Below are 144179 nucleotides of genomic sequence, written 5' to 3'. Positions count from 1 at the left end.
ACGCATTTTGAGAAAATATGACTGAACGCGTACTTTGTCAAGATATTATTTTTGGAAAATTCTATGTAATAGAAAATATAATATTTTTGAGAAGAATATTTATATTTTGAAGTTAGAAATAAAATATATTTTAAGTGAGACTTAATAATATATTTCGAACACACATGTATTAAATCCCCCATCCTTGGGAAGGAAAATGATTACCAAGTATATACAGAAAATAAACACGAAATAGTTGTCTAACTATTTCCCAAAAACTTAAACCATAAAGCTAAGGCACGGCCGTCCGTCTAATAGAGTTAGTACGTGTAGGTCGTCACACAGCTGCTTGATTTGGAGGTATACTTGGTAGAGACGCACCACTGTGAGTTCATGTCCCCCTTTTCTCTTAACTGTTTTCGGTTTTATAAACTGCGGGGGGTGAAATACATGTTACTTTGATTACAAGTACTTTATACATGGTATGGTTAGTGTAAGGAGGTTTACTACTTAGATCATGTGAGTGGGTAGGAGCAACATGAGGCCATTAGTCCTCATGGTAGGACCGAGGGACAGGAGCGGTAGATCTATCTGGGTGTAGCGAGCCCAGCCCCAGGCCAAACTAGAAACGGACCTCGGGGTGACTTTGTGCCCGACGCATAAATCCGCTAGGTTTGAGTCTCCCTACTTGCACTTCACACATATCAATGGCCTTGCAAACCATTGGTGATCTCTTTTTTCCTTATTTGCTACATACCAGGATTTTTATACTTACAAAGGTTTATTTACTCACTTACACATGAACTCGCTCAACATTATTGTTGATTTTTCAACTTACATGTATTTCAGGGAATTAAAGGATCTGGCGCGGTATGACACGTTTTCCCGCTGCACTAGTTACGAGGTCATCCGGGTTTAGGGGATGTGGCTCTTTCCTGGACAAGTCACAGTCCTTAAACTATGTTTATGTTATGTTGATGTTTGTGTTTGTTGAACAATGTTTATGTCGTTAGGATGTGTTTCCGTTAAGATAATGTTGGTGAAATTGGTTTCTAAAACTTAATTAAATGGATGATCTTGCATGGTTTTATTTCATATAGCTTTGTTATGGTTAAGCTATGGTATTAAGAAGTCACACCAAATTAACCACGCTTCCGCAAAGCCAGGGTGTGACAGTGTTGCCCTTTCCAAGCGGTTTGACTACCCAACATCCCGGGAAACACGTGTATCCGTTGATGGGCCTCGTATAAAAGTGGAACGTCGGTAGCGGTAAGCATCCTGAAATAACGCATCCCGTAAAGAAAAATAACACCTAACAACAACAACAACAATAATAATAGCAATAATGAAAATATAAGTAACAATCTAATACTAATAAAAGAGTCTACTTAATGTCACATGTTATTCTCTCCTTCAATTCACTATTATTATTTTTAGAGTAAATTACTTTTTAAGTACATGTGCTTTAGTGGTTTTAATCAATTGAGTACAAAATTAAAAAGTTTAACGCTCTGAGTCCCTAACTACTCATTTTATAACGTTCTTAGTCGCTGTATTTTAGTAATTTTAACCACTTTAGTCCAAAACCAAAAGTACAAGTGTTAAAAATTGGACACAAAACGTTATAAAATGAGTGGTTAGAGACTCAGGACGTTTAACTTTTTGATTTTGGATTCAAGTGGTTAAAACCACTAAAACACAGGGACTCAAAAGATAATTTACTTTTATTATTATTATTATTATTATTATTAAATAATTAATACAAAACAATGAAAATTTCCTAAACAACTTAATATTAATAAATGTTTTATTGTTTACTTAGATAATGATCATTTATTTTTTACTTATCTAAAATATATAATTAGTTATTAGTAAAAATTCTACTTATAATAAACAATTTCATATCGGGGTAACTTTGTAGAATAGTAACTAAGTTTTAAAAGTGTTCCAATTAGGTCACTAAAGTTTCAAAAGTGTTCTAATCAAGTCACTCAACATTCATTCATTAAAATTAAGGGTCTTTTCATCCATTTTATAAGTAACCATGGTGATGTGGATTTTTGTTTCTTTTTTCCCTTTTATTTGATGCTAACTTTGAGTGATGACGTGAATTGTAACTTGTTTTTTTATTTTTTAATGTAATTAAAGTGTTTTTATTTTTAATAACTATAATTTCATATCTTAGAATAATCCGATCCCAACATCTTATTCTTCATTTTTTTCTTGACACATAGAAAAAAGGACATGACTCGATTTGAATGTTAAGTTATCTAATTGGGACAAAAACGATACGAGTGACCTAATTAGAACACTTTTTAAACTTGGTTACTATTCTGTGACATATTCCCATATCTCAATGTGACAACACCTTCTTATTCTTTAAAAGGATTTTTTTACTATATATTTAAAACATCTATTAAATACATTGTTATTTTATATTATAAAAATAATAACGATAAAGAATAGGTTAATCCGATACTTGAAAACCGGTTTACTTCCATGCTTGGAAAACACTTTTAATGTTATTAGACCTGTGTGATACACAGTTTTAAGAATAGAATATCTTCATAATAATTTTAAAGCAAGTCTATACTCACCGGATGTCCTAAATGGAGTTATATTTTTAGGCTTGCCAAACCATTGATAATTACCAAAGGTCAGTGTTCCAGTGGCGTTATCAAGAAATATTGATCTAAAGAATGGTTTATGTAATGGAACTCGACTACAGGTCCTATCACTGAGTGATCAGGTTTTTGAGGCACTCATATTATCCGGAAGTAATACTGGCACTCGAACGTTTCTCCCTAGATTTCATTTAATACCGCCAAATAGAAGGATTCTGTTGAAATTGAGAAGAAGACAGTTTCTTCTCGCCCTATGTTTCGCCATTACGATAAATAAAAGTATAGGACAATTTCTATGTAAAGTTGGTTTGTTTCTAAAAGAATCGGTTTTTATCCATGACCAACTGTTGCGATATCTATGGTAAACAAATTCACCTATATAAATTTATGAAGACAGTATAAAATTAAGTGATTTATAATTTTATATCCTTAAACATGTATAGTACACAGGTCTAATAATGTAGTTAATAATTAATGAATACCTTCACAGAAATTATCAAAATTGTCACGACAAGTTATGTGCGACATCCTTAAATATTCGTTCTACGCATCGCTCACCATGTCGTACGCAAGTTGTGGGATTGTGGTTGTATTCTCACCCCACATAAAACGCGTCTTGGTAGAAAAGGTTATCACCCCCTTATAAGGAAGGTTTCGTTACCTTCATCAACTAATGTGGGACTTACATCGGGTTAAGTTATATGGTTGAGAAACAACTAGCACACACACTCGTTAGTTTGATGCTTGTAATTAAGGTTATGATTTGCATGGTTGTTCTAATGGAGTGCACATGTAAAGACATTAAGATATACTAGATAGATTAATTGGTTAGTACATGTAACTAGAGTTTGAATGGGGGCATGGTTTGATAGATGATAATGGTTTATGTGTGAATCAAAACCTAGAAAATGTGAGAATTTAGAGCATTCACATCCCCTCTATCATTTTTCACCTCATATTCAAAATTTAAAAAACTTATCAAAACATCCCTCCCATCCACTATCTTTATCTACACCCCCTCCTCCCAAAATCTAAGGAAAACCCACAGAGACCCTCAAATTTGAAAAGCTATTATTATCCCTATATAATCTCTCTCGCACACACACATATAAAGAAAATGGAAAAGTAATTAAAAAAGAATATAGAGATATGTATGGTGAATAGGATGTGTAAGGTTTTTCAAAATGAGAGATAAATTTTAAAAAGTATAATTTCTAGTTACATTATATGGTATAAGATGATAGAGGGGATGTGAATACCATTAATAAGTGATAATGTTGCATGCATGGGCGAAGCTTTTAAGGGGCGGGAGGGGGCGGCCGACCCCCCGAACTTTTCGCTCAGTAGTGGAGAGTATGTAGTTTCGTATAGTAATTTTTTGGTATATGCGTTTTCGACTCCCCAGTTTTATAGAAATATTTAGGTTCGGTGACTTCCGCCCTCCGGGTCGAAAATCTCAAGCTTCGCCACTGATTGTATGAAGAGGGTATGAAACACAATGTATGGGATATCCTTTGAGCTAGGGTTTTGTTTGGTTCGTAGAGGTAATTTGGGGGTGTTTATTATTACATGATATTGGTAAAAGATATGCGGGCCGGGTGGGAAGTGCATGATGCATGGTGTACATGCATGGAGTAAACTAAACCCTAGTGAGTAGTGACCTATTTATTTAGATAGTATTAGTTTGTAAATTTTCTATGCATTATAGTGTTGTATTTGATGTTTAGGGTGTTTTAAAAAAATAGAGTTAAATGTCATTTTAGTTTTTGTAGTTTGAACTATTTGCCAGTATAGTTTAAAGGTTTTTCATCCATTATTTCTGTTAACGAGAAAGACAATTCGGTCATTTTATATGGCTGAATTGTCCTACTAGTTCACAGAATTACATATAAAATGACCGAATTACCCTTCTCGTTAACAGAAAAATGGATGAAGTTAACCTAGTGGACTAAAATGGCAACGGTAAAATCTTTTTGGACCCACATGCGAAAAATGAAACCTTTTGACCTTACAACTTTTTTTTCTTTCAACTTTAGCCCTATACATTTATTCTTTTGCAAATTTTCGTTTTACGTTTCATTTTAAATTTTGCGAGTTGATTACACGACACAACGTACGTGTGTGGTTCAACGTTTTTACGTTTCGTTCTAAATTTTATGAATTAACAAGGAGGATGGGGTGGGGGGTGCTCCTTGTTACCACTCTCCGGCGTGAGAATCAGTAATTTGCTTGGGAAGCAAAGTAAGATAGTAGTAGTAGTGAGAGAGTTGTGAAGAGATACCTCAAACCTGGTTTGGGGTTGGTATTTATAGCCGAGGAGTGAAGGAGGAGGTGGATGGATAGACTGACGGCATGCTGCACCTTTGCAGGTGTGCCAGACATGTCGGCCGGGGAGACGACGCCACGTCAGTCTGTCGCTTACATAGACCTGACAGGTGACTGCCATTGGTTCCACTTGCACTGTGGTGTCAGTCCCACTTGTTGAGCGTATAGGATGCGGTGCTGGCCGCATCGCTGCCTGCGGTAACATCTGATGTTATCGCGTCTCTTGCTTGTGATCAAGAAATACGCGAGATGCGGTGCTGGCCGCATCGTCGCCTGTGGTGACTGTTGCTGTTATCCAGCTTCCTTGTATTGATAGAAGTGTTCACTGGACGCGGTGCGAGGCCGCATCACTGTGAATACTTCCATTTTCATACATCAGATGTGATGCTATGTCGCATCACTCTACCGTTCTCATGTTCCAGGTAAGTCCTCCTTCATCACTAGATAGATTGGATTCAACCCTTGTGTCGACGCGTTCTCGCATGGGCACAAGTTGTTGGCTGGTGGGGGTTTTGATAAGGGTAATGGTCACTCGCGGTCGATGCTGACGCGAGATCTGGGACCATACCCATTCAAGTCCCCCCAGTCTAGTGTTGTTGCCACATGCAAGTTGTATGTGGGAGGAGTACTGGACTATGGTGTTTAGAAGGTAGTTTGGAGTCTGGAGAAGATCCTAGACCATGTGGATGGTCTTCTCTGTTTGTAAATCAAGCTGGAGGTCTGGAAGGGTCATTTGACGCCTCTTCCGTACCGGTGAAAATGTTTCGTCTGATGCGAAATTCTCAGCCTTTGGTTGGTTTCCACCTGTTGGTGTGCCGAACCAACTGTGGGAATTAGTTGGAGGAAGTGTACAAACTTCGAACCAATCTCTGAGATGGTGGTTGAAGGTGTGCACAAACTTCGAACCAACATTTGAAGTGGTGAATGAAGAAGAGAGCATGCTGCTCCTATGATTGGATATCTAATGATGATTCCTTTCGTGGGGTGTTCATGTTCTTCCCATTAGCTCTCTAGTAACCGCACGTCCTTTGCGGTTACCTCGTTGCTTGACATTGTTGGCCACGGTTGTGGGAACAACGTTGGGTACTTGCGTCATTGTTGGCCATGTTTGGTCGAACAATGTGATTCTGGATAACGGTCAAATAAACATGATCATAGGCATGGTAATGCCTACCATTGTTTATTCTATCCAACTTACAAGTAGGGTAACAAAGTCATAAGCAGACTTGTTATCGTTTGTTCGATTGCTTGTTGTTCGACAAGGGCTCGTATGATCATTGGGGATCTTGTCCGCATCTATTTCTTAGGCACCTTCCTTCACGCTCCAATACCGAGGAGTTTTTCCTTGAAGTAGTTTCGTTCCTCGATGTGGAGTTAGTTGTGGCTCTTCCGTAACAACCATTTGCGGAAGCTATGGTTATGTCCGCAGCGACTCATGAGTGTCTGCGGTTTTGCATTCCCATATTCGCTCGAAACGGGTGTGTTGCTCGGATGTAGCTCTTGAAGGTTCAGGAGTCAGGGTTGCTGATGTGCGCGCGCGTACATTCCCTTCCTTCTTCTTGTTAAAGAAGGGGTTCATGCACCCTCTGTGGTTGTGAACCGGACAGGAGGGATTTGAAGCTTGAAGAGAATGAAGGCAATGCGGTTTACCTGTATCTGAGATGCGGTTCAGTCCAAAGAACAACGCTGGTTCTGAGTATCTGACACACCTGAACGGGCTCGTGTGTGTCATTTCCGCATATTCCACGTGTGCTCGTGGGTAGTGCGGAAAGGTATTATACCTCCTTATAGTGTGGAGATATATATTTTGCCTATTTTTAGGGGTATGTAAAAAAACGACATGCGGTATGGGTTATGGTGCGGGAACCAGAGAAACCGCATGTCGCTTGTAATTGGATAAGGTAGTCGCTTTTTGTTGCATACGTGGCTGATCTCACGTGTGAGTTGGTGGAAGTTGGTGAGATCTTTCTGGCATGTGCTGAAATGAAAGGACGTTTGCACTGCCCGAGGCATTAAATGCACTGTAGCAAAGAGTGTAAACGTCTCCTATGTCAGGCGCATGGGCGGCCACGCGCGCGTGATAACCGTCAGCGGAAACGACGCTTGACACGTGGTGTCGCGCAATTCGTTCTTTTTGAACGTGATGATTCGTTTTCTCCCTCCTCATTAATTGCGATGGGTATATAAGGGGAAACCGTTCGTGGTTTCCCCTCACTTGCTCGAAATTTCAAAAAATTTGCCGGTGAGGGAAACTTTTTCTTTGTCTTCTCCGACGACCTTTCTTGAACTTCCGACAAGGTTTTCTGAGTTTGTAGTGTGTGTCTTTTATTTTCTTGATGGCTGAACCATCAAATCCACACAATGTGGAGGGTGAAAACCCTGAACAACCGGTAGTGGATACTGATGAAGATGACGAGGACGACGTGGATGTTGCCGGTGGTGGCTTACCGGTGTTAAAGTGGTCGAAGGGTGGTTTCAAAACCCTGATAACCACCGTTCATATGGCCGACGAGTGGGATGCTACTTACCCACAAGAGGGGGATACCGGTGCCAATGCTCCGGCCGGTTATATTACTTTGTGGGCTGATTTTTTTGACGGCAACCTTAGGTTGCCGGTGACGGTGTTCGTTGCGGAGGTGTTGGAGTACTATCATCTCCATATCTCCCAACTTAGTCCCTTTGGAATGTTCCGAATCAGGAACTTTGAATATACTTTCCGTGCCCATGGCTTGCCCATTACTGTTGAAAATTTCCGGCGATTCTACCAGTTGACGGTGAACACTGGTTTTTTCTCTTTTACTCAACGGCATGGGAGCTTGAAGTTGATGACGCCTCCTAAGGGTGTGACAGGCTGGAAGAAGAAATTCTTCTATGTTAAAGCCTGTGCGGTCTATGCCAGCATGTCTTTCAGGAATGTCAACGTTGGAGTTTCTGATGAAGATATTCCTGTTGCCACCGCAAAGACTGTGGATTGGTTCTCTAGGCTGCGGCCTATTGAACTCAAGAAGTTGGATAACAATCAGCTGTGGGTGTTGCGGATGATGCTCACTAGGCCAGATAGGAAGGCAAGGCCCGTTTTGCGGGAAAAGAGTGGTGGTAAGTTTTGTCACACCCCCAAATTCCACCTGCGGAGTATCATCCGCTTGAGGGCGTGACTGACCAGGATCCAGCCACCAATTATACTAAGCATTGGTTAATAGTAAAATAATTGCTAGCCAAAGTAGCTAGCAACATCGTAGTTTAAGTTCGATAATTAGTTTAACAAAAACAGCGGAAGCATAAACCAAAAAGATAGTTCAGAGTTCAAGATAATTAAAACCCAACAAACGGGTTTTGACGAACACTACACATTCCCAAGCAGCAGCTCCTCAGTCACTGGTTACCTGCAAAGCATGCAGTAAGGTGTCAACAATAATGCTGAGTGAGTTCACTAGTTGTCCAGTTTTAATTACCAAAAACTTGTTTCACCAGTTAATTTACTCGTTTATACATGCCAAGGGGAGCTACCCCAAAAGTTAGCGACTAAACTGTTTTTCCAATACCGAACACTAGGTAACCGTTTGCGTTTCCGCAGGATGCCCCGATGTCAATGTTCTATCATCATTGACGGATGCCTGAGTACATTAGTTCACGACCGATCCCAAACCATGGCACGGTGTGAGGTTGGTAAAACCTAAATAGCGCTATCAACTAATAACCCGTTCGCCTGGCCCCGGCGACTAATCGGTATTATGTAGTAGGGACTTGAGTGATAGAGTTTCGTTTAGTGCCGTTAGTTGCAATCCGTATAAACAGTAATTAACTAAAGGTTCCCAATAACAAGGGAAGAAAAGTAAGTTGTATCCCTCATAGGGGATAATGTCGTTTGTAGTTCCGTTTCCCAAACCACCGGGAACGCATGCTTTAGGTTGTGAACTCACCTTGGGTTGCTCGGTAGATATTTTACTTGGTCAAACACGTTGGTCACCACGTCCTAGCATGGTTACCAAATATAGGTCAAGTTGGGGTACAAGTAACCACGTATAGCAAACACGTATAGATACACTTAGTAAGCACATAATCAAACAGTTGGGTTATTGGGCCTGTTCTAACATTCACAACAGTAACAGATACACAAGCAATCCAGTCAATCAGGTAGTCCAACAAGTTTGGCCCAATAACACTTAGGCAGCCCAGTCGAGACAAGGGCGGTTCCGACTCGAGAATGCACGGTTTCGAGTCGCAACCGGGGGATTCCGACTCGCGACCCTGGTTTCGGTTCATCATGCTTGGTCTCGAGTCGCAACCAAGGAATGCCGACTCGCAACCCTGGTTTCGGTTCATCATGCTTGGTCTCGAGTGTGCTGCTTGCGAGTCGCAACCGGGAGATCTCGAAGGATCACGTTCTGGTCTCGAGTCGCAACCAAGGGTTCCGACTCGCAACCACTGTTACGTGCACCTGAATCCTTCTAGAACCTGGCAATGTACTAACCAATAGCATTTTGATTTCATGAAATTTTGTACTAACCAATCAGAATACACAAACATGTTTCTTTGTCTATTTACCAAGCAAAACAGATCAAATCAGGCATTTTTGAATATTCATATCACATTCATCTAGTTCATCATATATTCAAGCATATCATTCAACAAGCACATCATCATTCAACAATCATTTCAAAGATCAACTTGTTAACATCACAACCATTCGGTAAATAGGTACTCTTAATCACACATTATCATTAGAACATGAATATCATCAACAATAACAACACTTAATTCGATTTCCACTTAGCATTAAAGATCATCATTCATGTTATCACAATACAAAGGGTTGTATAATATGTAAATCTTCACATTATAGCTAAAACACATTGTTTCTATCATGCCAAAATCCCTAATGCACTTTATCATCAACAACCCAAAAAAAATCATGGTAAACACTTAAGACACTAACCGGTTAGATGGAGGAGTACAAGAGATTGATGAGCCAAGTTCCGAGTGATGATCTCGAGCTAGAATCCGAGAGCCTTGATGTTTCGGTTGGATCCGAGAGAGGGGAGAGGGTGATGCTTGGTTGCTAGGGTTTTAGGGTTTTAGTGAGAGGTAGAGAGTGTGAGAGTTGTGAGAGTGAAATGAATGAGAGTGTAAAGGAGAGTGTGGTGAGGGTTTTGGGTTTTTATACCCGTTTCAAGCCGGCACATTTGGTTCCGAGTGGCATGGCCCAACCGGCCCAAATGTCCATTGTTCACTCGAGACCGGGTGGTCTCGAGTTGGGTTTCGTAATTTCGGCCCACTACACACACACACGTACCTATATATATATATATATATATATATATATATATATATATATATAATACATACACATAATACAAGGATCACATAGAACATCTAAATAATACGCGACTTCCATTTAATAAACAATATATACACGCACAATGTAATTACAAGGTAGTTGTTCGGAAAACCTAGAGTGTCACATTATCCCCAAGTTTTTAGAACTTTCGTCCCGAAAGTTAAGGCAGTCACTGACAAGCTAGTATAAGTGAGAACGTTTCAACGGGGTGTCACATCATCCCCCCGTTAGTTTGGAATTTCGTCCCGAAATTCGGTTGTAGCTTCAGTGCTGGGGTTTTCGTTTGGGAACAACTGGGGATACTTGTGCCTCATCTGGTCTTCCCGCTCCCAGGTATACTCTGGGCCACGTCGTGAGTTCCAACGGACTCGTACAAGAGGTATCTGGCTACGTTTGAGGATTTTGATCTCTCTATCCGTGATCTCAATCGGTTCCTCAGTAAAGTGTAGCTGTTCATCAATAGTTAGTTCCTTGAAAGGAATTACGAGCGTTTCATCTGATAGACACTTCTTCAGATTAGACACGTGAAATACGTTGTGTACCGCACTCAGTTCTTCAGGCAGGTTCAGTCTATACGCAACCTTACCGATTTTCTCGGTAATTTCGAATGGTCCGATATATCACGGATTAAGCTTGCCCCGTTTACCAAAGCGAACCACACCCTTCCAGGGTGAGATTTTAAGTAGAACCCGGTCACCGACCTGGAATTCTAGTGGTTTCCTACGCTTATCAGCGTAACTCTTCTGACGGTCACGAGCTGCCGCCATGCGTTGTCTGATCTGGGCAATCTTTTCCGTTGTATCTACCACCATCTCTGGGCCCGTGATTTGACTATCACCGATTTCCGCCCAGCAGAGAGGTGACCGGCATTTACGACCGTACAATGCCTCAAAAGGTGCTGCCTGAATACTAGTGTGGTAGCTGTTGTTATAAGAGAACTCTACTAGCGGTAGATGCTTCTCCCAATTCTTGCCAAAATCGATCACACACGCTCTAAGCATGTCTTCTAGAGTCTGGATGGTGCGTTCGGACTGTCCATCCGTTTGCGGGTGATAAGCGGTGCTCATGTCCAAACGTGAGCCAAAGGATTTGTGCATAGCTTGCCACAATTCCGAAGTAAAACGAGCGTCTCGGTCGGAAATAATTGAGGTTGGCACTCCATGCCTCGAAACTACTTCCTTTAAGTAAATCTCCGCCAAGGTAGAAAACTTGTCTGTTTCTTTAATAGCCAGAAAGTGCGCGGACTTGGTCAATCGGTCTACTATTACCCAAATAGTGTCATTTCCGCGTTGAGACCTAGGTAGCCCTGTAACAAAATCCATGGAAATTTGCTCCCATTTCCATTTCGGGATTTCTGGTTGTTGGAGTAGGCCTGCTGGTTTCTGATACTCTGTCTTGACCCTGGCGCAAGTCAAACATTTGCTGACATATGTTGCTATGTGGGCCTTCATGCCAGGCCACCAATATGTAGTCCTCAAGTCGTGGTACATCTTGTCCGAACCAGGATGTACTGAATAACGGGACTTGTGGGCTTCGTCCATCACGAGTTCACGTAAGTCTCCATAGAGTGGGACCCAAATGCGCCCTGTGACGTAGTAAGCGCCATCTTCCTTCCGTTCTAATCGCCGTCTCGATCCTCGCAGAGACTCAGCCCTGATGTTTTCCGGTTTCAATGCTTCGATTTGAGCATTGCGGATCTGGGTAGGGAGGTTAGACTAGATGGTAAGTTGCAATGCGCGCACGCGCTTTGGTATAGTGTCCTTTCGACTGAGGGCATCTGCCACGACATTGGCCTTGCCCGGATGGTACTTGATGGCGCATTCGTAGTCATTCAAGAGTTCGACCCATCGACGTTGTCGCATGTTTAATTCTTTTTGCCTAAAGATATGCTCGAGACTCCTGTGATCGGTGTAGATAGTGCACTTGGTACCGTACAGGTAATGTCTCCATATCTTAAGAGCAAAGATCACTGCTCCCAGTTCCAAATCATGCGTAGTGTAGTTCCTTTCATGCGTCTTAAGTTGTCGAGAGGCGTAGGCAATAACCTTCTCGCGTTGCATTAACACGCAACCGAGCCCATGGATAGACGCATCGCAGTAAACCACAAAGTCGTCAGTGCCTTCAGGCAACGAGAGAATAGGAGCGCTACAGAGGTTATCTTTTAGCTTTTGGAAGGCCGACTCCTGAGCTTCATTCCACTTGTAAACAATGCCTTTCTGAGTAAGAGTCGTGAGGGGTTGTGCAATCTTTGAGAATCCTTTGATGAATCTGCGATAGTATCCTGCCAATCCCAAGAATTGGCGAACTTCGGTTGGGGTCTTGGGCGTAGGCCAATTCTTTATCGAGTCGATCTTAGCGGGGTCGACGTGAATGCCATCCTTGTTGACCACGTGTCCAAGGAAATGGACCTCTCGGAGCCAAAAGTCACACTTCGAGAATTTGGCGTACAATTGCTCATTGCGCAAGAGTTCGAGGATAAGGCGTAGGTGTCGCTCATGCTCTTCTTGACTTTTCGAGTAGATCAGGATGTCGTCGATAAACACAATCACGAATTTGTCGAGGTACGGCTTGCACACTCGGTTCATGAGATCCATGAAAACCGCAGGTGCGTTAGTCATTCCAAAAGGCATAACGAGGAACTCGTAATGACCATAACGAGTCCTGAACGCAGTCTTAGAGATGTCTTCATTACGAACTCTCAGCTGATGATAGCCTGATCGCAGGTCAATCTTAGAATAGTAGCTCGAGCCTTGCAACTGATCAAATAGGTCGTCGATGCGCGGGAGAGGGTAACGATTCTTGATGGTAACCTTGTTCAGCTCACGATAGTCGATGCACATTCGGAACGTGCCATCCTTCTTCTTAACAAAGAGTACTGGTGCTCCCCAGGGTGATGAACTGGGACGGATAAATTCTTTATCCAATAGTTCCTGTAGTTGCGTAGAGAGTTCCTTCAGTTCTGCAGGGGCTAGACGGTAAGGTGCACGAGCTATGGGTGCTGCTCCGGGAGCTAGCTCGATTTGGAATTCGACCTGACGGTGGGGAGGGAGTCCAGGTAGTTCCTCAGGAAATACCTCGGGATAGTCACGTACTACAGGAAAATCTTCAATCCTCTTTTCCTTTTCGTGGGTGTCGGTGACAAGTGCCAGGATAGCGGTGTGCCCTTTTTGTAAACACTTCTGGGCTTTTAAAAGCGAGATAATGCCTGTGATTTCTCCACCTTTGTTGCCTTGAACGATAAGGGGTTGGCCAGAACGGCGAGGAATACGAACCGCTTTCTCTTGACAGAGGATCTCAGCGCGATGTTTGGATAACCAATCCATACCGATGACGACGTCGAAGCTTCCAAGTTTGACGGGGAAAAGATCGATACTAAACGTGTGACCAGACAATTCTAGTGTGCAGTCGTAGATCACGTGCGTGGCCTCGATGTTCTTACCATTAGCTATCTCGACGATGTGCTTAGAACTTAATAATGCAGGCGGGTGCTTAAGTTTCTTACTAATGCGAAGGGATACATAACTGGCATCGGCACCGGAATCAAATAACACAGAAACATAACGATCATCAAGTAGGAACTTACCCGCCACGACGTTGGGGTCGTTCCTTGCTTCTCCAGCTCCAATCACGAAAGCTCTTCCCCTTGCACCATTCCCAGCATTGTTGTTTTGCTCATTGTTCCCAGCTCCCTGATTGTTGTTGCGATTCTGATTCAGTTCAGGGCAATCCTTTCGCATGTGCCCTGTTGCCCCGCATTTAAAACATCCGCGGTTGTTTCCCTGCTGCTGTTGCTGTTGGGGTTGTTGCTGATTCTGCCTTGCTGGGAACTGACTTCTACAATCCTTGGCTCCATGCCCCATCTTGTTGCATCGCTGACATTGACCCTTATTACATGCCCCATTGTGGTGCCTGTTACACTTGTTGCACTTAGGGTAGCTTCCCCGGTAGCCACCCTATTGCTGAGTGCCCTTGTTGTTGTCAGTTTTTCTTTGCTGAGCTGGGGCCTGAGTAGAGTTAGCATCTTTGCCCTGATTTCCATCCCACTTTCGTTTGCCATCATTAGGAGTTCCTTCCGCAGCACTGATCCTTTTGGGCAACCTGCCCTCTTCCACAGCCTGGTTGCTGAGTTTGTGGGCAAGACGAACCACAGGCTGTATGGTAGTGAGGTTGGCCGAGGTTACATGGCTCCTGATTTCTGGGACTAAGCCTTTGATGTACAATTCGATCCTTCGGTACATGGGTCGGGACATGTTTGGGCAAAGAGCAGCATAGTCGTTGGACAGCTTGGTGTAGGTCTCAATCTCTGACCCAACCATCTTGAGTTCATAATACTCGTCCTCGAGTTTGTGGATGTCATCCCTGTGACAGTACTCTTCCTTGATCATATCCTTGAAATCTTCCCATGCAGTAGCGTTAGCAGTCTCCAAACCAAGCATTTGAATTTGCGCCTTCCACCACGAAAGTGCGCTTCCCTCAAGAGTACCAGTAGCAAACTTCACCCAATTAGCAGGGGGACACTCACAGACAGCGAAGACAGCTTCGACCTTCTCGATCCAGTGCAGAAGACCTATGGCACCCTCAGTGCCATTGAATGGAAGAGGCTTGCAATCCATGAAGGTCTTGAAGGTACAGACATGTGGTTGCACAGACGCATGCTGACCTGTTGTGGGAGCGATACGAATAGGTTTAGAGGTGAAAAGACAATGTGGCGGTAGGATCTAAACATCCTAAAACAACAAGCTTACCTCCTGGGTGAGTTGCGAAAGCTACAGCCACCGTGTTGATCAGGTTAGTGAACTGAGCCTGAGTCATGTTGACGTTTCCTCGTCCGCGTCCACTCATTGTCTTCATAACCAGAAAACATAGTATGAGTGTGATGTCGTAACATAGCGAGAATGAGATAGAAGAGGGGAGGCGTATCTATCTAATCAGGCAAACTAGTACGTATAGTAAAGCAGAAAGCATAAGACAAACAAGCAAGTAAATATGGGTCTGATGTATTGCAAAATACATCGGTATTCGCGTCGGTTTTAGTCGTTAGTTAAGTTAGTTTTAGTGTCGGTTTAGTTTAGAATGTACATCCTATTGATTTATTTGTGTTTCCAGGTCTTTACAGCCAAAAGGAGCGAAAACGAGCAGAAATCTGGAATGGCGGAAGGCTGGCACGGAAACCGAGGAAGTCGGGAGCTGAAACGAAGAAAATTTGCAGTTCTGGAGCTCCCAGGCGGGCCGCGTTGACTTAACAGTCAATATCACGCGCCCCGCATTGACTTAAAGGAGAAATCAAAGGAACAACACACTCTCGCGCCCCGCGTTAACTTAGACAGAAACACTAGGCGGGCCGCGAGAGATTTGTAAAGCGAATCAGAAGTTTAAACCCTAGGCGACCCGCGTAAGATCAAGCCAGTACTTCACGCGGGCCGCCTAAAGAGACTGTGTCGGCAGAATTATGAGGATTGCATGGCAAGTTAGGGTTTGTGGTTATATATGAAGATATACGCGTACACAGCCGATTTATTGACGAACTAGGGCAACTTAAGGGCGATTTTGGCTGCTGATTGAAGGCTGTGATCGTGTTGGAAGCATATTGGAAGCGTGGAATCATCGGGATAGCATTCTTGAGCACTCGGGAGTGAAGATTCGGGTTCTACATACCTATTTCTTTCATTCTTTGTTTGTTTAGACTTAGTTACCCATGAATTCAGTTGATACTATGTTTTTGATCTTGTTTTTGATGATGTTTGCCGGCTAAAAACCATAAACTACCTAGGTGATGACTATGGCATGACAAAGTTTGGATTTTTATATGATTATTGATGTGGTTGTGATTTTTCTTGTATTGTAAACACTATGATAGTTTGTCTTGGTGCGTTTGTATGCTTGTGATTTCTTATTTATCGTTTATTTGTTCCATTCAATTCTTGGTGACGGTCTTTATCACGGGATAGAGTTGAATTAGGGTTTTTGACTTAGGTGAGTGTCTATATCACATAATAGGTCATTAATTCTTTAGGGTGAAAAGTGCACTAGTAACCTTAGGAACAATATTCGGTAATTAATTAAAATCAAGTGTGCTGCTAGACTCGTCGCGGAAAGGCTCGAGGATATTGGTAGGTCTAGGAGTAGTTAAAAGGAATTAACCACCCATTGTCTATCAAGCCAAGATTAAACCCATAGTTGCTTTAGACGTTCGCGCGGCAAAGTAGAGCGTCTTACATAAGCACTTTCAAGAAACTAGAGGACGGACAAGAAATCTAGAAAACCGGTGATTTAACAACCTCTAGGGAATCTTAGTGTGCTCTTGAGAGGGATTAGGGGTCCTTAGATTTCCCTAGAGGTGAGAATTTTAAGATCCCGGTTCCACACCACATCATTATCACTTAGGAATCCATTCCGAGTTTTAGCCTGCGTCTAGCCTAGGTAGTCTTCATTCTCACTGATCAGACCCTTCGTTTTAGTTCGTGTCTAGCTTTCTAGTATTATTTTATTATTTTATTTAGGATTTTTAGAAACCCCCCCCCCCAAATTAATAAACAATTTAGTATGTCGTGTCAGTCCGAGTCTAGATAGAGTCGTAGCGTAGTCAGTAGAGTCTCGTGGGTTCGATACTCGGACTTACTTTAGCTTTACTACATTCGATCGGTTCACTTGCCGATTGTGTGTTTAGGGTTTAGGTCGAGTCTTAGTTTTATAAATTTAAAGCTTAGAGAGTCTAGAATTATGGTATTTTAGTTAGTTTTATTTGACCCATTTTCAGCACATCAGGGTCCGAGCTATGAGGTCAGATAAGTCGAGCCTTGCACTTGGAGTGTAGTGTCGTCACGAGTCACGGGTTATAGTCTGGTTTTTCTCAAAAAGATTTTCCCCTTTTTAAAACCAAGTTCACTATAACCAATGGCTCTGATACCAATCTGTCACACCCCCAAATTCCACCTGCGGAGTATCATCCGCTTGAGGGCGTGACTGACCAGGATCCAGCCACCAATTATACTAAGCATTGGTTAATAGTAAAATAATTGCTAGCCAAAGTAGCTAGCAACATCGTAGTTTAAGTTCGATAATTAGTTTAATAAAAACAGTGGAAGCATAAACCAAAAAGATAGTTCAGAGTTCAAGATAATTAAAACCCAACAAACGGGTTTTGACGAACACTACACATTCCCAAGCAGCAGCTCCTCAGTCACTGGTTACCTGCAAAGCATGCAGTAAGGTGTCAACAATAATGCTGAGTGAGTTCACTAGTTGTCCAGTTTTAATTACCAAAAACTTGTTTCACCAGTTAATTTACTCGTTTATACATGCCAAGGGGAGCTACCCCAAAAGTTAGCGACTAAACTGTTTTTCCAATACCGAACACTAGGTAACCGTTTGCGTTTCCGCAGGATGCCCCGATGTCAATGTTCTATCATCATTGACGGATGCCTGAGTACATTAGTTCACGACCGATCCCAAACCATGGCACGGTGTGAGGTTGGTAAAACCTAAATAGCGCTATCAACTAATAACCCGTTCGCCTGGCCCCGGCGACTAATCGGTATTATGTAGTAGGGACTTGAGTGATAGAGTTTCGTTTAGTGCCGTTAGTTGCAATCCGTATAAACAGTAATTAACTAAAGGTTCCCAATAACAAGGGAAGAAAAGTAAGTTGTATCCCTCATAGGGGATAGTGTCGTTTGTAGTTCCGTTTCCCAAACCACCGGGAACGCATGCTTTAGGTTGTGAACTCACCTTGGGTTGCTCGGTAGATATTTTACTTGGTCAAACACCTTGGTCACCACGTCCTAGCATGGTTACCAAATATAGGTCAAGTTGGGGTACAAGTAACCACGTATAGCAAACACGTATAGATACACTTAGTAAGCACACAATCAAACAGTTGGGTTATTGGGCCTGTTCTAACATTCACAACAGTAACAGATACACAAGCAATCCAGTCAATCAGGTAGTCCAACAAGTTTGGCCCAATAACACTTAGGCAGCCCAGTCGAGACAAGGGCGGTTCCGACTCGAGAATGCACGGTTTCGAGTCGCAACCGGGGGATTCCGACTCGCAATCCTGGTTTCGGTTCATCATGCTTGGTCTCGAGTCGCAACCAAGGAATGCCGACTCGCAACCCTGGTTTCGGTTCATCATGCTTGGTCTCGAGTGTGCTGCTTGCGAGTCGCAACCGGGAGATCTCGAAGGATCACGTTCTGGTCTCGAGTCGCAACCAAGGGTTCCGACTCGCAACCACTGTTACGTGCACCTGAATCCTTCTAGAACCTGGCAATGTACTAACCAATAGCATTTTGATTTCATGAAATTTTGTACTAACCAATCAGAATACACAAACATGTTTCTTTGTCTATTTACCAAGCAAAACAGATCAAATCAGGCATTTTTGAATATTCATATCACATTCATCTAGTTCATCATATATTCAAGCATATCATTCAACAAGCACATCATCATTCAACAATCATTTCAAAGATCAACTTGTTAACATCACAACCATTCGGTAAATAGGTACTCTTAATCACACATTATCATTAGAACATGAATATCATCAACAATAACAACACTTGATTCGATTTCCACTTAGCATTAAAGATCATCATTCATGTTATCACAATACAAAGGGTTGTATAATATGTAAATCTTCACATTATAGCTAAAACACATTGTTTCTATCATGCCAAAATCCCTAATGCACTTTATCATCAACAACCCAAAAAAAATCATGGTAAACACTTAAGACACTAACCGGTTAGATGGAGGAGTACAAGAGATTGATGAGCCAAGTTCCGAGTGATGATCTCGAGCTAGAATCCGAGAGCCTTGATGTTTCGGTTGGATCCGAGAGAGGGGAGAGGGTGATGCTTGGTTGCTAGGGTTTTAGGGTTTTAGTGAGAGGTAGAGAGTGTGAGAGTTGTGAGAGTGAAATGAATGAGAGTGTAAAGGAGAGTGTGGTGAGGGTTTTGGGTTTTTATACCCGTTTCAAGCCGGCACATTTGGTTCCGAGTGGCATGGCCCAACCGGCCCAAATGTCCATTGTTCACTCGAGACCGGGTGGTCTCGAGTTAGGTTTCGTAATTTCGGCCCATTACACACACACACGTACCTATATATATATATATAGTACATACACATAATACAAGGATCACATAGAACATCTAAATAATACGCGACTTCCATTTAATAAACAATATATACACGCACAATGTAATTACAAGGTAGTTGTTCGGAAAACCTAGAGTGTCACATTATCCCCAAGTTTTAAGAACTTTCGTCCCGAAAGTTAAGGCAGTCACTGACAAGCTAGTATAAGTGAGAACGTTTCAACGGGGTGTCACAAGTTTGTGACTCTTTGTTGTTTTCCTTACTTCCTAGTCCTTGTAGTAACATGCATGCATGTGTTGTATCAGTGGATGTGGTTGGCTTGTGGAGAATGTTCGAGCCCGATTTCGAGGGCCGGGTTGAGCTTATTTCGGTTGAGTTTAAGAAAGGCTTCAACCTAGAAATTCTTAGCAACTTCCGCGTACCGACGCGCGCAATGCTGGATGCCCCTGCCCCGGGAGACGCAAGAGGTATTTCGTAAGTTGCATCTGTTTTTCCAGTTTATCTTTTTAACTGGTTTTCTTGACTGTTTCAATGCAGCTATCCTTGCGGATTTGGGGAAGTTTGAGAAACGCATCCCCAAAAAGCATGCGGAGAAGAAAACGGTGAAGAAAGCCGCGCGGGGTCGTGGCAAGGGGAGGGCTGAAGGCTCAGTTGCCCCTTCTTCAGTGTCTGAAGCCGCAGGTACCTATCGATCTTGTTATCGCGGATATACCGATTACGTGGTAGTATCTGACACCCTTGAGGGTTTGGGTGTTATAGGTAGTGGTGCGGCTGTGGGTGGAACTGCTGCGGGTCCCCCCGTTGTTGGTGAGAAAAGAGGACCAGAGCAGAAGGCTGCTGGTGGTGGTGAACCAAAGCGTCGAAGACTGCAGTCCAAAAGGGCTGCTCCGGCGCAAAAGAAACCTGCGGTTGCTGCTGGTAAGTATATCTTTTTTCATTGTTTTGTATGTACAATGTGTTGGATTAACAATTGTTGCTCTCTGTGTTGCAGAATCCCAAGATGCAGGGTTTTCTTTTTTTGACTTCCCTTCGTCTCCCTTGCATACCGCTGCTGCGGGTGCGGGGGTGCCGAAGGAGCCTGTTGTGCCCAAGGAGCCTGCGGCTCCTTTTGTTGGGCCGGTTCGCGATCCCACCGTGGAGAAGACGATGGAAAAGACTGCTGACCAGATTTTCGATACTGTAGATTCCTCTGACAATCTGATCTCTCCTAATGAGGGTGATGGATTGGACTTGAGGTTTTCAGATGCTGGTAAGCAGAAGTCTGATGCTGAGGTGCGGCAGCATGATGCTGAGCCGCCTAAATCTTCTGCTGATGAGAAGGCTGCTGGTTCTACTTCTGGTGGTGCGGGTTCCGATGAGTCTCCCATTCAGCCTGGGGAGTCTGAATTGGAGTACTATTACCGCACCTACACGCAGGATCGCGGTACCGCGTATCATCAACCCCCCTGGACTGTTATGCAGGGGGATGATGTTTCTAACGATCCTTCCGCGTGTAGGGAGATTCTGGGTGGTTTGGGTACCCCCTTTGAAGTTGAACGGGCCCGTGCCGCTCCTCGTGAGCTGCGCATCAACCAGCTCTCTTCAATGTTAGTAGGAACTTCCATTGTGGCGAATGCCATTTTGAAAGATTACAAGGTGCTGGGCCGCCGCGAGGAAGAAGCTGCTCGCTTGCGGGCGGAAGCAGAGGAGTTGGTTAAGGCTGCTCGTGCGGGTACGGAGCAGCTTGAGAAGGATAGAGCTGCTTTTGAGAAGCAGAAACAGACCTCGGAGTGGGCTGCCACTGCTCAGCTGAAACAGGTTCGTACTCTTGCCAAACTTCTTTCTGATGAACGCAAGAGTTGGAATGAGAAGTTTTCCAATGAGCGCAAGAAGTGGAATGAGTCCTGGGCTAAGCAGAATGATAATCTGTTTCGCGCTCGTCAGGAGTTAACGAATGCCAAGGCAGCGAACGCTGCGTTGGTCAAAGAAAAGGCTGCAGCTGAGGCGGTTGCGGTTAAGGCGCAACAAGCAGAGGCCCTGGCTGTTAAGGCGCTGGGAGAGGCCAAGGAAACGGGGGCCCGTACTGCGGAGGCCCTTGATGAGGCCAAAGAGAGGGAAAACCGCACTTCGAAGGCTCTGGAAGAGGCGAACGCTGAGCGTACCCGCTTGGGTAAGGTTGTTGCCAGTCTTCAGGTATGATTCGTTATTCTTATTGTATTTTTCTTTCTGCTTTTTTGCGAGTGTTCACTGATTTTGAGTAAACTGTTTTTTGCTCTTTGAAAGGCTGACGTTAAGGCCCGGGAGGTCGCGGTTAAAGACCTTACTGCCCGCGTATCGGTTGCGGAAGAGCGGGCTAATGCTGCTGTTGAGGCCAAGGACGCCTTGACATCTTCTTTTAACCAGCTTGAGGCTGACCGCGAGTGGATGCGGAGTCACGGTATCGCGCGTGTAAGTATCCCTTGCCTTTATATTTGCTTGGATTAGTATCCGAGTCTTATCATCCTTTCATTACAGATTGTTCAGGCTATCATGGATGCACCTGAGACCGCAACTGGTTTGGACTTAGTCAAGGAACGTGCCCGCGATGCCGGCTTTAAAGCTGGTTATAACCGCTGCATTGCTCATATGAACATAATGTCTGTAGGCGGTGTTATCGAAGAGCGATCCGGGTTTCGTGACGTGGACACCGAAGGTCGCCTGAACGCGGCTTTAGCCTCTTTTATGATACGTCCCTCGCTTGTGTGGAGGAGTTGGACGATTGTTTAGAGGCTGCGGATTACGTTGACCGGCTGCGGATGCTGTATGCTGATGCAGAAGAGGAAGATCCCGCTGGTGGTGCTGGAGATGGTGCGGGAACCAGCGGTACAAAATAGGGTTTAGGTTGGCTAGTGTGCCCCCTTTTTGCTTTCCTCTTGTATATGATAGGAACTTTATGTAAATCCATTAAGCACCGTGTAGGTGTTTGAATTTTTTGAATATAAAGTTTATTGTTCAATTTGGACAAGTGTTTTTAATTCTTGCATGTTTGAACGTATGTATGCGGATCTCTACCCATTGTGAATGGGGTCGAGTGTACTCCATACTGTTGCGGTATGAGTATGCGTCAATTCTATTGTTTGCCTTTTTGGGCTCAGGAATTGTGTTAGGTTAACAAAAACTTGTCTATCCGGCCGGATAAACACTTTAGTCTTTTTGCCTTTTGCTGGCTTATTACAATATTTGTGTGTGGTTGCCACTTTGTATGGGTATCACGAATGAAGATTTTGCCAATCTGTTTTTGGGATACCGCAAAGTGGAACATGCATTTGTAATAATAGTAACAAACAATAATGTATAAAATTGCTTTTTTATTTATTTGCCAATGGCCTGCGGCCTGATAGGTTACATAGAAAATGTAAGAACATGGCTTACATATAACAGCGTCGAAGATGTTGTGCATTCCATGTTCGTGCGATAGGTTCGCCTTCTAACGTTTGTAATTTGTATGCGCCTTTCCCTAAGACCTCTTTGATGAGGTAGGGTCCTTCCCACTTGGGGGCAAGTTTGCCTGGGCGCTCAGCATTAGATGCTTCATTGTCGCGTAGGACGTAGTCTCCTGGATTGAAAGTACAAACGCGGACGCGCGTGTTGTAGTACTTTTCAAGTTTGGATTTATATTTGGCCTCGTTGATGGCAGCGTTTTCGCACCTTTCTTCCAAGAGTTCCAAATCGATCCTGCGTTCTGTGATGTTGTCTAGTTTTTCAATAGCCAACATTCTAGGAGAGGGGAGACCTGCTTCCGCGGGGATCACCGCTTCTGAACCGTAGACTAGGCTGAAGGGTGTTTCCCCATTGCTTGTTTTTGGGCTTGTACGGTGAGCCCATAAGATACTTGGGAGTTCATCGACCCAGCCACGCCTGGTCGTTCCCAACCGTGCCTTGATGCCTTCGACTAGACTTTTATTGATACTCTCGACTTGGCCATTCCCTTGCGGGTGTGCTACTGATGAGAATATGTGCTCAATATGTAATTCTTCTAGCCATTTTTGGAATTCGTCGGCAGCGAAGTTGGTGCCGTTATCGGTGACAATGCACATTGGTAAACCGAAACGGCAGATGATGTGTTCCCAAATGAATTTTCTTGTTATCATAGCAGTGGTTGAGGCGAGCGGTTTTGCTTCTACCCATTTTGTGAAGTAATCAACCGCTACTATGATAAATTTGACCGCACCCAGAGCGTCAGGGAAAGGTCCTACAACGTCAATTGCCCATTTCTGAAAGGGCCATGTGGTTGTGACGGGGACTAAGTTGTTCTTTGGCCGCAAAGTTTTTGGAGCATGACGTTGACAGTCGATGCATTTGCGCAACTCTTTGACGGCGTCCAGATGCATGCCGGGCCAGTAATACCCGGCATTCATGATTTTGGCCACTACCATGCGTGGTCCAGCGTGTATGCCACATATGCCCTCGTGTATCTCTCGGATGAGGTATGTGGCATCCTGGGGGTTGACGCATCGTAGGAGTGGCCCTAGGTATGATTTTCGGTATAAGATACCGTCTCCCATTTGATAGTGGCACGCTTTGTGTTGTAACTTGCGTGCCTCTGATTTGCTTTCGGGAGTCACACCTGATTGCAGATATGCGATAATAGGTGTCATCCATGATGTTGTACCGTATTGAATGACGTTGACTTGGCGTAGGGGTACCGAAGGATTTTGCAGAATTTCGATGCGTATCTCCTTTGCCAAGTGCTGGAAGCTGGTGGATGCGAGTTTTAATAGTGCATCCGCGGACTTGTTTTCACTTCGATTAATATGTCGGATATTGAACGAAGCGAATTTGGATGTTAGTTGCAGTGCTTGCTCGAGGTAGAGGATCATGATGTCCCCTTTTGCGGCATAGTCGCCGCGTATTTGTCCTGCAACCAACAAAGAGTCGACGTGTGCTTCCAGGTGTTGCACGCCGAGTTTGACTGGTAAACGTAGTCTCGCTAACAGGGCCTCATATTCTGCCTCGTTGTTTGTGCTTTTGAAATCGAGGCGGATTGCATATGTAAGTTCTTGGCCGTCAGGGCTGACGAGTCGCAGACCTGCGCCCGCACCTTCCTCGTTGGAGGCACCATCGGTAAATAGTGCCCATGTTTCTGACGAAGATGGCGTTGGTGCAGGATTTTGTGCTTCTTCGCATTCTTGGATGCGATTCACCGGTACTTCGGCGGCGAAATCAGCTAAGACTTAGCCTTTAATCGCGGGGCGCGGTTTGTAGTGTAGCGTGTGTGCGCCCAGCTCGATTGCCCATTTTGCTAATCTCCCAGAGATGTCAGGTTTGGATAGGATCGGGCCGATCCTGTAATTGGTTAGCACTGTGATGACGTGATTTGCGAAGTAGCGTCGCAACCGTCTTAAAGCATGCACCAATGCTAGCACCAACTTCTCCATGATTGAGTACCTCGTCTCTGGGTCATTGAGCATCTTGCTGATGTAATAGATGGGTGTTTGAACTCCCTCCCGCTCCACTATTAATACCGCACCCACCGCGTTGTCCGCGGCGGATAGGTATAATATGAGTGGCTCATCCTTGCATGGTGCGGTTAAAGTTGGGAGTTGTATCAAACACTCCTTCATTTCCCGGAAAGCGCTTTCAGCCTCTGCGGTCCACTGGAATTGTTCTTTCTTTAAACAGTTCCGCAGGGTCTTGATGAAAGGATAAGACTTAGCAGCATGGTTGGCTAAGAATCTGTTGAGTGCTGCTAGCCTGCCGGCTAGTCGTTGCATCTCTTTCATCGATGAAGGCGATGGCATGCGCTCGATCGCCTGAACTTTCTCCGGGTTTACCTTGAATCCATCTTTAGTCACGATGAACCTAAGGAATTTGCCTTCTTCCATTCCAAACGAGCATTTCCCTGGATTGAGCTTTATGTTAACGCTTCGCAGAGTCTGGAATGTTCTTTCGATGTCTGTGAGCATGGTATCTTCCTCCATGCTCATGACGACTAGGTCGTCCATGTAGATTTCGACACTTTTGCTTATTTGGCCGCGGAAAGTGTCGTTCATCAGCTTTTGATAAGTTGCGCCGGCGTTGCGCAACCCAAACGGCATTTTTGTATAACAGTAATTCCCGGTGGGAGTGCGGAATGCCGTTTTGTCTTCATCCTTGACTGCCATTTGTACCTGATGGTACCCTTTGTAGCAATCGAGGAAGCACTTCCATCTGAATGGTGCGAGATTGTCGACTTTTTCGTCGATTTCTGGAAGCGCGTAACAATCCTTGGGGCAGGCTTTGTTAAGGTCTTTGTAATCGACGCACATGCGCCAGCCCCCGGACGGTTTTTCTACCATGACTGGGTTGGATAACGTCTGGTATTTAACTTCCCGCAGGATGCCTGCGGAGAGCAGTTCTTCGACCTGCTCTTGCATCGCCTGATTTTTAGCGGACCCAAGGTGGCGTTGAACTTGGATCACCGGCTTGACACCTGGTAAGGTATTCAAGTGGTGTTGCGCTATATCACGTGGGACCCCTGTCATGTCTGCGGGCGTCCACGCGAAAATGTCTTGGTTCCTGAAGAGAAGCTGCTTCAGGTGCGCTTTGATGGTCGGGGACAAGGCGTGGCCCGATGTAACCTTTTGTTCTGGGTATCTCGCGTTGAGAACCCATTTTTCTGGTTGGTCGTTGGGAGTGGGCCTTGTGACCTTGGTCGGACGTACTTCGTCCGACATCATGACGTCCCTGCGGGCATAGATTATCGCGACCCCTGATTCGGTTGGGAAACCGACCGCAGAGTGGGGGACGGATGTAATCATATTGAAATCTCCTTGGGATTCTCTCCCAAGGAGTACGTCATATCTGGAGGTGTGAGGTAAAACCATGAAGTTTACCTCTTCTGTTCTTGTGTGCCTTCCGCTGGTAAGGCGCACAGGAAAGGTGATCTGGCCCAGGGGGAAGACAGTTTCCCCTGCGAACCCGGCCAATGGGTAATCTACTGCTTGCAACCGATCTTTGTCCTCCTGGTCGAACTGGTTGAAGCATTGTTCGTAGATTATATCAGAAGTACTGCCCGGGTCGATGAATAGACGCTCGGTGCAGTAATGTGCCAGTTGGCCTGAAATAACGACGGCGCGCCTATCGCGCGGTCCGCCTCGGACTTTTGGAAAGACGACTTGCTCGTCTTTCCAGTCGTTGTCCGGCCTTCTCGCCGCTTTGCGCGGCCTACCTTTGCCTCCGTTGATCATGTGAGTGGAAGCCACGTACATGGTTCTCTTTCCGGAGGAGGTACCTTCGCCATGAGGGGTGATGCGCTTAGTGGGTTTTTGCCCACCTGGCAAAAGGTGTTGCAGTTTCCCCTCTTTTAAGGCCCGCTCAATCTCCAGCCGGAGACTGATGCAGTTGTTGGTGGTGTGGCCCGAGTCCTTGTGATACTCACAGTAGAGTGTGAGGTCCTGATTTTTCTTGTACTTCATTGGTTGGGCCGGTCGCAAGAATTGCGGGTCCGCAAGAAGGACCTCGCTTGGCGACATGGTGATCTCGGTCCAGTTGCGGTCCCGAGAATCTTTCTTTGGTGCCCGGTTGTCCCGTTGAGGACTGCGTTTCCTCGGTTCAAACGGGTTGGTTCGCGGGACATACGGTTTGGAAATATCGCTATTCCCTACGTCCCGGTTGCGTTTATTGTTACGCTTGGACCCTTGGTTGGAAGTTTCGGCCTGGTGCTCCGCCTTTGCCATGTGCGGTTCGAGGGACCGCTGTGTCTGGGCATATGTCTTGACTGCGGCCATGACATCTTCCCATTTTTTAGGCAAGCCTTCTTTTCCGGAGATGGTCATAACCATTTGCTTATCCTTCACGGCCTTGATGAAATGGTTCCGTGCCATTTGATCTGCCACGTCGCCTATTTCTAGGCACTCTTTATTGTATCGGACAACGAATGCTTCTAGGGATTCGTTGTCTCTGCGCCAGATATTCATGACGTCCAACGAGTCACGCGCGTGACGTCGTTGCTGGCTGAAATGAGCGAGGAACTTTGCATGAAAGTCCTCGAATGAGGCCAGTGATCCCACTGGCAAAGAATCGAACCAAGCCCTGGCCAGACCCGTAAGGGTCTGGGGGAAAAAATTGCACCAAGTGGGTTCGTCCCACTGGCCATTGCACCCTGCGCCTATGAAAATGTTCATGTGGTCGTCCGGGTCGGATGAACCACTGTATTTCCCAACGTTGAATGGGAATTTTGTTGTGGTGACATGGGCGTGGGCTATTCGCGGGGCGAATTTGGAGTTTTCGGCCGCAGCCTTTGGTCTGTAGGGTTTATTCTCAGGGCGATTTGCAGCCCTGAGGTATGTACTGCGGGGGTGAGTGGGAGGAACATAGTTGCGTCCTCCCGGTCTGCTGCAGGTGTCATGTGAATCCCCACAATATGTACGGTCGTCCGGGTCGGTACGACCATACCCTTCGTTGTATGGCTGTGGGCCCAACCGGCTCTGAATTCCAGAGCCATGTCGGGATGCGGATCGTTGCCTGTCCTCAACGTAGGGACCTAGGCGGGTATGCACCGGTCCCCTGGTGTGGGACCCGTATGTGGAATCATCCTCGTTGATCGTGTGGACCGAACAGTAAGATGATCCGCGGTCCTCACGTCGGCTTCTTGAAGCTGGACGTGAATGTGCCTTGCCTGCATATTGTAAAATACGATCGGCGGGGGTGTGCGGTGCTGGGGTAGGCCCAGCTTGTATCTGCGCTTCCGCACAAGCGCGGTTGTATGTTGCTGTCAGCAAGGCTGCCTGCTGGTCGTACCAGGCGTGAACGTCCATGCCTGGTGGGATCACAGATGCGTACTATGATAAGTCATGTCCAAACGTAAGGGAGGGACCCCTTTGTGTGGACGTGCCGATGTGTCCGGGTTGCGATGTTGAGGGATTGACCCCTACCAGACTTAGATTTGTGGGATTTTGGTTATCCCCAATGTTGTTTTGGTGATCAGTCATGATCGTGAGAGAGGGAAAAGGATGGTTTGAAAAGTGCTAAGAGTAGCGGTGGGCGCCAATGATGAAACAATGGTTAACCGGGCAGGGTTAACTCACTGGTCTCGTCAAGAAGGGTTAATCCCTTCCTCTCGAGGATCGCTGGCTGGATCACCGGTGGGTTGATCTCCTGCACAAGGAAGCAAACCGTGACTCGTAACAAGGAGGATGGGGTGGGGGGTGCTCCTTGTTACCACTCTCCGGCGTGAGAATCAGTAATTTGCTTGGGAAGCAAAGTAAGATAGTAGTAGTAGTGAGAGAGTTGTGAAGAGATACCTCAAACCTTGTTTGGGGTTGGTATTTATAGCCGAGGAGTGAAGGAGGAGGTGGATGGATAGACTGACGGCATGCTGCACCTTTGCAGGTGTGTCAGACATGTCGGCCGGGGAGACGACGCCACGTCAGTCTGTCGCTTACGTAGACCTGACAGGTGACTGCCATTGGTTCCACTTGCACTGTGGTGTCAGTCCCACTTGTTGAGCGTATAGGATGCGGTGCTGGCCGCATCGCTGCCTGCGGTAACATCTGATGTTATCGCGTCTCTTGCTTGTGATCAAGAAATACGCGAGATGCGGTGCTGGCCGCATCGTCGCCTGTGGTGACTGTTGCTGTTATCCAGCTTCCTTGTATTGATAGAAGTGTTCACTGGACGCGGTGCGAGGCCGCATCACTGTGAATACTTCCGTTTTCATACATCAGATGTGATGCTATGTCGCATCACTCTACCGTTCTCATGTTCCAGTTAAGTCCTCCTTCATCACTAGATAGATTGGATTCAACCCTTGTGTCGACGCGTTCTCGCATGGGCACAAGTTGTTGGCTGGTGGGGGTTTTGATAAGGGTAATGGTCACTCGCGGTCGATGCTGACGCGAGATCTGGGACCATACCCCTTCACCCTCAAAACTTGACCACCACCACCACTGTTGTAAGGTCACCGGCGCCGCCTCAGTCGGCCACCACCACCGTCGTGGCTGCCATCAACCTTCAACATCATCATCGTCATCACCATCGCGGTTGATTAGCTCAACGTCTCTGCCATCAAACACACAGTTTCTTCTTTGATTCTCTCCACCTATCATTCAACCTTCATCTCCCCTCAAAAACCCTTTGAAAAAGGTCATCAATTTGGTTCAAGAATCAGAAACCCAATTTATTGATTGATTGTTTGTATAGAGGGTGTTGTAAAGATGAGATTTTTATTCACGATTTTGACCATAATCTTTGTGTTCTTGGAAACCCCTTTTGAAATGTTTGATTTTAACAATCTTAGATCCATCTTGTATAATCTGGTATGTTCTTGATGATGCTTACTTTCAGTTTTAAGTTTTTGTAATTTCTCATCTGGGTTTGCATTTTTTTGAAGAAAGTTTGTTCATTTCTAATGTAATATAATCAAGATGCTCTGTTTTGACTAAAGATTTATGCTTTTTGTTTATTTTGTTATGTGTGTTTGATTTATATGTTTCGACTATTTTTAACAGTTTGATATGTCGGAGATTTATGATAAAGTTCCTCGATTTGTTTGTCCCATGATGTTGGGTTGGAATGTGAATTCAGTTTAGTTTGTACAGACAGTATCAATTTATAAAAACAACAGTCTTATATTTTCAGTTTGAAGAGCTTCAAACCACATCTTTAGTTGCAGACATGAAAACAGATGTAATCAGCTTGCAGACAATTTATGTCTGCAAAAACAAACAGCAACTTAGTATGCATGAATGTTATGTACTAATATTGTATGAAAATAGAAAGTACTTAAGATATGTATGGAACTAGTTTTTTCCCCGCCCGCGTTGCAGGGCAATAGCCGAATATTTCTCTCTCATAACATGTATGTCTGCACAGAGTAAAATCGGAATTATATTTTGAACTGAAGGCGAAATCATAATTTTAAACTAAGAGCAAAATCATAATTTTGAGCTAGGGGGAAAACATAATTTTATTTTGAACTGTGGTAAAAAACCTAATTTTGAGCTGAGGGCAGAATCGTAATTTTGAGCTAGAGGAGAAAACAACATTTTATTTTAAACTGTGGGCAAAAACGTAATTTTAAACGGAGGCGAAACCGTAATTTTAAACTCGAAACAAAATTAAAAATGATTTTTTGAACCGAGGGCAAAAACGTAATTTTGAGCTAGGGGCAAAATTATAATTTTATTTTGAGTTGGGGGTAAAGACGTAATTTTAAACGAAGGACGAAAGCGTAATTTTAAACTGAGAATAAAATTAAAATAAAAATGGGTTGGTCTAATAGGGAATTGTCAGGCAAACGTAATTTTGAGCTGAGGGCAGAAGCGTAATTTTGAGCTAGAGGAAAAAAACAACATTTTATTTTGAACTGGGGGCAAAAACATAATTTTTAACGGAGGGCGTAACCGTAATTTTAAACTGAGAACAAAATTAAAAATGAATTTTTGAACCAGGAGCAAAATCGTAATTTTGAGCTAGGGACAAAATTATAAATTTATTTTGAGCTGGGGGCAAAAGCGTAATTTAAAACGAAGGACGAAAGCGTAATTTTAAACTGAAAATAAAATTAAATAAAAAATAGGTTGGTCCAATAGGGAGGTGCCAGGCAAGCTGCCTAGCACTATTCCCTGACCTTGTAAATGTAAATTTTGAGCTAGAGGAAAAAACAAAATTTTATTTTGAACTGGTGGCAAAAACGTAATTTTAAACGGAGGGCGAAACCGTAATTTTAAAATGTGAACAAAATTAAAAATGAGTTTTTGAATCGAGAGCAAAACCGTAATTTTGAGCTAGGAACAAAATTATAAATTTATTTTCAGCTGGGGGCAAAAGCGTAATTTTAAACGAAGGACGAAAGCGTAATTTTAAACTGAAAATAAAATTATTAAATAAAAAATAGGCTGGTCCAAGGGAGGTGGCAAGCAAGCCTATTCCCTGACATTGTAAATGTATATGTAGGTGACTAGTTGATGCCTCGCACGCATTGTGGGGCGATGGCCGAATAGTTCTCAATCAATTAAAAAATACTGCTATAATTTTGCTAGAAAAAAATAAAAACGATGATAAGACTGTAATTTTGGGCTCAAGGCAAAACTGTAATTTTTCAGGACTAATGAGAGCGTATTAGGCAGCTCCTTTAGACGAAAAAAATTAAATCGAGTCAACCAATTAAAACAAAAAACTTTTATAGTTTTGCTAGAAAAATTAAAACGATTGGGAAAACGTAACTTTGAACTGAGGGGGAAATCATAATTTTTTTCAGGGATAAAATCGTAAATTAAATGGACCAATGGGGTTGAGGGCAAAATTGTAACTTGGCTATGTGAGGAAAAAAACTAATGGAAAACTGTAAATTTAAGGGGCAAAATTGTAATTTTGAATCGAGGGCAAAATTGAAATTTTTTGCTGGGAACGAAAACGTAAATTTATATTTAAATAGGGGTATAAACATAATTTTGAACAGATGACAAAATCGTTATTATAAGGTAGGGGTGAGCAAGTTTAGGTCCGGACGGAAAATAACCAAGAACCGAACCGAAAATATACCCAACCGACCCGAACCGAAGTACCTAGGTATTTAGATCGGTTCCAATTTTTCATATAAAATAGGGTCGGGTCGGGTCGGTTCTCGGTTTTTTCATGGTGAAACCCGACTTGGACCTATGGACCGGAACCGACCCTATATTTAGGGTAGTGAATCGGTTCTGTATTTTATGTTTGATCGGTTCTCGGGTCGGGTCGGGTAATAGTCGGGTAGGGTCGGGTTTTTCCTTTTGCTCACCCCTATTATAAGGGAAAAAGCTAATGGCAAAACTGTAAATTTAAGCAGGGCAAAATCATAATGTTGAACCGAGGGAAAAATTGGAAATTTTTAGTTGGGAGCAAAAGCGTAAATTTATTTTTAAATGAGGGGAAAAGCATAATTTTGAACTGATGGTAAAATTATAATTTTAAAACGGGATAAAATCGTAAATTTGTTTGATCAATAGAGAAGTGTCATGCATGACTATAAGTATAAACGGGACAAAATCGTAATTTAGAAAAAAAAAATTGGGTGGCAGGTGGCCGCCCAACTCAACCAACCAAATGAAAACACTGTTACAGGCGTTGGGTTTTGTTACAGTAGATAAATGATAGTTCAATGAGCCCACTCTTAAACTTTAATGGGCTTTATATGGACTTCTAACCAAACATTCTAACAATTGAAAATTATCGGTTTTCGACTTTTGGTCAGTCCATAGTTGCCACTTCAAAAATTAAAGTAGTTAAAAACTTTTTTTAATTATTATTCCATCTAATTATCAGCATTTACTTTATAAAGTATTTCACTTTTCCTCTGCACATCATTTAGACAGGCCTATGAGTTTAAGTTTAAATTTCAGAATACGGCACACAAGAGTGGATTACTAATTGTATAAAGCCTTCAAGAATAAAAATAAAAAGTATACTGACGACGGGTAGCCCAAGGATAAACAAAATGATTAATATGCAAAGAGCTTAAAAGGTTGAAAGGTTCATCGGATGAAAAGCTGTAAAATGAGGGAATCGAGGAACAGTAATTAGTCATGTCTAACAGCTCGTCCCACCAACTCACGCTCACCAACTCACAAAGTCAGAGCAGGTCTGCACAAACACACTCTATTAACCAGGGGTCCAAAGCCTTCAACCCCAAAAGGGGAAACCCTCCATAAGCAAACAGGTCTCGCTAGTATAGTCCATACCATTTCGGGAGGTGTCTTCCACTATAAGAAGACAGCTCATAAACACTTCAAAGACATTCCAAAAAGCACAGAGATTCCTTAATCTCTAGTCATTCAAAGAGTTCTTTGTCACTTCCAAATAACTCTTCATCAGATTCATCTCATTCATTCTGTTTGCTTTCTTTTCTGGATCCGAGCCGGCCTTGGAGAAAGAACTTCAAAGCAAATAATTCAAACATACTAGTGAACCTCCTTCCACGTTTTGCAAACGTGGAGGGACCCCGCGACCTGCGTTAGGCAAAACTGAACCCTTCAGCCCTTTTGCCTGACCAGCCCAGCTACCATCCTTGGTCCCGTATTTGTTGCATCAACAAGTTGGCGCCCACCGTGGGGCTACGCCGCTGTTTCTCCTCAAAAGAGACCTGGTACGTGTAGCTCCTTCCATTCCAAACCACTATGTCAGAAAGTGGATCTCCGGGAGAGGTAAACCAGATCCCTAACACCTCTACCCCGGGAAGTGGTCAAGCTCACACAACAATAACAACGCCTTTTTCAACTCCGGGGAGTACACCCGAGTTCCTCACCTTTAACACACCAACCCCATCCAGATCTGGAGCTCCATCTCCCAACGTTGGTGTGTCTGACACTCCGACACGCGTTGAACTTACCCCCGAGGGGGTCGCTCATAACTTCCTTGAGCTGAGATCACTTCTTAACCAACATGTGAACAGAGAAAGGGAAAAAGGTGTAAGGATTCGTCTAGATTACGACGAACCTGAGCCAACGTTGTCTCCTGGACCACCTCTACCACCCTTCGTTACAAGAAGTGAAGCCGGTCCTAGCAACCCTTCAAACCTTCACCCTTATCTGTCCACTGTGACAAACCCCACTGTTCATCCTATTCTCTCTTTCCAACCAACTGTTAGTGGTACTCCTCTGGGACACGAATTAACACTCGACCAACTCCTACAATCCCCGGTGACCAGTTGTCCCACTTCTCTAACTACCACGTGGGAGCAAGCCCTATCCGTGCTCCCTTTAGCACGAAGTGCTGTGGCCAGCACCCCTCTTGGGGTAAGTTGCTCAGTTGGTCCGGGAAGCCTTCAAGGTTTCAATTTCATACCCAACATGATGTCTCAGATGATGGCCAACTTCCCCTGGCAACACTTCATCAATCAGGTGCTTGCCACCCAGGGAAACCATGGCAATAACAACGACGTAGGTACAAGACATGAAGAAGACCTGGCTAAACCTTACAAGCCAAGTAACCTTTCATGCTTTTCTAGACAGATAGCTGATTATGATTTTCAGTCTAAAATCAAGATGCCAGCTCACATCAGAACGTATGATGGGACTGAAGATCCCGAAGATCATCTTCAGATCTTCACTGGTGCTGCTTGAATAGAAAAATGGACGAACGCTGAATGCTGCCTAATGTTTATGCAGACTCTTGTTGGGTCCGCTAGAATCTGGTTCAACGACCTACCTGCTCAAAGCATTCGAAGCTTCGACGATCTCAGCAGAGGCTTCCTAGCAAACTTCTCCCAACAAAGGAGATACGTTAAAGACGCAACAGTGATCTTCCAGATAAAACAACGAGATGATGAAAGCCTACGAGCATTCATTGAACGGTACAAGAAAGAGGGGCTAACCTACGTGGGGGCTGATGAGAAAATGAGGGTTGCCGGTTTTATGAACGCCATAACCTCTAAGTATCTCACACGAGATTTCAACAAATCTCTACCCAAAACCTTGGAAGAAGCCCTTGAAAGAGCCGAGGCTCACATCCGAGGAGAGGAAGCTGTTGATATCAAAGAACAAAGAAAAAGGGGTTCCGGTTGGCGAAGCAGCAGCCCAGCCAGAAAGAGAGGAAACTTTAACTCTTACGACAGACGCTCAAAGGGTTCAGACCCTCGAAGGGTTGAAGGGCGAAACCCTCCAAGCAGAGATAAGAGTATGAGTTTCACTCCTCTCGCCAAAACCCCTCAAGAAATCCTGGCAACGGAAGAGGTCAAGCAAAACTTCAGACCTCCCAGGCCTCTTCCCAAAAGTCGGAAAAACGAGAACTCCACTCAGTTCTGTGAATTCCATGAAGAAAAGGGACATCACACCAACGATTGCTTCCAGCTGAAAAAGAGAATTGAAGAAGCTGTCAAGTCAGGAGAACTTGCCCACTTGGTCAAGGGAGTTCGAGACAAAATGGCTGAAAGCAAAGGGAAGGAAGTAAACATGGTATATTCTGACGAAAAGGTCCCTTACAAGAAGCGACGGTTGGAGGATTGGGAGCTTCAGAGTGTCTGCTTCCCCCCAACAAGGAAGGACCCGCTCCCTGGTCCCCTTGTGGTTGAAGCCTTCGTGGGTACCTTACAAACATGCAAAGCATACATAGACACGGGAGCAGCCACTGAAATCATGTTCGAGAAGTTTTTCAATCAACTAAGCAACGAGGAGCGTTCAAGGCTTCAACCCTCCGGGACCTCCATAAAGGGTATCGCTGACATAACCCTGAAGCCTTTGGGGCAAATAACCCTTGATGTCTGTCTTAAGGAGGGATCAAAGGAAAGAACCCGATCACTAACCTTCGTGGTTATCAACATCCCTTCCAACTACGACGTAATCATAGGGAGGCCCGGACAATGTGCATTTTACATGGCTGTATCTGTTGGCCATGGTACTGTCAAGTTTCCCACTGAGAGAGGAATTGCAACCCTTCAACCCTCTCAGGAAGCTTACCTGATCGAAGGAGAGAGTTCTAATGACGAGAAAGACAGGCAGGGGTTAGTCATCAACCCTAAGTACCCCGAACAGCGGATAAGGGTCAATCCCAACCTATCTCAAGATACTCTTTCATACCTCGAAAAGCTGCTAAAACATCACAGCGATGTGTTCGCCTGGTCTCCCGAAGACATGACCGGGATCCCTCGAAGCATTGCTGAACATGAGCTAAGAATACCACCGAATGTCAAGCCAGTGGTTCAAAAGAAAAGAAGTTTGGCACCCGAAAGAAGCCTGGCAGCTTGCCAAGAGGTCGAAAAGCTTGTATCAGCTGGCATTCTCCGAGAGGTTAAGTATCAATCATGGATTGCTAATCCTGTCATGGTCCGGAAACCCGACAACTCTTGGAGAATGTGTATAGATTTCAAAGATCTTAACAAGGCTTGTCCTAAAGATTGCTACCCACTCCCAGAAATTGATCTTAAGGTTGATTCCCTCACGGGATACCCGTTCAAATGCTTTCTTGATGCATACAAAGGCTGTCACCAGATCCTCATGAAAGAAGAGGATGAAGAAAAGACGGCTTTCCACACAGACAAGGGCATTTTCTGTTACCAAAAGATGCCTTTTGGCCTCAAGAACGCGGGAGCCACTTACCAACGACTCGTCGATAAAGCCTTCGAAAACCAAATTGGAAGAAACATGGAAGCATATGTCGATGACCTGGTGATCAAAAGCAAAACGGAATACCAGATGCTTGATGACATCCAAGAAACCTTCAAGAATCTTAGAAAAATCAACATGAAGCTTAACCCGGAAAAATGTTCGTTTGGATTTGATGAAGGAAAATTCCTGGGTCATATTGATGGAAAGCAAAGCATCAAGGCCAACCCCAACAAAGTAAAAGCTGTTCTCGAAGCTAAACCACCAAGAACCAAGAAGGAGGTTGAAAGCTTGAATGGGAAGCTTGCAGCCTTGAAGCGTTTTACCTCAAAACTGGCCGAAAGGTCTCTACCATTCTACAAAACGCTCAAGAATTGTTCAGATAAGAAAGATTTCAGATGGACCGATGAGGCTGAGGAAGCTTTCAATCAAATGAAGCAGCACCTTGCTTCACTACCAGATATTGCAGCACCAGAAACTGGGGAGCTCATATCGGTGTACCTCTCAGTCGCCGACGAAGCCATCAGTGCAGTCCTCACCATTGAAAGGGACAAGGCTCAGGTACCCGTCTATTTTTTCAGCAAAACTTTAAAACTAGCTGAAACCAAATATCCTCCCCTTGAAAAACTAGCCCTAGCCTTGGTCCAAACAGCCAGAAGGCTTAGAAGATACTTCCAAGCACATCCTATACAGGTGGTCACTGACCAACCTGTCAAGAACGTGCTTGAAAAGCCTGAAAACTCAGGTAGATTGGCAAAATGGGCAGTGGAACTAGGTGAACATAACATCACCTACGTCCCACGAAAAGCAATCAAAGCTCAGGTTTTGGCTGACTTCCTAGTAGAAGTCCCAAGCCAGAAGACTGAAGAAGTAAACACCACAACCACTGAACCCTCCAACCCTGAAGCCTGGAAACTGTTCACCGACGGGGCTTCAAGCGTTGAAGGGTCAGGAGCTGGTGTAATCCTAATCAACCCTGAGGGGCTAGAATTCACATATGCTCTTCGTTTCAACTTTCAGACCACCAATAACGAGGCTGAATACGAAGCACTGATCGCTGGTCTCCGGCTAGCCAAAGAAATGAAAGTCAAAAAGCTTGAAGTGTTCACTGATTCGCTACTAGTATCAAGCCAAGTCAATGACAGCTATGTCGCCAAGGAGCCCAACATGAGAAGGTACAAAGAGAAATCGAAGGAATTAATGAATACCTTCCAGGCATGCAACATCAAACAGATTCCAAGATCCCAAAACAAAAAGGCTGACGCCTTAAGCAAATTAGCGTCCCTCACATTCGCCCACCTCACAAAAAAGGTGTTGGTTGAAGTGTTGGAGGCTCGTTCAATTGACGAATTGGAAGTACAAGATGTGGTCACCGAGGAAGATCCAAATTGGATGACTCCCATAAAGAAATTCCTTCAAAACAACGAACTACCCAACGATCAAATAGAAGCTGAAAGGGTAAAGATCAAAGCAAGACAGTATGTGTTGCAAGGAGAAATCCTCTATAAAAAAGGATACCTTGCACCATTGCTAAGGTGTGTGGGCCCTGAACAAAGCAAGTATTTGGTTAAAGAAGTGCATGAAGGAATATGTGGAGCTCATTTCGGAGCTAGGTCGGTGGTTGCAAAACTCATGAACTTGGGATATTTCTGGCCTTCAATGCATCGGGATACCGTCGAGCAATTGAAGAAATGTGATGCCTGCCAAATCCACTCCCCAATACCAAAAAGTCCCAAACATGACTTGGTCCCCATAACCTCAGCATGGCCATTCCATAAATGGGGAATGGACATTGTTGGACCATTCCCTCCAAGCAAAGGGGGAGTAAAATTCTTGTTGGTAGCAATTGATTACTTCAGCAAATGGCCAGAGGTCAAACCCCTTGCCAAGATCACAGGAAAGCAAATCATAGACTTTGTATGGGAGAATATCATATGCCGCTATGGGCTGCCAGGGTTAATCGTCACCGATAATGGGAAACAATTCGCTGAGAAACCCTTCAGCCTTTGGTGCAAGGAGTACAGGATCAACCAAATCTTCAGCTCAGTGGCTTACCCGCAGTCAAACGGTCAGGTTGAAAGGACCAACAGAAGCATAGTGGAAGGCATCAAAACAAGATTGGGGAGATATGAAAGTAATTGGCTGGAAGAATTGCCTAGCGTTTTATGGGCAATCAGAACAACAGAAAAAGCAAGTCACAGAAAGACACCTTATAGCTTGGTATTCGGATCCGAAGCCGTAATCCCCGCTGAAATAGGAGTTGTAACCCAACGAGTTGTCAACATGGATCCCGAGGTAAACACACAAGAGACCATGTTGAACTTACAACTCCTAGAGGAGGCCCGGGATCAAGCAGCAATACAAGAAGCCAAATACAAGCAAAGGATGGAAAGCTACTACAACAAGAAGGTCAAGAACGAACGATTCAGGCCAGGGGATCTAGTCCTCAGAAACAACGAAGCAAGCAAAAAAGAAAATCAAGGGAAACTAGGCCCGAAATGGGAAGGCCCATACACCATCCTCGAAGCACACAAAGGAGGGTCTTACAAGCTGGGAGATCTAGAAGGCAAAAGGCTCCCAAGGCACTGGAACGGAAAAACTTTAAGAAAATTCTATGTTTAGAAAGTTTGGTTTGTAGCAAAACAAAAACCTTTTGTAAAAGCAAATGTTGCTTGAATGAATGAAGTTACTTTATCAAACTTGTCTTTCTATCCTAATATCAGGTTGAGAACCTAGCAAAAAAACTCCATGGCAAGGGCCATGTAAGGGGATGAGCTCCCAGGCCATATTGCTCAATAGGTTCAAGGGTTGAATGGACCTATATAAGGGGTGAGTTCCTAGATCAATACAACTCCATGAGACTTATCAAAGAAAAACAACAATGTCTCATAGACAGGTTTGAACAGCCTACACCAATCGTTCCTTAAGTCTAAAAAATGTACTCAATAAATAGACTTACGAAATCAAACAAATTACAACGAAATAAAAGAAAAGGATAGATAATACGTCTTGATGATAAGCACTAAGGCAAAGTGACTGCAGCACTGAACCCTTTAAAGTGTAAAAAACATAAAGACAAAGTAAACAAAGACAAGGCAAGAATAAATAAACAAGCCTATCAACCAAACATACAAACCAAATCAGAAGCTACCCAAAGTTCAACAAACAGGTACTGAGCTTGAAAGGTTAAAGGCTTCAACCCATCAGCAACTATACAAAAAGCTTGAAGGGTTGAAACCCCACAAAACAAACCAAGCAAATGGAACAAACAAAAACACCAACGATAACCATCATGTCATAGTTAGAAAGGCCATAAAAGACCTTCATAAGATAGTCAAAGCAAGCCCTAGTGGCTTGCAAATTAAACTAGTGTTCAACGGCCATATAGGCCTAACCAACCATAGGAACCTTAAGGGTTCCCAAAACCTAAACATTGTTTAAAACATTACAAAACATTAAAGTGTTTGCTAAGAAAGCTACGAATAAATGTCAGTTATCAGAGGGCCTAGAACCTTCACCCTTCGACTTTTTGGCTCTCTTAGTCTTCTTCATCTTGGCACCTTCTTCACCACCAACAGCAGAGGTTTCCAAACCAGCATCCTTTGAAGTTTCAGGCAGACTCGAAAGGGTATCATCACTGTCCCCAGAGTAAGACCTCTTCCTCGACAAAGAACCCAAAACCTCAGCACAAACCTTCTCATTCAACCCCTCAGGCTTCAATCCCTGTAAAACAGACAAAGGCTTACCAGAGCAAGAGGATACCTCATGAATGTAAGGGTAGGTTAGCCTCTCCATCTGCTCAACAGAAGCCTTGAAGATATCAGAAGCCTCGGGGCGAAACATGGGGGACTTCTCCAAAGGTTGTCCAGATTCGTGAAGTTTATAGCCAGCAGTAAGGCCTTGATGCTTCCCCAGGTTCAGCAGCTTTGTGTAAACATCACCAAGGGCAGAGTTAAATTCCTTGGAATGCAAAAGGTAAGTAACCACCTGCTGGAAACCATGCTCGATCAACCATTGATTGTCAGCAGTCACCTGACCAACTGAAGCTTTCAACCCTTCCTTTTCTTCACGAAAAGCCTGCTGCTGGACAGACAAGGCCTCTCGATCAGCCTTCAACTTCAACAAATTTGCTTCAAAGCTCTTCCTCAGGTCACCCATCTCAATGGCATGCATCTTCTTCAGATCATCAACCTCTTTCTTCCACGCCGCCTCCTTCTCTGCAAACCCAGCCACTTCCTTCTTCATCGATGCTAGGGAGGATTTCATTTTGTCCTTCTTCTTAGAGAAATCCTCATACTCCCGCATCCTTTGGCGAAAGCGTGTAATCCCTTGAGGAAGCATGGCAGCAAGGTTGCAAGTAGTTAAAACCATGCGAGATAACATAAAGTCATCGTCCATCTCAGCAATGGTTTCACGAACAGAGGGAGGAGCAAGATGACTAAGAGCATCCTCACAAACGGCAGCATCCTTGAAGGTATCATCATTCTTCACTTGCCAAGCAGGCACATAAACACCTTCAGGATCCAACCCTCCAGCGTCCCTGCTTGATGATTCTTGAACAGGGGTAACCTTCTTACCTCGAACCTTCTTGTCATGAACAACCAACTCCTTATCTTGTTCAACACCCGCTTCAACCTGATCCTCCGAAACTTCAATATCATCAGTCAAATCCACTGGCTCAGTGGAAGTGGATTGAGGCCCAGCTTTCAGCAAACGCCGAGAAGATCGGCGACTTGAAGACTTAGGGGCAGTAGACTTGGTAAAACCCTTAACATTGGCAACATTAGCATAACCCGTGCCCTCAAACCTTTGCTCAGAGGTTCTCACCACAACATTCTCACCCGGAACAGTTGGAGCATCTTCAAAAACAACATCAGACGTGTCGTCACTCTTGATGAAGTCCAAAGCAGACATAACTGCCAAAAAACAAATAAAGAAAAATAAGTCACAAACAAAGTAAAGTAAAAAGGCATAAAAGGGGAAAATGCATACCAACGCCATTTCTCATTAACACCGGATCCCGATCGGCTTTTGCCCAAATATTACTAACCCCTAAAAGCACTAACAAATGTTCGGGAAAGGGACGAACCCTCGAAGGGCACCCCCGAATGGCTGAAAGAAAGGCATCGTTCAAATCAGACTCAGAAGGTTCCGGATCATTGAGAACAGCATCCGGACGCCTCCATACCATTTTAAAAGGAATGATAGAATCAGAAACCCAGAAAAACTGATCCTTCCAGGATCCAAGGGTTGTAACCATTGATGAAACGAGACAAGTATCAACCTTTGTCGCTTCAAAAGTAAACCAATCGCCATTTTTGGCTAAACGAAAAAAACCTCCGGAAAAGCAACAGAGAGGGATCATAGCCAAGAGCACGACAGAGCACTTCAAAGTGCAAAACCCTAGCCATTCCTTTTGGATGAACTTGCCCAAAAGACACTCGGTAATACTCAAGCAAGTTTAGAACAAAAAGCGAAAACGGGTAACGAAGATTGGACCATTGAAAATGGCGACAATACAAAGCAATCGAACCCGGAATCGGTTTGTCAATAGAAACATCACAAGAAGGGGCGGTTGGGTTAAACTTTTTATCAATACCATATTCAAGGCAAAATAGGTCTACCTCCTCTTGTGTCATCCGAGAGAATGACCTCGCTAAATCCTTAAGGGCACCCATGATAGAACAAAGTAAAAGTGAAAATGGAGAAGAGAAACTAACCTGAGGAAGGAAAAACTGTGAATGATTGTAAGGAAAATGAAGAAAGTTTGCAACCGTTAAAATAAATATGAAAGTAAAGTAGGGGTATTAAAGGTAAATAAATAATCCCTGCCAATCCGCCGCCTGACACATGTCAATCAAATCAACTGTCAAATCGTTTCAAATTCAAATTTCAAAAAAGTAACTGCCTCAAACCTTTCAAGCCTCCAAGCAACGAACCTTTCAAGCCTTTAAAAGACATGCATAAAAGTCAGAAGTCTTTGAGTGTACTACCCCAAAAACCTCTGACTTGGGGGGCTGACGACGGGGGTAGCCCAAGGATAAACAAAATGATTAATATGCAAAGAGCTTAAAAGGTTGAAAGGTTCATCGGATGAAAAGCTGTAAAATGAGGGAATCGAGGAACAGTAATTAGTCATGTCTAACAGCTCGTCCCACCAACTCACGCTCACCAACTCACAAAGTCAGAGCAGGTCTGCACAAACACACTCTATTAACCAGGGGTCCAAAGCCTTCAACCCCAAAAGGGGAAACCCTCCATAAGCAAACAGGTCTCGCTAGTATAGTCCATACCATTTCGGGAGGTGTCTTCCACTATAAGAAGACAGCTCATAAACACTTCAAAGACATTCCAAAAAGCACAGAGATTCCTTAATCTCTAGTCATTCAAAGAGTTCTTTGTCACTTCCAAATAACTCTTCATCAGATTCATCTCATTCATTCTGTTTGCTTTCTTTTCTGGATCCGAGCCGGCCTTGGAGAAAGAACTTCAAAGCAAATAATTCAAACATACTAGTGAACCTCCTTCCACGTTTTGCAAACGTGGAGGGACCCCGCGACCTGCGTTAGGCAAAACTGAACCCTTCAGCCCTTTTGCCTGACCAGCCCAGCTACCATCCTTGGTCCCGTATTTGTTGCATCAACATATACAAAGACACAATGAATCGCACAAGATGATACAAAGTCGAGCAAAATATAACACAATGCCGAAAAATATAACACAATATCTAGGAAAAAAGATACAATAGGTCGCAAAAAAGACACAATGACGCAAATATAGAAAGACACAATGATAATTAAAAGACACAATGATAAGAAACAAAAATCCTAAAATCTATAACCTATAATTCCAAAAGCGAAATCCTAATATCTCATATTGTAGAGGTTGATGGGACGGTTTCAGTGTCACTTGAATGAGGTCAATCGGAGTCCGTTTGATACCCTTTGTACGACTTCTTATTTTTAGGAGATTTTGTATTTGGTTCTAACCATAATAGTAATCAAGTTTTAGAATTGTTTCAATTAGTTCACTTATAATAATATGTGTACCAATCAGATCATTCAAATTTATTTGACGTTCTAACCCTGTATATTTTTATATAGAAATAACAAGTCACCAATCCTACATGGTATTTATTTAGTTTTTATACTTATTATATGTTGACATGGCTCAAAAATGCCAACATATATTAAAAGTCAGAATTTTTTTATAATTTTTAGAAACTACGAAATATTTTAAAAATTGGAAAGTCTTTTATAAATGACATTTTTTTTAAATTGCGAAAAAAGTTTAGAAATGATCATTGTTTAAAATTTTTTTTTTAAACAATTAAAATTAAATATTTTTTTTCATTTTTTAAAAACTTTTCACAGTTGTTTTTTTTTAATTGGCATTTTGTAAAAAAAAAACAGTTATATTAAAATTAAAACTTTTATATGTATTCTAAACTTGAGTAAAAAAGAAAAGGAGTCCAACCCTCGCAACTGCTAAATTTTTATTTTTTATTTTTTTTATTTTTTTTATTTATTTATTTATTTTTTTTTTGAACGGTTAACGGTTCACTCCCCTTAAGAAATTCGTCCGCACTACGGGTTCGAATCCCAGGCCCCCCCCTAAGGTCCAGCCGCACTGGAATTACCCAATATTGGTACCAGAGTGGACTCGAACCTGCACCCCTTCAGAAGAAACCTCCAAAGAGGAAAACTCCTGACCTCCTCCCAACCACTTGGGCTGGGAATCATTGGCCTAAATTTTTATTGAGAATAATATTCATTCATTTACAGGCAAAAATATCATATTCATATCATCATGAGCATTTCCACGAGTAGTTGAGACTTGAGGCCCGCCTAAGGGTGGAGAGGCCCCTTTGACCGCTAGTTCAAATTTCAACCACTCCTCATTTTACATGAGTGATGGTATCTACACATCCTCTAAAATTTTTGTACATCCCTCAATAGAAACCATATAGGCTAATACGCTTCTCATAGGGTTTGAAGCATTAAATGCGACACCAATAGGGAACGTATTGGGCAATGCGGTTCCTATTGGTAAAATATTCTCTGACGCGCACGCAGTTCAAAACTATACAGGTCTGAAAAGTGACCCAATAGGAAGCGTATTGCCCAATACGATTCCCATAAGTTTAATAGGAAGCGTATAGGGCAATACACTTCCCATAGGGCTTGGATAGGTATCCACCGCCGGCTCCCTGCAAATATTTGGACATGAGGTCGATGACAGGGATGAAAGTTGCGGCAAACATTCCTAATGTTGGTTATAGGTTTGTCGGGACGAACCGTCAGGTTTGGGCATGGCAGCCGTTGGTACATCACCCGCGTTTTAAGGCCGAGGAGGTTCACATCCCACGGTCGCCAGATGGATCAGATGCATGATGACATAGGGTGGCTGATGACTGGCATTGGTGAAATGTATAAGTACATGGATATATCGGTTCCACCCCGTCCACCACCACTAGTTTATCCGGACCAGGGCCCGTTCTTTACGCAGCAGCCGGACCCGTCCATGCCATCCTTTACCCAGCCTCTCCCGTCCATGAAGGTATATTATCTTATTTTTATTTCATCTATCTACGAGCAATTTAATGTTATGTAATAGGTATTTTGTTTAAATTCTTATGGCCTTACGACCTGTCCTATACTCAGCCCGACCTTTCCTTGCCACATTTTCCTCGATCCGACCAGACCATGCCGCTCTTTCCTCTGTCCGATCTTTCCATGCAGGTATGTTATTTTGTTTTATTTCATTTCCTACGAACAATTTTAATGTTATGTAATGAGTATTTTGTTTGAATTTTTTATAGGCTCCAGGCACGTCCTATACACGGCACAGCCCGTCACCCTCTACTAGGCGTGGCCTGAACTTTACAGAGGAGGAACTCGCTGAGTCTGACGAGTATTGATGATGATAGTGGTTTTTATTATCATATTATGTAGTGCTGTACGAACAATTGAATTTAATTTTAAGTATTTGTAATATTTGTTTAATTTGAATATGTTTAATTTGTTTGGATTGCTTAATTTCACTACGTCTTTTATAAAAATTATAACAAAAAAACTAACATCATTTTATAACAAAAAAAAAACTTAATTAATATTTAAAACAATAAAGTTCAAAAAGATACTAATAACAATATGCTCTTCTTGCAAAAAAAATTTACTCCAGGGAACGTATGGTCCTATATGATTCCTCTTGTCTTTTGAAAAAAAAATCATTAAGGGAGCGTATGGCCCTATACACTTCCTTTTAGCTGACCATCTTTTGAAAAGTTTGGTACACATATAGGAAGTGTATTGCTTAATATGCTTGGACCCAGAGGAACCGTATTGCCCTATACGCTTTCTCTGGTCGCCTAATCATTAGCTGACCATCTTCTGAAAAGTTTGTACTTCAAGTACACATATAGGAAGTGTATTGCTCAATACGCTTGGACCCAGAGAAACCGTTTTGCCCTATATACTTCCTATAAGGTTCAAAGGATGTGCAAATAACCAAGGAGAATATGTAAATAACCAAAGCCCTTTTATAAAGCCTTTCTATTTCATATGTTTTACATCAAATACGTCTTTTTTTTTCTTTTTACGCTAAGGTACTTATTCTTTCAAATTTTTAAATGACAGCCCACTATTATTCTTAGAAAAGAAAACTATCAGTTATTATTTTAACACTATGATCACCTCTACGTTATGTTTTATCATCTGTAGTGAGATAACTTTTTGTAAAAATATAAAGATATGACAAGATATGATGTATTTATAGATCATTGGTGTTCTTAAGTGATCTTTTGACATCAATTATTATGTTTATGTTTCTTATAGAATGAGTAAATTTGATATAATTCTTTTCACAAATGACTAATTCAAGATTCTCATGAGATAAGAGTGTTTAAATGCATGGCATGGTAAACGGGAGGTGACATTGATTTTTTTAAACTTGAACCAACTAATAAATTAAAATTGTCTTAAATTGTTTCTCAAATTTTGGCAAACCAGATACTAAGTATAACCTACTATACGCATGGACGGCCCTAAGGGTGGGCGGGGAGGACCACCGGCCAGGGTCCGATATTTTAAAGGGCACGTTATTTTTTTAAAAAAATTGATGCGTATATGTAAAAAATAAATAAATTAATAGGGTATACTCATAGAAACACCAACATAGACCCACTTACAAAACTATTTTTATTGTTTAGATTAGTTAGACCATCCACATTAAGGATGTTTGTAGGTGACATTGAGGGTGTTCATTCTTATGTGGAGGGCATTTGTGAGAGGGATGGATTAGTGAGTGTTGTAGAGGATGACATGGAGGGTGTTCATTCTTCACAATTCTTGGGGAAGAATGGTGAAGAATGGCCTAATGGTGGGTCCTTTCTATTTTTTATAAGGTTGTTTGTGAGAAGGATATATATGTTATTGTTGTGGGTAAAAAGTGTTTGTGGGAAGAATAAGTGAAAAGCTAATGTGGCATGCTGATTAGGCTGTTTGTAGAAAGGATAGCCTTTCACTGATGCAGATAGTCTTATTAGCCCATTGGCATTAGTTTTAGACCTTTAGTGAGCCCAATATCCAATTTCGTTAAGACCTAAGGGCACGTTTTTTTCTAGCTCGAACATGGTACACGAATTCTCAGGGCCGGCCCTGACGCCTATACGATATGTCGATATGTATAATTGTCTATATGCGTGTTGATCGTTAACTGTGGTCTCTCGTTTGTTGATGAAAATATAAACAATCTTATTATATTATATTATATTCGCTTCGTGAGACTTGGTCTAGCACCTTGGGGAAGTTAATTAACAATTCATCAAGAATTACTAGACTTATATATCTTAGGAATGACAAATTATAATTAATTTAACTTTTACAAATTAATTTGAAACCACTAAAAATTATGGCCACCTTTGTGGTCTCCACTATGAGATTAGAGTAACCAATTTACCTTGATCTCCTTCCTTGTGTGACTATGTTCAAAACGCCTACAATGTATAATAAAATAACTTAAAATTAAATTATATGTTTCCAAACATCGAATTGTCATGTTTAAAGTTTAAACACATATTTGAAGTCCCTTAACATTACCCTCTTATACAAAAACCAACTAGAAGTTCCATTCAACACCGAGTCGGTGCAACCACACCGTTTCTTTTAGTTAGGCAGCGATTCAACAAAATAAAGGGCTGCCACACCCTTCACCAAATTACGTATATAAATTAATTTATATTAATAACTTTAATTCACATTACATATACAACTTATGAATCAACGCACACCTTCTCCCATCTCACATGCCCCAATTACAGTTACGTAACCGACGTCCAGACACCATTTTCATGTAAGAGTTCTTCTCGATCCATTTACTTCAATCGATATGGGTGAAAATTGATTCAGTTAAAGGCTTATTTGATTGTTCGTAACTTAAATCAAGAACATAATTGATTATTGCTCCATTGAAATGGTCAACATTGTTTTATCCCATCTCTGTTCTTCATCGGTTCAACGCTAAAATATAGAAATCCATATTAATCAAATTAAACCAACAACGATCAAAGGATTATTCGATTTCTGTTTGTCCCAAACCGAAGAACATCAAAATAACTAGAGTTTTTTTTTTCTCAAATGGGTGTAAATACAAATGTTAAAAATATGGAATGCATAACACGTCGATTTCAGACTTTAGTTCGTTCGATTTTGCTTCATTTGCTTTCGCTGCATGTGAAGATTGGATGATTTCGGTGTAGACGACGGTTTCGATTTTGGTTGGTTCGATGTGAAAGACATTCAGCGCCTTGATTTATTCAGGTTTTATATGGATCAATGGGCATTCAAACAGCAATTTCATGTAACTTTTGTTTAATAATTTAACTATTATTAATGGATCCCTTATGAATGTTCTAACGTTTCATTATATATGGATTTCAAAGCACCACATGATTTAAGAAGAATGATTATACATGTGAATTCCATCATTTCATTAGGCTACTCGGTGTGGGGCCGTCCTAGGCCAGTCAAGCCCCGACACCGGTGCACGGCTCCTATACACTATTTCCACAACCCCTTCTCGCACACACATGTACATACAACACGTATATATATATATGGATTCCACCGAGTAGCATTAGGATTGCACAACATCATTTCATTATATATTGATTCCACCGTTTCATTCTTTTAATAAACTAATTAATCTAAATCCAATTTCTAAAATATTAACTCCGGAAATTAATCCTGGCGAACTAATGTTTGCATAACCGGCGAATGACTTTTTGCAAATAAATCAAAAGAAACTGTTGTTATGCCTTTTCAATGTTTGCTATTTTCCCCCTTTTTGAACTGTAACAAATCGATGCCGAGATTTTTCAAGATCTGTTTATCATAAATTTGACTTTCCATGTTTTGTTAAAGGCATTTAAATCAGAAATAATCTGTCTTTTGTTCATTCTATATTCGGCTTTGTTGTTTCAGTATGGACCTTTCGGCTTTGTTGTTTCAGAATGGACCTTTTTGTTTTTTACGTTATTAGCACACAGTGGCGTAGCTTTTAGCTTTTAAGGGACGCGGCGCGGGGATGCAACCCCCCCCCCCACCCAGTGTTTCATTGCTTTATGATAAACTCAAAATGCCATTCATTGATATATCTGCGATTAGGCATGTTTTTAATCGAGATCCGATCACTAAACCTGCCTTGAAAAGACACATGTAGATTCTTGCATCATACAATTGTTAATTTGACACTCTTTTTATGCAAAAAAATCATTTGAACTTGATAAGCATACTTCATAAAAATCTAAGGGTAAAAGAGTGCGATAGCCTACTTCTTCTAACACCTTTAGGTTGTCTTACTTGCTCAAATGAAAATGTTGGTGGTCAGTCGTTGCGACAAGTACATCAAAATCCCAATGTTGGTGGTCAATCATTGCGACAAATACATCAAAGATCGCCAATGCTTAACGCAAATATACTTCAAAATCACAGTTAAAATGTTGACAACACTAACAATCTGTTAATTTGGATGTTAATAAATTGAATTCCAGCTTACGTTAGAGGCTAAATGGTTTCAGGTTAGCAAATGAAAAATTATAACCAACATCCCGCCGCAACGCGCGGGTTGGCGTCAACTCGTGTTTAAACATACATCAAGTTTTTAGTATTGTTGTTCGGTGAAGCCTTGAGGTGTGATAATGTCGATTGTAGAGTCTAATTTGATAGTTAGTTTCCTTTTTAAATTTTTGGATATGATATTTTTATGTTTCTCTTTGATTCAACCTATCCATAATGACACCGAGGAATTAAATGTGAGGTTGGTTGAATGTATTTGAACTTCATGTTCTCTCCATTAACACCCTATAAGCTAACATAATTTAAACCCTATCTTTGATTGATTACTTGACATTTTTTTAAATTTCATTTAAAACAATATTGTCTAGTTTAGGGGCTAAACTTTTCTACTCGCATCCGGATTTACAGTGTTTCTTAGAGACGATCCTACATAAAGCGTTCACCTTTAGGTTGTATGGTATGAAATAAGGCTCTAAGGGGCGTTATTCTGTCAACTGTACATTTAAAGTGTCCATCAACTGTACGCCACGCTAGTAGGGGGCTTTATTCCCCTTTGCCAATAACACCCACGGTATGGTATAACCCCCCCCCCCCCCCCCCCACACACACACACATCTAGGGCTGGTATAACGGGTCAACCCGATCTATTAAGACACGAACACGATAAGACACGAATCCAAAACACATAAACACGAACACGAAATCTTATCGTGTCAGCTTTTCGAAACACAAACCTGTTAATAAACAGGTTACACAAAACGAACTGTTAAGACACGAAAAAAAATACCAACGTGTCATACGACCTGTTTAAGACACGAACACGACCTGTTAAGACATGAACATGACCTATTTAAGACACGAACACGACCAAATTCGGAATGGTGATTTTTGTGAGAGAGATCTAAAAATTAGGGATTGGATTGTGGAAAAAAACCGTGTGTGTTTGTCTATAATTCATCGCAGGTCCCTCGACTGATGACCCCATGTCCACACCTACATATAATATTTTTTAGTTTTTAATTATTAACATGTACTTAACGGGTCTTAACAGGTTTACGGGTTTTAACCTGTTTAGACACGAAACCTGTTAAGGTCTTATCGTGTCGACCTGTTTAAGACACGAAACTTGTTAAAGTCAAATACGAAACATGATAACTTCGTGTAGGTTCGTGTCGTGTTATCGTGTTCGTGTCAGAATTGCCAGCCCTACACACATCATTTCTCAATCAGTTTTTTTTTTTTAATTTATTTTATACTATTTAAACTACATAAAAAATAAAATACCATTTAAACAACTAAAAAAATACAAACCAAGTTAAAAAAATTTACATAACCCGAATAATATAAAAAACTACTCGTCGTTCTTGTTATTTATCAAGCGATCCAATCATATATGTTCAACCAAATCCGATCGAAGATTCAAGTGTGTGTCTTTTCTTCGTATTTTCAAGTGGATATCTTCTTTCTCGGCTTTTAGAAACTTAGAATTGGGTTCGCCAGCTGAAGGGTATCATCATAGCCGGGACAAATGGCTCGGCTTTTGTCCTCTAAAATTATATTGTGTAATATAATGCAAGTATACATTATATTTCTCATTTTTTTTTCTTTTCAAATATAGGCGATAGCTGGGAAATGATAGTCCATTGTTTCTTTAACACCCCAAATGCTCGTTCAACATCTTTTCTCGCTGACTCGTGTTTTTTCTTGTAGTACAATCGTTTTTCATCATCAGGGCAAGAGAGACTTTTCATCAAGACGGTTCACTCCGGATATATACCACCAACAAGACAATACTCGTACTTGTGATGCACATTATTTGCATAAAATGATGAATCCGATGCAACCTCGTCTATGACATCATCGAGAAGATGATTCAATGATTGTAAAACAACAAGATCATCGCTTGCACCGGTCATGTGAAAGTATGCATGCCAAATCCATAGATCTTGAGACGTGACTGCTTGCAGGATATTAGGATTGGACTATCGTGATCACCTCTGGTGTGTTAGCCTTTCCAAGCAGTTGGACATGCTGTCCAATCCCATTACATGCAATCAGCTAAAAACTAATTGGGTTAGGGTTCAATTAGTTTGGAAGTGACAAAGGAAAATAGATTGAAAGTTGGAAATGGTGTGGTACAAATCGAAAATTGGGAGTGATATCGGCCAATTGACGACATTAACTAAAATCCTAGAATGCCACATGGCATTAACTTAAATTTTTTTATTAGTAATAGATTAAATTAAAACAATATGTCTAGTAGGGTTTATATATTCTATTTGCCCCAGGCCCACAGATTTACGGGGATTCTTAGAGACAACCTCCTTTTGATATTTTGGCCAAAATACCTTGACTCCTCGATACTCAACCAAATTCTCTTCGTTGTCGATTGAATTCAGCTCTCTAGTCTCATATTTAGTAAGTCCCGAGCTCTTTCTTATATATCGAGGATCATCGAAATAAGTAGGGGTGTTCATCGAATCGAATATCGAATTTTCGAATTATTCGAATCGAATTGTTCGAATAATTTTTATTTTTCCTTGAATTCGTATTCGATTCGAATTCGATTAAAACCTATCGAATTCGATTCGAATTTGTATTCGAATAACAAACCCAATTCGTATTCGATTCGTATTCGATTAAAATTTCGAATTCGAATCGAATTCGAATAAATTCGATTTAATTCAGATTCTTTAAAACATGTAAAAAACTATTAAAAAAACATAAATTTTAAAGCAGCCATAAAGCATGATATCACATTAAAAAGTTTCAAATAAAGTACCACAAGTTTAAAATTCAAAACGAAAAGTTGGGAATAATAAGTTAGTCACTCCACATTACAAGTTAATATTTTTATGGTTAGAAATCTATTGATAGATTTGTTACTTAGGTTTTACTTATGGGTTATGTAGTGGGTTTGGTAATAGGTAATTTTAATACTTGGAAAAAATTTTGAAAATAATTTATAGTATACCTTAATAAAAGTTATATATGTATTATATATAAAAATAATAAATAAAAATGTATAATTTTTATTCGAATTTCGAATCGAATCGAATTTGAAATTATAAATTCGTATTCGATTCGTATTCGATTTACTTGACTCGAATTGAATCGAATTCGAATTCGAATTCTTATAATCGAAACGAATTCTTGATAATCGAATCGAATTTAAACGAATTTCGAATTTTTCGAATTCGAAACGAATCCTGAACACCCCTAGAAATAAGCAAGAATACTATTTCTACGGAGAATACCATTTATGGGGATTTCAATTGAGATACCTGAAGAACGTATTAGTTGGTTCTCGCCTTCTTGAATCGAGTCGAGTGGGATAATGACTCTATTTCTTGGCCTCTTTGCCAATAAATCAGAATTCCCAGCTAGAATGCCCGGATATTTGAGATTACAACGACCTGTACATGTCATTCGATTAAGTTCTAAATAAAACGTTCACCTTTAGGATTACGTGTTTATCGATGATGCATTACATTATCCTTTCCTTTAATGATTTGTTTCGAAACCATTTTACGGGTATCAGGGTATGTGCTTTTAAATGATTTTATGTGGTCTTTGTGAACCCTTTTGTGTTAGCCTATATGATAAACTTGAATTGAGAAGATAATAATGTGAAAACATTGAAATTCTATACATTGACACCGTAGACCAATGACACCTTGATAGCACGTTTGTTTTGGATACAAAATGCCACGGATTTGAATCTCTCATCTTACCTATTAGTGTTCCTATAAGCAGTAACAAAAAATTCTTTTTAAGATCAACGCACACTAAAAATATCATATAGAATCTTTCATTCTTATAATATGATACTATATAGTAAGCATAGAACTATACAACTACAAGATGTATTGGGCTTAATAATCTTTGCATTACCCTGTCACTACTATGATCCTAGCCTATTTAGTTCATGAACCCACTAGCTTACTTTTTGGACTTGATTAAAGTTCTAGATTATATACATAAGGGCATTCAATACAAACAAATTTTAAATAAATATAAATAGAAAACCGTAATGAACGTATGATGTACTTGTTGCTTTAAATTTGATTTATATAACCACATACTTCACTGTTTTTCTCTTAACAGGGTTGTTGATCGGTTCGGGTGTTGGTTTCCTTAGTTTCATCAACTTCATTTTCTTGGTTGGACGATTTTTCAGTTGAAACCGAAAACCAAACTGGATTTAAAGTTAGCAAAACCGAATTATGGAAATATTATGTGAAATTAGATTTTTTGGAAAATAGGGTTGACGACGGGGGTAGCCCAAAGACAAATAAAACCATTAATATGCAAAGAGCTTAAAAGGTTGAAAGGTTCATCGGATGAAAAGCTGCATAATGAATGAATCGAGGAACAGTAATTAGTCATGTCCACCAACTCATCTCACCAACTCACGCTCACCAACTCACAAAGTCAGAGCAGGTCTGTACAGGCACACCCTATTAACCAGGGGTCCAAAGCCTTGAACCCCAAAAGGGGAAACCCTCCATAAGCAAACAGGTCTCACTAGTATAGTCCATGCCATTTCGAGAAATGTCTTCCACTATAAGAAGACAGCTCAATAACACTTCAAAGACATTCCGAAAAGCAGAGAGATTCCTTAATCTCTTGTCATTTGAAGAGTTCTTGTCACTTCCAAATAACTCTTCACCAGATTCATCTCATTCATTCTATTTGCTTTCTTTTCTTGATCCGAGTCAATCTTGGAGAAAGAACTTCAAAGCAAATAACTCAAATATACTAGTGAACCTCCTTCCACGTTTTGCAAACGTGGAGGGACCCCGCGACCTGCGTTAGGCAAAATCAAACCTTTCAGCCCTTTTGCCTGACCAGTCCAGCTACCATCCTTGGTCCCGTGTTTGTTGCATCAACAAGTTGGCGCCCACCGTGGGGCTACGCCACTGTTTCTCCTCAAAAGAGACCTGGTACGTGTAGCTCCTTCCATTCCAAACCACTATGTCAGAAAGTGGATCTCCGGGAGAGGTAAACCAGATCCCTAACACCTCTACCCCAGGAAGTGGTCAAGCTCACACAACAATAACAACGCCTTTTTCAACTCCGGGGAGTACACCCGAGTTCCTCACCTTTAACACACCAACCCCATCCAGATCTGGAGCTCCGTCTCCCAACGTTGGTGTGTCTGACACTCCGACACGCGTTGAACTTACCCCCGAGGGGGTCGCTCATAACTTCCTTGAGCTGAGATCACTTCTTAACCAACATGTGAACAGAGAAAGGGAAAAGGGTGTAAGGATTCGTCTAGATTATGACGAGCCTGAGCCAACGTTATCTCCTGGACCACCTCTACCACCCTTCGTTACAAGAAGTGAAACCGGTCCTAGCAACCCTTCAAGCCTTCACCCTTATCTGTCCACTGTGACAAACCCCACTGTTCATCCCATTCTCTCTTCCCAACCAACTGTTAGTGGTACTCCTCTGGGACACGAGTTAACACTCGACCAACTCCTACAATCCCCGGTAACCAGTTGTCCCACTTCTCTGAATACCACATGGGAGCAAGCCCTGTCCGTGCTCCCTTTAGCACGAAGTGCTGTTGCAAGCACCCCTCTTGGGGTAAATTGCTCGGTTGGTCCTGGAAGCCTTCAGGGTTTCAATCTCATACCCAACATGATGTCTCAAATGATGGCCAACTTCCCCTGGCAACACTTCATCAATCAGGTGCTTGCCACCCAGGGAAACCCTGGCAACAACAACAACGTAGGCACAAGACATGAAGAAGACCTGGCTAAACCTTACAAGCCAAGTAACCTTTCATGCTTTTCTAGACAGATAGCTGATTATGATTTTCAGTCTAAAATCAAGATGCCAGCTCACATCAGAACGTATGATGGGACTGAAGATCCCGAAGATCATCTTCAGATCTTCACTGGAGCTGCTCGAATAGAAAAATGGACGAACGCTGAATGCTGCCTGATGTTCATGCAAACCCTTGTTGGGTCCGCTAGAATCTGGTTCAACGACCTACCAGCTCAAAGCATTCGAAGCTTCGACGATCTCAGCAGAGGCTTCCTAGCAAACTTCTCCCAACAAAGGAGATACGTTAAAGACGCGACAGTGATCTTCCAGATAAAACAACGAGATGATGAAAGCCTACGAGCATTCATTGAACGGTACAAGAAAGAAGGGCTAACCTACGTGGGGGCTGATGAGAAAATGAGGGTTGCCGGTTTTATGAACGCCATAACCTCTAAGTATCTCACACGAGATTTCAACAAATCTTTACCCAAAACCTTGGAAGAAGCTCTTGAAAGAGCCGAGGCTCACATCCGGGGAGAAGAAGCTGTTGATATCAAAGAACAAAGAAAAAGGGGTTCCGGTTGGCGAAGCAGCAGCCCAGCCAGAAAGAGAGGAAACTTTAATTCTTACGACAGACGCTCAAAGGGTTCAGACCCTCGAAGGGTTGAAGGGCGAAACCCTCCAAGCAGGGATAAGAGTATGAGTTTCACTCCTCTCACCAAAACCCCTCAAGAAATCCTGGCAACGGAAGAGGTCAAGCAAAACTTCAGACCTCCCAGGCCTCTTCCCAAAAGTCGGAAAAACGAGAACTCCACTCAGTTCTGTGAATTCCATGAAGAAAAGGGACATCACACCAACGATTGCTTCCAGCTGAAAAAGAGAATTGAAGAGGCTGTCAAATCAGGAGAACTTGCCCACTTGGTCAAGGGAGTTCGAGACAAAATGGCTGAAAACAAAGGGAAGGAAGTAAACATGGTATATTCTGACGAAAAGGTCCCTTACAAGAAGCGACGGTTGGAGGATTGGGAGCTTCAGTGTGTCTGCTTCCCCCCAACAAGGAAGGACCCGCTCCCTGGTCCCCTTGTGGTTGAAGCCATCGTGGGTACCTTGCAAACATGCAAAGCATACATAGACACGGGAGCAGCCACTGAAATCATGTTCGAGAAATTTTTCAATCAGCTAAGCAACGAGGAGCGTTCAAGGCTTCAACCCTCCGGGACCTCCATAAAGGGTATCGCTGACATAACCCTGAAGCCTTTGGGGCAAATAACCCTTGATGTCTGTCTTAAGGAGGGATTAAAGGAAAGAACCCGATCACTAACCTTTGTAGTTATCAACATCCCTTCCAACTACGACGTAATCATAGGGAGGCCCGGACAATGTGCATTTTACATGGCTGTATCTGTTGGCCATGGCACTGTCAAGTTTCCAACTGAGAGAGGGATTGCAACCCTTCAACCCTCTCAGGAAGCTTACCTGATCGAAGGAGAGAGTTCCAATGACGAGAAAGACAAGCAGGGGTTAGTCATCAACCCTAAGTACCCCGAACAGCGGATAAGGGTCAACCCCAACCTCTCTCAAGATACTCTTTCATACCTTGAAAAGCTGCTAAAACATCACAGCGATGTGTTCGCCTGGTCTCCCGAAGACATGACCGGGATCCCTCGAAGCATTGCTGAACATGAGCTAAGAATACCACCGAATGTCAAGCCAGTGGTTCAAAAGAAAAGAAGTTTGGCACCTGAAAGAAGCCTGGCAGCTTGCCAAGAGGTTGAAAAGCTTGTATCAGCTGGCATCCTCCGAGAGGTTAAGTATCAATCATGGATTGCTAATCCTGTCATGGTCCGGAAACCCGACAACTCTTGGAGAATGTGTATAGATTTCAAGGATCTTAACAAAGCTTGTCCTAAAGATTGCTACCCGCTCCCAGAAATTGACCTTAAGGTTGATTCCCTCACGGGATACCCGTTCAAATGCTTCCTTGATGCATACAAAGGCTATCACCAGATCCTCATGAAAGAAGAGGATGAAGAAAAAACGGCTTTCCACACAGACAAGGGCATTTTCTGTTACCAAAAAATGCCTTTTGGTCTCAAGAACGCAGGAGCCACTTACCAACGACTCGTCGATAAAGCCTTCGAAAGCCAAATTGGAAGAAACATGGAAGCGTATGTCGATGACCTGGTGATCAAAAGCAAAACGGAATACCAGATGCTTGATGACATCCAAGAAACCTTCAAGAATCTTAGAAAAATCAACATGAAGCTTAACCCGGAAAAATGTTCGTTCGGATTTGATGAAGGAAAATTCCTGGGTCATATTGTTGGAAAACAAAGCATCAAGGCCAACCCCAACAAAGTAAAAGCTGTTCTCGAAGCTAAACCACCAAGAACCAAGAAGGAGGTTGAAAGCTTGAATGGGAAGCTTGCAGCCTTGAAGCGTTTTACCTCAAAACTGGCCGAAAGGTCCCTACCGTTCTACAAAACGCTCAAGAATTGTTCAGATAAGAAAGATTTCAGATGGACCGAGGAGGCTGAGGAAGCTTTCAATCAAATGAAACAGCACCTTGCTTCACTGCCAGATATTGCAGCACCGGAAACCGGGGAACTCATATCGGTGTACCTCTCAGTTGCCGACGAAGCCATCAGTGCAGTCCTCACCATTGAAAGGGACAAGGCTCAGGTGCCCGTCTATTTTTTCAGCAAAACTTTAAAACTAGCTGAAACCAAATATCCTCCCCTTGAAAAACTAGCCCTAGCCTTGGTCCAAACAGCCAGAAGGCTTAAAAGATACTTTCAAGCACATCCTATACAAGTGGTCACTGACCAACCTGTCAAGAACGTGCTTGAAAAGCCTGAAAACTCAGGTAGATTGGCAAAATGGGCAGTGGAACTAGGTGAACATAACATCACCTACGTCCCACGAAAAGCAATCAAAGCTCAGGTTTTGGCTGACTTCCTAGTAGAAGTCCCAAGCCAAAAGACTGAAGAAGTAAACACCACAACCACTGAACCCTCCAACCCTGAAGCCTGGAAACTGTTCACCGACGGGGCTTCAAGCGTTGAAGGGTCAGGAGCTGGTGTAATCCTAATCAACCCTGAGGGGCTAGAGTTCACATATGCTCTTCGTTTCAACTTTCAGACCACTAATAACGAGGCTGAATACGAAGCACTGATCGCTGGCCTCCGGCTAGCCAAAGAAATGAAAGTCAAAAAGCTTGAAGTGTTCACTGATTCGCTACTAGTATCAAGCCAAGTCAATGACAGCTATGTCGCCAAGGAGCCCAACATGAGAAGGTACAAAGAAAAATCAAAGGAATTAATGAACACCTTCCAGGCATGCAACATCAAACAGATTCCAAGATCCCAAAACAAAAAGGCTGACGCCTTAAGCAAGTTAGCGTCCCTCACATTCGCCCACCTCACAAAAAAGGTGTTGGTTGAAGTGTTGAAGGCTCGTTCAATTGACGAATTGGAAGTACAAGATGTGGTCACCGAGGAAGATCCAAATTGGATGACTCCCATAAAGAAATTCCTTCAAAACAACGAACTACCAAGTGATCAAATAGAAGCTGAAAGGGTAAAGATCAAAGCAAGACAATATGTGTTGCAAGGAGAAATCCTCTATAAAAAAGGATACCTTGCACCATTGCTAAGGTGTGTGGGCCCTGAACAAAGCAAGTATTTGGTTAAAGAAGTGCATGAAGGAATATGTGGAGCTCATTTCGGAGCTAGGTCGGTGGTTGCAAAACTCATGAACTTGGGATACTTCTGGCCTTCAATGCATCGGGATACCGTCGAGCAATTGAAGAAATGCGATGCCTGCCAAATCCACTCCCCAATACCAAAAAGTCCAAAACATGACTTGGTCCCCATAACTTCAGCATGGCCATTCCATAAATGGGGAATGGACATAGTTGGACCATTCCCTCCAAGCAAAGGGGGAGTAAAATTCCTGTTGGTAGCAATTGATTACTTCAGCAAATGGCCAGAGGTCAAACCCCTTGCTAAAATCACAGGAAAGCAAATCATAGACTTTGTATGGGAGAACATCATATGCCCCTATGGGCTGCCAGGGGTAATTGTGACCGATAATGGGAAACAATTCGCTGAGAAACCCTTCAGCCTTTGGTGCAAAGAGTACAGGATCAACCAAATCTTCAGCTCAGTGGCTTACCCGCAATCAAACGGTCAGGTTGAAAGGACTAACAGAAGCATAGTGGAAGGCATCAAGACAAGATTGGGGAGATATGAAAGTAATTGGCTGGAAGAATTGCCTAGCGTTTTATGGGCAATCAGAACAACAGAAAAAGCAAGTCACAGAAAAACACCTTATAGCTTGGTATTCGGATCCGAAGCCGTAATCCCCGCTGAAATAGGAGTTGTAACCCAACGAATTGTCAACATGGATCCCGAGGTAAACACACAAGAGACCATGTTGAACTTACAACTCTTAGAAGAGGCCCGGGATCAAGCAGCAATACAAGAGGCCAAATACAAGCAAAAGATGGAAGCATATTACAACAAAAAGGTCAAGAACGAACGATTCAAGCCAGGAGACCTAGTTCTCAGAAACAATGAGGCCAGCAAAAAGGAAAACCAAGGAAAATTAGGCCCAAAATGGGAGGGGCCATACACCATCCTCGAAGCACACAAGGGTGGATCCTACAAGCTGGGAGATCTAGAAGGCAAAAGGCTCCCAAGGCACTGGAACGGAAAAACTTTAAGAAAATTCTATGTTTAGAAAGTTTGGTTTGTGGCAAAACAAAAACCTTTTGTAAAAGCAAATGTTGCTTGAATGAATGAAGTTACTTTATCAAACTTGTCTTTCTATCCTAATATCAGGTTGAGAACCTAGCAAAAAACTCCATGGCAAGGGCCATGTAAGGGGATGAGCTCCCAGGCCATATCGCTCAATAGGTTCAAGGGTTGAATGGACCTATATAAGGGGTGAGTTCCTAAATCAATACAACTCCATGAGACTTATCAAAGAAAAACCATAGTGTCTCATAGACAGGTTTGAACAGCCTACACCAATCGTTCCTTAAGTCTAAAAAATATACCCAATAATCAGACTTACGAAACCAAACAAATCACAACGAAATAAAAGAAAAGGATAGATACTACGTCTTGATGATAGACACTAAGGCAAAGTGACTGCAGCACTGAACCCTTTAAAGTGTAAAAAACATAAAGACAAAGTAAACAAAGACAAGGCAAGAAAATAAAAACAAACAAGCCTATCAACCAAACATATAAACCAAATCAGAAGCTACCCAAAGATCAACCAACAGGTACCGAGCTTGAAAGGTTAAAGGCTTCAACCCACCAGCAACTTTACAAAAAGCCTGAAGGGTTGAAACCCCACAAAACAAAACCAAGCAAATGGAACCAACAAAAACATCAACGACAAACATCATGTCATAAGTTAGAAAGGCCATAAAAGACCTTCATAAGACAGTTAAAGCAAGCCCTAGTGACTTGCAAATAAAACTAATGTTCAACAGCCATATAGGCCCAACAAACCAACCATGGGAACCTTAAGGGTCCCCAAAACCTAAACATTGTTTAAAACATTACAAAACATAAAATGTTTGCTAAGAAAGCTACGAATAAATGTCAGTTATCAGAGGGCTTGGAACCTTCACCCTTAGACTTTTTAGCTTTCTTTGTCTTCTTCACCTTCACAACTTCTTCACCACCAACTGCAGAGGTTTCCAAACCAGCATCTTTCGAGGTTTCAGGCAGACTCGAAAGGGTATCATCACTGTCCCCGGAGTAAGACCTCTTCTTTGACAAGGAACCCAAAACCTCAACACAAACCTTCTCATTTAACCCCTCAGGCTTCAACCCCTGTAAAACAGACAAAGGCTTACCAAAACAAGAGGATACCTCATGAATAAAGGGGTAGGTTAGCCTCTCCATCTGCTCAACAGAAGCCTTGAAGACATCAGAAGCCTCAGGGCGAAACATGGGTGATTTCTCCAAAGGTTGCCCAGATTCATGAAGTTTATAGCCAGCAGTAAGGCCTTGATGCTTCCCCAGGTTCAGCAGCTTTGTGTAAACATCACCAAGGGCAGAGTTAAATTCCTTAGAGTGCAAAAGATAAGTCACAACCTGCTGAAACCCATGCTCGATCAACCACTGATTATCCGCAGTCACCTGACCAACGGAAGCCTTCAACCCCTCCTTTTCTTCACGAAAAGCCTTCTGCTGGACAGATAAGGCCTCCCGGTCAGCCTTCAATTTCAACAAATTTGCTTCAAAACTTTTCCTCAGGTCACCCATCTCAATGGCATGCATCTTCTTCAGGTCCTCAATCTCCTTCTTCCAAGCTGCCTCCTTCTCTGCAAACCCAGCCACTTCCTTCTTCATCGATGCAAGGGAGGATTTCATTTTGTCTTTCTTTTTAGAAAAATCCTCATACTCCCGCATCCTTTGGCGAAAGCGTGTAATCCCTTGGGGAAGCATGGCTGCAAGGTTGCAAGTAGTTAAAACCATGCGAGATAACATAGTGTCATCATCCATCTCAGCAATAGCTTCACGAACGGAAGGAGGAGCAAGATGACTAAGAGCGTCTTCACAAACAGCAGCATCCTTAAAAGTGTCATCATTCTTAACCAACCAAGTAGGCACATAAGTGCCCCCAGGGTTCAACCCTTCAACGTCTCTGCTCGACGATTCTTGAACAGGGGTAGCAACACCCTTCTTTCCTCGAACCTTCTTACCACGCACAACTAATTCCTTCTCCTTCTCAACCTTCACTTCAGCCTGATCCTCAGAAGCCTCGATATCATCACTCAAATCCACTGGCTCAGTGGAAGTGGATTGAGGAGCAGCTTTCAGTAAACGACGAGATAACCGGCGAGTTGAAGGCTTGGGAACATTGGACTTGGTAAAACCCTTCGCATTTGCAACACTGACATAACCTGAACCCTCAAACCTCTGCTCAGAGGTCCTCACAACAACATTTTCACCCGGAACAGTCGGAGCATCTTCAAAAACCACATCGGACGTATCGTCACTCTTGATGAAGTCCAAAGCAGACATAACTGCCAAAAAACAAATAAAGAAAATAAGTCACAAACAAAGTAAGATGAAAAGGTATAAGGGAAAAAATGCATACCAAGGCCATTTCTCATCAACACCGGATCCCGATCAACTTTTGCCCAAATATTACTAACCCCTAAAAGCACTAACAAATGTTCGGGAAAAGGGCGAACCCTCGAAGGGCACCCCCGAATGGTTGAAAGAAAGGCATCATTCAATTCAGACTCGGAAGGCTCCGGATCGTTAAGAACAGCATCCGGATGCCTCCACACCATTTTGAAAGGAATAATGGATTCAGAAACCCAGAAAAACGTATTCTTCCATGATCCAAGGGTTGTAACCATGGATGAAACAAGACAAGTATCAACCTTTGTGTTCTCAAAAGTAAACCAATCACCATTTTTGGCTAACCGGAAGAACCTCCGAAAGAGCAACAATGAAGGATCATAACCTAAAGCACGACACAGCACTTCAAAGTGCAAAACCCTAGCCATTCCTTTCGGATGTACTTGCCCAAAAGACACTCGATAATATTCAAGCAAATTTAGAACAAAAAACGAAAAAGGGTAACGAAGATTAGACCACTCAAAATGCCGACAATACAAAGCAATAAAACCAGGAATCGGTTTGTCAACGGAAGCATCGCAAGCAGGGGCGGTCGGATTAAACTGTTTATCGATACCATATTCAAGGCAAAACAGGTCTACCTCTTCTTGTGTCAACCGAGAAAATGACCTCGCTAAATCCTTAAGGGCACCCATGATCGAAAAAAGTAAAAGTGAAAACGGAGAAGAAAACTAACCTGAGGGAGGAAAAACTGTGAATGATTGAAGGGAAAATGATGAAGTTTTGTAATTGTAAAAATGAATATAAGAGTAAAGTAAGGGTATTAAAGATAAAAATAAAAATCTCTGCCAATCCGCCGCCTGACACATGTCCAATCAACTGTCAAATCGATTAAATTTCAAAATTCAAAAAAGTAACCGCCTCAAACCCTTCAAGCCTCCAAACAATGAACCCTTGAAGCCTTTAAAAGACATGCATAAAAGTCAGAAGTCTTTGAGCCTAATACCCCAAAAACCTCTGACTTGGGGGGCTGACGACGGGGGTAGCCCAAAGACAAATAAAACCATTAATATGCAAAGAGCTTAAAAGGTTGAAAGGTTCATCGGATGAAAAGCTGCATAATGAATGAATCGAGGAACAGTAATTAGTCATGTCCACCAACTCATCTCACCAACTCACGCTCACCAACTCACAAAGTCAGAGCAGGTCTGTACAGGCACACCCTATTAACCAGGGGTCCAAAGCCTTGAACCCCAAAAGGGGAAACCCTCCATAAGCAAACAGGTCTCACTAGTATAGTCCATGCCATTTCGAGAAATGTCTTCCACTATAAGAAGACAGCTCAATAACACTTCAAAGACATTCCGAAAAGCAGAGAGATTCCTTAATCTCTTGTCATTTGAAGAGTTCTTGTCACTTCCAAATAACTCTTCACCAGATTCATCTCATTCATTCTATTTGCTTTCTTTTCTTGATCCGAGTCAATCTTGGAGAAAGAACTTCAAAGCAAATAACTCAAATATACTAGTGAACCTCCTTCCACGTTTTGCAAACGTGGAGGGACCCCGCGACCTGCGTTAGGCAAAATCAAACCTTTCAGCCCTTTTGCCTGACCAGTCCAGCTACCATCCTTGGTCCCGTGTTTGTTGCATCAACAAGGGTATATATATATATATATATATATATATATATATATATGTAAATTGTACAAAATAAAGGGGAGTAAATCCCAAAACATCACAAAACACAAGACCTAAAACAACTTTACAAGAAATATTTGTTTGTTTTATTTATAAATGTAAGGATTTACCTGAAGAACAAGAACACCACAATACTCAATAGTTGTAGTATGTAAAAAAACAAACCTGTACCATTGCCCACATGAAGAGGTTAGGTCTATGGTAGGCCTTCGAGTAGTACTATGATGGCAATGTTTCCTCCCTTTTTGCATGTGTGATCTTGTTTTTAGTTACTTTTGTGGTGGAAGGTTAAAATTTTTTAAATTCCAACTCAAGTTTCTAGTTATGTCCTAGTTTTTTTTAGAACGGTTAACCTCTACATTCTCTAACGCTACTTCTGAATCTATACCAATGTCCACTATTGTACTAGAATCTTCAACTAATTGAAGATGCACACTTTTACTACACACCTTAGTACCAATATACCACTATGCTACAAGCTCTTTGATGATTGGGCATGTCAGCATGTGGTCCTAGTTGTGTGCTTCAAAATAAGAATATTGTTGGAAGAAATCAACGTGTAGAATTGTCCCATTGTGACCACCCCCATTGTTCTTATCGTTGCGACCACCTTGGTAGCACATTTGCAAGGGAATTGTGGGCTCGTTGATGTGGTTCACCTTGAAATAACAATTGAAATAATTAAGCCGACAATTGTCTAAAGGGGTGAAATCAGGCACATGGATGGGGATTGGGGGGCACTACAATTAGTATGAGTTCTTCGTCCTTACCTTACCTTCTAATGGTACATCGTCGAGCTTTATTCAGACGACATGGGTTGGTCGTGTTGCGTGTGCTAAACGCCCATCCATTTATTTGTCCAAAAAATGCCTAATTTCAACATTTTGCTTAAAATATCTTTGTAACGATAAAAATCCAACTCGTATTACTATTTAGGAAATTTAGGAGATACAAATCTTATATTAAGAAAAAAAAACTTAACGAAAAATATACAAAAGATAAGAAGTTGTAATATACATCTACAATTTCTCTCTCAACAATTATATGTGGTGATAGTACATTACAATGCATGATTTGCAGGTCTTCATTGCAATACAAAAAATAAAAATAAAAATAAAAAGTTGTACCTAATTTTCAAAATGAAACTTAGCTAGTTGATTCCAATGGACATCATGGACTTAAATTCCTCAAAGTCAACAAAACCATCCCCATCTTTATCAACACCTTTGATCATCTTTCTACATTTTCCAAGCTTAGAATTGCTACATCCAAGGCTAATGAGCACCCTTTGCAACTCCTTTGCAGAAATGAGTCCATTTTTATCACTATCAAACACCAAAAAAGCATTTCTAAGATCATGATCACCATCATCTACCTTAGAACAAGCAAAAACAGGCTTGGAACCATCCATGATGGCCATGAACTCCTCCAAGTCAATGAACCCATCTCCATTAAAGTCAACCTCTTTGAGTATCCCTTGAGCTTCAATGGTGGCCTTTGACTTTTCTTGACCAAAAGTCAACAACACATTTGTGAGCTCCGTATGAGAAATCTTGCCATCTCCATCTATGTCAAAGAATTTAAAGACTTGCTTGAGTTGATTTGAGACATCCATAGATATAAAAGACGAGATGACTTCTAGAGCACATGATTTCATGGTTGGCTTGTTCTTGAAGTTGTTGACTTTAGTCAATGAGCTCAATTTCTTGAGAAAATTGGTTATGTGAGTTTGCAAAGAATATGGCATTGGAGATGGTAGCTAGAGAAAATAATAGAAATTGATTAAATGGTTATGAAGAGATGTAATGTGGACTATGGAGTATGGACAGAAAATAACGATGTGGGTTTGGAGATTATTGGAAAAAACACAAACAAAAAAGTGGCACGTGTTATCTTATTGGCTATTTCATATAATTGTTTCTTTATCCACTTATTAGGTTATAACCCCGTGTATTACACGAGTTCAATAAATAAATTTTATATAATAAATAATAAAACAATATATATTTAAAAACCTTCTTTATTGTACGAGTTGAATAAATATAATTTTATATATTAAATAATAAAAAGTTATATCTATAAGAACAATATTGTACAGGTTGAATAAATATAATTTTATATACAACATAAAAAAGTCATATCTTTAAAACCACGTGTATTACACGAGTTGAATAAATGTAATATTGTTTACCAAATAATAAAATAATCCATTTTTAAAAAACCCAATTTATTACACGGGTTGAATAAATGTAATTTTATATACCAAATAATAAAAAAAAATACATCTTTAAAAGTATGCGTATTACACGGTTTGAATAAATGTAATTTTCTGTACTAAATAAATCTCGTGCATTGTACGAATTGAATAAATATATTTTATACATCAAATAATAAAATTACGGTTTTGGCCCCCGTGGTTATATCACTTTTACCCTTTTAACCCAAAAAAGAATTTTTTAACATCTAAGCACCCAACGTCTTTTTTTCTAACCTTTTTGGCCCCTAACATTTTTTAACCCTTATGGCCCCTAACATTTAATGGATAGGGTTAGTGTTAGGGGCCAAAAGGTTTAACCCTTTTGGCCTCTAACATTTAATGGATGGGGTTAGTGTTAGGAACCAAAAGGGTTAGAAAAGAAGACGTTGGGGGCTCAGATGTTAAAAAAATTCTTTTTTGGCCTAAAAGGGTAAAAGTGATATAACTACAGGGGCCAAAATCATAATTTTCTCTAAATAATATTATAAATGAGAAGAAGATTAAATTAAATAATAATTATCCAAAAGATATTAAACTAAATAATATTTAAATAAGAGGATTATCTATAATTAATTAGAAAATATTAAATTAAAATAATAATTATCTATAAGAGATGCCCTAATATGATGACAAGTGTCGCAAAAGTGGTTTCTTTTATTATATAGTATAGATGTTATATGTTGAAAAGATTTAAAACCATAAGAGATATTTTAATAACTTTATTTTTGTTATTTGGCAATTAATTGTAAGGGAAAGGATCAAATAGCAAGTTTATTTTGGCTAGGAAGTGTAGGAAGCAATAGGATTAGGACATGTGACAACATTTAAAATAAAGAAAAAGGGTATTTTAGTCAATCCAACCCTTTCTTCTTCCTTTTCAAAATCCAGTAACTTCAAAACCCACCATTTTCAAAACCCATCATCTTCAACCATTTCTTCACTTTTTATCTCAATAATCACTACATTATAGTGCGATTTTCATCACCAATCAATGATTCAAACACCCGATCAACGTGTTCTTCAGCTTTTTTGAAGAAAACCCAGTTTAATTTCATACAGAATCTCATTTTTTCCGGTGATTTTGAAGATAATCACTCGATCCGTTCGATTCGATCGCTGATAAGTGTTTCAATCATTCAAAATTCGCCAATTGTTGAAGAAATCACTTCGATCCATGTAAGAAATTCTTTAATTTCATTTTTACGATCTGGGTTTTTGATTTAGTCATTGCGTTTAACGATCTTGGCGGGGGTCCGGGGGCAGCGCCCCTGGTAGCGGGGTCCTAGGGGCGGCAGCCCCTGGCGGGGTCCAAGGGGCAGAGCCCCTGGCTGCGTTGGTTCGGACAGTTCACAGCACAGACAAAACTATTGTCATGGTTCAATGCGTTTTAGAGAGAACATTTTCTTTGATGGTTTTAGGCAATTGCGTTTTAGAACTAAAACATTTTTATATGTTTTTTTGCCATTGCGTTTTAGAAAAACACATTCTTGAAGTGTTTTTGGTGCATTGCGTTTTAGGTAAAACACTTTTTTAGGTGTTTTCAGTCCATTGCGTTTTACAGAGAACACTTTCTTTTGTTTTTTAGGCAATTGCGTTTTAGAATGAGTCATTTTTAAGTGTTTTCTAGGCCATTGCGTTTTACAAATAAGACATTTCTTTGTGTTTTTGGTGCATTGCGTTTTAGGTAAAACACTTTTTTATGTGTTTTCAGTCCATTGCGTTTTAGAAAACAGACATTTTAAGTGTTTTCTGGCCATTGCGTTTTAGAAATAAGACATTTGTTTGTGTTTTTGGTGCATTGCGTTTTAGGTAAAACACATTTTTATGTGTTTGTAGTCCATTGCGTTTTAGAAAGTAAATTTTCTTTTGAGTTTTTAGGCTATTGTGTTTTAGAAATAAGACATTTCTTTGTGTTTTCTGGCCATTGCGTTTTACAAATAAGACATTTCTTTGTGTTTTGGTGCATTGCGTTTTAGAAAAATGTCATTTTTTTAGGTTTTTTTTTTCAATTGCGTTTTACGTAACTGGGGGTTTTTCTATTGCGTTTTACGCAACTGGATTTTTAATTTTTTTTTTTGAAAATATAGCAATAGTATACTCGTTTTAAAGATAAAAAACGCTCGTTTTTTTTGTGCAATTTTTATAAAAAAAATAATGTCATATGAAAGAGTTATTAACGTTTAAAAAATGGGGGGGGGGGGGAATTGGAGGAGAGAGAAACTATTGCCTTGCATTGACTAGAATACCCCTAAACAAACTCACGCGCCTCTTTTATTCCCTTTAATTTTCCTCATTTAATTTTAGCCCTTGATTAACTAAATGGATGGTCAAGATCACTTCCCAGCCTTCTTAGCCAAATAAACTTTCTATCATATCTCCACGTCACTCATAACTTTCAATCTATTTTTCTCTTGCACTCTCAAACTAACTGAACCTTAACCTAGTTAGCTGACGTTAGATTCCATTTCATTAAACAAGTGTCACATCAGATGCCAAGTCATCAAAAAAGCCATGTCAGCTGCCAAGTCAGATGCCACGTCAGCAAAAAACTAACTGGGTTAGGGTTCAGTTAGTTTGATGGTGTTAGAGGAAAATAAGTTGAAAATTGAGAGTATCATGGTACAATTAGTAAGTTGAAAATGTTATGGTCAAATGATAAAAAATAAGCTTATTTAAGTCCAATATCCTAAAATATAATTACTTGTGTTTGCTTTTTGTGAAAAGTATCAAGACAACGACTACACAATGAGCAATTGAGACATAAAATCATGACGTAAATGGTTGATATTACTTTGTAAAAAGAACTTACATATAAAAGTTTTAAAAATCAGATAAAGATAATCATTGATTTCCATGAAAATATAAGGTTATAAACATTTCAAAACAACTTTTTAAAGCATACACTAACACTATCTCCACATCATTGAAGGCTAGCATTGTGAGATTATATCCTTAAATATCCTTAGCATCTAAGCCCTTCCACAAGGGCTTTGTTTTTATTGGTTTTTATAAGTGAGTGGGTCCGAAGGTAGAAGAACAAAATGTTTTATTTTAATATTGTAGGTAGTGGGTAGGTAATGAGGTCGAAATTAAGAAGGGTAAGGATATTTGTAGGGTTGGAGATGAAATAAGGGTTTTCAAGGATTTGTAAAGATATGATGTGGCATATGACGTGGCAGCTAAAGACGTCTTAGGGCGTACATAGCATTTGAGATAGTCTAACAAATTGAAGTCACCTAATTATTAGATGGTATTTTTTATTTTTTACTATTTACATATACATGTGTAAGTTGTGTACATAAAACATGTGTAAGTTATGTACATAAAATACCATAGTTTATGCATATATAACTTGTGTAAGTTATATCAAAAGAGCCATGTTAGCTGCCAAGTCAGCATCCACGTAAGCGAGAACTAACTGGATTTGACGTCAGTTAGAAAACGTCCGATGTTGGCCACTATGTTGAAAGATGGGACCGATAACGGCCAATAACTCAGAGGCCGAACTATAATGCTAGGAGCCGCAGCACGGGCTACAGCTCAACCCCGTATTCGTACTGTTTTGTTCCGGTTTTATACAAATGATACCCCTAAATAAAATACGAGGATACCCCTAACTAAAAAATAGAATACTTGATATTACTAAAATCCTATTTTTTTTACAAGCCCAAACATTTTACAACTCAAAAACTTATAGAATAATTAAGCCTGAATGATAAAATAAACCCAAATTTTAACAATAATATAATTAAAAGGAGGCCCTAAATATAAACGATAAAGTTAGCCGAAGACCCAAACAATAATCTATTAAGTATTTGTTTTACTTTATTTATTTTCGTTTTTTTATTATTGTATGATTGCACAATAAAAAAAATCAGGATACCCCTAAATTAATGGGCTAGCTCCAATAACTGATAGTTAAGATTATTATAATTCATTATTTCTTGAATTTAAGAGAAAAAAAGAGAAAGTAAAAAAAAGGTAAATGGTTCAGATTCTTTTATGTTTGGTGTGTTTTTTAAACACCCGAATAAAGTGCCGGCTAGCACATTCACTTGACTTGGTAAGGCTATAGGGTGTGGTCATGAATTTCATGACCACCATGACCCTCTATATAGGCACCACATCATCTATCTTTAATCCATTATTCAAAACCACTACTCTAAGGGTGTGGTCATGACCCAAACCACTATCCCCTTTATTTTTGTTAATTTGTTTTTGTCTTAAAATTGTCAAATGGGAGGGTCATGGTAATCGTGGTTTAATCCATGGAAACCACCATCAATCAAGAAGGGGGATGGTATACCATTTAATTAATGATCCTATGTGGAAATAATGTTCCAATCCATGACCCCCACACCCCATAGCCTAAGTATGTTTTTCTTTATGTACCAAGTTGTTGTTTCCGCAACTGCCGGTGGAGGAATGATTATTTTTCCCATTAGGCCTTTGGGTATACTTTAATCTAACTTAACTCCACCTAAGTGATACATCAACTTTTTTTCCTCATTTCATTTTGTCTCACTCTAAGAGGACCCGGGGTGGAAGCCTTTTGCTCCGTGATGAGCATGTATCACGCGTTATACACGGCCGCCGGTCACCACCATCACGCGTTAACTTGACAACGCGTGGCCACTATCACGCGTTGTATATTGAACTTGTTTGTGGTTTTGTGAGTGGATTTGTTGGTTGGGGGGAAATTGTTGGGTGTGGTGATGAGTGATGACCACCCCCACTAAAAATGGTTGTGAGTGATGGAAAAATGGTCGATGACATGGCGAAACTTGATTGGTGCTTGTGAGTGATAAATTCTATCACTAGTGAACCACCCCCCCTCCCCTAAGGAAATGGTTTAACATGTTAATACATAACTCATTTAATGCACTTTAACATTGGGTTTTTGTCTAAAAAAGAAAATAATAATTAATTCAATATGTTAACATGTTAACACAAAACTCATTTAATGCACTTTAACACAAGGAGGGAGTGGTTTGCAATGTTAGTTAACATGCCATATCATTATTAACACTCTAGATGTTGGAGTACACCCCATGGCCTTATATCAAGTTATCAACCAATTCTTACTAAATAATGAAAAATGATAATCTAAGTTTGAAAGAGTAACCAATAAGTTTATGATTAAGACATAATAGCCGTGTTGACTTGGGAACAAATTAAGGATTAAACAAAAGGACAGAAATATGATTAGTTATATCTTTAAAAACAATCAGTGTCATTTACATAAAGTATAGTTTAACATAATATATTTGGGGATTGTGTTTACACATAGATGTGTTGAGTTTTTGTCACTTTCGCTTTTCCACTAATCGAGAATTTAGGGCGATAAAAGGGGTGGGAAATGACATGTTTGCAAAGAGAAAGTTCTTGAGTCGTTCCCGTAACAATAGAGGTGGAAATTTCCAACCATTTGTTTATAAATGAGTTAGTTTGAGTTGTGTGTGATCCCAACTAAACCGAATCAAAAACATGAACAAAAGGGATGGATTAAACAAGTTGCAGGTCACTTTCATTATTGTAATAATATTGTTTGATTTGTTTAATCATGTTAAAGCTTATTAATAAAATGTACAAGAAAACGCTTGTAGCAAAATCAATTGACCTGTCAAAGCAAATGACCTTTTAGCCTAGTGACACCAAGTGTCATCAAGTGTTTATCCCAACCAAAGTGATACGGATTCAAGTCCCACAAAGTGGATAATATGTGGATTTTAAGTGTGGATTTTAGAGATGTAAGACACCTTATCACTATATCATGTCCCTTGGTGACAAAAAAAAAAAAAAAATCAACTGGCCTCCTTTCCAACATGTAATAAAGATGATATATTTCATTCCAAGCCTATTTTGACTCATTACTGAAACCACCTTCCAACGTGTAATAAAGATGATTTATTCCATTCCAAACCCAATTTGACCCATTACTCAAACCACCCCAAGTCCCCACCTGCCCATCTAGCCTTTACATAATTTCTATCAAGAAAAACAATCAAATTGGGGACCCTAAACTCAACCATACAGCTTTATATGAATCCATGTAAAACTTCTAACATCATTAAAACTCAAATCTGACTTCAAAACCATAAATAATATCACCAACAAAACAAATATGCACTTATCTGGGAAATAAACCATACATGGTTTGTGCATGAACCCTCTTGATTCTTTGCTCATATACATTGCAAAAGAACATTAAAAACCAAAATAACATAAAAAATAAAATAAATCATAGAGGTGCATTTTTTGTTGTCTTATCCTTCTCTTAATATTCAAACACATAACAGTTGATTAAGATACAACAAAATTCCTTTTCAAACCTATAGATTCTATGTAGAAGCAAGCCCTCAGAGACCAAACAATCAAAAAAGTTCCCAACTCTGTCATACTATGAACAATATATCCAACCGAAAAAATAAGACTGCATAAGACATTACAAAATCTCAAAATCTAAGGGTACTGTATCAACATGATCGCAACAAAACGGGTCCCACCGAGGAGCTGAGTATTTCCCTTAGGGCTCCCTGGACCTCACTGGACCCATGTTCGCAGCGTATAAGATTTGAGAAAAGAGGGAAAAAGTTGGATAAATTCTTCTCAAATGAAGAATCTCCCAAACTACAAATAGCCTGTAAAGTTGTAACAATAAGCGGTGCACGTGTACCAAGTTCTCTCTTTCTCCCAGACCCTAACGGTATCAACCAGTGGGCCCGGTTAGAAGATGACTCAGTCAAAAATGGAGGGCGTGCTACTTCAACGTAGAATTTCAAGACTTCTTGACAAAGATCGACAAGTTGAGACCCTGCTTTTGATTCATTGTAAAATGGTGGTTGGTCCACTGCAAGGTTTTGTAGAAATGTGAGGCAGGTTTGATATGACTCGATCTCAAGACGTAGTAATGGTGGGTCCTGCATTTGTGTCATTGGGCCTAGCTCTTGTAGCTTGGAACGTAAGGCGACATCAGCGTTTATTGTGTGGGCGTGAATTGCCACTCGGTGCACAGCTTCAAAAACAACTAAGGTGTTGTTTGTTGATAGCTGAGATCTATACATGTTGTAGATCTCTATTATTCCCTGTTAAATTCACACCAAGTTTATATCAAATATCTTTCTAACCCGATTTATTATAGATATAAATAGGCCTGTAAACAAACCGAACATTCATAAACTGTTTGTGAGCTTGTTCGGCGGGAAGTTCGTTAACAAACGAACATGAACACAATTTTTTGTTCATTTACTTAAACGAACGAACATGAACACACGTTTTGTTTGTTCATTTAAGTTCGTGAACGTCCGTATATGTTCGTTTATTTACATTTGTTTATGCTCGTTAATTTATGTTATTCGTTTATGTCCGTTTCAATTTAAATACACAAATAATTATATTCCAATAAATATTAAACATGTAAGGAATTTTCTAACTACTTATATAAATATAATTAATTTGTAATTGAGCTTTCTAGAAATAAAAATGGGTTTTCCAATGGAATTTATAGGAACCAATCACTAATTCATATGAAAAAATTACTTTCCGTTTATGTTTAGTAAATTATGTTCATTTATGTTTCATCAATAATGTTCATTTGTGTTGTATAATGTTTGTTAAATTATGTTCGTTTACGTTCGTGAACTGTTCGTTTAGGTTTTAAAGAACGAACATAAACGAACACGAACTTGCCCATCTTTTCTTAATAAACGAACATGAACAAAAAAATGCGTTCAATGATATGTTCGTGCTCGGTTAAAGTTAGATGAAGGAACACGAACATGCCTTTGTTCATGTTCGTTCGGTTCATTTACAGGCCTAGATATAAAGTAAACGAATAAGCTTACGTGTATCACACCTGAATTAACAAAAGTTGAACAGCAGCCCGACACTTAACATCGGAAACGGCAGCATATAAACGCTCCCTCCTTAAATTATCCAAATCTTCATCCTCCATCCTAGACTCATACGCATCCTCATCGTTCACATCTAAACTATCTCTATCTAATATAGACGAAAAATCAGGAAGTGTAGCATTTGCTGCTTCTTTTAAAGACAAAACAACTTCAAGCCACTTGTCATCCGAGAACAATTCCCCAGCATTACTCATCAACCGAACAAACGAAGCAATCCCGATGCCTGCAAGGCTTTGATGAGGACGTTTTATAAAACTTACTAACAATGTCAATACTTTTCTTAAAAGTGGATTGACAGTGTCGTAGAAGTTAACAAAAAGATCGACAACCAATTGGAGTGCGAGTGTGCATGTTTCATATAGCCAAGTGTCTTGATCGAATCCGTCCACGTCAGCATCGATCCCGTGTTCTGAAGAGTTTTCACCGGATGGGTCGATTGCATGGCGAACGTAATCGAAGATCGGAAATAGGACGGAATCGAACACCTTTTCCCATAGAGGTAGAGAGAAGTGATGACCATGGTTTCGTAACGTGTCGAAGAGTGCTTCGAGGGCACTTTTTCTAATTTCGGGTCTTGGGTCAAAGCTAAGTTCTGATAACCCTGAAGTAACACAACATAATACTTAAATTAAAGCATTAGTTCATACATAGTTACAAATGTATATTTTTATTATAAACTTATATGAGGTTCAATAGGCTTTTAATATGTTTAAATTGTATTTAAAATTTGGAAAATTGGATTTTAATAATCCCAACTTTCATATATTGGCCAGCAACAGTCCCAACTAAGGAAATATTTTGTGACAGGACCAACTTTTAACCTATTTTCCCTCAACGGTCCCATCCTAACTAATAGTTAACCAAGTTAGTTTTTGCTGAAGCAGTCCACGTCATCAAAACTTTGCCACATAAGTAGTCCATGTCATCAAAACTTTGCCACATAAGCAGTCCACATCATCAACACTTTTTTACTTTTTTGCCGGCCCACGTTAGCAAAAACTAACTGGGTTAACTTTTAGTTAGTATGGGACCGCTCAGGGAAAATAGGTTAAAAGTTGGTACTGTCACAAAACATTTCCTTAGTTGGGACTGTTGCCAGCCAATACGTTAATGTTGGGATTATTAAATCCAATTTTCCTTAAAAATTCAATAATTATCATAAAGATGTATTAAAGTAGAAATATACTTGTACATTGTGGTTGCATATGCATATGCATATGTGTCTTTACTTACCAGCTAATAGTGGAAACCAGAAGTACAGAGTTCCATCTTTATCCTCCAAATATCCAATATCTTTGTCCTTATTCATTGAGGAAGATCCTAAACCTCCTTTAGCCAATTTTGCAGCACACAAACGCAAGAAGGCAATAGCATTTAGGCTAATATCCTTATCGAATCTGCTACCCGTGAATGCAATCAAACAATTCACACAATCTGTAAACGTGGTGGTTTCCGTCTCGGTAATGTACGGGAAATAATCCCGCACGATTTTCTCAATCATTTCAAATGCAAGAAGTACGATATTTTGGTGGTCATCATAAGCTGCTGTAGTGAAGACCTGGGAATTTACCACAAATAAAAATTGATATTAATTGAAAGAGTAAAATGCCATTTTCGTCCCTGAGGTTTGGCCAGTTTTGCAACGTTCGTCCAAAGGTTTGTTTTTTCAAATCTGGATCCAAAAGGTTTGAAATCTTGCCATTTTCATCCGGCTCGACGCTCGTTAACTCCATCCATTTTTCTCCGTTAAGTTAGGGGTATTTTCGTCTTTTTCTCCGTTAAGGGTATTTTGAATACTTGTACATTATGCTAAATGCTTGTACATAAAGTGAAAAAGACCGAATTGCCCTTTAAGTTGATACAAAAGACAGATATACCCCTGACTTAACGGAGAAAAATGGATGGAGTTAAAGAGCCGGATGAAAATGGCAAGATTTCAAAGCTTTTGGATCCAGATGCGGAAAACAAACCTTTGGACGAAAGTCACAAAACTGACCAAACCTTAGGGACGAAAATGACATTTTACTCTAATTGAAAACAGAAAATGTATTTGAAAAGGTGTATTTAAAAAGTAAATACCATGAACATGCTTTTCCATCCTGACTTAACATTATTGACACGAGAAAGAACCATCTGAGAGATGCATCTGATGATTAGTTCTCTGATTTCCACAGCATTACTTTTGCGCATGACAATCACAAAAGGCTTCATGAACTCGTTTTGGAAGTTGTAATTAGCCAACTCTTCACGTTCTAAGAATTTCATAGACAGTTGGCGTAAAGAATCCATTGCAAATATCGCAATCGATAGGTTTTCAGAACAACCAATAGTTACAAAAAAGTTAGAAAGTACGTTCCAGATGCTTGTCCAAACGAGCCTAATGCGATTCATGTTATAGTGGGCGATTTCAACTATTTTGGTGAGACTAAACACTCGTGGATCAGATGTGGATTTTAACTCCTCCATAGACACCTTGCACAACGCTTTGACAAAGTCAACTATCGCCTCGCTATTGAGTTTCTGACTCTTTATGAATATGCGATTCATTTCGCCAACTTGTTCCAACATGTTATACTTGGAGACCAAGTTATTCACCTGCTCAGATGTGATACCTGCAGAAGTATTACCACCAATGCCAGCACTATCGTATGAACCTCTTCTTGTTGCTGGCTGTATCCTCCCAGCTCCCTTTTTCTTAAGAACGGGAAGGATGTTTGACTTTGTTTGTTTTGACTTTTCGGATTCATTTTGATTAACAGCGAAAAAAGCCGCATCTGGTGGAGCCCCTTCTCCCAATAGATGCAGATGCTCAAACCGTGAAACGCATGTTAGAATATGCTCCCATGCATCCTGTAGATAATTCCCATCTTCATCTGCAATTGTAACTATTGCCTGTGAAATAATAAAGAAAATAATAAGAAGAGTAAAATGCCATTTTCGTCCCTGAGGTTTGGCCAGTTTTGCGACTTTCGTCCAAAGGTTTGTTTTTCCGTGCCTGGATCCTAAACGTTTGGAATATTGCCATTTTCATCCGGCTCGTTAACTCCATCCATTTTTCTCAGTTAGGTCAGGGGTGTTTCAGTCTTTTTTGATAACTTAAAGGGCATTTCGGTTTTTTTTTCACTTTATGTAAAAAGACCAAATACCCATGGAAAAGACCAAACTCCCCTTTTAAGTTAGCCAAAAAAGACGGAAATACCCCTGACTTAACGGAGAAAAGCGGATGGAGTTAACGAGCCGGATGAAAATGGCAAGATTCCAAACCTTTTGGATCCAGATGCGGAATAACAAACCTTTAGAGGAAAGTCGTAAAACTGACCAAACTCTGCGACAAAAATGGTATTTTACTCAATTTGTGAATATATAATTAGAAGATTTCATATGTTAATGATAAATAATAAAAACCTTGATAGCTTCTATGTTTTTTTGTTTTATATCGGCAGGTGAATGGAGCGAAGTAAACTTTGCAAGTGATGTTAAAAAAGCATCTCTATGCGTCTTCATCGACATTGCTGATGTCACATGGATAGCACAACGAAAGCCTTCCAAACAAAGAGATATTATTATCTCGTCATCATTTCGGTCAAGCGGAACGCTAAAGGCAGCTAACATAGGCGCCCAGCACACCTCTATCATGAATGTAAGTATAAACACGTCTGTTGCAGGATAAAAAACTGACCTACAAAGTCGTTATAAGTGAAAACAAGATAAGGTAAGAATTAATATTGTAAAGAAAAGAAACCCGACTGAAAATCTGAAAGATAGATGATTCATCTCACTCTGATTTGCGGGCTTTCTCTTTGAACTGTTCTTGCATGTGTCGCATAAGATCATCACTTGTTTGATTTTCATCATAGTTCTTACGCACCACAATATTCAAAATACTGTCTAAACTCAGAATCATGTTTGAGTTTACAGACTGCTTCTGTTGAAGGGCGAAATCATCTTCTTTCATTTTAATTTCATTTCTTGATATGCGTTCAAATAACGATCTTAGATACTCCTCAGGTAAGTCTTTACCATCATCTATGCCACGGTTATTTCTTATAAAATCATCAGCTGACATCTGCATACAGTAGTCATCTCCGGTATTAGCAAAACTTTTAGGTCAAAATAAGAGTAAAATGCCATTTTCGTCCCTGAGGTTTTGTCAGTTTTGCGACTTTCGTCCAAATTTTTGTTTTTCCGCATCTGGATCCAAAAGGTTTGAAACCTTGCCATTTTCATCCGGCTTGTTAATTCCATCCATTTTTCTCCGTTAAGTCAGGGGTGTTTCCGTCTTTTGTGTTAACTTAAAAGGCAATTAGGTCTTTTTCACTTTATGTACAAGCATTTAGCATAATGTACAAGTATTCAAAATACCCCTAACAGAAAAAAGACGAAAATACCCCTGACATAACAGAGGAAAATGGATGGAGTTAATGAGCCAGATGAAAATGGCAAGATTTCAAACCTTTTGGATCCGAATACGGAAAAAGAAACCTTTGGACAAAAGTCGCAAAAACTGGCCAAACCTCAGGAACGAAAATGGCATTTTACTCTCAAATAAATACGAAGTATGATAAATGATGATACCTTATTTTTTACCATGGCGTTATGAGCATCCGTATTGAGCATTATAACAGAGTAAGCAAGAACATATGCTGTGTCAGCACTAGTGAACGCTTTTGGATTGCATTTGCAGTAACGCTCAGCGAATTTTTCCATAATTCGATCAATTTTTTGTGCTTCACCGGGTAACCTAAAGCCCCGTAAAAAGACTCTGATTGCTTCATCAAAATCCATACCACGAAAGTCAAACGAGTCAATGTATGCATGCATTACTTTCAGTGATAAATCTTCTCTTTCACCAAGATAATCACCAATCAACGTCTTGTTTAAACCAGATGCATTTTTCAGAAACTCCGCAATTTCTTCAGGTGAACTCCCCACCTTATTCACGTTGATCAAGAATTCAATTCCCTTTTTAGGCTTCCGGTTAAAAAGCGATATACCTTCCTGCCATTATATATATGACAAATGTCAAGTGGATGAAGAGTGATTGTATTTTATTTAAGTTCTATTATTATATAATATTTAGCAAACTTAATCAAGAATAGATCAATATTTTTTTAACTTTTAATTTTTATTATATTATTATATTATAATTAGTTCTATCTATTAGTTTATTTTTATGATATTTTTACTATTATAGTTAGTAACTATTAGTTACTATAATGTATATTTTGTTTTTTGTTTATAACTTTAATAGAACGAGTCACATATAATCAATTTTTTTCTCTAGCGTGAGGCACCTGATCGATACCGTTTGAACATCGGTATCGGTACCATATTTTATTTTAGGGTTTTCTCGACGTGGTGGTAAAAAGTTTGTTAATAACGGAGTTGTATTCACAACAAGGTATTTTTTGGTAACGTAAGCTATAGCAAGTTCCGGTATAATAACTTTACCACGACGAACCGAAATGTACCAGATTACCAGCCGAACAACATCGGTACCGGTACTGATATTCATTTGTATGATTTTCAATCAATGTAAACATGTGTAGATATCATGTTGTGCATGTCTATTTCGGTTGCTATTCCGAGTGTTGATACCATATTGAACCAAACCGATACCGACCGAATACTAGTTAATTCTAAATTAGAGAGTTATCAAATCAATAGACGAATAAGAAAATGTGAAATATTTACTTGAAGTTCGAGTTTGTAAGCCCGACGTTGCTCGATCGCTGAAGCATCTGAAACTTCACTAGAGGGATCAGATTGAGAATCAGAGCCCTCAACAAGCTCATGCTCATTTGAAATTCCATTTTCTATTGGTGGATTTCCAATTTCAGGAATATTATCTGCCAGCTCAGGTTTCTTTGTAGAATGAGGATCGGGAATGCGTAACTGTTTATTCATCCAATCTCCCATTGATTTCAAAACCGCAATTAAACACTTCATAGCTTCAAGTTTCATGGTAATATCCTGAGGTGGCAAAAGTGTAGTTGCAACTCCAGGTGGGACCCCTTGGGCAGTCTTAAGAAGCCCATTGACCATTCTGATAAAAGATTAGAGCACGGTCAACAGTCAACACTACAGTTTTCAAGGTGATCCATATAATGATATAAATGTCAATGTGTTAGTTGCCATACCTTTCAAAAATGTTAGATGAATTGACATCACAATCATAGTTGACGAATATATCAACTAAAACCTGTGAATCAACACATAATCTTTCGAGAAACCGCAGTACTATCATCTTTTGCTGAAAATTAGGTTGAGCGACATTCTCGAGAACTCTGAGAACAATCATGGGAAAGAATACTCCGATTTCTGCCTTCAAGCCAGCTCGAAATCTCGACAACAAGCTAATGAAAATTGAGCAAGAGAGCTGAAATACAATTATAAGGGTTGATGCGCTATTCTTGAGCAAAGATAAGCATAAGTACTGCTTAATGGCACCTAAAAACCTGCACCACAATGAAAATAAAAAGATTAGCATGCAACGAGTTTTAAGCAATCAACCTGATTGACCCACTTGGCCCGTTTCCGTTTAAGCAAGTTTTTTAAAATTACCTGTTTGAGCAGTTGGATATAAAACATATCCTGAGACTGAAATGGCTCATTATAAGTAAAAAAAAGTAAGTTACCGCATCTAATGCCTGTTCTATGTTATTTTGCTTTGATGCTCAACAAACCGATAACCAATTTCGTTGATGATATTTGAAATCACAACCCAAGTATTGTAGGGATCCACTGGTACCATAAGGCTAAAAGGCCAGTTGGTTGACAATTCTATGTTTTAGAGTGAATAGGTCAAGCAACTTAAGATAGCCAACATATAATCATTATAATTGTATATTTATTGTGTATATTGTATAATAGGGTTACATAGGGTCTCTACATATAGAGATTATATAACTAGTCTAATAGTGAAGGAAGGAATTAAAAGAGAGAAAAGAAAGGAGCAAGTGAAGCGTCACTGTTAACTTCAACAATTAACTTAACATTAGAATGTCATGCTTTGTAGAGGTATCTCAAGGGGTCTACGGACTACGGGAAAAGGTGTCATAGGTCCAATTAAGAACTCATGAGATTTGTAAAGTTGGCTCATGTACCAAGGAAGAATCATGTAAATCGTGGGATTACACCTAACTTTCATAACTAAAAAACCGAGAGTTGTTTCCTAACAAAATACACATTTCCAAAAATGATTTATCATTTTAGGTTCTCTGTGATAAATAAAACAAAAATAACTAATCATATTAAACTAATAACCTTATGAGTAACTGGTAAATGCATATTAGATTCCCTGGACTATTAGAAAATGATATTTATTTTATTTATATTAAACTCCTTATAGCTCTTGTCAGTTGCCACAGCAACAGCACTTGGATTTAGGCCTGGCAATGGATTGGATATTGATCCATATCCAATCCAATCCGATCCATTTAAATCACTTATTGGATCATAAAAAATATCCACTAATCCATTAATTAATCCAATAGATCAATCCATTTATCCAATTAATTATATGGATCAATCCATGATCCATCCAGATCGATCCATTACTGGAATATCTGATTGTAGGTGCCTCTCAAAAGTCCAATACCTCAATTTTGAAATCAATCCAGCCTCTTCTCTCCGAAAGTCCAAGGTTCGTTTTGACGATTCAGCAATTCACGATCCAGTCACCAAAACTTAGCTCAAATCTTAGCTGTGATTCAATCACGATTCAGTTGCTCTTCTCTCCAAAACTTAGCTCAAATCTTTGATCTTCTTCAAGTCGAGCTGCGATTTTTTTTCTGCGGGTACGTTCCGCGGCAGTTTATTTACATTTTCTTCATGATTCTGTACTAATTTCCGTTTACATGCGTTCGCATATATCTATTCTGTGAATTGGTTTGCAAATTTGAGATGTTGTTGGAAAGCAATTGTTTTTGTTCACCAAGTGTTTGATAAAAATCCCCAATGAAAGCATTAGTAGTAGTAGTAACTAGTAAGCGGCCTAAAAGAAACTTAATCCATGGTGGGGTTGGTGAATGATTTATTTTGCTTAGGAATGTTACAAGTGAGACCGATCTTTTGCTTAATAATTAAACTAGAATTGTGTGTTTTATGCATTTGATTAGTGTTATATGTTGCGACCTGTCTTCAGAATGTAGGCATTTGATTGTGATTAACACTTAACAGTCAAAACGTTTAATAGTTTAACACAAGTTGTTGTTTGACAAAGTTAGCTGTAGCTGGGAGAGTGTTTGATGAAAGTTGTAATTCCAGCCAAATACGAATTCAGATGGTAAACATGGTTAAAAATGAGTTTTAAGATGACTTTTTAAACTTGATGGATTTTGTAACACGTTGTTTTTAAGGGAAATATTTTTTACTTCACATTTTTTTCTTTTGCACAGACACAAATTTTCTAATTAATTTTAGGGGTTCAGGACTTCAGGTGTACAAGTGTATTACTTGATGATATGGTGTACAAGTGGAGGCTATGTGTCTTTTCTTTGTTGTGCATGAAAGTGTATTATAAATATAAAATAAATAGTCGCGCCTTCCACATGTCATCCAACCAATCGCCATTAGGAGCGTGCAGAACCCGTCTAAACCGGCGGCCTAGACTGATGCCAAACCGAACCATTCCAAGTACATGCGTATGGTCTGGTCTGTGGTTTATTGATCGGGTCCTGTTCGAAACCATAATAGCCCAAACAAAACCGAACCGCTTGATGAGTTCTTTTCATCAGGGATGCTGAAATGAGCTAGAGTTTTCAAATATTTTGAATGATGACTTCCACTCAGTAGAGTTCTCTTCTCTAACAAATGTGTAAAACTTATGAATGTCAAGTTAAAAGTTCACCTAAGCTACTGTGAAAGCTTGAAGAATAACGCACGAATAACGTGCAGATCAGGTATTGACGCGAATAACGCACCAAAAACTTGCAGTTCAGGTATTGACGCTTAATGGGTGTGATATGAGTGGATGTACTAATTAAGCAATTCTATTAACATCCCATATTCCCATGATTGCAGCAACCAAACGCAGCCTAGCGCGGTAGCTAAGTCAAATTGTTGGTTGTAGTCTAGATTTTTTTTTATTTTTTAGAAATTTTTTAGATATTTTTGAATTTTTTTTTAATTTTTTGGACTTTTTTGATTTTTTAAATTTTTTTCGATTTTTTATTTTATTTTATTTTTTTTCGATTATTTTATTTTTTTTATTTTTTGTATTTTTAGAGGTTTTTTATTATATTTTTTATTTGGATCGATCCGGATAGTGATCCATCCATTTAAAATTATTTGGATATGGATCAGATCACGATCCATTATGTTGGATCATGGATCGGATCATGATCCATTTAAGTTGGATCATTAATGGATCAGATCATGATCCAACCCATATCCATCCATTGACAGGCCTACTTGGATTCACACAACCACATAAACCATTTTAAGAGTACGCTTAAATGGAGCATGAACCAAAAATCATGAATCTTAATATGTAAATGACTAAATGGTAACTAGAAGGGTTTCATCACCAAAACGCACAAGTTATTCATTACTTCATAAAGAACAGCTAACACATAATGGTATATGTCAACATGTAATCTCATATAGCTTGTGCTTCTTCAGGCAAGCATGTACCAAACCCTAGTGTACTAAAGGACAGCTAATCCGCTACAAAAGAAAACCCATAAGAAGTCATTATCAATGGAACAAGTCCTACCATTGCATCACAAACCTTAAATTCCTCAAAGAACACATCTACATTTAAAAGGAGCTAAAGAGATGTTAACTAATTAATCATCATCACCCAATTATAAACATCTAAGTGAAAAAACAGAGCTTAAGCAAGTACCTTTCACTAGTTCTAAAAACCGCCCCTGCATTCTCCAGCAAGATCTTCAACAACTCCAAAGCAACAATCTTTCCACGCATCAACTGCGGGTCCGCCAACGCATCTTTGGGAGGAGTCTTCATCGACAGCTTACAAAGAGCACGAAACACTAAAAATGCATCCCTTCTCAGCTTATTCCCAATCTGAACATCCATTTCATCCTCCCTATCACCCTCCCCATCCGCCAATTCCCCTTTCCGCCCCTCCAACGCCGTCTTATACATACTAATCTCCCAATACTTAGCATCCAACATATCCTTATCCGTAGAGTCCAACAAATCCGCTGGATTCGTCGCCTCCACAGTCTTCATCTTCGTCTCAAACGCCCCATCATGCACTCCACTTCCACCTGCATTGGATCCAACCGGCATCCCCGGATTCAAAACCCCATCCATTCCATGAATAACCTTACTAATAAACCCTTGCACAAACACTGCAGCCGCACTATCACCATCTCCCCCCTTCTCCAACGGCTCCATCATCTCCGCCACAACAATCGGCTGCACTGGCACCGTCGAACTATCTGCCTCCATCCTCCTAAACACAATCACAAGCATCTGCACCAACGACGCCTTCGCAGTCGTCTGATTAACCGCATACTTACTCCCTAAATAAACATCATAACAAGTCCTAACAATCTGCAACAAACTATCACCATGTATCCTCAACGAAACCGACGTAACCGCAGACAAAATTGTCTTCAACACCAACAACTCCACTCCTTCCTCACCAAACTCACAACATTTACACACCGATTCGATCACTTTCGCTAACAATTTCGCATCCGGACCACCGCTAGGGTCCGCTTCACCGTGTAAGTAACCATAAGCTATCAATTTCTGTATACAATCAACAGCAGGTTCAACAATTTTAATATTATCAGAACAACAGGCATTAATAAAAGGACTTAATATGAGTTCTGATTCAGCTAGGGTTAGCTCGGTGGTGCCGGAATCGTGGAGGACTCCTGGAACTGGTGGTTGAGATGACGTGGCAGCGTCTGATTGGTGGTTGTTTGAAGTGATGTGGTCGAGTACGGATTTGGATTCGTTTGCGAGTTTTGAGTGTTTGCGCCATGAGCTGTTTTTGATGATTTTTTCTAGGGCTGGAACTAGTATGGTGTTGATGAGGCGCGATTCGGATACCGAAACGGCCATCTACGGATTGATCCGGTTGGATTTAGAACGAAAGTTGTGAGTTGTGGTGGTTGAATTGTAGTGAAGTGGTGGTGGATCTGTAGGGGAAATGGTTGTTTGCGGCGGTGATTTCGCCGGAGTTGAGTGAGAGTGAAGAGTTGAGACTCGGATATCGGGTTTGGATCGTGTTAATACATCCAGAAAATGACCCAAAGTGTTTGCGATAAATGTAACTGCGGTTAACAGTCCGTGTTTTGTGACGGATAGCCATTTTTTTGCGTGATGTGGTGATGATTCCACCGGTATGATTTAGGTTTGGCAAATCTCATTTTTGGCAAATAATAATCCCAAGTCAGTTATTAGCCAATAATAATCCGACCTCGTCCATTTTTTTTGTAAAATAGTCCGCCGTTAAAATAGCTTAACGGAGTTAAGTTTTTCTCCGAATTACAAACCAATGTTTTAGGACTTTTGATCAGAACGAGGATACGAGTCGATTGATGTAAAACTTACCTCGAAATACTACCCCCAACCCACGAAAACGGTGCTTCAATTCGGGTGTTTAAGTTCCAATTAACAAAATTCAAGCCATTTCGAACACAATTTCGAGGTAAGTTTTACATCAATCGACTCGTATCCCCGTTCTGATCAAAAGCCCTAAAACATCGGTTTGTAATTCGGAAAAAAACTTAACTCCGTTAAGCTATTTTAACGGCGGACTATTTTACAAAAAAAATGGACGAGGTCGGATTATTATTGGCTAATAACTGACTTGTAATTATTATCGGCCAATTTCTGAAAGATGAGATTATTATTTTCCAATTTGCCTTTAGGTTTTTACGCGTAAATAATTCAATCAGTATCATTTTGGTTTGTTTAGCCGTCAGCACTCAAAAAATGAAAAACAATGACAAATGTAAAATAAAAATCAAAATAGGCTTGTTCTCGAGCAAAAATATTATTTAATAGTTCAAAGAGTTAATTACTGTTTTCGTCCCTGAGGTTTCTCAAAAATAACGGTTTCAGTCCATTAGTTTAAAAATTGCGAATTCAGTCCATTAGTTTAAAAATTCGTAACCATTTCAGTCCACCAACTTAACTCCCATCCATTTATTCTGTTAAATTTGGGTGAAATTACAAAATTGCCCCTATGATTTGATTAAAAAAAACGCTGGTCACCATCCTATACCACTGTCGCCATCCACCGCCGTTCACCACCGTCACCATCCCCAATCCAAAACCCTGGTCCCCACCACCGTCGTTCAACACCGCCTACAATCACCATTGAGAGAGTTTCAATTTCAGATCTAAAAGGTCTCAGATTTGATAGATGGCAGTGGGGCATGGTGGTTGTGGTGGTGAATGATGGTTGGTGAGGGAGGGAGACGGGTGGTTATGGCAATGAACGATGGTGGTAGTGGTGTGGTTGTTGTGTTTGCAAAAACCCCATTGATTCTTCCCCTGTTTCGAACACCATCCACCACCACCGTCAACACCATCCACCACTGCCACCATCGTCAATAATCAGTCAGCACCATCCACCACCATTGTCAACACCATCCAACACTGCCACCATCGTCAATAATCAGTCAGCACCATCCCCACACCTCTGGCCACTCCATAACTACCACTGCCACCACTGGCCAATTGAATAGAGGAGGAAATTGAACATGAATTTAGTTGAGGAAAGTTGGAATGGATCGAGATACATGTATATATACAAATTCAGAGGCGGTTAAGGAGTCAAAAACGTAATGAGATTTGTGGAGGTGTTTGGGGTTAGCGGATAAGCATGAATAGCAGAGAAAACGGGATTTGATTTGGTTTTTAAGTTGATACGGAGAGGAGATAAACATTGCGAACGAACACGAATGAAAAACGACTGTATGGAAGGAGCTCCGGGTTTGCCGGAATCCGACCGGAAATTTCGGAGAAGATGACCGGAAGAGCGGTCTTTCTGTTTGTTTGAAATTTGTTTTGAGGAATTGCAATTTGGTCCCTGCATTTTTAACTCTTTTCAATCAGGTTTAACACTTGAAGATTTTCACCCAAAGTTAACAGAATAAATAAATGGATGGAGTTAAGTTGGTGGACTGAAATGGTTACGAAAATGAAACTAATGGACTGAAATCGCAATTTTTAAACTAATGGACTAAAACCGTTATTTTTGACAAACCTCAGGGACGAAAACAGTAATTAACTCTAGTTCAAAATTCAATAGTTTTAAATATCATCCAATAGTGTATGCCTTGCTACCTTCCACTTTGTCTTTAAAACTTAGCTTTTCCACAACTGTGTTTCCAATGTCCACCTGGATCCGACTTCACCATACTCCAAATTGCAAGCAACCAATTTGCATGAATTGAAAATATGTTATGTTAATGCTTGATCACAAGAAAATGTTTACTTAGTTATTAATTTCGTGCTAATACATCTAGATGACAAATGAAAATGAGTTAAAACAACAAAACGAATGAAAATGAGTTGTTTGAAAAATATTTAGAAATTGTTTTAATTAAATTTACTATTATATTTTTGATCAATAGTTTGTCACATACTCGTTGTATAGAGTAATCATCATGTGTGATTGTAGTTAGTTTCTTCTTACTCTTGTAGGATATTTTCTCTAACTTCGATCCATATAATTTCCATGTATTAGAGTATATGTGTGTGCAGCTTGTATGGGATGTTATATAGTTGTTATGTTAGTTGAGTTTGGGTATAAATAGATGATGTATTATTCATATTAAGACTAATGAGAAACTGTTTACTATCTCTTACAATTCTGTTGATTTACATGGTATCAGAGCATATGCTCTTGATTCTGGTGACTTGATTCTGGCATGTTGTTCAATCTCAGGCAAGACTTCCATTTTTTCCGGCGAAATTTTCATTCTTTCCGATCAATCATTTTCAAATCTCATCTTCAAAATTTGTTCTTCTCTTCTTCAAATTTCGTCTTTAATCTGTTTGTCTCCTTATCAATCATGACAGATTCATCATCATCTTCAACAACAAATGAAAATCACATCAATTCAGGCAACAATTATCCAAATATTACCAATCTTATGCCAATTAAGTTGGACAATACCAATTTTCTGAACTGGCAACATCAGATTCTAACTATTTTGAAAACGTTAGGTTTACTTCAGTACCTGAATTGTGAAGTTGTTCCACCAAGTGAAGTTGAAGCTAGAATTGCTTGGGATAGATCTGATGCTTATGTGTGCGCCTTGATAACAACAAATCTTTCTCCATCGCTAATTCAGATTGCCTAGAGGAACTGCATCTGCTTCAGAATTATGGCAGAAAATAGAGGAGATGTTTCATCAACAGGTATTCGCGAACCAAAATCTGTACAGAACAAATTTTCACTCATTAAAACAAGGTTCCAATTCTGTTTCTGAGTTCTGTGATGATGCTAAAAACTTATTTGATTCTCTTCAAGCTATAGGAGATCCAATAACAGAAGATAGTCTTGTTTTGCAAGTTTTAAATGGATTACATTCCCATTATCGATTGTTTGTTACAAATATAGAAAATTGTGATTTGAAACCCTCGTTTTCTCAATTGCGTGCCAAATTATGAACTCATGAATCACGTCTAAAACAAACTGAAGCAAATTATCATACCTCTGTTCCGATTTCCGCCATGGCTGCCATACCCTTTGAAAATTTTTAAAACTAATCCATACCCGGCCTAATACCCGTCGGGTATCGGGTATACTCGTCCCATTTATGTCGGATTTCGGGCATACCCGTTGGGTTCGAGTATTTTTGCCATCCCTAGTCCAGTATCGCTCTTATGCGCGGATGACAAATAGGTGAAGTTCTACACTATATGAGTGTTGCTTTCTATGAGGGTTAGCTGGCGTGGCCCAGCTTTCCATTCTTTGATCTTATGCACCTCATGTTTGCTATGTGAGGTGGTTGATGGAATATTGATTTCATGCGCGTGATATCGAAAAGGTATGGTCCTAAATCATGCGCAAGTCATTCGCGCAAAGGACCATGCCCAAACTTAATCAGAGCAACACTCAGCTATTCACAAAGATCATGCGCGGTCCCTACCCGCGTACGCTCATATATGACAGTTAATAATAGTACAATCAGTACAAATGGCAAGAACCTATAGCCAATTAGTGTGCGTTAGGCTCTCTCTGTCCATACAATTTCCACGATGATTAACCGTGCAAGATACAAACAATACAAAAATTTACTAATAATTATATCAAAATACGTGAAAATGATATTCATTTTTTAATTTTTTAATATGATAAACATAGAAATTATGTTTTTTTTTAAGTCAAACATGGTCTGAGTCGAGTTACTAGATCCCATTCTGGCCAAGGTTGACTGCGTTTAATCGATTCCGAGTAATTAGGCGTAGTTAAAGAAAGTCTCCTCAGGGCACCTTGGAGCGATTACTTAGAGAGCACTCGAACTTAGAAACCTTGTTTTACAACCATGTCTGCAGGTACACCAACGCCGGTTCCAACGTGTAGTCGAGAGGGCACCGGATTATGGTGTCTTTCTCGGTAAGCACCCTTCCCACCCCAACCTTTTCTCTCTTTTTCCTTGATGAATTATTTAGAAATAAATTTCACAGTTCTGTATGGAACAAAACAAAAAGCCCAGTGGAAAGACAAGCTAAAGAGTAAAGCAGAGAGGAAAAGTCAAAAAGAAGGAAAATTCTACTATCACTTCTTACTCAATCTACATTATTTTTTTGGTGTAATTAACTTTTATTGAGTGATTTTTTTATTCTCATATATGAATTGAAAGAAGATTATTTACTTAGACGAAGATATTGTGTTTATCGATTTGGGTTTCGATTTGTTTACTTTATTTATCTTGAAGGTTTTTTCAATTTTATTTTCAACTGAGAACATCTCAAATATTTCAAGTTTCGGATTCGCTTGCCACATCATGTTTGTTTGTCATCCTTAGACTATGTGTAATGGGGCTGTATATGGCGCTCTTTTCTTTCATAACGCCCCCATAGCGCCCCGAACACCACTACGGGGGGCGTTATGGGGTAAAAATTTTCTCCTCCCGTTATATATTTCGCGGCGCCATGCTTGTTGTTTGTTTTCCCTCCACTCACACAGACATATATATATACATATATATGTATAGTTTAAGGGTTTATTAATTAAGGGGATGGTTCAAATGAAAACCACTTTTATTGTGAAAACTCGAAAACTAACTAAAAAAGCCTAAAAAAACCTAAAAAACATACAAATTTTTTTTTTTTTTTTACAATTTTTTTTAGAAAAATCGCTACTTTTTATATATGGAAAAAAAATTTCAAAAAAAAAAAAAAATTTTTTTTTGGTTGTACTGCACATGTGCACTAATACGGAAAGCCTAAACCACTTAACCCACCCCCCACCGACACCACCCAAAAACCTAAACCCCCCACCCCCCCCCCAAAACCTAAATTCACCCTCCCACCAAAAGCCTAACCCCCCCCCCCCCAAAAAAAAAAAAAAAAAAAAAAAACCTAAACCCCCCCACCCCCACCCTCCCGAAAACCTAAAACTAAACCCTAAACATAAACCCGAAAAAACCTAACCCCCCCACCCCCACCCCCCAAAAACCTAAACCCCCCTCCCCCCCACCCAAAAACCTAATCCTAATCTTAAACCTCAAAAAAAACTAACCCTAAAAGCTAAACTAGAATCAAAAAACTAATTTTAAGCATGTAATGCACATTGTAGTACATGTTATATTGCACATGTGCACTACTATAATAATAGTATTGAAAACAAGACGACACCATAAATCTTTTTTTATGTCATAAAAAATATGCTCGAATATACTTGAATGAAAGATAAGAAAATTTGTGATCTTATGGTGCCATTTTTGTTTTAAAATGATAACGTATGGAGAAATGGGAAATGTTTGAAAAGTTATATATTTTTTGTTCCAATTTTACCCCTCCTTCATTAAAAGTCTTCCCTCCCTCCTTTTTAGTGGGTTTTAGTTAGTTTTCTAGTTTTCACAATAACTAGTGGTTTTCATTTGAACCTTCCCCTTATTAATTAATTGGGTAATGATAAGGTAGTGGCGTTATGACTACGAGCTTAAATGCATAAGGCCCCATAACGCCCACACGCTGACGTGGCGCGCCACGTATCACATAACACCCAAAAAAAACTTTATGACTACACATCACCTTAACTTTGTACTAGTGTGGTGTTATGTCTTTTAGATTTTGAGTGTGACAATTTAAAGTCACTAAAAGAAATTAGGACATTGAATACATTTAATAGTCTATTTCTAGCTATGGACTAATGAACTCACTCTTAGGGGCTGTTTGGTAGTCTCTCTTAATGATCATTCAGATGTTACCTTTTAATGGTTAAAAACCTCTGAATGAATAAGAGGCAACCTCAAGTCTGAATGGTTAAGAGGTAACCTCTGAATGGTAAATCATCATATGTCACTTTCTTCTACCTTCTTATTGGTAAAATTCTTAATGGTTTCATTAAGAGGAAGCCTCTTAATGACCATTCAGAGGCTACCAAACAACCCATAATTCTAGTTATAAAAGAATAACTAGCAGTCTAACATCAATGTAAAGTAAATTAATACATATACAACTTATGTTTTCACCTAAATATCCATACATTAAATAGGTGTTCATCAGTTTGATTTCATATTTTATTTATTAATACATAAAATCTAACTAAATAGTTATAACAGTAATAAAAATATTGATATGTCTAGTATTGTACACACTATTATAAACCAAGGTTAACCTTATAGTCGATCCATTAAAGCTTCTAATTCCTATCTAAAGTCTAAAGACTATTAGTGAACCCAAATTGTGCCGACAAACCATAAACAAACGACTTTTTATTGCTTGCGACATTACTCAAAAAATTTGACTTGGTCAAACAACGAACTAGTGGTCGAACACATTCGTTTGCATCATATCATCCCAGCTATCTTTTGACAGTTCCATTAAAATCATTTTCATTTTCCTTGTATAAGTTTAAACACAATATGATATTGGCCTTACAACTATTGCTTAGATTATAACCTAGTAACCACATATTAGATTCAGTTGACACAATACACATATCCTATCTCTAAAACACTCTGAGATAATTAATATGATAATCTAAACTTGACACACAAATTAGATCTAGCTACAAGACAAGATTCAAGGTGAATCTGGATTAAACGAAGCAAGAAACCCTAATCGCCAAGAGAGAAAAACAAGTGAAACAATAAAGATTTTGATGAATGATCTGGCTTCAACTAATGTTAGCCTCATACACCCGGGTTATAACTAGAGGTGCACAAAAACCCGAACCCGGGTATTAGAAAAACCGGGTTTTTTTAAAACCCGAACCCGGCCCTATCCTACACGTAGGGTAGGGACCGGTCTGCGTATTATGTTCAATACCCGAACCCAAACCCGGGTTTTATCATACCCGGGTTTCCATAAAACCCGTCCCCAGGTTTTCGTAATGCCGGTTTGTGCACCTCTAGTTATAACCCAACTTGAATCCAGCTGAAAACGCTGCCTGGGCCAGCTTCACTTGAGCCTTCTCCTGAGCCCACTACAACAGCAACACGCAGCAACTCTTTAGCCCATTATCACAATTACTTGGGCCCATTTAGCAAGATCTCAGCCCACATGCATTTAAACAAAACAAACAAATAAAAAACAAACCTAAAAAATAAACAACATAAAAAATATTAACTTGTATTTATAAAAAAAATATTAAATTGTATTTTTAACTGTTATATGTGGATTTTTACTGATGTGCAGTGTTCCCTTAGAGGCTTAGACCATGCGTAGTGGTAAGGTGAATAATGCCTCTACCCTTGGACGTTTTTTGCCATGTGACAGTACAGTCAGCAAGGGGCATTATTGGGCGTTTTTCTAAAATGGGTGTAGTGGGGATGTGGGCATTATGTTAAAATGGTATAAAGAATTAAATAAAAATTAAAAAACCAACAAAAAAAAGCTATTGGCCAAGAAAAAAGAAGATTAAATGTGATTGGTGGTTGAAATTTGGAGAAGGCGTTATTTAAAAAACGCCTAAGGGGGAAAATTGCTCAATAATGCCCAGAGGGGTGGGGAGAGGGCTTGATTGAGCTTGTTTGATTGCTCAATAATGCCTAAGACCATGTGTAGTGGTAAGTTGGTATAATGCCCCCACCATGGGGCATTATCCGACACGTGGCATCCTAGTCAGCGTTGGGGCATTATAGCAAAAGTGGCGTAGTGGGGTATAATGCCCAATAATCCCTTTTAGGCGTTTTTTTTAAAAAAAAAAAAAAAAAAACCTAACAATTTTCTTATTGGCCAAGTCCTAAACTGAACCACACAACTTTACCACCTTTGGGCGTGTTTTTTAAAACGCCAAAGCAAATTTTTTTCAAAAAAAACGCCGCAAAACGCCCCATGTAATGGGCTTTTGGGCGTTTTCGGGCGTTATAAGGCAATTTTTTTTTTTAAAAAAAACGCCCCATTACGCTTGGTCTTATAATGCCCACTACGCATGGTCTTAGTTTTTGTTAGTAAACTATACATTTATATACGTTGCAATTTTGGCATTTATTTTGTTGGTGAATCAATATCCTAATTATCCACAATTAGTTAGTCATCTTCATTTATGGAGACCAACGTACAAGAAATCAGCAAATGAATTTATCAACGCCATTGTAGGTACCCTTTTGTGTGTAACATATTTGCTACAAACCCTTAAGTAAATCTATAAAACTAAGATAATAAATCTTTGTAATGACATGCTACAAGATCTAAAAATGAATAAAGAGAAAGTGGATGAAATAGAAGGCAAGATCATTGAGGCCTTAAGTGACCCCGCTAGACCATGTTTCTCTCCCGCTTGTATACCGCACGGTGTATTTCACGTGTCTATTAGGGATGAGCAAGGCGGTATCCGATACCGAACCGATACCGATACCGCCAAATACCGATCCCGAATTTCACCCAAACTAGGTACCGATACCGATACCGAAACATGTCGGTTCGGTATCGGTACGGTACGGTATCGGTATTATACCGTATTTTGAGGGTCGGTATCGGTATTATACCGATACCGTACCGTACCGATACCGAAAACGCCAAAAAGTGGATACCGATCGGGATACCGAAAAGTGAACGGTATCGGTATTTCGGGATCGGGATCGGTATGGGATCGGTATGGGATCGGTATGGGATCGGTATTCGGTGGCATATGCTCATCCCTAGTGTCTATCATCCACTTCAAACAAAATAGGTTACATATGTTTGAATTCGTAAAGGGTTAAGAGTACATCAAATTCATAAAGCATTATAAATTATTATACTTACTTGTTTAGCAATAGTCAGTGGCGAAACTAGACTTTTATAATGGGAAGTCTGTAACTTCTACATACATAAACGTATAGTAATCACTTTTTTTGTGCTCAATGTAATACGACCCCTAAAACGATTTTAAGTTGCTAACGATAAATCCATATACTTTTGCCAATAAATATTTGTTTTGAGGTTTTTTTTTTTTTGGTCTAGTGGTAAATTGGTCTGTCCACCTTAGTGGAGACGCAAGTTCGATTCTCGCTTAGGCCATTTTCAAGGAACATCCGGATGAAGGGACGAATCAGGGCTTTAATCCCGGGTTCGAACCTGACGGTGGACGAGTGTTTACGGATTCCATACGGTATGGCGGTCGAAGGGTCGACCTTGGACATAGCCCCAACCCTCAAACAGAGTGGGTTTACACATGAGATTCTTTGCCGTTAAAAAAACATATAAACATACAAATACCACTCATGTTATATCAAATACATCATTACATCATAGAAAAGATAGTTATTTATTAGGCTGTATTGATATTAAATATATAATGTATTAATTTTCAATAAACATCTTTTGTCACTTCTTCGTCTTCATTCTCCAACCTAATACAAACAACACCTCTGAACTGCTGTCACGAACTGCCATCACGTTGGAGAAATAGATTATGGCGGAGTTACCTTCCCGCTCCTATTTTTCTTTCGACTGGGAAGATATTGAAGGGTCAACGTGTTAATAGATGTCACCGTTAGATCTTGGTTTAGTCTGAAATTTAATCGGTCGGAGGGTGGTCGGAGGGGGTCAACGGACCCTCCTGACCCCCTTTGCGTCCGCCACTGGCAATAGTCATACTCTAAACTATTTATTTATTTATTTTAACCTATAATTACTCAGACTAATCAATTAAATTCAACTTTGGGTAGAGATCTATATGAAAACTAACAATGAGGTAGTGGTGGAGTAATTAGGAAAATAATTGGTGTTCTTTGTGACCCAGGTTCGATTCTCACTCTTCTTATTATTTTCTGTGGCATCCAGGTGAAGAGCGTGTACGGGTGGCGTCAGTTCGACTTGGATAGGAAACGAGGTTTTACCGATTATTCCAGTGTCGTGCCTTCGGGCGGGTGGAGGTCGGGTTTCCGCGCATCTGGGAGAGCCAAGGGGCTGGCGGTGGTCGAGTAGTCGACCTTGGCCATAGCATCTGGTGTCACGGTTGTTAGCACGTCGTTCCTTGCCATTCAAAATTATATATATATATATATATATATATATAGGGGGCTGCTAGAATGAAAACCACCTCGAGTTGTAAGAACCGCGAGAACTACACCCCACGGGTGGGCGTTCACCACGATTTTTTTTTACAACTAGATGTGTAAATTATAAACACAGCCGTAAAAAAAAATTTTAAACGCCGCGGCCGAGGGGGTAGTTTTTTACACCACAAGTTTGGTGTTTTTAATTTTTTTTCTTTTTTTTTTCACCAAACTTGTGGTGTAAAAAACTACCCCCCCTGGCCGCGGCGTTTAATTTTTTTTTTACGGCTGTGTTTATAATTTACACATCTAGTTGTAAAAAAAATCGTGGTGAACGCCCACCCGTGGGGTATAGTTCTCGCGGTTCTTACAACTCGAGGTGGTTTTCATTCTAGCGGCTCCCTATATATATATATATATATATATATATATATATATATATATATATATATATATATATATATATATATATATATATATATATATATATATATATATATATATATATATATATATATATATATATATATATAGGAGAAGGATTCGTTAGGAACCACCCTTTATTGTAAGAACCGCGAGAACCAATGTGAACACAACCAAAAATACCTAAAATAATCTAAAAAACACATAATTTTTTTTTATCAAAAAATCGCTACATTTCGTTATTAAAAAAATAAAAAAAATTAATTTTTTTTTGCTACTAAAAGTAGCGATTTTTTCATAAAAAATATTATTTTTTTTTTGTTTTTTAGATTTTTTTAAGATTTTTTAAAGGTTTTTTGGGGGTTTAGGTTTTAGCATTTAGCTTGGGTGGGGGGTGGGGGGTTGGGTTTCTTTTAAGGTTTTGGACGGGTTTAGTTTTTAGCATTTAGCTTGTGGGGGGGGGGGGGGGTTAGGTTTCTTTTTTTTTTTGGGGGGGGGGGGAGGGGGAGGGGGAGGGGGAGGGGTGGGGGGTTAGGTTTTTTAGGTTTTTAGTGGTGTAGTAGGTTTATTTTGTTGTGTTCACATTGGTTCTCACAATAAAGATGGTTCTTGCATGAACCCTACCCTATGTATATAACGGTTATATGACCATCTATCTCACTCTTTTTCTATCTCTCACTGATAGATACCATGCACAAATTTATTATATGGTTCTCATTAGGGCTGTCCAAAAAGCTCGTGGCTCGCAGCTCGCTAGGATTTAGCTTGTATAAAACTCGCTCGATGTGGCTCGGTTTGAAAGTGAGCCGAGCCGGCCCGGCTTGGTTAGAAAGCGAGTCTAGCTTGGCTCGGCTTAGCTCGGATTATTTTACTTTTAATATATTTTATTTTTATATACATTATAATATATCACAAAAACTAATTATTATTTACATGTGATTAGGAGTGTAATTTGATATCTATACCACATTTAAAGGTAGGTTATGATGCTAATGAACTTATATTGTATTTCGTTGAAATTAAGAACGTATTTTGTGTTGTTAAACTTGATTTTGGTTTGTAATATATTAGGCTGAGCTTATTTTGGATATATTCTTTTAAATTATTGAATAATGTTTTAGATTACTGAATTTTGAAAGCCATATATTAATTTTCTTTTCAAAATCGAGCCAAACCAGACCGAGCCGATCCTGAGCTTTGATTTCCTGCTCAGTTTCAAATCCGAGCTGAGCCAAACCAACTCGGTTTATAATCAAGCCGAGCCCGATTTTTCTCCTAGCTCGACTCGGTTCGGTTCATGAACAACCCTAGTTCTCATAGCGGTCATAAATGTATTCAATATAATGCTTTGACGAAAAGGTAAGAAATAAAATGGAGGCCATTTACTGCTTCACAAGCATTTCATGATATCACATAGAAAATATCCTCTTGTCAATCTGTCCAAAAAATTTCACATGTACTCAGCAGGACGATGATTATTGTTTAAAAAGAAGTTGATGCGAACCCATGTGTTGTGGCAGGACTTTTAATCGAACAAAACATAAATGTTTAAACATTGAATCATTACGCACATAGTGGACATAAAACTTTTAATAGAAAGAATAACAAAGTCGAAACGATAATATTAGTTCGTTATACCACATGTACTCGCTAGAGCAGAGAAAACCCAAATGCCCAAAAGGATTTACATCGATAAAAACAACAAAGATGAATGTGGTTATGATTGTTTTAATATCTCTATATCTCTCATGTTATAAAAAATATTTAAAGTTTATATGAATTAAACATACACAATAAATATTTAACTATCTCCTGGAGTTAAGCATAAACATATAAAAATAGTACCTTTAATAAATTTCTCTTATTGTTTTTAAATGGCGATTCCATTACGGTGTGTCTACTAAAGATCAAGTATGAGGATAAAAAGTGTGAATTTTTGTTGTCGGATCGTGACACTTCAGTTGTTTTACATGATGGCAGTTTGTTGTCGGATCATGACACTTAAGTTGTTTTGCGTGATGATATAGTTGGTTGTTTTGCATGTTGGTGTAATTGAAGTGGTTTTTTTTATTTCATGTTTAAAATACATTTTATGGTGTTTTAAATTGTTATTCATGTAAAAAAAATATAAACATCATGTCTAAAATTTAGACAAATGTCTACATAAATTTCTCTTATTTTTGAAATTTTGGACTTTGTAGCTAAGCCTACCTTCTTTGTCTTAAAAAAGAAAAAGAAAATATTGAATATATAAATTAGAACCATTTGTGATTGTTGCAATATATATCTACTAGGTTAGTTCCCCGTGTGTTACACGGGTTGAACAATTCAAACTATATAGTATAGATATTTCCTGTAAATGCAAAACAAAGACAGAGACATTTACATACCATATTGACATAAATGAGTTAATATAAATGTAACCCATCAACTCGTACATGCTAATTAATGTCGTAGAGTTCGATAAGACGGCTCTAATGTCAGTTGAATGAGGTCAATCAGAGTCTATTTGATACCCTTTGTACGACTTCTTATTTTTTGAATCTTTGTATTTGATTCTAAACCTATTATTAATATTATTGATAATAATTTTAGTTATATATATCAATAATATATTTTATATATATATCAATAATATATTTAGTCTAACGTATTAATATTATTATGAATTTCGAAACTTGTTTAGCTAGGATTTAAGATTCTATTGAAGTTTTTTTTTTTTCAAGACAACTTTGAGATTTATATATAAACAACTGGCCGAGTTACACCAATATCGCAGGTAAGCGAGCAACAAGCTGCGCCGCTACCCCCTTCTGAATAGCAAACCCTAGCCTATTAAAGACGAACCCCTGCCCCCCTGTTGATGAGCAACTGCTGTGGACAACCTTTTGGACCCTAGTCAGCAAACGGATAGCTTCTGGAGCTAGGGAGCCAAAGGTGTCGAAGGCGAAGGGGACAATAGGTTATTGAAATAACCTATTGTTAAACTAAAACTTCAATAACCTATTATTTGTATTAGATTAGATTAAATATTATTATTATATATATATATATATATCAATAATATATTTAGTCTAACGTATTAATATTATTATGAATTTCGAAACTTGTTTAGCAAGGATTTAAGATTCTATTGAAGTTTTAGTTTAACAATAGGTTATTGAAATAATAATAAGAATTTGTATTAGATTAGATTAAATATTATTATTATTTGTATTAGATTAGATTAAATATTATTATTATTAGTATTATTAATAATTTTAATCAATTAAATGAGAGAATGACAAGTGTCCCAAAACAGGTTTCTTTTATTATATAGTATAGATTTATTTTTATTTTAATATATTTGTAAAACATGATAAGTTATAAACCTAAACCAAAATTGTTAACTCCTTTTATTAAGCATCCCTTTTTATATTATATACACTAGTTTATAGACCCGCGTATTACACGAGTTTTTACAATATAAATGACATAGTTATATAATCTTTAAAAAACTCTATATTACTAACGACCTATGTTAATTAGTAACGAAACTTTATATAAACAAATTTATATTACAATATAATGGTTCCACAACTAACTTGAATTTATCACAAAAACAACTGGCCCATCTTAATTAATAACACTGAAAGTACCATAGTAGTTGTGTATTACAAAGCTTGAATACTGAAAAATATGTAATAAACAAATTTATATATTATTAATATGAATGAAATTATGTATTACGTCACATATAACAATGTATAAATGATAATAATTTTTAGCATTCTGTATCTTTTAAATATAACTTTTATTTAAACTAAATCTCTAAGACCTCAATTCTGTTTACAAAATTCATTATTTAAGTTGGTTTTTTTCTCTTTCTCGGCAAAAAACCTATTTTATTGATATGACATAAATTAGATTTGTTATTCTTACTAATAATTGTTATGCGAATTTAATTAATAAATAGTATTTGTAAAGTTATGAAATAAGTTAAAGGTTTATATATGATTAATAAAATCTTTTCATTATTAAAGGTAATTGACTATGTCACAAATGGGTATAAAATGAAATGGATATATTTCTTAGCTCTGTTAAACTCAAAACACATCATAAATCAATGTAGCTACAAATCTTAATATTATCTCATCTATAAAACTTCAAAACCTTAAGTTCTCTTCGTCTATCATTTTTAAATCCGAGTTCAATAAAATTTTAGTCTTATTGCGAGATAGTCCTCTGGTTAGTTGCTCTTTTTTAGCTTTTATTTATATGTTATAAAAACTCATATATTGATTTTATAGATAATCTCAAATAAGGATAATAATTTTTGTTTTTTTTCTTTTATAATTTAAACTATTTTATTTTAAGAATTACTAAAATCTTAGTTTTAAAAACTATAGATCATTTAGGTATATTTTTTAATCATAAATTAGAAATAGATATTAATTATTATATATTATTAATGAATTATCATACATTTGGATTAAATATTAATTATTATATATATTTATTATTAATGAATTAAATATGAAAATGCCATGTGGCATTAATTAGAAGGATATTAGATGAGAAAATGCCATGTGGCATTATAAGTATTCTTTTATTAGTATTAGATGTGAAGACAAGCAAAATTGTTTCTTACCAACTCGACTTTAGTAGTTGTTTTCAACCAATGTGACTTTTAAATGAAGGGTACAAACTTTTTAAATTGTATGATATATTTAAAAGTTATGATTTTTTTGTAATGGGTGTGATATATTTAAAAGTATTTTAAAGAGTTATGACTTTTTGAAGGTGTGATATATTCAAAAGCCATTCATCCAAAATGTTGTGTCTTTATCCAAACCGTTGTCTTAAGTTACTTTTTGTATATATATATACAAGCGTGTTTCATTATATTATTTCCAACCGACACGACTCCTAAACGAAGGGATACACACCTCAAGTAACTTTTTATAGTTATATATAATATAATATATTTTCTAGTAGATAACTAACGTATGCTTGTTTGTCACACTCCCTGATTTTGGTGGTTAACATGTGTAATCTTTTTATACTAATAAATAATTTTTTTTGGATACGTGTCATTTCCTGGTGCTTTCTCACTTTATTTTTCCTATTTATCTCTCATATTAAATACTAATAATTTTAAACAAAATATTAGACAAGAATACATATTTAGATAAAGATAAACGTTTGTTTTTATTATATTAAATAATAATAATTTTGAACAACAAATTCGATAAGAATATAAACGTTTATTTTTATTATGATCATAGTAAATAATAATAATTTAAACAAAAACAAAAAATTAGATAAGAATAAATATTTGTTTCTACAAATAACTCTAAATAGAAAATTAGATAAGCACAAATGTTTGTTTTTATTATGAGTAGATATATATACTTTGGAGTTCGGTGATTGAAATTATGGTAAATTAGGAATCAAAGGTTCCCGTTTCATATATACTTAATAATTCTATTGTTGTTTTTTTTCACTAGACTTAAATAATTATTGTAGGTCGGGCATATGCTTCTATCAAATTGTAAGTGTTTTTAGACGCATTGTTATAATGGTAGGCGTACAGTTGTAATTGGTTTAAACCCATCATTTATCGCACATTGCATCAACATGTAGAAAGAACACCATTTTTAAATATAACAATTTCTATACTCCATTTAAAGAGAATTTAATTCTCGATACGGTATAATTCATAAAAATGATGAAATATATAAAAACGAGGAGATTGATCTCCACCTTTTTGTACCGTAAACTCTCTTGAATACAAATTTAAGACGAGTGTTTTATGAATTAAATAAACAAACAAGCATGAAGGTGCGTAAAACTAATTAAAATAATTGTATCTCATAATTTGAATGTATAATAAAAACGAGATTCAACCCCATGTAATACATGTGTTTTTAACCTAATCATAAATAAAAAACAAAATAAAATGTTCTAATAAGTAAACAATACTTCCAAGTTTATTTAAAAAAAATAAATCTTGACGACTGTATGTGTTAACATATGACATTATATTTTATTCAATAATATACGAGTTTTTTTAAAGATATATTTTTTAATTATTTATTATACAAAATTACATTTATACAAAATAAAAAAAGTAAAATGTTATAATAAGTAAATCGTATATCAATGTTCATTTTTAAAAGATAAATCTTAATGACTATTTGTGTTAACATATGACATTATATTTTATCCAACACGTGCAATAGACGAGTTTTTTAGATATATATATATATATATATATATATTATTTCTTATATAAATTAAATTTATGCAACCCGTGTAATACACGGCGTTGCAGCCTAGTATAATAATATGTGATAATCACACAGGAGCCTATGATTATTTAGTTATAATATGATACAATGATACATTACTAGTGGGGTGCTTGTGCGATGCGACAGGAAACACAAACTTTTTGGTCTATTTGGTTTTGAGTCTCCACCGCCACTGAAACCAAAATTATTGCTAAGGGGATTTTAAAACCATCCAGTTTCGTTATTGGTGGTCATTTGCTTCAGTTTTTTTCAGTTATCCGTCAAACCAAAACCTTTAGATTGGGCTAAAATTTTTAAACTTGTTGATAAAAATTGAAATAAAACCTAGATAAATATATTACAACTAAATGGGATAAATATTATACCCGTTTATATATTATCAATTTGCAACATAGTTTGGCTATGTTGCTTTATACCTCATGCTTTATTGTTTTCTTGTGCATGTTTTGTTTGTACATTTGGCTTTGCAATTTGTTTTGTTTGTGAGTATTTAAAGCCTTTTTGGTTGGGGTTTGGCTTCATTTTGAAGCTTTCTGCTTCTCTCCCTATGCCACCGACCAAAGACCAATTCTTAGACTTCCATCCATCGTCTACGACGGCCGGAGTTGCTCCGATCGGTTGCCTCTTCATTGTTTCACAATATATTCTTGTTGGTGTTGGGTTCGATTTTTTTTGTGGTTTTGCCTTCATTTTTTTTGTTGGGGTTTGGCTTCATTTTGAAGCTTCCAGCTTCTCTCTCTATGCCACCGACCAAAGATCACTGCTTGGACTTCCATTCGCCGTCTACAACGGCCGGAATTGCTCTGATCAGTTGCCTCTTCGTTGTTTCAAGGTAGATTCTTGTTGTTGTGTTGGTTTCGACTTTTTGTGGTTTTGCCGTTCTTAGAGACGACGAATTACGCGTCGGTGGTTCAGTTTTAACTTTTATGTTGCTATAAAGGATTTGTTGGTGCATATCTTTTTTTATGTTAATTGAGGTCTCATCATCGAACATTTGATGTTGTTGTTTATTTGGGATTTTGGTTTACAGTTCTTTTTGGAGGTTTGAATAAGACATTTGAGGTTTCTTGTTTGTAGTTGTGTTTGGTTTCACTTTACCGGTTTGTTTGGCTGTTGGTTTTAAAGGTCTGTGAAGGTGTAACGGTAATGTTCATCAGACATCTTTTGTGGTAATACATCTTTAGACAGTCTTTATGATGGTTTTTTGTTGGGTCAATGAAGATGACTTATGGCTCATCGGAGACCATTAGCTATGGTGTTACTTTTGACTTGGCTTGGTAACTTAGATTATAACCTTCAATTGCTTATATATGAGCTTTGTTTTATGGCTATTTTGATGTTGGTTATGGCCATTTAGGTCTTCAATGTTACCTGTATATTGTATCTTGGTCATATTTTGTTGTTGTTAGCTGATGTATAACTTGGTTAGCCTAACTGGTTAAAAACAGTCTTCTTTATTGCCGCACTGTTGAATTTTTGACCGCCTCGATGAAAATAACCTATTGGTCCTCGGAGAGAAATAATTGTGATGCTTGTTAGGATTTGGCTTGGTACTATATGTTGTTGCCATCCTACTGTCACGGCCCCAGCCCCAGTTTGACCCGGTCAGGAGCCGCGGGACAGGAACCCGTGGTATTTAATTGATGCGACAACGGAAGATTTTAACAGGATCTTTTTAAAACTTGAAATGCCTGATTATTTTATTTCATAATTCGGGATAAACCCCGTAATTTACAATAGAGGAATTTTACTAGGATATTCCCTGATTTATTAAAACATGTTTATTTATTTTAACTGAGCCACCTCTTCAAGCTTGTTAGTGCTCCGTAGCACGTTGTCTTTGATTTACAGCAGGTCGCCTGAAACATGTTTTAAAAATATTTTGTCAGCGGGGAAATACTGGTGAATCATTCATTTTGAGAAAATGACACATAGTTATAAATTACAGCACAAGAGCGATTACAATGGCTTCTATCTTATTTTTATCTGGCTCCGTGTCACCTGATGACGATGGTCATACCACTATTGAGTCTTTCCCCAAGTAGTGACGTTTATCACTGTTAGGATTTATTAGCCTAACCGTGAGAAATTAGTAACGTGCACAATACCCCACTAGCCAGTGATTTAAGATAACCACGACTTAATCCCTGTAATTATAACTTTTGAAAATAATTTGGAGTATTGTAAAATATAATTGATAAAAAGAGAATGACTCACATTGCAGATTTATATGGGCAGAGTTTAGCCTACTGATAAGCCTGATAACCTAATTTAAACAACAATGCATACGAACCAGGTCAGTAACTAATACAGCATTTACGATAACTCACGAGATTAAACCCTCACGACGAATGACAAAGTGCAATACTTAAACATCCATCGAATTCACGACGAATGACAAAGTATAAACCCAATTTGAGCAGCACTTAAACATTCATCGGATAGTTTTAATCGATCGGACATTGAATCGTAGCATCGATCGAGTTAATACCCGGGATCGTAGCAGCACCTCGCTATGTGAAATTATGATTTCTAGCAGTGAGAATGCGTTTTGATTGAAAGTTTTCGACAACAAAATGAAGCCCCATGCACAGGCTATTTATAGCCTGAATTTGGGTTTTACGTGGCCCGCGTAAACCCATGGTTAACTCTTACGCGGCCCGCGTGGCCGCCTAGTCTACGTATAGGTTGCATGGGTCACGAGTAGGGTCACCAGGTGGTCAACACGTGGTCCCGGATGCTTATCCGGTCAGACTTCAAGTTGACGCGACCTGCGTAAGGCTAAGCTAACCCTTACGCGGCCCGCCTGAAACTCAAAAACTTTGTTTTCTTGGTTTTTCATGTAGAGTAGAGTTTCAGGGGTCTGGGTTTTTACTTATGGGTCGTTTAGGGATATTTTTGTAGTCCTTACATCCTCCCCACCTTATTTAAAATCTCGTCCTCGAGATTTACTGAAATAAGTGTGGATATTTTTGCTTCATCTCTGATTCCAGCTCCCAGGTGTATTCGGGTCCTCTTTCGAATCCCACTTGACTTTGACTTGCACGAGTCATTTGTGCTTGAGAAACTTGATTTTTCTGTCCTCTATCTACAGTGGTTTCTCCACGAATTTAAGCTTTTCAATACCTCTACATCTTGAAGAGGTACTACTAGGGATTCGTCAGATAGACATTTCTTGAGGTTGGATACATGAAATACATCATGTACTCCGGCTAGTTCTTCTGGTAGTTGTAAACGATAGGCAACTGGTCCTATACGTTGAATTACTGGGAATGGTCCTATGTACCTTGGACTCAGCTTTCCTTTCTTACCGAATCGTATTACTCCTTTCCAAGGAGAAACTTTCAAGAGTACCTTGTCTCCAACTTGAAACTCTAGTGGCTTGCGTCGATTGTCTGCATAACTTTTCTGGCGATCTCGAGCCGTCTTTAGTCTTTCTTTGATTTGAGTTATCTTGTCGGTGGTTTCTTGCACTATTTCAGGACCTGATAATTGACTTTCTCCTATTTCTGCCCAACATATCGAAGTTCTACACTTACGTCCGTATAGTGCTTCAAATGGGGCAGCTTCAATGGTTGAATGATAACTATTGTTATAGGAGAATTCGATTAAAGGTAGGTGATCATCCCAGTTTCCACCGAAATCTATCACACATGCCCGGAGCATGTCTTCCAAAGTTTGTATCGTCCTTTCACTTTGTCCATCTGTTTGTGGATGATATGCAGTACTTAAATTTAGTCGGGTTCCCATTGCTTCCTGGAAACTAGTCCAGAAATGGGAAGTGAAATGACTATCCCTATCCGATACAATAGAGAGTGGAACTCCATGTAAGGATACTACTTCGTCTACATACAACTTGGCTAACCTTTCCATATTAAAGGTTTCTTTCATGGGTAGAAAATGAGCTGATTTGGTTAATCGATCCACACTTACCCAAATCGCATCATTACCTTTTCTGGTTTTGGGTAACTTAGTAACAAAGTCCATTGTTATGAGTTCCCATTTCCATATAGGCATTTCTAATTGTTGTAGTAGTCAAGGTTTCTGATGTTCTGCCTTTACTTGGGAACAAGTAAGACACCTAGATACATATTTAGCTATATCCTTTTTCATTCCTATCCACCATAAATTATTTCTTAAATCGTGGTACATCTTATTATTTCCTGGATGCATGGTATACCTAGATTTATGAGCTTCTTCTAAAATCTTATCTCTTAAATCTCCCTGCTTAGGTACCCAAATCCTTTTCTTGTGGAATCTCCAAATCCTATCAGCTCCTTGCTCTAATTCTTTTATTCGTCCTTTCATTCCTTCAGCATCGTCTTCGATTGCTGTTTCTTGAACATTCTTTAATTGTTCCATTAAATCTAACTGTAGATTTAATCTAAGAGCACGAACTTGCTTTTGCTTTTCATGATACTTACGACTTAAGGCATCTGCGACTACATTTGCTTTTCCTTCGTGATATTGAATATCACAGTCGTAACCACTTAAAATTTCCATCCATCTTCTTTGCCTCATGTTTAATTCTTTTTGCCCAAATATGTACCTTAAGCTTTTATGATCTGTATAGACAGTAAACTTACTTCCATATAGATAATGTCTCCAAATTTTTAGGGCAAAAATTACCGCTCCTAAGTCTAAGTCGTGAGTCGTATAGTTTTCTTCGTGCTTTTTCAATTGCCTTGAGGCATATGCAATTACCTTCTTGCGTTGCATTAGTACACATCCTAATCCTAACTTTGAAGCATCACAGTATACTTCAAAATCTTCCGTTCCTTCTGGCAAGGCGAGAATTGGAGCATTTGTTAACTTTTGCTTTAAAATCCTAAAAGCCTCTTCTTGCTTTGGTCCCCATTCAAGTTTAACTGCTTTACAGGTTAGCTTAGTTAATGGCACAACTATCTTAGAAAAATCTTTAATGAATCGCCTATAATATCCGGCTAACCCTAGAAAACTTCTAACTTCTGTAGCCGATTACGGGGCCTTCCATTTGGTGATTGCTTCTATTTTGGAGGGATCTACGTGAATACCTTCGTGATTTACCATATGACCCAAAAATTGCACCTCCTGTAGCCAAAATTCACACTTCGAGAATTTGGCGTAAAGCTTTTCCCTTCTTAACAAAGTTAAGAGTGCATGCAAGTGCTGACAGTGTTCATCCTGACTTTTGGAATAAATAAGTATATCGTCGATGAAGACAATTACAAATTTATCCAAATACGTTTTACAGATCCGATTCATCATGTCCATGAATGCCGCAGGTGCATTAGTTAGTCCGAAGGGTATGACTGTAAACTCATAATGACCATACCTAGTTCTGAAAGCAGTTTTTGGTATGTCTTATTCTTGGACTTTCAACTGATGGTATCCGGAGCGTAAGTCTATCTTAGAAAAATACCTAGCTCTCTGGAGTTGATAAAAAAGATCATCAATCCTAGGTAATGGGCATCGATTCTTAATTGTAACCTTATTCAGTTCCCTATAATCGATACACATTCGCATCGATCCATCTTTTTTTTCACAAACAATACTGGAGCTCCCCACAGGGATGAACTAGGTTGTATGAATCCTTTACTTAACAATTCATCTAACTGCTTTTTCAATTCTAGCATTTCAGTGGGTGCTAACCGGTAAGGTACTTTGGCTATCGGTGTAGTTCTAGGAATTAGATGAATCCTAAATTCTACTTCCCTGTCGGGTGGTAATCCAGGTAGTTCTTCTGGGAATACATCGGGATATTCTGAGACTACTGGGATTTCCTTAAGTTCGTTACTTTTCGTGTTAATGATTACTGAAATCATATACACTACTTCTTGTTTTCTTGAATAACTGGCCAACTTCATTACTGAAATGAATTTCAGTGGCTTTCGTGGTTTATCTCCTGTAATTGAAATTACTTTTCTTGTGGGTGTATGGATTTCTATGGAATATTTATCACAGAGAATTCGAGCATGGTTGGCTACTAACCAATCTATTCCTAACACCACATCGAATCCGGCTAAATTCATAGGTAACAGGTTTGCAGAAAATTTATGGCCTAAGAGTTCTATCTTTCCTTCTCGCAAAACCTTATCTATGTTAACAGAATTTCCATCTGCCGTTTCGACTGTAAAAACCTGCCTAAGGTTGGTTAAGGGTAGATTAAAAGCTTGAGAGAATGAAGTATTTATAAAACTTTGGTTTACACCAGAGTCAAATAATACTTTTGCATAAACGTTGTGAACTAGGAACGTACCAGCTATTACGTCAGGACTTAGTTCGGCTTCCTGAGTAGTCAACTAAAAGGCTCTTGCGTTTTTCTTGGTAGTTCCGTCTGCAGGTTTGACTTTATTGTCAGCTGGCTTGACCAATTTTGGACAGTCTGGTCTAAAATGTCCAGCTTCCCCACAATTATAGCAGACCGTGGCTTTCTTCTTCCTGCAATCTTCTTCTTGATGCCCTGGAATTTTACAGAAATTGCAATACCCCTTGCATCTTCCAAAATGCTTTCTTTTACAGGTATTGCAAAATGGAACAGTGGAAGATTGCCCAGTTCCCTTTTTCCGGAAATTACTACGGTTACCCACACGGAATCCTTGGGTAATCTTTTGGGCTACTTCCTTTTTCTGGTTTTCTTCACTTGTGCATACCAGTTCATCAGTTAGGGTGTTAGCTAATTCTACCGCATCGTCAATAGTGTGAGGTCTCGCAGCTTTAACGATATTACGGATTTCGCCAATCAATCCTCAAATATAGCGGGAAATAAGCACCGGTTCTGGCGAAGCCAGGGTTGGTACCACTCTCGCATACTCGAAGAATGTCGAAGTATTCCCTCGATAATCTACACCTATCATCCGATGGTTCAGGAATTTATTTGCCATTTGTTCCTTTTCATATTCAGGACAAAATTTTCTTTCCATTAGCTGCTTAAATTCTTCCCAATTCATGGCATAGGCCATATTTCTTCCTTTGGCTTGAAGTACCGTATTCCACCATTCTAGCGCCTCTTCTTTAAAAAGATGCGACGCATACATGACCTTGTCTTCCTCAGTACATTTACTTATCATAATTACTGCTTCAGTTTTCTCCAACCAACGCAGTGTCACAGTCGCCCCTTCATTGCCTGCAAATTCAGCTGGCTTACAAGCAAGAAATTCTTTATAAGTGCAACCGGGCGTTGCAGCTTTCATTCTTTTGAGAATTGGGGCTTGCCGTATCTCATTATCGTTGTTAGTATGATGACCGCCCCCGTTTACGCTACTACTGAAGTTATCTTCATGAGTACGTTTGCTAGGAATAATTTGTTGAGGTTCAACAGGTTTCTGGGCAGCAGCAAGGATTGCTGGAATATCATTAGCTATTCCTTGAGCAACGATATTCTCGATATATATTAACTTCATTAACTTGTTCATTATCAGCATTTGCCATCTGATAGTTAATTTATATAAATAATTAGCATAAAATAATTAATAACCAAATATAACAAAACAATTGCACATAATCACATAAATTTTACAACATACGTATAGCCAAAATTGTCGATTTCTCGACTTCCATTTTTATAGATTATATTAGGCATCCGTACACACTGTTATTTTACAAAAGTTTTATTTTTAAGTTATTTTACAAAAATTTTATTTTTATTACTATTGTTATTATACAAGCACAACTACTTTCTCACACCATACCTTTTGCTGATATTTCAGAAACGACGTTCCCTCTTGTCGTATTTTCAGGAAATCTGTGCTCCCACCTCCCGGATCCTATTTCCAGCATCCACCAGCTCCTCGCCAAAATGGCGGAGTTCAGCTAGGTTTTCATTGCTCATTGGTGGGTTTGGTATAGGTTCTGGGTCGAACTGAGGGAAAAAGGTATAGGGGTTATTGAGGAGGTTTTGAAACTGCCAGTCGTTAGTCCACCACTCGTCCATTTCTCCTAAAGGTTGGGTGTGGTTCAAAGGTTCTGGGATGGCTGGTTCCAAATTGATTGGAAGTTGGGTTTCAGCAGGATAAGGAAAGAGGTTATTATTGATAGGCCTGAGAATATCACAGCTTGCTAGTACGCGATCTAATTCCTCCTGTAGTGGCAATTCCTCGACTTGCCTAGAACTTTCCCCAATTTCCATTTCTACTTGCCTAGCATTTTCCTCAATCTCGATCCCTTTTCCTTTATCAATGGGATTTTCAATTTTGGGAACTTTTCTAGTTGCTGGTTTCCTCCTACGTACTCTCCTCCAGCCTACAAATCTTCTCCTTTTCTTAGGCTTTGGTTTCTCCGGAGGTGGAGCTCGAAATTCCATAGGTTCTTCTACATCGGGTAAGTAACCAGTAAAGTCGCTAGAAACTTCCACTTTTACGGGATAGAGATTGAGATTCTGAAGGGCTTCAGATAGCTCATTCATGCTGTTTAGCATATATGCAAAATGCACACAAAATGCAAAGTTAAAATTTTATAATAAAATTTCACAGATAAACATTCAAGTATTATTGCATACCGTGTGACTAATTTAATACAAAGGACAACTGAAATTTAAAACATACTAGGGTTTATTGTAAACTTATTTATTTACTGGGTAAAATTTTCTTTAGAGTTTCTGGATTGTAGATGATATGGGTGCTAATACTGGGTCAGGGTATTTAAAATTTTGCATTTACTGCTACAGTGGCTAACATATAGAGATCTGCCCATTTTTCATCTAACTCATCTTCCCATGGTGGGTTATTGCCTATTTCCTGTGTCTCCTTAGGCATCCTTACTTCTTTTGGTTGTCGCTTCTTTATTTTCTCTTGACTTTTCCTAATAATCAAACTTCTTTTATTAGGAGAAAGTGGTTTTTCAAACTGTGCTTTACGAACAAATATTCCTTCCTCAGTATTTCCTGAGTGTTTTGAGGATGATGATCCCTTATCTTTTGGTGCACTATCTAATTGACGATAGATGTCTGAAAGTCTTTGCTTACCCATACTGTAAACAAATATTCAGATAATAAAACATATAATCACAAAAATGGAAATCAGTAAAATTAAGTATTTTCTAAATACTTACTTGGTTTAAATCAGTGGCTCTGATACCACCTTTTCCTGTCACGGCCCCAACCTCGGTTTAACCCGGTCAGGAGCCGCGGGACAGGAACCTGTGGTATTTAATTGATGCGACAGCGGAAGATTTTAACAGGATCTTTTTAAAACTTGAAATGCCCGATTATTTTATTTCATAATTTGGGATAAACCCCGTAATTTACAATAGAGGAATTTTACTAGGAAATTCCCTGATTTATTTAAACATGTTTATTTATTTTAACTGAGCCACCTCTTCAAGCTTTTTAGTGCTCCGTAGCACGTTATCTTTGATTTACAGCAGGTCGCCTGAAACATGTTTTAAAAATATTTTGTCAGCGGGGAAATACTGGTGAATCATTCATTTTGAGAAAATGACACATAGTTATAAATTACAGCACAAGAGCGATTACAATGGCTTCTATCTTATTTTTATCTGGCGCCGTCTCACCTGGTGACGATGGTCACACCACTATTGGGTCTTTCCCCAAGTAGTGACGTTTATCACTGTTAGGATTTATTAGCCTAATCGTGAGAAATTAGTAATGTGCACAATACCCCACTAGCCAGTGATTTAAGATAACCACGACTTAATCCCTGTAATTATAACTTTTGAAAATAATTTGGAGTATTGTAAAATATAATTGATAAAAAGAGAATGACTCACATTGCAGATTTATCTGGGTAGAGTTTAGCCTACTGATAAGCCTGATAACCTAATTTAAACAACAATGCATACGAACTAGGTCAGTAACTAATACAACATTTACGATAACTCATGAGATTAAACCCTCACGACGAATGACAAAGTGCAATACTTAAACATCCATCGAATTCAAGAAGAATGACAAAGTATAAACCCAATTTGAGCAGCACTTAAACATTCATCGGATAGTTTTAATCGATCGGACATTGAATCGTAGCAGCGATCGAGTTAATACCCGGGATCGTAGCAGCACCTCGCTATGTGAAATTATGATTTCTAGCAGTGAGAATTCATTTTGATTGAAAGTTTTCGACAACAGAATGAAGCCCCATGCACAGGCTATTTATAGCCTGAATTTGGGGTTTACGCGGCCCGCGTAAACCCATGGTTAACTCTTACGCGGCCCGCGTGGCCGCCTAGTCTACGTATAGGTTGCATGGGTCACGAGTAGGGTCACCATGTGGTCAACACGTGGTTCCGGATGCTTATCCGGTCAGACTTCAAGTTGACGTGGCCCGCGTAAAGCTAAGCTAACCCTTACGCGGCCCGCCTGAAACTCAAAAACTTTGTTTTCTTGGTTTTTCATGTAGAGTAGAGTTTCAGGGGTCTGGGTTTTTATTTATGGGTCGTTTAGGGATATTTTTGTAGTCCTTACACCTACACCTCTGAGCTTCGTTGTTTTTATGTTTGCTGGGGGTTAGGGTTGTTTATACATACAACCTTAAACAGTTGTGTTGTGCATGTGTCGTAGTCATCTCGATTCTCAATTGTTTGTCTTTTTGGAACAATTTGATATTTATATATTTGTTTATTTATTTAAATGTTATCAGTTTGGAACATAGCGTAACTATGTTGCCTTGTACCTCATGCCTTTATTGTTTTCTTATGCATGGTGTCACACCCTAAGTTTCCGGTGGGCTCAGAAGAGTAGGGTTAAAGCGTGCCGATTAGATAACAGTATCACAATATGTACGCAATGGAAATATTGAGTAAGCATAATTAATTTAATGATAACTTAAATATAATAATAAAATTTAAGTACAAGCGTTCAGTGTATGCCCACATCCGAGGTCAAAATAAAAAGTGTTTAGGACATCTTAGGCCTTAAACTAAGGAGTTGCAAATTCCATAGCCCTTATCATATCCAGCCCGGATTTCCAGCATAATATCAAGGTTCGGTACCTGCGGTTCAATCTTTTGAAAATACGTTAGCTTTCACCGGTAAATACAATTAACCGACTCGTTAGGAAAATATGTTTTTTTTTTTCAAAATGGTTTAGTACATAGAGAAAACCCGTGGGTAATCATTTAGTAATTCTTGGGATTTATCATGTCACCAGTTTTACATACTTGTCATACAGCCGGGAACCGGAAATCATAAGTCGGTCATTTTCATTGATATAATGCTTAAGGTACACACCATCTATTAAAACACGTCTTACAGGTCGTAGGCCTACCCCGACATGTTATTTTATATGACCATACAAGTTTATGAGTCGGGACGTCCGGACACGGTGCTGATAACCCCCAAGTGTTTCAGTTATTAAGTAATACAGACTAAATTGAGTTCTTATATTTATAAGCAATCACAGGGCTCATTTATATAATAACCGCTCCAAGTGACATATTTGCCATACCCCAAGTTTTAAAAGAAAATAAGTTAAGAATATTTACCTTTTGCTAACTTCCAATCAAATAATTGATTTCTGTTAGAAAAAGCCGCAAGTCTAAATATTATTAATATGAGGCCGATTATCTGGAGGGCTCTATAGTCCGAAATGAATGAAAATAGTGTTCATTAGAATGTATACGGGTCATTGGGAAGCCCTTAGATTTGACCTGTTATCTTAGGAATTGGTTCGGTTTCGCTAGATTAAGCGTAGCCTGGATAGAATGTGGTTTATACCCATCCGAGTGCAATGACTCATTAGATAGGGTTGTTTAACCATACATTCTGTTTTAAAATGGTTTTGAAGTATTAAACCCATTACGCGTAGTTTATGCGAACTAGGTTCGTATAATTAGTCATGTGCGTATAAGCGGGTTTGGAAGGTTGGTTGGGTCTATGAGACTATGACAAGTCCGTGAGGTAAAAACATATTTTATAATATTATACATTTTTTTGAAAGTCAGAATGTTAGTTATTTTGGTTTAAAATGTTTCTTTAGCTTTTATGATGGAAAATGGTATAGTTGTCCTTTTTAATACACACACACACACACACTAGACTTGTCATTTGATCTACCAAACGACATGACCAGAAGGTATAACCTCAGGGGGGTTATACTCTATACTAATATGGTCATAATTTTGGGTTTAAATAGGTTCTAATGTTCACCAAACGGGTCTGAATCTAAAGTCAAAGCAAAAGTCAATCTGCTTGACTTTTGACATAGAATGAGGTGCTAAACTGAAATGGACGAGTTGGGCATGCTAAAATTGGTTTATATATGTTATACATTCTGTTTTAATGTCTAAACAAGTGAGCTATAAGCTTAGGAATTCATTTATGTAATTTACATAAACCGTTGCATATTGACTTTTAAAGTAAGCATGCTTGATGTGTGAAAAGTGTGTATATTAAATTCAGAACAAGTTTTAAAATGGAATCACTACTAATCCACACACAATCGGCAAGTGCACCAGTCGCAGTGTAGTGAAGATGGCAAGACCGGATATTAATCCGTGGACACTATAGGCGAAATTTCAATACTTAACCTCTATAAAAAAGCCTAGCTAAATTTAGTTTGGAATTTTGTGAATTTCTAATAACCTAATTAATTTATAAAGCAGTAAACAAGAATTTCATGCAAACAACTCAGGGCAGCAAACTGAACGCAACAAGCAGGCGAACTCGAAAAACGAGTGCTAGGAACAAATATGATGAGAAAGAACTATCTAGGTGTCAAATCCCTAGACTCATGCAATACTACTTTGACTACGGACAATGACTGAATACCCTAATCTACCCAATAAACGTCCCGTTAGAGATGATAAACCGTGCAAGAAAGTGGGCGATATGCGAAGTGCTAAGATGGACCGGCTCAAACTATCGATACCAAGTCCCACAAATATCAAATACATGACAACTAAGGTGTCACAATCCTCAATTCGTAAATCAGAAGAAAACTCGAAGATTGAAATCCTAGGAAACCCTAGACGCGAAGAAATAAATGGATCCGAGCTATCAGTCACCCAATCTACCCACCAATGCCTAGCTAATAACCTAGCAAACCTAATTCTCCTCTCGAATCACTAGGTAAGGATACAAGTTTTAATTACTTGATTTTAATTCTGGATTAACTTGTTTTATTTCTAAGGTCAAGATTCAAACCGAAAACCCTAATATTACCGATTTAAACTGAAATCTAAGTCTAGGGGATATTTCTATATGCCTAAACTACTAATTTCAACAACCAAGAATCAATTAAACAACTTCAACATGCAATATCAATATCAATTTCAAGGAAAAATCATGTAAATCGCATAAAATAGTCAAAACCGAGTCAAGGTAACATCACAAACATCTAGTTCATCTCAACCTAAGCAGTTTAGAAGTTTAGCTACTCATAATGTTTAAAGCATAAAACATTAAAAAACATGTAGCAAACATGGTTGGAAATAAATATAAATCGTTAGAACAAAGGTCTAAAAGCATAAAGCCAATGAAAATCGAACCCAAGCTCTTTGTTTCTTCAAACACCTTCAAATCCTCCAAGTATTCTTCAGTCTAGTATTCTTGCAATGTCTGCCGTATGCTCCACAGTAGGGTTCACGAATGATCATATATTCCCCTCCGAAAAGATCTGTCAGACGAGTTATAATAAGAGGGGAGGGGGTGGTCCGTTATGGACTCCTGGCGGGTGGTCCATAGGACAACCCTTAAAAGGGTTAATACAATGCACATTCTATACTTTATTCGGTTAATTGATTGAACTTGGTAACCACTAGTCATTGGGATTTGCAGGTAATAATGGGCATAAGATATGGGTTTTATGAAGATTGAACGGGAACTTGAAGTGGTGAAACAAGAATTGGAGCGAACAAGAATTTAACAAGGAAACACAAGGAACCACTTCAGTCAGTGCCGTAACCTACGGCAGAGGGCCGTAGGTTACGGCTCCCATTCTTGTCCAAAACAGCCGCCGTAAAACAGTAGAAGGTCGGCGTAAGGTTTAATTTCTCGCCGTAACCTACGGCAAATGGCCGTAGGTTACGGCTCTCTGGTTGACTAGTTGACTATCTTACTGCCGTAACCTACGGTAGAGGGCCGTAGGTTACGGCGCCGACTGGGCTCAACATGTAACTCTCACATTTAATAACTATTGGATGGAGAATTATGGTGGGTAATCATGGTTTTTCGGTTACTACTTGAGGAGAACGAAATTGGGAGTATATTAGAGGCTCTTGGGAGTGAAGAACAGGGGCTTATCACTTATCTTTCATCTATACTTTGTTGCTTGTAATTGTGTTGAACAATTTTCTCTTTTATTTACATTATGATGTCGCTTCAAGCCATGCGTGGCTAAACACTCTATGGTCATCCTAGGTTGAAGGTTTGTTTGAGATAATTGTGTTTTGATTCCATATTTCTAGAATGGTAAACTTTATCTATGTCTTGTTTATTATGGTGTGTGATTGCTTGCTTGTAAATTGTTGATTCTTATGATATTCTAGTTTGAAACCATACGTTCTTGGTGCCGTTGGCAATCGAGATATCATGGGTAGAATTAGGATTAGGTAAGGGTTGATTGGTCATCGGGTAACAACCTCACGTTCTAGGAATCTGAGTACTTCGTTCCCTTTTATCACAACAAGTAATTACACATGAACTATGTCTATGTAGTTCTTTCTAGTGGATGATAGCACAAACGTTGAAGCAAACCGGAAACTTAGGATGGTCATTTGTCTCTAAATTGTTTACAAACTCAATTCTCATTTCGCAAATTAATTAGTAATCTTAGTTTTAAAAACCAATCAATCAAATCAACTCTTGAACTTTATTTTCTTGCAATTAGCTTAATTTAGTTAACTTAGACAAACCTTTAAATAGCACATATTCCACAAACTCCCTGTATTCGATACCCACTTACCGCTATCTATTTAGTAGTAATTGGATTAAATTTGATTGTGACCAAGACATCACGTCAAATTTTGGCGCCGTTGCCAGGGAGTAGTGCGCAACGTGTGTTAATTTAGTAGTTTTGTTTGTTATTTTCGGGTTTACGCTGGTTGTGTTTAGTGTGCAGGTACTTTCAGGTGTATGCATACTAGAGGCTCTCACAAGTCGTCACCACTATCGTTCGATCCGGAAATTGAAAGGACATTGAGGCAAAACAGAGTTCTATTACGAGAAAACAGAATTATTGGTTCACCTACTTCACCCATTACACCAAGAAACATCATGCAAGAATCACAAGTACCACCCACAACGGGTCAAACGACCTCAATTTTCACACCTACTGTCACACAACCATCACCAAACACCACCATACCTAATACCACTACCGAAGTCACACCAACCAACGCCACGCAACCAATCACTACCCAAGTTGAACCCACTCTTACCTTTAGCCCTTCCACCATAATCCCACCACTCTCCCATTTCTTTCCCCCAACTACGGGTCAATCATCCTATAATTTCACAATTGCACCAAATTCAACTATTGTGCATGATATGCCATCTTTTAGACCACAAAACCAATCGGGCTTTCAATACTCGACTCTTCCATTTGGGCAATCTTTGGGAGTTCAAGGAGATGGGTATGATGAAGGATATGAGAAGTTTGAAGGTTTTGATGAAAACGGGTATGCTTATGGGGGTGATGGAGATCAAGGAGAATTCAGATACATGCAAGGCCAAATGCAAGTAATGCCAAATGTTGGTGGAGTGCAACAACAACAACTCATATCACAACACATTAGGCCAAGGCCACAAGGGCCATAATTGCAACGCCCGGTACCATTGCAACAAGTTTGCCCACCGAATGTTCAACAACAATTCCAAAGGCCAATTCAAAACCCATCGATGCCACATCAATAATTTCAACAACCAAATGCACCACAAGGGCATATACCAAGACCAATGGGTCCTGTTCGTCCAAGGGGGCGGTTTGGTGTACCAAGAAGGCATCTTAGAGAACATGCGAGGGGTATTGAAGCGCATTTTAGGCCGGTGATTACTCATAATCCTTCACCGGTGGTTATTCCTCATAACAACCAAGGGAGAACTTTTGAAGTAAGAACAAATTCTTTACAAAGTTTGCCGAAATACAAGGGGCTAGCAACGTAGGAGCCTTATTTCCATTTGGAGGCCTATGACTCAATTTGCAATACTCTTGGGAGTCAAGGTTTTTTGGCCGATGATGTCAAGTTGGTATTATTTCAATTTTCTTTGGAGGACAAGGCAAAGAAGTGGTTTTACACTTTGCTTTCGGCATCTATTTATACTTGGGCGGAAATGCAACAAATTTTCCTAGACGAATTTTACACCGCCCAAAAGACCAATGATGCTAGGAAGGGGTTGAGGAGTTTCCAACAACAACAAGGCAAAATGTTTCATGAAGCCTTCGAACGTTTTAATATGATGATTAAAAATTGTCCTCATCATGGGATTGAACTTTGGGAGTTGATGAATGCCTTCCACGAGGGGTTAAGTGCCGAAGATGCTCGTGATTTGATGTCCATTACAAATGGGTCTTTTGGCACGAATTACGAGAATGAAGATTGGGAGTTCTTGGAACAAATGGCCATTACTTCGAAGAGAAAAGCTCAAGCATCAAGGAGAGCACGACCGGCCGTTACCCGAACATAAGTGCATGCGGTTGATGATGGTAATGTACAAACTTCTAACCAAATTTATGATGTTTGTGCTATTTGCAATGAAATAGGTCATGCGGCTGAAAATTGCCAAGGAATGGTGGAAGGGCAATATGAGGAGGTGAATGCTTTGCAAGGTCAAGGAGGGGGTGGTAGAAACTTCAACATGAACTCTAACACTTACCACCCCGAGTTGAGGAACCACCCAAATTTCCGATATGGGAACCCTTCAAATCAAGCAAACCCGAATTTTCAAGGTAGCCAAGGAAACTATGGTTCGCGCCAACCTTACAATAACCAAAGTGGATATAGAGGTGGGAACAACCAAGGATATCAAAGGCAATATCAAGAACAAGGGGGGTCTTCGGGTGGCAATGAAATGATGGAAATGTTGAAGAGCATGCAAGCGGAGATGCAAAAGAGGAATCAAATGGATGACGCTCGCATACAAAAGGACGAGGCCTGAGACAAAGCGATTCAAACTTTGACCACCCAAATGGGTCAACTTGCAACCGAAGTGTCAGAATTGAAGAAAAACAAAGGTCAATTACCAAGCGACACTAAGGTAAACCCATCTCATGGTACTTCAAGAGGTAATAACGTTAATATTCACCATGTAAGTGTTTTGAGAAGTGGGAAAGAGTAGAAAACCAATCCTTCACCGGATTTGGTTGATGGGGTGGTTGAGGATATAACGGGTCAAGAAAGTGTAGAAGAAAATGAACCACCTATTGTTTCTTCTAAAAAACCCAATTTTGAAAAACCCAAAATTAATAAAGAAAAAGAAAAGATAAATGAGGATGAGGGATCTAGTGAAGTACCATTTCCCTCGGCTTTATTAGATCCGGGTAGAAAAAAATTTATTTCAAAACGGGGTCCTCAAAAAGAAGAAATGTGGGAGGTTTTTAAACAGGTTAAAATTAATCTTCCTTTACTTGAAGCTATCAAACAGGTACCCGCTTACGCCAAGTTCTTAAAAGAATTGTGTACTCAAAAGAGGCAACAAAAAGTGCCTAAATTGGTAGACTTGACGGAGCGGGTAAGTGCGGTCTTGAAAGGAGATCTTCCTCCTAAGCTACAAGATCCGGGAACGTCTCTAATAAACATCCAAGTTGGAAATTTTCAAACCGCAAGGGCGTTATTGGATCTTGGAGCCGGAGTAAGTATCCTACCGGGGGGGGGGTTTATATGACCAATACGATTTTGGTCCATTAAAGCGGGTTGAGACAACGGTTGTACTAGCCGATTTGTCTCATAAACTTCCCCGGGGTATCGTACGGGATGTGATAGTTAAGGTTGATGAGTTTTATTATCCCGTGGATTTTCCTGTGCTCGATTACTCATCCGCGGACCCAATTCAACAACAAAATGTCATTTTGGGTCGGCCGTTTTTAAATACCGCACATGCCGTTATTGATTGTCGATATGGTACGGTCGACATGACATTCGGTAATAGAAAGATGAGATTAAATGTTTTTACTAACGGTACTAACGTTTATGGTGATGAGTGTTTCTTAGCAGATTTCATAGATGGATACGACCCGAAGGAGTTCGAAGAGGAAATTTTGGGTTCTTGTGTTTGTGATATGTCTTTGCAGGTTCATGCATGTGAGTTGGAGATGGAAGAGAAAGAGCAAGAGGCTCTTGCGGTAAAAGAAGGAAGACCGCCATGGACCCACCAAACAGATACTTTACCGGTGGAAATCGACTCGGGTACAAAACCTTCCTTGGAATGTCCACCAAGTGTGGAATTGAAAGAGCTACCAAAGCACCTAAAGTATGCATTTTTGGGGGATAATGACACTTTACCGGTGATCATTGCTCATGGTTGTAAAAGTCGCTAGGCGCTCCCTAGTCGGTCGACCGGGGAGTTGAGAGTACTCGGTCTAGGCAGAGAGTACACGGGGAGTACTCGGAGATGCCAAATTATAAAGAAATTAGTTTTTGGAAATTAAATATATGTCAAATAACATAAATTTACTAATATTTATAACAAAATACGTGAAATTGATATTCATTCTTTAATATGATAGGCATAGAAATTATGTTTTATGTTATTTTAAGTCAAACTTGGCCAGAGTTGACTTACTAGATCCGATTTTGGCCAATGTTGACCGCATTTGATCGATTCCGAGTAATTAGTCGGAGTTGAAGAAAGTCGCGTCGGCAGCCTACCTTGTAGCGACTACTCGGGGAGTACTCGGCCTTGGAGACCTTGTTTTACAACCATGACATTGCTTCCAATTTGGCGGTAGCTCAAGAAGAGGAGTTGATACGGGTGTTGAAGGCTCACAAGGCGGCAATTGGGTGGACGATAGCCGATTTAAAAGGTATTAGTCCATCCATTGTGATGCACAAAATCATTACAAGTGAAGATGCAAAGCCGACCCGTGAAACACAAAGAAGGTTGAACCCAAATTTGAGAGAGGTGGTAAAGAAAGAAGTGATCAAGTGGTTGGATGCGGGGATTATTTATCCCATCTCGGATAGTGCGTGGGAACAGTTGGTGAAGGCTCCTATCTTGCAACCACCGGATTGGTCAAAGCCGTTTGAAATTATGTGTGATGCTAGTGACACGACTATTGGCGCGGTTTTGGGTCAAAGGGTGGATAAGAAACTGGTGGTGATATATTATGCAAGCAAAACTTTGTCCGAGGTGCAACTCAATTACACCACGACCGAAAAAGAATTATTAGCGGTGGTGTATGCCTTGGACAAGTTTAGATCTTACATTTGGGGGAGCAAGGTGATAGTGTATTCGGATCATAGTGCGGTCTGATATTTGATGGAAAAGAAGGACGCAAAGCCCCGGTTGATTCGTTGGGTGCTTTTGTTGCAAGAATTTGATCTTGAGATTCGGGACAAAAAGGGATGTGAAAATGTTGTTGCGGATCATTTGTCCTGGATTCCATTGGAAGGTGTTGACGACCCGAGTGAGATTAATGAACGGTTTCCCAACAAGCAATTGTTAGCCGTATCTACTTTTGTTGCACCTTGGTATGCCCACTACGTGAACTATTTGGCCAAGGGTGCAATTCCGAATCATTGGACGAAGAAGAGACAACAACAATTTCTTAGTCAAGTGAAGCAATATATATGGGATGAACCGGACTTGTTCAAAATCGGATCCGATCAAGTGATAAGAAGATGTGTTCCCAAAACTAAAATTTTAGAGATTTTGACCCATGCTCATTCATCGGCATGTGGAGGGCATTTTAGTGGGAACAAGACGGGTTATCGGGTGTTATCTAGTGGGTTTTATTGGCCCATGATTTTTAAGGATTCTTGCGAGTATGCCCGAAATTGCATCAATTGTCATAGAGTGGGAAGCATTTCGAAGCGGGATAAAATGCCGTTACAACCAATCTTGGTAGTGGAGGTATTTGATGTTTGGGGAATAGACTTCATGGGTCCTTTCCCAAACTCAAATGGGTTTTTATACATATTGGTTGCAGTTGACTACGTTTCGAAATGGATTGAAGTTATCGCTACGAGGACCAACGATCACTCCGTTGTATGTAAGTTTGTGCAATCCAATATTTTCGCTCGATTCGGTGTGCCTAGGGTGATAATAAGTGATGGCGGGTCACACTTCAAGAACTTCAACTTTGGAAAATTGTTAAAAAGGTACAATGTGAACCACCGCGTTGCTACACCGTACCATCCGCAAACGAGTGGTCAAGTGGAAGTGTCTAACCGGCAAATTAAAAAATTTTAATGAAGGCGGTAAGAACGGATCGGAAAGACTTGTTAAGCAAACTTGATGATGCATTGTGGGCTTATCGAACAGCCTACAAAACTCCACTTGATACCACTCCTTATCGAATGGTGTATGGAAAAGGGTGTCACTTGCCTATGGAGTTAGCACATCGGGCATATTGGGCGATTAAAACGGTGAATGCAAACTATGACGAAGCGGGTCGGGCGAGAAAGCTACAATTGAATGAAATTGAGGAAATAAGGGATCAAGCTTATGAGTGTGCATCCACATATAAAGACAAACTGAAAAAAGTTCATGATGCGAACATAAGGAAAAAGAACTTTGAAGTAGGTCAAAAAGTGTGGTTGTACAATTCAAGATTGAAGATGTTCGCGGGGAAACTCAAAAGCAAGTGGATGGGTCCTTACGTTGTCCGAAGAGTGGGAAGATTTGGTGATGTTGACATTCAAGACGAATAAACAAATAAGCAACAAACGGTGAACGGGCATCGGCTAAAATCGTACTTGGAAGGTAACGATATCAACAATCTCGAGCTCGACAAAGTGGGTTACATTTTACGCCCGGTGGATGACGAAGAAATGTGAAAGAGGCCCAGTTTTGGTGTTTGTAAATATTTAGTTTAGTTTATTTTAGTTTGAATAAGTTCCGTTTAAACCGGTGTTCGAAACAAGTGTGGGGAAATTTTTACGGATTTCCCGAACATAGTGTTGAGGACAACACGGGTTTTTAACGGGGGGGGGGGGGGGTAGGGTAATAATTTTCATGTTTCGTAAAGTTGAAAAAAAACACATAAAAAATAAAAATTATAAAAGCTATAAAAAATTTATAAGACTTTTTTTTGGCCCCCCTTTTTGCTGCCCAGCTCTAGCCGTAGCCTACGGCAGGGAGCCGTAGGTTACGGCTCCATATGTACAAAACAAAGCCTTACGACTCCCCGCTACTGTTTTACGGTGATCCTTTTGGGACTCAGATACCACCGTAACCTACGGCTGGGTGCCGTAGGTTACGGCACCGAGGGGAATTGAGGGGTGATCTTGTCGGCGATTTCACATATAAAAAAAAACAAAAGAAAAACAATAAAACCGAAAATAATTTTAATAATAATAATAATTAATAAAACTCTCCAATTTACCCCAACCACACATATCATCTTCTCCATCTAACTTCTTCATCTTCTTCCCTTAGAACCCTAGCCGCCATACCTTCAAATCTTCATAACTCTCTCAAATCTAACCCGATTTTAGTGATTTTTAGGTCTATTTTGGGTAAAATTTCACAAGGATTCTAGATTTGTACTCATAATTCGAAGAATCCTTTGTTTTTGGGTCGGATTTACACATAGGGGGTGCCGAAATTGTGGGGTTTCTTGTGGGTTTTTGTGTGAGCTTCAAGTTTTTGTGATTCTCATCTTCTAAAACATTAAGGTATGCACTTTCTTATTACTCTTTTATGTACATTGAGGTTTGTAAGTTTCAATCTTTGTTTTTGCTTACACACACTTGCTTATACATGATAGATGTAGGAATTTGTGAACTATTAAATGTATGGGTATAAATGTTTTGATGTCTAGTGAAAATTTTTGGAGAATTTCTGAATTATAGGGGATATCATGCCGAAATTTGGTTTGAAAGAATGAAATTTTGGTTTTTGCCAGTGTTGTAAAAGTCGCTAGGCGGTCTCTAGTCGGCCGACTGGGGAGTTGGGAGTAATCGGAGTACTCGGAGAGTACTCGGGGAGTACGCGGACATGGTAACTATAAGGAAAAATAATTGTTATATATTATACATATGTTAAAATAAGCATAATTCATGTCAACTGAGTATAATTTAAAATGAAACATGTTTAAAGTTCAAATATTCTGAATACAAGTCCGAGTAGTCCGAGTACAAGGCCGAGTAGTCGGAGTACAAGGCCGAGTAGGCCGATTTTGACTAACTAAAAGTCAACAAACCTTTTGGACTTAATTCGAACTTTAAACAACTCACAAACGTGCCATAAGAAATTATGTGTTTTGCAGACCTATATGTAAGTGTTTTCACCATGTTACCAAACTTTCGTAAAACGTGCCATAAGAAATTATGTGTTTTGCAGACCTTTTGGACTTAATTCGAACTTTAAACAACTCACAAACGCATTATATCCGATTATCCACGACGAGACTTCATTCTTAGCACGCTACTTTCGTCTATCCAAAACATATGCCATTCTTAGACATGCATTCGTTTATTAAGAGTCAATCGTTCAATTCCATATACGCAACTATACGTTTCCAATTATGTTTGGTACCTCAAATCATTTTAGACAAACGAACTCCTTTGCAAACCTATCTTGTCATTCTGCAAAATTTCATACTTTTTACGTTTCAAAATTTTCGAGTCTCAATTCTTAATAATCACCTTTTGCCAAAACTCTTTCAAGTCTTCCTCTTTAATAAATTTCGGGACGAAATTTCCTAAAGGAGGGGAGACTGTAACGCCCTGCTTATTTGTACTTTCCAGTTATAGCAAGTCTTGTTTGTATTCTATTTTTGAAAGTCTTGTATTCCTTGTAATCGTGTTTCGTTTCAAGCCATTGTGAACCCGAGACTTTGATCATAATAAAATGAATCTTTTATACATGGAATACTATTTTTTATACATGTTTATACGTTTTGTAATACTCGGGTTATACGTTACCAATCTCGAATGCATATGCGCAACCGATACCCGACATAATGGTACTCATAACTTATACATGCTTGTTAATTATTAAGTACATGGTTAATTAATAATAATAATAATAATAATAATAATAATAATAATAATAATAATAATAATAATAATAATAATAACAACTTTAGTAAACATCAACTTTATCGTTGATGTACTTGTTAATATATTACTATTAAACAAAAAAAATACAAAAGATGTAGGGTGACAGCCCCTTGCGATCGGCCTCCCCAACCAACATCACAATCCTTTTTTTTTTCTATTGTGTTGAAACCTCATTAGTTACACTTTTGACCTATGTTCATATTAATTAAGTAATACACTCAAAATATGTACTACAAACATGTGCCTTGCATTGTTAATACAAAACAAATAATAGGAAAAGAAGCTGCTATAGCAGCGAATGGAACTTCAACAGCTTTTAACTTTTTTTCTTTTTTTTGTTTTTGTTTAATTAACAACCAACTACTAGTATTAAATGCCAACCTAACTTAACCCTAATCCTTCCCCCTTATAAATACCACTTATAATCAGCCTCCTTACCACTTTACAAACTCAAATCTCACTCTCGAACACACACAATTCGCAGCTGATTGCAGGAGCAAGACAGATTCATACCTCTTCACTAAAGTGAGCATAACTCACTCAATTCTTGTCCGATTTACTCCATTCTTTTTCCTATATGCTTGGATTGACCTTAACTTCGATTCCATGGGTTTTTCACAGTAAATAAGTCCCTGGAACTCCGGCAAAAAGGCTCCAAAGTTCACTGTTCATTTCTGATTTTCGTCTAATCTTTTCTAAACTTGTTTAACTTGAGTCTAACTCATCTCAAACCTATGTCCTTATGCTTATAACCACTTCTATGGTTAGTTAGGCTTAAAAACAAGGTTGAGACATTCAAAATCAGAGGTTAAACCTCATATACATTCTGTTTTGTTTAGGGTTTTAAACCCACAAGTAATGTTTAAGTCCAAGACTTAATGTAGGTGTGATTATGGACTAACTTGGGTTGTCCAACATAGAATCCCCACATTACTTGATGATTTCTCATAGTGTAGTTGTTTATTATTCTTGTATTAATATTAGTTCATGACCCTCCTTGTATGTTTTTACATCAAGTGTAGTGGTGAACCATAAGAGGTACCTAAATGGAAGCTTGATCTTCCTACCTCCTACATGATTTCCATGATACTTAGAGGTACCTAAATGAAGATTTAATCTTCTACCTCATGCTTGACTATTGGACATAATAATACAAATAATACCTATATTTATATACTATTTAACATTCGAACCTTTGATGGTGAACTTGTGTTCATTCGTCATAGTGTTAGAATAACATCACCTCAGACATAAGACTTGTTACGATTCTAATGGGTATACTACTAATGAAAACATTAACCCTTGAGGTTTCATAGTGTCAAGAACAAGTACTTGGTGTTAAAGGATGATTACTTTCGAATACCTATATTCTTGTGTTTTAACTTCCTAAATCCCTATACAAACACATTCAACCTCCTAACCTCATCAACTTCGTCACATTGGATAATCGGAAAGCATATGCAAATTTGTGAGTATACTCGCAACCCCCTTTTTATGTTTACCACTTTTTAGGGTGTAACATGTTTTACTATTAAACTACACTTAAACTTATTCTTTATGCAATGCACAAAACAATCCTTATACATGAATACTCTGTTATGATACTTGATGCTTACGTGGACCATACTTATCTGATATGTTTTAGTCATTAGCTCTCACGAGCCTCCCTTCGACATGTATAGCGCTATAGGAGTAACGCACCGCCCCCCTTAAACTTGGGTCATGTTGAATTAATTAAACTTTCTTGCGTAAACTGAGGTTGGCTAGAAATATTGCATGCCACGATAGGTTGATCTCGTATAAACTAAGTTGCCATGTGGATTCGTTTTAAACTTTTATACCTATACTTATACTTATGCTTAAACTTGTATACTCGCCTTTGCTTTTGCATTGAACTTTATTTTAAACATGTTACAGGTTGAGGATGATGATGCTATGAAATGAAGTAGCGTTGATGCCTAGATACACATATAGACGTTTAGGTTTAATCATTGTATCAGTTTTGATTATGTTGTATTGTACTTCTTTGAACTTGATGTATTTGAATTTCTTGTAATGTTGGCAATTTACTTTATGAAATGAAATCGGTTTATTAAATATTATCACAAATAGCGTTATGAAGTCTCTTGCAATCTTCACACTTCGTCTCATCCCGATGTTTCCGCCATTGGTTGGGGTGTGACAGATTGGTATCAGAGCCATAACTATAGAGAATTAGGTAGAACTGTCATGCTTTTTACCTAGTCTATAGTTCTAGAGCCTTATTCTTATGTTTTATTTGAAACTACATGCATGCCACTTTATGTGTTTCTTATACATTCTCTTTGGGCCTATTTAAACGTATGTCATTTTTATCCTTATGTATCATTCTTGACATGCTATTATTATGTGTTAAATACATGTTTTATTACGTGTTAATATTTGTTTTAATACGTCATTCTTTATGTGTCATTCTTGACATGTTTATACTTGTTTGTTTAATCTTCAACATACGCTTTTCCTCATACATTTTACTCGACTATTCTAATTCCACAAACACTCGTAATACACAAACGAGACGACTTCACCAAAATAGGCGTGAAACCCACAATTTGGTGAACAACTCTCAATCCATCTACTTTTCTTTTACACAAAATTCACCATCAAGTTAGGAGTGAAATCCTCACCTTGATGAAGAAATTCAAATTTCAAATTTTAGTGGACCCTCGTCAAAGTGTCAAAATTAACTTTTGACCCAACGAGTACCAACCACACTTAGGATACTAAATCGCCAAGTTAGGGGTGAAACCCGCACCTTGTCGACTAGTTCCACTCCTTGATTTTCATTAATCCCGCCAAGTCTCGAAATTTCAATTGATTTGGGGACATGTAGTAACCGGAAGGGTAAATACCGTTAACCGACTTGTCGGCGAGAGTATTTCACCTATTAGGCCAAAGCATGCTCCTCAAACTCGAAAGACTTTTCGACCACTTTGGTTAGTCAAAGTTCCGTTTTGGAACCATCCCAAATTTTAATCAAACGTGTGTTTCTATTATTTATCCTATACGATGCCATTTTTTTTTAAATTTAAATTTACTTCCGATATTCTCTTTTCACACACACAACATATTGAATCTTTTCCACACATTTATACATATGCATGATTTCACATAATTTAAATTCATATTCCTTGTAGCGACAAGTGGAGACATATCATCGAGATAGGAGTGATTTCCTTACCTTGACGATTAACTCCACTCCCCTTTTCTTAAAACGACCTCACCAACGAGTTAGGGGTGATTCCCTTACCTAGGTGATCGTTACCAAAACGTTCCTTCAAAATATCGTATTATGCAAACTTGGTCATATTTTATACCTAAATTGTCTATTATTATTCAAAATATCTACTTATACCCATTTAAAAATACATTGTTTTATCAAGCGTACTTTCTATCCTACAATCTATTTTCACTCAACTCATATACACGAGATTCTTAATCATGTCTTAAGATGTTTTATTACCCGAATTTCAAAACCTTACGAAATACTACCTATCAATTTAATCGGTCCAATGAAACTCTTGCCCATGAACTTCATCTTCGACTTAATCACTAAAATATGCTCACATTATATGGTCATACTAGAGACTTCCATTCTTAATTGAAACCAAACCGACCCTTCTCAATTACATATAGGATCTTATAGATATTATAAGATCGTTTTACCAAAGACTATTTTCAACAACAACAAATCATTTGATAAATTTTTTTTAGGATCGACGTTTTCACAAGAACCTCCAAAATTCAAAATTTCTTGTTTAGGTGCAAATGAAGCGAACTTATTATTTTCGAAAACTTTTCTACACCGCTTAAGTCGTCATTCAAATTTCAAAACACGTGGGCAAGAAGACTTCATGGGGACCGATAACCTTCAACATACGTAAACTCTTTTAAAACAAAAGTAGCATTTCCATTCGTTACAAAATACGTTATGCATAACCAATGAGTACTTTATGTTCCTTTACATATACGAACTATATTCTACCCTTCAAATCAAGCTCTATCTAATTTTTGATTCAATAAACTCAACGTTTCGTTTAAACAACTATACATGCACATCATCATACACATTTCGATCGATATCTCGCGACAGTTTCATTTACAACATTCATTTTTATATACTCAACCTTTTCGAGCACTTTACATGCTTAAAATTGTTACGTTTCAATTAATACTATATACGCAATTATCGTATTTCCACTCACACTCATATTCATAACATTACGTTTTATGCTTATACCTATACTTATACGTTTCATGTTTTACTTATATACATACGTTTCATACTTATACGTATACTCATACTACGTTTAATATCTATGTTCATACTTACGTGAATAATCACACCTAAACTTAAACTTATGCTCATACTTTCATTCATACACATGATTCATACATTCGTACCCGTACGCAAGCGTAATCCGAGGGATTTGCTTACGTGGGTCCCATACATACTTAAGCATGGACTTGCTTATACTACATTCTTACACATACATATTCTTAATTTTTAATGTATACCCTAATTCATACATAACTAGTACAAACTATACGGACCATGCGACGATCAAAATAATCGCGGGTGCACACGGGATTATAGCGATAGGCGTATGAGAATCATAGAGTGTACTACTGTGTATGGTAAGACACGGAACGTAACATGACGCCGGATGTGAAACGGACGTAAGGTGGTCAAAACATGGTGGATACGCTGCTGGTACTTCCTATATGTAAGTGTTTTCACCATGTTACCAAACTTTCGTAAAACGTGCCATAAGAAATTATGTGTTTTGCAGACCTTTTGGACTTAATTCGAACTTTAAACAACTCACAAACGCATTATATCCGATTATCCACGACGAGACTTCATTCTTAGCACGCTACTTTCGTCTATCCAAAACATATGCCATTCTTAGACATGCATTCGTTTATTAAGAGTCAATCGTTCAATTCCATATACGCAACTATACGTTTCCAATTATGTTTGGTACCTCAAATCATTTTAGACAAACGAACTCCTTTGCAAACCTATCTTGTCATTCTGCAAAATTTCATACTTTTTACGTTTCAAAATTTTCGAGTCTCAATTCTTAATAATCACCTTTTGCCAAAACTCTTTCAAGTCTTCCTCTTTAATAAATTTCGGGACGAAATTTCCTAAAGGAGGGGAGACTGTAACGCCCTGCTTATTTGTACTTTCCAGTTATAGCAAGTCTTGTTTGTATTCTATTTTTGAAAGTCTTGTATTCCTTGTAATCGTGTTTCGTTTCAAGCCATTGTGAACCCGATACTTTGATCATAATAAAATGAATCTTTTATACATGGAATACTATTTTTTATACATGTTTATACGTTTTGTAATACTCGGGTTATACGTTACCAATCTCGAATGCATATGCGCAACCGATACCCGACATAATGGTACTCATAACTTATACATGCTTGTTAATTATTAAGTACATGGTTAATTAATAATAATAATAATAATAATAATAATAATAATAATAATAATAATAATAATAATAATAATAATAACAACTTTAGTAAACATCAACTTTATCGTTGATGTACTTGTTAATATATTACTATTAAACAAAAAAAATACAAAAGATGTAGGGTGACAGCCCCTTGCGATCGGCCTCCCCAACCAACATCACAATCCTTTTTTTTTCTATTGTGTTGAAACCTCATTAGTTACACTTTTGACCTATGTTCATATTAATTAAGTAATACACTCAAAATATGTACTACAAACATGTGCCTTGCATTGTTAATACAAAACAAATAATAGGAAAAGAAGCTGCTATAGCAGCGAATGGAACTTCAACAGCTTTTAACTTTTTTTCTTTTTTTGTTTTTGTTTAATTAACAACCAACTACTAGTATTAAATGCCAACCTAACTTAACCCTAATCCTTCCCCCTTATAAATACCACTTATAATCAGCCTCCTTACCACTTTACAAACTCAAATCTCACTCTCGAACACACACAATTCGCAGCTGATTGCAGGAGCAAGACAGATTCATACCTCTTCACTAAAGTGAGCATAACTCACTCAATTCTTGTCCGATTTACTCCATTCTTTTTCCTATATGCTTGGATTGACCTTAACTTCGATTCCATGGGTTTTTCACAGTAAATAAGTCCCTGGAACTCCGGCAAAAAGGCTCCAAAGTTCACTGTTCATTTCTGATTTTCGTCTAATCTTTTCTAAACTTGTTTAACTTGAGTCTAACTCATCTCAAACCTATGTCCTTATGCTTATAACCACTTCTATGGTTAGTTAGGCTTAAAAACAAGGTTGAGACATTCAAAATCAGAGGTTAAACCTCATATACATTCTGTTTTGTTTAGGGTTTTAAACCCACAAGTAATGTTTAAGTCCAAGACTTAATGTAGGTGTGATTATGGACTAACTTGGGTTGTCCAACATAGAATCCCCACATTACTTGATGATTTCTCATAGTGTAGTTGTTTATTATTCTTGTATTAATATTAGTTCATGACCCTCCTTGTATGTTTTTACATCAAGTGTAGTGGTGAACCATAAGAGGTACCTAAATGGAAGCTTGATCTTCCTACCTCCTACATGATTTCCATGATACTTAGAGGTACCTAAATGAAGATTTAATCTTCTACCTCATGCTTGACTATTGGACATAATAATACAAATAATACCTATATTTATATACTATTTAACATTCGAACCTTTGATGGTGAACTTGTGTTCATTCGTCATAGTGTTAGAATAACATCACCTCAGACATAAGACTTGTTACGATTCTAATGGGTATACTACTAATGAAAACATTAACCCTTGAGGTTTCATAGTGTCAAGAACAAGTACTTGGTGTTAAAGGATGATTACTTTCGAATACCTATATTCTTGTGTTTTAACTTCCTAAATCCCTATACAAACACATTCAACCTCCTAACCTCATCAACTTCGTCACATTGGATAATCGGAAAGCATATGCAAATTTGTGAGTATACTCGCAACCCCCTTTTTATGTTTACCACTTTTTGGGGTGTAACATGTTTTACTATTAAACTACACTTAAACTTATTCTTTATGCAATGCACAAAACAATCCTTATACATGAATACTCTGTTATGATACTTGATGCTTACGTGGACCATACTTATCTGATATGTTTTAGTCATTAGCTCTCACGAGCCTCCCTTCTACATGTATAGCGCTATAGGAGTAACGCACCGCCCCCCTTAAACTTGGGTCATGTTGAATTAATTAAACTTTCTTGCGTAAACTGAGGTTGGCTAGAAATATTGCATGCCACGATAGGTTGATCTCGTATAAACTAAGTTGCCATGTGGATTCGTTTTAAACTTTTATACCTATACTTATACTTATGCTTAAACTTGTATACTCGCCTTTGCTTTTGCATTGAACTTTATTTTAAACATGTTACAGGTTGAGGATGATGATGCTATGAAATGAAGTAGCGTTGATGCCTAGATACACATATAGACGTTTAGGTTTAATCATTGTATCAATTTTGATTATGTTGTATTGTACTTCTTTGAACTTGATGTATTTGAATTTCTTGTAATGTTGGCAATTTACTTTATGAAATGAAATCGGTTTATTAAATATTATCACAAATAGCGTTATGAAGTCTCTTGCAATCTTCACACTTCGTCTCATCCCGATGTTTCCGCCATTGGTTGGGGTGTGACAGATTGGTATCAGAGCCATAACTATAGAGAATTAGGTAGAACTGTCATGCTTTTTACCTAGTCTATAGTTCTAGAGCCTTATTCTTATGTTTTATTTGAAACTACATGCATGCCACTTTATGTGTTTCTTATACATTCTCTTTGGGCCTATTTAAACGTATGTCATTTTTATCCTTATGTATCATTCTTGACATGCTATTATTATGTGTTAAATACATGTTTTATTACGTGTTAATATTTGTTTTAATACGTCATTCTTTATGTGTCATTCTTGACATGTTTATACTTGTTTGTTTAATCTTCAACATACGCTTTTCCTCATACATTTTACTCGACTATTCTAATTCCACAAACACTCGTAATACACAAACGAGACGACTTCACCAAAATAGGCGTGAAACCCACAATTTGGTGAACAACTCTCAATCCATCTACTTTTCTTTTACACAAAATTCACCATCAAGTTAGGAGTGAAATCCTCACCTTGATGAAGAAATTCAAATTTCAAATTTTAGTGGACCCTCGTCAAAGTGTCAAAATTAACTTTTGACCCAACGAGTACCAACCACACTTAGGATACTAAATCGCCAAGTTAGGGGTGAAACCCGCACCTTGTCGACTAGTTCCACTCCTTGATTTTCATTAATCCCGCCAAGTCTCGAAATTTCAATTGATTTGGGGACATGTAGTAACCGGAAGGGTAAATACCGTTAACCGACTTGTCGGCGAGAGTATTTCACCTATTAGGCCAAAGCATGCTCCTCAAACTCGAAAGACTTTTCGACCACTTTGGTTAGTCAAAGTTCCGTTTTGGAACCATCCCAAATTTTAATCAAACGTGTGTTTCTATTATTTATCCTATACGATGCCATTTTTTTTTAAATTTAAATTTACTTCCGATATTCTCTTTTCACACACACAACATATTGAATCTTTTCCACACATTTATACATATGCATGATTTCACATAATTTAAATTCATATTCCTTGTAGCGACAAGTGGAGACATATCATCGAGATAGGAGTGATTTCCTTACCTTGACGATTAACTCCACTCCCCTTTTCTTAAAACGACCTCACCAACGAGTTAGGGGTGATTCCCTTACCTAGGTGATCGTTACCAAAACGTTCCTTCAAAATATCGTATTATGCAAACTTGGTCATATTTTATACCTAAATTGTCTATTATTATTCAAAATATCTACTTATACCCATTTAAAAATACATTGTTTTATCAAGCGTACTTTCTATCCTACAATCTATTTTCACTCAACTCATATACACGAGATTCTTAATCATGTCTTAAGATGTTTTATTACCCGAATTTCAAAACCTTACGAAATACTACCTATCAATTTAATCGGTCCAATGAAACTCTTGCCCATGAACTTCATCTTCGACTTAATCACTAAAATATGCTCACATTATATGGTCATACTAGAGACTTCCATTCTTAATTGAAACCAAACCGACCCTTCTCAATTACATATAGGATCTTATAGATATTATAAGATCGTTTTACCAAAGACTATTTTCAACAACAACAAATCATTTGATAAATTTTTTTTAGGATCGACGTTTTCACAAGAACCTCCAAAATTCAAAATTTCTTGTTTAGGTGCAAATGAAGCGAACTTATTATTTTCGAAAACTTTTCTACACCGCTTAAGTCGTCATTCAAATTTCAAAACACGTGGGCAAGAAGACTTCATGGGGACCGATAACCTTCAACATACGTAAACTCTTTTAAAACAAAAGTAGCATTTCCATTCGTTACAAAATACGTTATGCATAACCAATGAGTACTTTATGTTCCTTTACATATACGAACTATATTCTACCCTTCAAATCAAGCTCTATCTAATTTTTGATTCAATAAACTCAACGTTTCGTTTAAACAACTATACATGCACATCATCATACACATTTCGATCGATATCTCGCGACAGTTTCATTTACAACATTCATTTTTATATACTCAACCTTTTCGAGCACTTTACATGCTTAAAATTGTTACGTTTCAATTAATACTATATACGCAATTATCGTATTTCCACTCACACTCATATTCATAACATTACGTTTTATGCTTATACCTATACTTATACGTTTCATGTTTTACTTATATACATACGTTTCATACTTATACGTATACTCATACTACGTTTAATATCTATGTTCATACTTACGTGAATAATCACACCTAAACTTAAACTTATGCTCATACTTTCATTCATACACATGATTCATACATTCGTACCCGTACGCAAGCGTAATCCGAGGGATTTGCTTACGTGGGTCCCATACATACTTAAGCATGGACTTGCTTATACTACATTCTTACACATACATATTCTTAATTTTTAATGTATACCCTAATTCATACATAACTAGTACAAACTATACGGACCATGCGACGATCAAAATAATCGCGGGTGCACACGGGATTATAGCGATAGGCGTATGAGAATCATAGAGTGTACTACTGTGTATGGTAAGACACGGAACGTAACATGACGCCGGATGTGAAACGGACGTAAGGTGGTCAAAACATGGTGGATACGCTGCTGGTACTTCCTATATGTAAGTGTTTTCACCATGTTACCAAACTTTCGTAAAACGTGCCATAAGAAATTATGTGTTTTGCAGACCTTTTGGACTTAATTCGAACTTTAAACAACTCACAAACGCATTATATCCGATTATCCACGACGAGACTTCATTCTTAGCACGCTACTTTCGTCTATCCAAAACATATGCCATTCTTAGACATGCATTCGTTTATTAAGAGTCAATCGTTCAATTCCATATACGCAACTATACGTTTCCAATTATGTTTGGTACCTCAAATCATTTTAGACAAACGAACTCCTTTGCAAACCTATCTTGTCATTCTGCAAAATTTCATACTTTTTACGTTTCAAAATTTTCGAGTCTCAATTCTTAATAATCACCTTTTGCCAAAACTCTTTCAAGTCTTCCTCTTTAATAAATTTCGGGACGAAATTTCCTAAAGGAGGGGAGACTGTAACGCCCTGCTTATTTGTACTTTCCAGTTATAGCAAGTCTTGTTTGTATTCTATTTTTGAAAGTCTTGTATTCCTTGTAATCGTGTTTCGTTTCAAGCCATTGTGAACCCGAGACTTTGATCATAATAAAATGAATCTTTTATACATGGAATACTATTTTTTATACATGTTTATACGTTTTGTAATACTCGGGTTATACGTTACCAATCTCGAATGCATATGCGCAACCGATACCCGACATAATGGTACTCATAACTTATACATGCTTGTTAATTATTAAGTACATGGTTAATTAATAATAATAATAATAATAATAATAATAATAATAATAATAATAATAATAATAACAACTTTAGTAAACATCAACTTTATCGTTGATGTACTTGTTAATATATTACTATTAAACAAAAAAAATACAAAAGATGTAGGGTGACAGCCCCTTGCGATCGGCCTCCCCAACCAACATCACAATCCTTTTTTTTTCTATTGTGTTGAAACCTCATTAGTTACACTTTTGACCTATGTTCATATTAATTAAGTAATACACTCAAAATATGTACTACAAACATGTGCCTTGCATTGTTAATACAAAACAAATAATAGGAAAAGAAGCTGCTATAGCAGCGAATGGAACTTCAACAGCTTTTAACTTTTTTTCTTTTTTTGTTTTTGTTTAATTAACAACCAACTACTAGTATTAAATGCCAACCTAACTTAACCCTAATCCTTCCCCCTTATAAATACCACTTATAATCAGCCTCCTTACCACTTTACAAACTCAAATCTCACTCTCGAACACACACAATTCGCAGCTGATTGCAGGAGCAAGACAGATTCATACCTCTTCACTAAAGTGAGCATAACTCACTCAATTCTTGTCCGATTTACTCCATTCTTTTTCCTATATGCTTGGATTGACCTTAACTTCGATTCCATGGGTTTTTCACAGTAAATAAGTCCCTGGAACTCCGGCAAAAAGGCTCCAAAGTTCACTGTTCATTTCTGATTTTCGTCTAATCTTTTCTAAACTTGTTTAACTTGAGTCTAACTCATCTCAAACCTATGTCCTTATGCTTATAACCACTTCTATGGTTAGTTAGGCTTAAAAACAAGGTTGAGACATTCAAAATCAGAGGTTAAACCTCATATACATTCTGTTTTGTTTAGGGTTTTAAACCCACAAGTAATGTTTAAGTCCAAGACTTAATGTAGGTGTGATTATGGACTAACTTGGGTTGTCCAACATAGAATCCCCACATTACTTGATGATTTCTCATAGTGTAGTTGTTTATTATTCTTGTATTAATATTAGTTCATGACCCTCCTTGTATGTTTTTACATCAAGTGTAGTGGTGAACCATAAGAGGTACCTAAATGGAAGCTTGATCTTCCTACCTCCTACATGATTTCCATGATACTTAGAGGTACCTAAATGAAGATTTAATCTTCTACCTCATGCTTGACTATTGGACATAATAATACAAATAATACCTATATTTATATACTATTTAACATTCGAACCTTTGATGGTGAACTTGTGTTCATTCGTCATAGTGTTAGAATAACATCACCTCAGACATAAGACTTGTTACGATTCTAATGGGTATACTACTAATGAAAACATTAACCCTTGAGGTTTCATAGTGTCAAGAACAAGTACTTGGTGTTAAAGGATGATTACTTTCGAATACCTATATTCTTGTGTTTTAACTTCCTAAATCCCTATACAAACACATTCAACCTCCTAACCTCATCAACTTCGTCACATTGGATAATCGGAAAGCATATGCAAATTTGTGAGTATACTCGCAACCCCCTTTTTATGTTTACCACTTTTTGGGGTGTAACATGTTTTACTATTAAACTACACTTAAACTTATTCTTTATGCAATGCACAAAACAATCCTTATACATGAATACTCTGTTATGATACTTGATGCTTACGTGGACCATACTTATCTGATATGTTTTAGTCATTAGCTCTCACGAGCCTCCCTTCTACATGTATAGCGCTATAGGAGTAACGCACCGCCCCCCTTAAACTTGGGTCATGTTGAATTAATTAAACTTTCTTGCGTAAACTGAGGTTGGCTAGAAATATTGCATGCCACGATAGGTTGATCTCGTATAAACTAAGTTGCCATGTGGATTCGTTTTAAACTTTTATACCTATACTTATACTTATGCTTAAACTTGTATACTCGCCTTTGCTTTTGCATTGAACTTTATTTTAAACATGTTACAGGTTGAGGATGATGATGCTATGAAATGAAGTAGCGTTGATGCCTAGATACACATATAGACGTTTAGGTTTAATCATTGTATCAATTTTGATTATGTTGTATTGTACTTCTTTGAACTTGATGTATTTGAATTTCTTGTAATGTTGGCAATTTACTTTATGAAATGAAATCGGTTTATTAAATATTATCACAAATAGCGTTATGAAGTCTCTTGCAATCTTCACACTTCGTCTCATCCCGATGTTTCCGCCATTGGTTGGGGTGTGACAGATTGGTATCAGAGCCATAACTATAGAGAATTAGGTAGAACTGTCATGCTTTTTACCTAGTCTATAGTTCTAGAGCCTTATTCTTATGTTTTATTTGAAACTACATGCATGCCACTTTATGTGTTTCTTATACATTCTCTTTGGGCCTATTTAAACGTATGTCATTTTTATCCTTATGTATCATTCTTGACATGCTATTATTATGTGTTAAATACATGTTTTATTACGTGTTAATATTTGTTTTAATACGTCATTCTTTATGTGTCATTCTTGACATGTTTATACTTGTTTGTTTAATCTTCAACATACGCTTTTCCTCATACATTTTACTCGACTATTCTAATTCCACAAACACTCGTAATACACAAACGAGACGACTTCACCAAAATAGGCGTGAAACCCACAATTTGGTGAACAACTCTCAATCCATCTACTTTTCTTTTACACAAAATTCACCATCAAGTTAGGAGTGAAATCCTCACCTTGATGAAGAAATTCAAATTTCAAATTTTAGTGGACCCTCGTCAAAGTGTCAAAATTAACTTTTGACCCAACGAGTACCAACCACACTTAGGATACTAAATCGCCAAGTTAGGGGTGAAACCCGCACCTTGTCGACTAGTTCCACTCCTTGATTTTCATTAATCCCGCCAAGTCTCGAAATTTCAATTGATTTGGGGACATGTAGTAACCGGAAGGGTAAATACCGTTAACCGACTTGTCGGCGAGAGTATTTCACCTATTAGGCCAAAGCATGCTCCTCAAACTCGAAAGACTTTTCGACCACTTTGGTTAGTCAAAGTTCCGTTTTGGAACCATCCCAAATTTTAATCAAACGTGTGTTTCTATTATTTATCCTATACGATGCCATTTTTTTTAAATTTAAATTTACTTCTGATATTCTCTTTTCACACACACAACATATTGAATCTTTTCCACACATTTATACATATGCATGATTTCACATAATTTAAATTCATATTCCTTGTAGCGACAAGTGGAGACATATCATCGAGATAGGAGTGATTTCCTTACCTTGACGATTAACTCCACTCCCCTTTTCTTAAAACGACCTCACCAACGAGTTAGGGGTGATTCCCTTACCTAGGTGATCGTTACCAAAACGTTCCTTCAAAATATCGTATTATGCAAACTTGGTCATATTTTATACCTAAATTGTCTATTATTATTCAAAATATCTACTTATACCCATTTAAAAATACATTGTTTTATCAAGCGTACTTTCTATCCTACAATCTATTTTCACTCAACTCATATACACGAGATTCTTAATCATGTCTTAAGATGTTTTATTACCCGAATTTCAAAACCTTACGAAATACTACCTATCAATTTAATCGGTCCAATGAAACTCTTGCCCATGAACTTCATCTTCGACTTAATCACTAAAATATGCTCACATTATATGGTCATACTAGAGACTTCCATTCTTAATTGAAACCAAACCGACCCTTCTCAATTACATATAGGATCTTATAGATATTATAAGATCGTTTTACCAAAGACTATTTTCAACAACAACAAATCATTTGATAATTTTTTTTTAGGATCGACGTTTTCACAAGAACCTCCAAAATTCAAAATTTCTTGTTTAGGTGCAAATGAAGCGAACTTATTATTTTCGAAAACTTTTCTACACCGCTTAAGTCGTCATTCAAATTTCAAAACACGTGGGCAAGAAGACTTCATGGGGACCGATAACCTTCAACATACGTAAACTCTTTTAAAACAAAAGTAGCATTTCCATTCGTTACAAAATACGTTATGCATAACCAATGAGTACTTTATGTTCCTTTACATATACGAACTATATTCTACCCTTCAAATCAAGCTCTATCTAATTTTTGATTCAATAAACTCAACGTTTCGTTTAAACAACTATACATGCACATCATCATACACATTTCGATCGATATCTCGCGACAGTTTCATTTACAACATTCATTTTTATATACTCAACCTTTTCGAGCACTTTACATGCTTAAAATTGTTACGTTTCAATTAATACTATATACGCAATTATCGTATTTCCACTCACACTCATATTCATAACATTACGTTTTATGCTTATACCTATACTTATACGTTTCATGTTTTACTTATATACATACGTTTCATACTTATACGTATACTCATACTACGTTTAATATCTATGTTCATACTTACGTGAATAATCACACCTAAACTTAAACTTATGCTCATACTTTCATTCATACACATGATTCATACATTCGTACCCGTACGCAAGCGTAATCCGAGGGATTTGCTTACGTGGGTCCCATACATACTTAAGCATGGACTTGCTTATACTACATTCTTACACATACATATTCTTAATTTTTAATGTATACCCTAATTCATACATAACTAGTACAAACTATACGGACCATGCGACGATCAAAATAATCGCGGGTGCACACGGGATTATAGCGATAGGCGTATGAGAATCATAGAGTGTACTACTGTGTATGGTAAGACACGGAACGTAACATGACGCCGGATGTGAAACGAACGTAAGGTGGTCAAAACATGGTGGATACGCTGCTGGTACTTCCTATATGTAAGTGTTTTCACCATGTTACCAAACTTTCGTAAAACGTGCCATAAGAAATTATGTGTTTTGCAGACCTTTTGGACTTAATTCGAACTTTAAACAACTCACAAACGCATTATATCCGATTATCCACGACGATACTTCATTCTTAGCACGCTACTTTCGTCTATCCAAAACATATGCCATTCTTAGACATGCATTCGTTTATTAAGAGTCAATCGTTCAATTCCATATACGCAACTATACGTTTCCAATTATGTTTGGTACCTCAAATCATTTTAGACAAACGAACTCCTTTGCAAACCTATCTTGTCATTCTGCAAAATTTCATACTTTTTACGTTTCAAAATTTTCGAGTCTCAATTCTTAATAATCACCTTTTGCCAAAACTCTTTCAAGTCTTCCTCTTTAATAAATTTCGGGACGAAATTTCCTAAAGGAGGGGAGACTGTAACGCCCTGCTTATTTGTACTTTCCAGTTATAGCAAGTCTTGTTTGTATTCTATTTTTGAAAGTCTTGTATTCCTTGTAATCGTGTTTCGTTTCAAGCCATTGTGAACCCGAGACTTTGATCATAATAAAATGAATCTTTTATACATGGAATACTATTTTTTATACATGTTTATACGTTTTGTAATACTCGGGTTATACGTTACCAATCTCGAATGCATATGCGCAACCGATACCCGACATAATGGTACTCATAACTTATACATGCTTGTTAATTATTAAGTACATGGTTAATTAATAATAATAATAATAATAATAATAATAATAATAATAATAATAATAATAATAATAACAACTTTAGTAAACATCAACTTTATCGTTGATGTACTTGTTAATATATTACTATTAAACAAAAAAAATACAAAAGATGTAGGGTGACAGCCCCTTGCGATCGGCCTCCCCAACCAACATCACAATCCTTTTTTTTTCTATTGTGTTGAAACCTCATTAGTTACACTTTTGACCTATGTTCATATTAATTAAGTAATACACTCAAAATATGTACTACAAACATGTGCCTTGCATTGTTAATACAAAACAAATAATAGGAAAAGAAGCTGCTATAGCAGCGAATGGAACTTCAACAGCTTTTAACTTTTTTTCTTTTTTTTTGTTTTTGTTTAATTAACAACCAACTACTAGTATTAAATGCCAACCTAACTTAACCCTAATCCTTCCCCCTTATAAATACCACTTATAATCAGCCTCCTTACCACTTTACAAACTCAAATCTCACTCTCGAACACACACAATTCGCAGCTGATTGCAGGAGCAAGACAGATTCATACCTCTTCACTAAAGTGAGCATAACTCACTCAATTCTTGTCCGATTTACTCCATTCTTTTTCCTATATGCTTGGATTGACCTTAACTTCGATTCCATGGGTTTTTCACAGTAAATAAGTCCCTGGAACTCCGGCAAAAAGGCTCCAAAGTTCACTGTTCATTTCTGATTTTCGTCTAATCTTTTCTAAACTTGTTTAACTTGAGTCTAACTCATCTCAAACCTATGTCCTTATGCTTATAACCACTTCTATGGTTAGTTAGGCTTAAAAACAAGGTTGAGACATTCAAAATCAGAGGTTAAACCTCATATACATTCTGTTTTGTTTAGGGTTTTAAACCCACAAGTAATGTTTAAGTCCAAGACTTAATGTAGGTGTGATTATGGACTAACTTGGGTTGTCCAACATAGAATCCCCACATTACTTGATGATTTCTCATAGTGTAGTTGTTTATTATTCTTGTATTAATATTAGTTCATGACCCTCCTTGTATGTTTTTACATCAAGTGTAGTGGTGAACCATAAGAGGTACCTAAATGGAAGCTTGATCTTCCTACCTCCTACATGATTTCCATGATACTTAGAGGCACCTAAATGAAGATTTAATCTTCTACCTCATGCTTGACTATTGGACATAATAATACAAATAATACCTATATTTATATACTATTTAACATTCGAACCTTTGATGGTGAACTTGTGTTCATTCGTCATAGTGTTAGAATAACATCACCTCAGACATAAGACTTGTTACGATTCTAATGGGTATACTACTAATGAAAACATTAACCCTTGAGGTTTCATAGTGTCAAGAACAAGTACTTGGTGTTAAAGGATGATTACTTTCGAATACCTATATTCTTGTGTTTTAACTTCCTAAATCCCTATACAAACACATTCAACCTCCTAACCTCATCAACTTCGTCACATTGGATAATCGGAAAGCATATGCAAATTTGTGAGTATACTCGCAACCCCCTTTTTATGTTTACCACTTTTTGGGGTGTAACATGTTTTACTATTAAACTACACTTAAACTTATTCTTTATGCAATGTACAAAACAATCCTTATACATGAATACTCTGTTATGATACTTGATGCTTACGTGGACCATACTTATCTGATATGTTTTAGTCATTAGCTCTCACGAGCCTCCCTTCGACATGTATAGCGCTATAGGAGTAACGCACCGCCCCCCTTAAACTTGGGTCATGTTGAATTAATTAAACTTTCTTGCGTAAACTGAGGTTGGCTAGAAATATTGCATGCCACGATAGGTTGATCTCGTATAAACTAAGTTGCCATGTGGATTCGTTTTAAACTTTTATACCTATACTTATACTTATGCTTAAACTTGTATACTCGCCTTTGCTTTTGCATTGAACTTTATTTTAAACATG

At 38.7% G+C, this 144179-nt stretch overlaps 3 protein-coding genes, 2 long non-coding RNA genes and 1 other non-coding gene across 6 annotated transcripts; 1 reads left to right on the top strand and 5 right to left on the bottom strand.

Moving 5' to 3' along the window:
- Nucleotides 1-60853: 60853 nt before the first annotated feature.
- Nucleotides 60854-63272, bottom strand: LOC110919955. The gene is made up of 3 exons (XM_035985660.1): nt 62361-63272; nt 61780-62286; nt 60854-61581 (listed from the first exon to the last, which is right to left on the bottom strand). Exons 1-3 carry the CDS (start codon nt 63043-63045, stop codon nt 60854-60856), a joined length of 1920 nt encoding a protein of 639 aa, XP_035841553.1. The 5' UTR covers nt 63046-63272.
- Nucleotides 63273-65200: 1928 nt separating this feature from the next.
- On the bottom strand, nt 65201-65707 carry LOC110917260 (probable calcium-binding protein CML25). The gene has a single exon (XM_022161847.2). It carries the CDS (start codon nt 65705-65707, stop codon nt 65201-65203), a length of 507 nt encoding a protein of 168 aa, XP_022017539.2.
- A 6802-nt stretch (nt 65708-72509) lies between these two features.
- LOC110915232 (brefeldin A-inhibited guanine nucleotide-exchange protein 2) lies at nt 72510-85517 on the bottom strand. The gene is made up of 10 exons (XM_022159896.2): nt 84071-85517; nt 80361-80678; nt 79915-80266; nt 78796-79218; nt 78000-78286; nt 77626-77899; nt 76300-77112; nt 75454-75778; nt 74163-74821; nt 72510-73392 (listed from the first exon to the last, which is right to left on the bottom strand). Exons 1-10 carry the CDS (start codon nt 85264-85266, stop codon nt 72784-72786), a joined length of 5256 nt encoding a protein of 1751 aa, XP_022015588.1. The 5' UTR covers nt 85267-85517; the 3' UTR covers nt 72510-72783.
- Nucleotides 85518-87950: 2433 nt separating this feature from the next.
- On the bottom strand, nt 87951-89253 carry LOC110916640. Its single transcript, XR_004882968.1, has 3 exons — nt 88878-89253; nt 88401-88599; nt 87951-88251 (listed from the first exon to the last, which is right to left on the bottom strand). It is a non-coding gene; the product is annotated as an uncharacterized LOC110916640 (long non-coding RNA).
- On the top strand, nt 88446-90041 carry LOC118487951. Its single transcript, XR_004882970.1, has 3 exons — nt 88446-88581; nt 89722-89782; nt 89854-90041. It is a non-coding gene; the product is annotated as an uncharacterized LOC118487951 (long non-coding RNA).
- Nucleotides 90042-118788: 28747 nt separating this feature from the next.
- LOC118488710 lies at nt 118789-118894 on the bottom strand. Its single transcript, XR_004885254.1, has one exon. It is a non-coding gene; the product is annotated as a small nucleolar RNA R71 (small nucleolar RNA).
- Nucleotides 118895-144179: the final 25285 nt, after the last annotated feature.

The sequence above is a fragment of the Helianthus annuus genome, chromosome 16 (genome assembly GCF_002127325.2).
Source record: "Helianthus annuus cultivar XRQ/B chromosome 16, HanXRQr2.0-SUNRISE, whole genome shotgun sequence".
NCBI classification, from domain to species: domain Eukaryota; kingdom Viridiplantae; phylum Streptophyta; class Magnoliopsida; order Asterales; family Asteraceae; genus Helianthus; species Helianthus annuus.
This window is presented reverse-complemented; position numbering and strand designations above follow the sequence as displayed.

Coding starts and splice junctions, on each gene's coding strand:
- LOC110919955 (XM_035985660.1), bottom strand. CDS start 63,045: ATGGGTGCCCTTAAGGATTTAGCGAGGTCATTTTCTCGGTTGACACAA. Junction 62,287..62,360: donor GTTGATGAGAAATGGCCTTG/GTATGCATTTTT, acceptor GTTTTTTGGCAG/TTATGTCTGCTTTGGACTTC. Junction 61,582..61,779: donor TCTTGCTCCTCCTTCCGTTC/GTGAAGCTATTG, acceptor CTGGGTTTGCAG/AGAAGGAGGCAGCTTGGAAG.
- LOC110917260 (XM_022161847.2), bottom strand. CDS start 65,707: ATGAAATCATGTGCTCTAGAAGTCATCTCGTCTTTTATATCTATGGAT.
- LOC110915232 (XM_022159896.2), bottom strand. CDS start 85,266: ATGGCCGTTTCGGTATCCGAATCGCGCCTCATCAACACCATACTAGTT. Junction 80,679..84,070: donor GTTTTTAGAACTAGTGAAAG/GTACTTGCTTAA, acceptor ATTGTGGTGCAG/GTTTTTAGGTGCCATTAAGC. Junction 77,900..77,999: donor GAGAAAGCCCGCAAATCAGA/GTGAGATGAATC, acceptor ACGACTTTGTAG/GTCAGTTTTTTATCCTGCAA.